The sequence below is a fragment of the Macrobrachium rosenbergii genome, unplaced genomic scaffold (assembly GCF_040412425.1).
Source record: "Macrobrachium rosenbergii isolate ZJJX-2024 unplaced genomic scaffold, ASM4041242v1 282, whole genome shotgun sequence".
NCBI classification, from domain to species: Eukaryota; Metazoa; Arthropoda; class Malacostraca; order Decapoda; family Palaemonidae; genus Macrobrachium; species Macrobrachium rosenbergii.
The window spans coordinates 1,207,470-1,351,648 of record NW_027100730.1 but is presented as its reverse complement, the minus strand read 5'-3'; the positions used below and the strand labels follow the sequence as shown (position 1 = coordinate 1,351,648).

Below are 144,179 nucleotides of genomic sequence, written 5' to 3'. Positions count from 1 at the left end.
GATTTCCCTGGTCATACAGTTCTAGACTCGTCAAATCGCTGGCTCTTATCGGCGCCAATTTTCCTTATTGCCTTGTTGATCATCGCGTGACCAGATCATTCATTATCATGCTACTTTGAGTTAGCTCAAATTTTCTTTCAAGTGTTATCGTCACACTGTCGGGAACGGCACCTTCTCACCAATAACCAGGGACTGCAGACTGATCTTCCTCGAAAATCCAGAAGTTATTTTACTTAGATTAAATAGAAAAAAAGCTGAGACAATTACTATTAAATGGTTATTAGCATAACAGAATCAGTAAAATCAAGTTGTTTTTCAAGCACTGAAAACTGAATCTAACAGGCTGCATAACCAGGAACTGACTGTAATGATTTATTGAGTAAATTTTTTCAGAATTATAGGTCATTTAATCTAAGTAAATACACTTCCTTTGTTATAGCATAATGTCTTAATATAGCTTCCTGACTTAACCTTTTAATACCAACTACATTTACAACACTTTCTTCTAACAAAAAGACAAATTCTTTCACCTTCAGCAAAAGAATCATTGATTTCATATGAAATTTTCCAATTGGTTTTAAAGGAAAAACCAGATTTCCTCATTTCCTTGAGTACTCTTATCAAGAATGATTTCCATCTCACCCCTTTCAAGATTTTTGAATTCATTTTATAGCTTTCATCAGACAGATAGTGGCTATGCAAAAAGTTTTATAAGTCTACAACTGATCTGGAAATCTCTTATTACAAGTTGTGGCTGTCAGTGACTGAATGGACAAATTGGTTTTATGTTCACTGTATTGTATGTCATTTTATGTGGAACCATCAAACGTTTTTAGCTGAAATCTCAACAAAAGTTTTCTTCTTGCTGATCCACCATTCAGAAAACGGGCAAAACAAGCAAATAACCTCATACTGATTCTAACAGTTTAATGTTAAATCGCTAATTAATAGATAAAATTGCAGCAGTTTTCAAAGCTAACATGGATTCTTAATACTGATTTAATGTTGACTGTTAATTGGCATGATCTGAAAAATTTGTGTGTCAAAATTAGCAAAATTAATAGCAACACTTGTAAAATTGGTAAGTTGATTGTAGATTTTCTTGCAAATTGGCCTATGTAAATTATTTAATACCAAACAGGTAGAACAATGATAAATTCTTCCTTTAATTTGGTTGGTTATCAGTCTTATAAATTGTTTTGGTTGTGTTTTTGTGAACAACACTGTGTTTGTCTTTCTTTCATACAAAGACTTGAAATATTTTTCAACTACTTTTGGTAGTCAGCTTTGAAGAAATTTGTTCTTTAAACCTTATGTCTTTGACCATAGATCACCAAATTTTGTCTTTTGACAGATATTGGCACTTACTTCTCTGGTGGTGGTGGTGGTGGGACATCAGTAAAGCAAAACAATTTTTGTGAAGGCGTAAACAAAAAGGCTATGCTAAAAAAATGTTACTCTGAATCTTGGATTAAATAATGCCTGTTAAAGTTCATGACTGTGGTGTAGTAGGCAGTCTTCAATAAATCTGATCGTTTCATAGGTTTTAAAATGATTTTTGGATTTTGATAATGCCAAGGTTTTCCTCATGGTATCCTAACAGTCTCAATGTTTTTTTTAATTTCCTGGAATTATAAAGCTCTTTGCCTCAAATTGCATTGAAGAACTGAAAACCTAAATGCAAAACATGAGCTTTCCTTCAAGGCAGTTCAGTACAGTTTAACTTCCTTTTGAATTTTCTTGAAATAGATATGATTGGAACAACTAAAGGAAAACAAGGAGAAGCACCATGTAACATATAACATTTGGGGATGGTGTTTCTGTCAAACCTGGAGCTTCATTAAAATGATCAAGACTGAATAGAAATAGCTGAAAACAATATAGCAAGATCCTTCTTTAAAAAATGCTGCCTCTATTGTGTCAGAATGCTTTTGTTTAACCATAGATATAATATTTAATGAAAAGATAACTGTTTGTACACAAGGCCAGAGTGGTGAACCAGTGTTTTTTAAACAACATGGAATTTGGTCCTAACTGGCCAAACTGATATTTTTGAAAAATTGATTTAAACACTGTTGAATGAGAATATTTAATTTCATGTAAATCAATTGTGACTGCAAAGAGAGAGAACTTCTGAACAGCTGATGCACCATCCTGCATAAAGAGTCAAAGTGTTGAGAAACACATCACAGGTCATCTACCCCTCTCATCTGTCCCAGAGTTTCTCTTGCTCTGTGTCATAGAAATTCCTGACACAGCTCACTTTATATTAAAAAACCTTTGATTGGCTGTCAAGACACTTCTAATTATTGAACTTTTATATTAATGCTGGGATTGGTTGTGTGCTGTAGCAATTATTGAACTTTTGTTTAATAAAATGTCCGAAAGTATTTGATATTTCATGTTTTGTTCATGAGACTTACCTGCCAGATATATATATAGCTGTATTCTCCGAAGTCCGACAGAATTTCAAAACTCGCGGCACACGCAGTGGCCGGGCAGGTGGTTAGTACCCATTCCCGCCGCTGGGAGGCGGGTATCAGGAACCATTCCCATTTTCTATTCAGATTTTCTCTGTCGCCGGACTGTCAACACCTGTTGTCAGTTCCTCCGCCATTTGGATTTCGAAATTTGTTGTCACTTAAGTATTTTGGTTGTTTTTTGGTATTCAACTGGATCTGTGACTTGGCATACGCTCTTTGTGGACCGTTTTTGATTTTGCTTTTGACTTTTCTTATAATTAAGATGTCTTACCTCTAGCTATTGAGTCTGTAGCTTGGGTGAATGTAAGGTGAGGCTATCGAAGACTTTGATAGTTCCTCACTCTTTATGTATGATATGTAAGGGTGTTCAATGCTCTATGATAATCGGTAATGAATGTGTGGGATTGTCTGAGGGTGAGTGGAAGAATATGAAGCCTATATGCTTAAATTGGAGCGTGATAGGCTGAGGAAATCTTCCTCCTAGAGTGCATCCTTAGATGGACAGTCAGGGTTTTCTCCTACTAGTAACCCTGTAGTAAATTTTAGTACTAACCCTGTAGTTTGTTGCTGCAGAAGGTAATTCCCTGGCTCTCGTGTGGAGTCAATGCGTGCTCTTGAAACTAAAGTGAATGCAATTCAAACGCATAGTGTTAGTGCTAGTGCCCCTAGTGTTGTGGAGGGGGCGTCAGATCGGCCCTATAATGCCTCTAGGCCTGGACCTCTGTCGAACTCCCAGGACCAGGGAGGGGGCATGTCGAAAGCCGCATGAGGGTTACGGGGGCTTCCCACCGATCTGGCGTCCCTTCGGCAGGTCCTGATGACGCTACCCAGGCTGCCAGGGATCGTGCTCAGGCACGCATCCTGAAGGATTGCTTCTCGTCCTCCGACACGTCCTCCCCGCCTCGGGGTTGGAGCTCTCGGTTGGACTCTCGCCCTCTTAAGAGAAGCTTAGAGGAGAGGACGCTTCACGTCCTCTTCCTCTAGACGTTTGTACTCTTCCCCGAAAGTTGCGTGGATATTCCTCTGCAGAAGAGAATAAAGTGTTTTTCGAATGATGACGCTACTCGACCCCCCTGTCGCGCTAAGGCAAGGGCTAGAGCTTCTTCCCCTGTGGAAGGAAGTATACGTCTCTCGCCCCTTTCCTTCTCTCAGGTTCAGCCCTTCTCCCGAGAGAGTTGCTTCTCCAACGCGTAAGATTTTGTTGGGTTTGCAACAACAGCTGGATGCTCTCATGAACCTTTCAAGATTCGAATCTGCCTGTTAAGAGGTACAGACTTTCACCTTCGTCTCCTGCTTCATCTTCCTCGTCTGCTAGATGTTTTGGGGCTTCTCGTCTGTCGTCTAGAGAGAGTGTTTAGTGGCTTCCTATTCGTCTTCCCCGAGTTGAGGTGTTGGCCTTTTCTCTTGTCTCGCGCCAGGAGCGCGTCTTGCTCTTCGTGCGCTTCTCACGCTTCACGCGCGCCTCACCTTGACGCTCGGCGCGCGCCATGACCATGACGCCGCGCCATCATCCATGCTGTGACTCTCTTCTAGTACTTGCCACGGAGCCTCTCGCGCGTCACGCCATGACGCTCCGCGCTCGCTTCGCCGTATAGCTTCAAGTCTTGTGTTGACACCGCTCCAGTTGTTCATCATGTCGCACAACTACCCGCTTCAACATCTGATGTCCTTCTTAATTTAGCCAGTACTTGCTTCGGCAGTACATATACTAAAAATTGAACGATACAGAGAAGATTAGCATGGCCCTTGCGCAAGGATGACACGCTAATCGTGAAGCGTTCCACATTTTTATGTTTACTATCGTTACTCTAGTTGACGACTTCTTCGTTCGCGGGAGTTCCGCTTACGTATCGGCGAATCGAACTACTTTCACCACTCACTCAAGACCCGCCAGCTGCGGAAGAACATCCTCTTTCGTCACAGCCTTTGTATGAAGAGAAACTTCTTTCGTCTTCTTCTTCCTCTGATTATCAGACTCTGGCTTTTTTCTTAAGGATCTGTTTCCTGAGACTTTTCAACCTTCGGCTCCTCTCTCTCCACCTTCGCAGTTGTCTTTGTCTTAAGGGGGCGTTTGACGAAAAAATCGAAATCAAATTTTCTGGGATATTTTATATATGGCATCATACATATCCTGACTATCTTCTCAGAAAGTTTTATTTAAAAGTTCACCACAGTTAGGAGTTATAAACAAAACAGTAACCTATCATAGTCAAAATTACATTTTTCATATAATGTAATGATATTGTCAGTATATCGGTGGTAATTTCCTTTTTAGCTATGAAATAATATCTAATGCGATCTATGGCAACCTGTGGACCTAGTACGCATCAGCGAAAGACAGGAATGCCGCAGGGCAGTCAGTGGCAGTCAGTCAGTAGCAGCTCAGAGCTTGACTAAGTAAAACGTCACGCTGCCCAACCTGAGCCGTGTTTTGACACTCGCTTCATTTAGCTTCATTTAGCGAAGTTATATTACTTTGCAGGTCTATTTTTTGGCTTTTCATTATGTCATAAAAACATCAAACTGTGTAACAGCAAGCAAATAAATACACAGAGAAGCAAAAAATATCGTTTTTCTCAAAACTAAAGTTATCGACATTCAAACTGCATCTCCTTCATAACGATTGCACCGATCTCAATGATACAAAAAGTAAACGAAAGCTAAATGTTTGCCTAAAACAAAGGGGCTTCCATGGGAAGCAACACGAGACCCGCACCACGAGAGAGTTTTTTCCCAAGGAATGTCACTTCAAGAGAGGTAGCAAGTGACTCCTTTCATCTCCAGACTCCCTTAGCAACCAGGCTTCATTTTGCACAAGCCTGGAAAGAGTGAGGGGCAGACGTTTGGTCCCTCCTACTGTTAGAGAGAGGTTACTTGATTCCCTTCCTGTCTCCTCCTCCTTTGTTTTTGTTTCCCAACTGCCTTCCTGTCAAACAGAAAATTGTTTGACCTGCTCGAACAGATGTTCAAGAGGAGAGCAGTGGAACAGGTCTTGGACTCGGTGTTCCCCGGGATTTTACTACAGATTGTTTCTAGTCCCAAAACTTTCAGTAGGCTGGAGACCCGTCTTGGACGTCAACAGGTCGAACAACTTGGTCCGGAAGGAAAAGTTCAAGATGGAGACCTCGCAGTCAATACTAGGAGCCCTTCATCCCGGGGATTGGATGGTATCTTTGGATCTCCAAGATACTTATCTTCACGCCCCAATTCATCCACGTTCGATGAAGTATCTCAGGTTGTCTTGGGGGACTAGACGTACCAGTTCAGGGCTCTCTGCTTTGGACTCTGCACAACGGCCATACCACGTTGAAAACACCGCTTCTCGTCCGATCAGCGAAGTTAAGCAACGTTGGGTCTGGTCAGTACTTGGATGGTTGACCGCCTGGGAACACCAGATGCTGTTGGCGTCACATTTTGCTCCGAGGGTGTTTACACGTCTCATGAAAAACGTTGCGATGCAGTTGCACCTGTCGCGTCAGGATCTCACTCTACTTGGACGACTGGTTGATTCGAGCGTCGTCGGCGAAGGTATCTGGAGGACCTTCAGTTGACTCTGCAACTCGTGAAGTCCCTGGGACTTCTGGTCTGTGGAGAAGTCGCAGCTGATCCCCTCACTGTCCATTGTGTCTGGGAATTCAGATGTATTCAGCGGCTTTTATAGCGTCTCCGTCGCAAGAACGGCAAACTTCTATGTACGAAAAAGTCTCGGCCTTCTTGGAAAAGGAAACATGCTAGGTGAAGGAAGGAATGTGTCTGCTGGGGACCATTTCCTCGCTGGAGAAGTTTGTTTTCTGGGGAGTCTGCATCTCAGGCCTCTTCAGTTCTTTTTGTTGGAGAACTGGCAAAGCAAGGAAGACTTGAAAGAGGAATTGAGAATTCTTCCTTATATAAAGAGGATCTGTGGTGGTGGCTCGATCCAACGAAATTGCAGATAGGGATCTCCCTCAAGCTTCTGAACCCCAACCTAGTGTTGTTTTTCCGATGGGTCGTCAACAGGTTGCGGGGCAACACTAGAGGGAGAGGAAGTGTTAGGAACCCGGAGAGAGGAACAGGTGTCCTGGCACATCAACTTCAAAGATTTGGCGGCTATCTTTTAGCTCTCCAATTCTTCGAGGTCCAAGTTTGCAATCGTGTAGTTCTAGCAAACTCGGACAATACTACTTGTTCCCTGTTCAGCCTTGCAAGAGAGATTATTCTTTGAGCCTATGCTCGCAACATTTCGATTCTCACAAGTTTTGTTGCAGGGGTCGAAAATGTTCGAGCAGACCTGCTCTGTTGGCGCCATCAACTCCTGCCGAGGAATGGACCCTTCATCAGGAGGTTTGCCAAGATTTTTGGAAATTTTGGGGTCGCCATCTTGTGGATATTTTCACGACCTCAAGAACAGCGAGGCTCCTCTATAAAGCTCATCTGTACTCGACCCTGGGGCAGTTGCGATAGTTGCTCTTCCTGGGATTGGACGGGAATAGATGTTTACGCCTTTTTCCCCGTTCTAAATTCTGGGAGAAGTCATACGCAAGTTCGCGGCCTCACAAGGGACGAGGATGACTCTCATCCCCACGTTTTGGCCTTCGAACCACTGGTTCTCGGAGTTTCTCTTCTGGTTGGTAGACGTTCCGAGGACCCTTCCTATGAGAGCAGACCTGCTCATACAAACCCACTTCACGAGATATCTTTGAATCTCCCCGCTCTGAACCTGACTGCTTTCAGACTATCGAAACTTGGTCAGAGCGAAGGGGTTTTTCTGGCCAGGTGGCACGGGCCATCGCTAGAGCCAGAAGTTCTTCATCTAAAGGATATATCTAGCGAAGTGAGCAACCTTCAAAGGTTGGTGTAGAAAGAAGGGCTTTTCCTCTTCCTCTATCACTGTGAGCCAGGTTGCGGATTTTCTCCTTTACTTAAGAGAAAAACTCGATATAGCAGTTCCGACTATCAAGTGTTATCGGAGCATGCTTTCGATTGTATTCAGACACAGAGGATTAGATTTGTCTGACAATAAGGACCTCCACGATCTTACGAGCTCTTTCAAGACGTCCAAGGTTCCTCAGCTAATTCCCCCTGCTTGGAACTTGGACGTAGTGCTCAAGTTTTTGATGTTTAGTCCTTTTGAGCCTCTCCACTCTGCATCTCTTAAGGATGTTACTCAAAACGGCATTCCTCACGGCTCTGGCGAAGAGAGTGAGCGAAGTTCGAGGCAATTAACGTCATGTGGGCTTCAAGGAACACAATGCTGTCTATTCTTTAAGCCCTAAGTTCTTGGCTAAGAATGATAGGTCTTCTAACCCTTGGCCTAGACACTTTGAAATTAAAGGTTTAGCAGACCTTATTGGACAGGAACCTGAGGGAGTTCTATGTCCAGTTAGAGCTCTCAAGTACTACCTTAAAAGAACACAGGACACTCGTGGTCCCTTGGATATTTTATGGTGTTCTGTGAGGCAACCAGTTAAACCTATGTCGAAGAATGCACTGGCATTCTTCATTAGGGATGTCATTAAGGACGCACACTCTAGTTGTGACGACTCAACTTCAAGTTGTTGAGAGTTAACGCTCACGAGGTGAGGGCAGTTGCTACCTCCATGGCGTTCAAGAAAAATATGGTACTCAGTGACATTCTTAGTGCCACATTTTGGCGAAGTCAATTCGGTGTTTGCCTCACACTCTTGGCAAGATGTTTAGGTAGCATACGAAAATTGCTTTTCGCTGGGACCATACATTGCTGCTTCAGCAACCTTGGGGACAGGGGGTAACTCTGATCCTATCCCCTTTTTAATTGTGTTTTTATGGTTGTTGGGTCGACTACTGGAGGCAGTCTTCCCAATCCTTTGCAAACTAACGCTTTAGGTGTTGGTTAGGTGGTTAGTAATGCTCTTTTGTCCTCTTTGTATGGTCTATGATCTAGTCACATTGTGGTCACTACCTCGCTGGGGTCTCTAGTAAAGCAGAAGCAGACTAGAGTGACAGTAACCACTCAGTCAGCTACGCTATCAGATAAGGAACCAAAATAATTTTACCAATAATTGGTTTTTCCTAATTCTTGGCTGTCTCTACCCCCTCCAAAGGTGGTATTCAGCTATATATATATCTGGCAGGTAAGTCTCATGAACAAAATGATATTTTAATGATAAAATAAAGTTTGTTCATACTTACCTGGCAGATATATATATATTCATATTGCCCTCCCTCCTCCCCTCAGGAGACAGTGGCGTTAGAAAATCTGAATAGAAAATGGAATGGTTCCTGATACCGCCTCCCAGCGGGGGAATGGGTACTAACCACCTGACCGGCCACTGCGTGTGCCGCGAAATTTGAAATTCTGTCGGACCTTCGGAGAATACAGCTATATATATATATCTGCCAGGTAAGTATGAACAAACTTTATTTTATCATTAAAATATCATTTTTGTCAAAGTGATCTCAAAAGACACATGAGAACTCATACAGGAGAGAAACCATATACTTGTTCTATATGTCAAAGAAGTTTTTCTTGTCAAAGTGATCTCAAAAGACACATGAGAACTCATACAGGAGAGAAATCATATACTACTTTATATGTTAAAGAAGTTTTGTTGATTGAAGTCATCCCACAAAATACATAAGAATCCATACAGGAGAGAAACCATATACATGCTTTATATGTCAAAGAAGTTTTCTCAAAACACACATGAGAATTCATGCAGGAGAGACACCACATACTTGCTCTATATGTCAAAGAAGTTCTTATCATCAAAGTAATCTCAAAACACATTGGAAATCATTGTAGAGAGAGGACATTCTCCAGTCGTAATGTCAAAAAAGTTGGACAATTTTAAGTAAATTGAGATTACTCATTAAAATTCATAATACTTAGAGGGCAGTTAAATGTATTGAATGCCAAACAGGTTTTTCGTATTCCTCTGCTCTCAAAAACAATATGAGAACCATTATTAGAAAGAAACTATTGACGTCTCATTGCTGCCAAAGAGATATTTTGAGTCAAGGTGTCTCAAAAGGTGTGTGAAAACTTACTAGAAAGAGGTCATATGCGTAAAACCGACTTAGTGGAAGTAAAAAGATTGATTTTTTCATTAAACGTCAATGAAAAATGGGAATTTGATTTTATTACATTTTGATATGCTCTTGGTTTTAGTATCCTACAAAGAATGTGATACAGCATTATTAAATCCTAAACGTTTTTATTAGCTCAACTACATACAGTGGACTGACTGTATTACTGTATTCTGTTTTAGGCTAACCAGTCAATAGTGTCAAGCCAGGACATGCTTTGTAAATGAATAGAGTACTGTATTACTGTATTCTGTTGTAAACTAACCAATCAGAAGTGTTGAGCCAGGACTTGCTTTGTAAATGACTAAAGTACTGTAATACAGGTTGACCATCAGTAATCCTGCATCATTGGGACCTGGAGGGTGCCGGATTAGCCAGTTTGCCATTAGCCATCTATTAGGTTAGAATACACCTGGTAGTAGCTAAGCACCTCATCTTAGAATTAAAATATCCCATAAATAAATCGGTACAAGTTGGTTAATAAAGAAAAGACAATTATCAAATACAGGTAGTGCTCGAGTTCACGATAATTCGACTTTACGATATTTCGAGTTTCCGATGGGGTTAGCGATTAATACTCATGATGCAAAATATTTAGGAAATATTTTTAGTTTTCAGCGAGGCGCAGGCACCAGGTACAATCAGGCAGCGAGAGAGACCAACTTACAATAGAAAAACTTCTTTTCCTCCATCTCTTTATTCCATCTGCTAGTTAAAAAGTAAAAGAGAATGATAAAAGTATTGTTAGTAACGTTATACTCTTGCGTAAATGCGTACAGCCATAAACAACCAAACGGAAACTGTTGTTTTGCTAATAATCGTATCAGATAACAACTGTTTTGCTTGTATTTCAGCCATCGTACGGTAATACACAGTTACTGTAGTTACGTTACAAATGACGTTAAGTATTGTACAATAGGACTGATATATTTTTTACACTATTCCCTCATTCGCTTTGGAGAAAAGATTGGCAGGGAAATATACTGCTACAGTAACTTTAAGCTGTAAGTTGTAGCTGAAGCGGAGAAAACAGTGTTCAAGCTGCTAATGACTATAAATTATCGTGCATCGGCAACGTGGATGAAACGCGACCGTAAATAAAACTGGAGAGAATGTATTTTAATCAAAACTACTGGGCATGAAAGAATACAAATTACTACTGTTTTCACGCTGATAAAAGATAAATACGTAAAGCTCGTATTATGATGAAATCAAGAGAAAATAGCGAACGGAATCTTGATTTGTTTTACACAAACATGCCCCCAAAATGGCCAGCTGCGATTCCCGCGAACGTCATATATTAACGAAAAAACTGGCTAAATTAATTTCACAACGAGATGTATTTAAGTTATATTTCGACTTAATAGCACTTCGTATAACGAAAAATATCCTTGTCCCAAATATATGAAATATCCATATTCATTTACGCTAACTAGAAGCAAGAAAAGCGCTTTGAACTTAAATGGGGCGAAATAAACGCCGTGATATTGACTCTCAAAACAAAACATTGATCACAGTTTATAATACAAAGGCAATATGAGAATATACGCAATTGGAAACAGTGTAGTAAAGCATAACTTTTTAAAAGATCCATGAAAAAGATGCACATACGTTATTGTTCATGTTTGTATAATACTGTTAATATGTGAATAGAATTCAGTATAATGTAGGCTAGGCTACCAGTTTGTTGATGCAGCACACTGCGCCACCAAATCAAAGCGGCCGGCGAGTGAGTTATCGCAGAGACCAGGGAAATTTGAAAATTAGTGCGGAAACATGAGAAATTACTCTTGCTGAAATTTGTGCCGGACTACTGATTGCCGGATTAGTGATGGTCAACCTGTACTGTAATCTGATTGAAGCTAACCAGTCAGAAGTGTTGAGCCAGGACTTGCTTTGTAAATAAATGAAGTACTGTAATACTGTATTCTAATTGAAGGTAACCAGTCAGAAGTGTTGAGCCAGGACTTGCGTTGTAAATGACCAAAGTACTGTGTTATTCTGTTTTGAGCCAACCACTGTAAGACTTCTCAGTTGGTAATTTGAAACAGCCTTGTTTCATTTGTTAACCTGAACTCCTGATTTGTGTGAGGAGGCGAAGTTACGTTGGTCTCTCTTGTGGTTTTTCTTCCTCAGTCAAGTTTCGGAAGGCAGACAGACAGGTTCTCGTGATGCAGTCGAGAACAAGCGGCAGCAGTTTTTGAAGTATCACCTAGTTGTTGGTGACGGTCCTGATACGGCGGGTGTGGGTCACCTGTTGATCATCGAGGAGAACGTCAACCCAGCTCCCGAGGTCGAGGTGGTGACTAAACCAAGGTTGCCAGTTTTGAAGAAATATCTTTCCGGGGCAGCAAAGCGGCTGTCGCATCGACTCTGCTGTGGTCGTTGGCGATGTCTGTTTGGTGCGTGATGGTCGTCCTCTAGGATTGTGGATTGTGGCTCTGAATAATTACTCTGTTTATGATGATATGGTTATTTCATTCAGTTATTATATGGTGGTTTCTTTTCTCTTTATGCATGATTTATGATGGTTCATTACCTGATCATTTATTAGTGAGGAGCAAGAGTATGGCTCTTATTATTGTTGTAATTTGTGATGAGCAAGTGTATGGCTCATGTTAATTATTGTTATTGATAATGAACAAGTGTATGGTTGATGAATTACTAAGCGGTATATTTATTGCTGCTGTTTAACGTGTTTGTTTTAGGTTATTATTTTATTCTACTATCTGTTGATTGTTTAGTTAAACTTAAAGTTATTAGAATTTGTAATTTGTAATTTTGATAGTGACCCTTTATGATGTCTCTGCTTCCCAAAGCCCTAGGCTCATTGTAATTACTGCAAATAACTTAGGCTAATAAATTAGGTTTAAGCTACTCGAGTATTTTCTTTTGCTCCCTCCGCCTTGGGTTGTTGCAGTCCATCAGTCCTTTCCAGTCCCGTTTTATGTATGGATTATGAACCTGGTAGTCACATAGAAAAGTGACCATGACAAAGGTACTGCGGTATTTCTGTCGTTTAATTTTGTGACAGCTTTGTGTTTTTGTTTTGCCGGCACAGGGTGATGTTTGCCGCCCGCTCTTTTGCAGAGTGAGTTGAGGTTGGCCCCTGCAGCAGATTAACAAACATCTCATCAGCAACAGGTGATGGCTACCTGTCGGCTGCTGCGGGTCGGGAGGAGATCGTCCTGCAGGTTGAGTTTGATGTCCTTCAGTATGGAGTTGTTACTTGGAGTTGCTGATGTTCGCTACTTTTATGATAGTCTGCGGTTCAAGGATGAAGGATGGTTAAACCATAACTGTCGCAGGAGGATTCATCCTTGGGACAACTGAGTGTTGCAAATGTGTATGAAGGCTATAGTTTTATTTTATTACTGATTAATTGTTTATTGCTGCTGGTCTGTGGTTGATTCCATGTTTATTGTTGATGTTGAGCAAGTGCGTGGCTCAGGTGTTTATTTATGCCATTATTGCTGATGTTGATGAGCAAGTGTATGGCTCAGGAGTATATGTCATTATTGCTGATGTTGATGAGCAAGTGTATGGCTCAGGAGTTTATGTCATTATTGCTGATGTTGATGAGCAAGTGTATGGCTCAGGAGTTTATGTCATTATTGCTGATGTTGATGAGCAAGTGTATGGCTCAGGAGTATATGTCATTATTGCTGATGTTGATGAGCAAATGTATGGCTCAGGAGTTTATGTCATTATTGCTGATGTTGATGAGCAAGTGTATGGCTCAGGAGTTTGTGTCATTATTGCTGATGTTGATGAGCAAGTGTATGGCTCAGGAGTATATGTCATTATTGCTGATGTTGATGAGCAAGTGTATGGCTCAGGTGTTTGTATATGTCATTATTGTTGAGGTTGATGAGCAAGTGTATGGGTCTGGTGTTGGGCAGGTTTATGGCCCTGATAATGTAATAGTGTCAAGCTTTATTATTTCATTTATATTGCCAACTGCTTCTGCCATAGGCATTTTTATTATGCTTTTGGGTGGAACCTTAACTCAGTTGTAAATATGTAAATGGACTTAGAGATAATTGATAAATAGTTTTAAGGTTATTTTGAATGTTTTGCTTTTGAACTCCCTGGTCTCTCCAGTTCCAGTCCTCATTTATTTAAGAACCTGATGAACCAGGAAGTGGCTCATGACACCAGTCAAAAGTGTTGAGTGAGGACTTGCTTTGTAAAAGACTAAAGTACTGTAATACTGTATTCTGTTTAAAGGTAACCAGTCAGAAGTATGGAGCCAGGACTTACTTTGTAAATGACTAAAGTACAATTATATTCTGTTTTAATCTAACCAGTGAGAGGTGTTGACTTAGGACTTACTTTGTAAATGACTAAAACACTGCATTAGTGTATTCTGTTTTAAGCTAACCATTTGGAAGTGTTGAGACAGTACTTGCTTTTTAAATGATTAAAGTACTGTACAGGTATTCCTGTATTCTGTTTAAATCTAACCAGTCGGAAGTGTTGAGACAGTACTTGCTCTGTAAATGAATAAATCACTATATTCCTGTATTCTTTTTAAATTTAATCAGAAGTGTTGAACCAGACTTGCAGTGTAAATGACTAAACTACTCGGTGCCGGATTAAGACCCCTTGGGGCTCTTAGGCTGAGGGTGCAGAAGTGACCCTGTGAAGTGAGCGAAGCGAGCCAAATCTGCCTGATGTTTTCGAAATAAGACTAATTCTAGGAGCATTTTGAAATTATGTGTAAAGCAATGTCGAGGAAATGGGAGCAATGCACAATGATTAAGATTAGATTAATTATGCTTATTTTGAGAGTATACAGTACTTTGCAGATTAACCTAGCCTTATATAATGCATTTAACCAAACGTTGCACATTAATGATTAACCAGAAACTCATGATTCAGGTTATCGGTTTGATGTTTAATGAAAACAATAAGGCAAAATCATATTTTAAATCTTCACACTAATGACAATCAGGTAAAACTATAAAACAAACTCAAAATGACATACCACTTTCCTAGCTTTTGCACAAGCAAATTTATCAATAATATTTTGAAAATCATTTTTTTCAAATGATTGTTCTCCTTCACAAACACTTCATGTCAGTGTCTCCCTCACCAACACTTGATGTCAGTGTCTCCTTCACAAACACTTCATGTCAGTGTAAGATATATACAAACAGCAATAGCAACATTTGGATAAGACTGTGAGGTCACTGCAAGAATTTATGAAGCAGTGCAGTATTTAGAACATTGTCATGATGAGAGTTGTCTATTTGTTCCAACACAATATACAAACCCTCGGTCCTTTACATTAGGAATACTTTCAGGCGTAGGCTGGAAATGGCCGTTAAACTCTTGAGCAAGGTGTTTAGGCAGTAACTACCGCCAGGTAGGTGGGGATACCTGCCTGCCCGGATGTAAACATTCCAGTTTGCTTTCGGCCGTCATGCGTTGCTGACGTGTTTTCGTTCTCTCTGCCTGACTGTCGTTAAGCTCTTATTATCCCGATGGGATCTTTCTGTTTTTTTGTTTATATATACATGTGTTTGATATTTATTAATACAAACCCACGATTTGTGATAACCTTGTATAAGCCGTCGTTCCCTGCCTGTGTCTTGGGTTTGACGGCCAAGGGTGTATCTGGAGTAGCATAACCAAGTAGTAATGCTTCTCTCCAGCGGCCCTTTACGTAAATACAGAAGGCGCCCCTGTACTTTTGGAGATATAGTTTGGGACGCAATATCTTCACTCCCCTACATCCATCGGGACGTAAGAGTTAGTTCCCTTCTTGGGCTTCCGCCCTCCGTGTATAAGGGGCATCACTAACTACTGTACTTATGCTGAGTGTTGCTCTCCGCCTGCGCTTAGAGAACTGCGGGCCGAGTGGGAGGTTGTGGGCGTCGTCGATAAGTTCCGCTTCCACAGCGCCCTTGGTGGCCTCCCCTCCTTCCTTTTTTCTCTTCCCGTAGGTTCTTCCTTCCCCCCTTTAGTAGATCTCTCTCCTTCGCCCTCTTCGCTTGCTTGTCGGGCGAAGACCAGGGGCGGGGAGCAATCGGGCGACCTCGTCTAGAGTACCTCCTCCTGCTGCGTAGGGCAGTTCCCTTTGTAGTGGGAGGAGCCTCCCTCTACTAATCATCTTTACTTTTCTTTCAGGTTGACAGGGAGCATCGCAGACACAGTATTAGTTGGCTGAATATATCAGAATATCTCGCATGAAGCAGTCCCGACATTCATTCAGTGTTGCTTTGGGATCGACCACAATACCTGATTGGAGGACATATTCCCACGGTCATTGCTGGTTTTCATGTATGCTGTTGCAATGCCTCCTGCGTATCTGTGGTCCATCTGCTCCTGCTGTTCCCTGTGTTATGCTCTTGTCAGCTCGACGACAGTCTCTGGGCTGCTCTCCTGGTCTCCTGCCGCAGCCGCCCTGATCGCTCCTGTCGCTGCTGGTGACTTTCAAATGACATTATGTCCGTTGCAGTAGCTCCTGCCTTCCGAACTGCTAACATAGCTCCTGCATCGGATGTCCTGATCGTGCCCGCTTCTTCTCCTAGTGATCGTGCCCGGGGCCGCTTCCGTTGTGTTCTTGTCAGCTGCCCTGGAGGTTACAGTGTCTGCCATCCTGTAGAAGATGTTGGCGTGAAAGGGAAGGAAGTCGCCTTGTGGAAGTGACGTTCCTGGCCGTTGCAATAGCTCCTGCCCTCCGAACCTGTGCTGTAGCTCCTGCATCGGCTGTCCTGATCATTCCTGCTGCTTCTGGCGGTCGTGCCCAGGGCCGCTTCCGTGCGTTCCTGCCAGCTGCCCCAGAGGTTACGATGTCCGCCATCCTGTAGAAGATGTTGGCGTGAAGATGTAGGAAGTCGTCCTGTTGAGGTGATGTTCCTGGCCGTTGCAGTAGCTTCTGCCTTCCGAACCGCTGCCGTAGCTCCTGCATCGGCTGTTCTGATCATGCCTGCTGCTTCTCCTGGTGGTGGTGTCCTGGCTGTGTCCGTTGTGTTCCTGCCGGACTACCCTGGAGGTTACGATGTTTTGTGTCCACCATCTTGTAGAAGATGTCGGAGTGGAGGTGAAGGAAGCCGCCCTGTGGAAGTAGCTGCCGTCTTCATCTTATCTATGATTTCGTCTTCTGCTGCATCTTCCCTTCCTCTCCCGGGGTCCAAGGGGGTCCCGAGAATCGGACAGACCTCTGTCAGCCAAAGGAGAGGAATGCTGCTTCTTCCCCTTGATGCCCTTGGACGTCTAGGGACTGCCTCCTTCCGAGGAGGCAATGGGTCTCTTGTTGGCTCTTCCTGACCTTCGGGTTAGGAAACCGATTCGCATAGCCGTGGGTTTTGTGTTTTGGAAGCCGCGGGCGCGCAGACCTCAGTTTGCGATCCCGTTCCTGAGTCTTAGAGGTTCCGCCTCTAAGATGGGGGCTGCTTCGGGCGCTCGTTCACGAGCCGCTCCGAGTGCTCAAGATTCTATGGAATATCGAGTATCCCGATCTGGTCTGGAGAGATTTTCCTGGGCCCAGTTCGGGAGCAGTGCGAGAGAAAGGGCAGAGACACCCAGGTGTCTCGGCTCCTCTTCCTGCCAGCACCGCAAGCGCTCCCCGAGTGTTTGCCAGTGCTGGGTCGGGTTCCCAGCCTGGTGTCTCGATCCTGTCGGTTCGAACATCAGAAGAAGCAGGGAAGAGATTCACTTTGGGAGTCCTGCGGGACTTCTAAGGGACTGACTCTCTTCCGGGAGACAAGTTTCTCTCGTTGGCTCTTCCAGCCCTCGGGTGGGAACCAATTTGCATTCTCCTGTGGGATCTTGTGTTTCGGGGGCAGCGAGAGCACGGCCTCTCGAGGCCACGCCCTCGTTGCCAGTCTTGGAAGTCTGCGTCTAAGACTGGTTCTGTGCTTGGCTCTTTCGATCTATTAGGAAACAAAGCAGCCGCTCCCGATTTTCGGAAGTCTCTTGGGTAGCTCGAATTCTATGAATCACGAGCACTCTCATAGAGAGGCACAGGATAAGAGAAAGTGCCGAGACACCCAGGTGTCTGGTTGCCGGGACACCCGGGTGTCTGGGTGCCGAGACGCCCGGGTGTCTGGGTGGCGAGACGCCAGGTGTCTCGATACTGCCTGCCAGCTGCTTTGGTTGCTCGGCCGGGATTCATTCTTGTGTCTCGAACTTTAGGGTTCGAGCATGCAAGATAGCAGACACAGAATTCCCCTTTGAACCTTCTTCTCGAGGGGCCTCGGCCTCGAAGGAGTTTAGAGTTCGGGAAACTAGCAATTGTTCACAGCAGACAAGTCCGGCCTGCCCAGTTATGATTGTGTTCACGCAATTGGCTTGGCTCGGCCGCCAGTCGCACTTACGAGACTAGCTCAGCTCGGCTTGACTCGGGTTGCCAGACTGGCTCGGCTCAGCTCGCCCCATCTGCCTCCCAGTCCACCGCATACCAACCAGCTGGGTCGCGTTCACGTGATCAGCTCGGCTCGGCCCTACTTGGGTTTTTTCCGATTCGGGTTCTCGGCTATGTTCGAGTGAACTTTTTGCTCTTCCCAGGAAAGCACTTTGCCACGGCACAAGTGCTCTTCTTCCCCCGTGTGGCAGTAATCTCCTTCGGTTGATTATCGCTCACGGTCCGCCTCTCCTGCTTATCTTACTGGCAGGACAGGTAGGGATACTCTTTTCTCCTCACCTGTTCTCTTCTCTCGGTTGTTCCGAGAGGCGCGAGACGAACAGAGAGAGCTCCGACAAAATTTCTTTCGCAGTTCGGCTGCCTGGCGTGCTTTGGGTATTGGTCCCCCGATTCTCTCGTATTATAACCAGGTAGCCGAGGAGGGTTTCATGGGATCTGTCAGGGTCTCCCTCCAAGGGGAAAGGTACAGGAGTTTCACGCGTCGGAAACAGCGAGGGTCTTCCTCTTCAAGTTACGATCACCCCCGTGTTCTCAGAGAACTTCGCGCTGACAAATCGGTGTGAGGATCCCCGGGACAGGACCGCGGCTCCCCCAATGAATAACCTTCATCACTCGCAACCCTTGCAGTTTCCGAGGGGCCGAGAGTGTCAGGGACCGCCGCGGTTCTGGCTTCCGAGAGCGTTCTCGACCTGATGAATTCTTTTCTTCGAAGGAGTTAATTCAGGTTGAGACACCAAGACATTGGCTCTACGTTTTCCTTTTTATTTTTAAACTACGCCCCAGAGGACCGAATGCCTTCCAACAGTTCGTGATTACTCGTTACGGCCAGGACCTTCTTCGACAATGCCGCCAATTGGAAAAGCTATGTAAAAAGAAAGAGAAGACTAGCCTTGATCTGGATTTCTTACGTTATTGTGCTATCAACGATGTTGTTCCTAACTTTGTTAAATTTAAGATTTATATGAGCTCTCTTTCTATAAGGAAACTACCAAATACCTTCTTAACTACAAGACAACATGTAAACAAAATGAATTTGACCGACTATGAAAACAATATTCGCTGCTTCATCGGGAAACTCGATGCTTTTTCCTTTTTTGACAAGATTATTTTTATTAGGCTCTTTAACAAAAGTATCCAAGGTTTCATTAATAATATTCAAAGGAGACATGCTAAAAAACTATCTAATTTGGGTATTTTACTTCCTAAATTCCATAACCAATTAAGTACCGTTTTTAACTATTCTCCATATATTTTATCTAAACGTGAAGAGTTTCTCCTTTCTTTCGGCTGGACTTCTGCCTGCCTAATTTTAGACCTAACTTTTGTCAATCTTTTCTTCCTTTTGAAGTATTGTTTCAACGTATAAAAAGACTAGAATTAGGTACAAATTTATCCCAATTACAAAATGAACTTATGGTGATTGCTCACAATACCTTTTCAAATTTAAAAACCAATTGGGCCCCTTTTTTTAACAAATGTGATTTCCAACTTCCTAAGTCTTTATCCCAACGTGATGATATTGTAGTCCTTAAGCCTGACAAGGGGAGGGGCGTTGTAATCCTTGATAAGGACGATTATATTAACAAAATAAATGACATCCTTAATGACCAGAACAAATTCAGGAACACAGGGCAACCCAATTTCCAGGGGATCTTCAAGGTGGAGGATAAGATCAACCGGTTCCTACGAACTCTCAAGAAAGACGGTGTCACTAGTGAACGCACTTATGAGGATTTATTCTCCAGTGGCTCTTCATTCGGGATCTTATATGGGTTGCCAAAAATCCATAAACAAGGTATTCCCCTTCGCCCCATCCTGGCCTCTTTTAACTCTCCCAACTATAAACTTGCAAAATTCTTAGTACCGTTGTTGGAGCCCTTGACTCGTAACCAATGTACTTTAAAGAATTCTGAAGAATTTAAAAGTAGAATACTTTCACAGGACTCAGACTTATATATGTCCAGTCTAGATGTTGAATCACTGTTCACGAATGTACCTGTGAGAGAAACCATTAATCTAATTCTGGCCAAGTTATTTCCACAACCCGAGTCTATTTATTGTAATTTTAACATTGATTCTTTTAGAACCCTTTTAGAATTGGCCGTGGTGGACACGGCTTTTGTTTTTAATAATAATTTATACAAACAGGTGGATGGGATGGCAATGGGGTCGCCTCTGGGCCCAACTTTTGCGAATATCTTTATGTGCTCCCTGGGGGAGCACATTTTGGAAGATTGCCCCTGTCCTTCCATTCCTTATTTTATTCACGGTATATAGACGACACCTTTGTCCTGTTTAAAAATGACTATGATGCAGAAAGATTTTTACACTTTGCCAGTCAATTTCACAGCAACATTAAATTTACCCTGGAAAAGGAACATGAAGGTAAGCTAGCTTTTTTAGATGTTTTAGTCTCGAAAGAGCACGATCATTTTAATACTACCATTTACAGGAAGAAAACATTTACAGGTCTTGGCTCCAATTTTTATAGCTTTTGCTTTTTTAATTTCAAAGTTAATGCCATATGTACACTTGTACATAGAACTTTTACTTTGACATCCAACTGGGCCACTTTTCACAGTGAAATTGTATTTTTAATCCAGTATTTTAACAATAATTGCTTCCCAATCAAACTGATTTACAAAATCATCCACCGGGTCCTTGATAAGAAATTTTCCCCTGCCATTCCTACTTACAGTGTTCCTAAACGTCTTATGTTTGCCACTTTTCCATATTTAACAAATAATCACACTTTTCAGAACCAAGTTGTTAAGGTGATTCACAAGCACATTGGAGCCCTCAACCTGAAACTTATTCCAAAAAATCATAGAACTATTGGCTCACTGTTTTCTGTGAAAGATTGGCTCTGTCCCTTGATGACGTCAGGCGTAGTATATGAGTGTAAGTGCCCCGGATGTAATTCGGGTAATTATATGGGTTCGACCTGACGTTTGCTCAAGGTGAGAGCTGATTCCCATGTTGGAATAAGTCATCGTACTGGCTGCAGACTATCCAGCCCGGAATTGTCCAACATCAGAAACCATGCTAACAACTGTAAAACATCTGTTAAGTACGATTATTTCAAAATTATAGGTCAAGCAAAGGAAACATCAGAATTACTTATACTTGAGAGCCTCAACATCAAATTGAAAGTCCCTTCGCTCAATCACCAAGCTACGGCCGTTCCACTGTTTATTGCCTAATTTGGTTGTTTATATTTTCGGTCCTCTGGTCTGCATGTTTATGTGAATTTTAGTGTCTTTTTACTCTTGCTCTGAAAGGTTGGTGTTTTTCCCGCAAGTGTGTCTGTGATTTTACCTATTGGTTTTGTTATTCCCTTTTTATTGTGTAATTTTAAATTCTCTTCTTTTATGTTTAGTGTGTGTGTAATTTATTGCATAGCTTTTAGTGTGTCTGTGATTTTACTTAGTGCCTCATTCATTTTTATATTTTAATTTCGTGGTTTTTTAAGTGTATTTCAGTGCATATATTTTCATATACTTGCCTAATGTTTTGAAAGCACTCTAATGTCTGAATTTTCATTTATAGATGTCCCCGATGATGCGACAAAAGGTCACGAATCGTAGGATTAAATTACTGCACTTGGAATCTGCTTGTTTCCTGCACCCACGCCTTTTAACATGTTGAGAAAATCTTTCTGTTCTTCGCTGTATATATATATATATATATATATATATATATATATATATATATATATATATATATATATATATATATATTACTGATCTAGCTGACTATTTGCTGACCTTTGAAACGTGTTCACTGTGCGAGTGGATTTCATGTTGATGTTGGTATTTTCCGCAATTAGACACAGCTGGTATCCTACGCACTCAGTCATGACTTCTGGTCATGACCAAGATGCTCGGGGAAAACGTGACACATGGATGGAAGCTTTGTGATATCTGTGGGTTCAGACCCCCCTCAATATGGGACCACCTTGACGTGGTGAGGGGGCTCTTGAACACCCAGGAATTTGTTCCCAGGTTTGAGTCCAAGAGCTCCATATACCATTCTGTATTCCACTGAGTTAATTTTTGCGGAATTTTCCGCTTTTGCTAAAATTTATTGGACCTGATAAACATGAAAAGATATCATAGCTGGGAATGGGTTTATATCTGAAGCTAAATAGTGGGAACTGTGGTGGGACCATGAACTGCCTGATAATGTTTGGACTTGAGAGATATCTGGCAGAACTATTTTTTAGGGCTGGACCATGGATTCTGGGGGCGTCTGGTTCTATGGATAGGACTCTTGGCATTCTATCTGTTTTGCCCATAACATGAGTAGGGTGGGGACGATTGTATTCTTGTAATACTGTCAGTCCTAGCAAGCAGGGTTGGCTTACACTTGGGCCACTCTAATCATGTTGTGCCATCCCCTGTGGGGTAAGGTAGGGAGTGGACATTTCGGAATCAGTTCTCACGTGTGCCATTGACTCACTTCGACTCCCTCTTTGGAAGTGGAAGTTGGTCACGATTTCTGACCTTAGAAACAGAGAAGAAAATGTCGCCATTGAAATTAGAAAACTTCCTGTTGAATTGACATTCAACTGCTGAAATGTCATTCAGACAAATAAAAGATCAGATGTGGTTGATAGAAACCACACCAAAAAATCAATCAGAAAACTACTTAACTATAAAAACTATTGACCATATAAAGGTACATGTTAAAAAAACATGACAATATGAACAATGCACAGGGTACCATAGTACTCCCTGATAATGAAGAAGAGCCAAAAAAAAGGGTACAACAATGTACAAGATTGCGAAATGTACAACATAGCCAGTAGACGGAGTCATGGAAAAACACTGAGAAGAGCAAAGATAAAATTCGAAGGCCATGAATTACCCTTGAAAATTAAAACCAGTGGCCAGAGCAGAGAACTGCGACCGTATGTTCCAAAACCACTACAATGCCAAAACTGTAGTATGTATGGACGTACAAAGAAAAATTGCTGCAATAAATCTATATGTGCATATTGTGGGTCTGACAAACATACCACACAGTGGAGATGTGGTGAACCGAAAAGTGTTAACTGTGGACAAAATCACCATGCAAGATCTAGGACAAAATCACCATGCAAGATCTAGGACAAAATCACCATGCAAGATCTAGGACAAAATCACCATGCAAGATCTAGGACAAAATCACCATGCAAGATCTAGGACAAAATCATCATGCAAGATCTAGGACAAAATCATCATGCAAGATCTAGGACAAAATCACCATGCAAGATCTAGGACAAAATCATCATGCAAGATCTAGGACAAAATCACCATGCAAGATCTAGGACAAAATCACCATGCAAGATCTAGGACAAAATCACCATGCAAGATCTAGGACAAAATCATCATGCAAGATCTAGGACAAAATCACCATGCAAGATCTAGGCAAAATCACCATGCAAGATCTAGGACAAAATCACCATGCAAGATCTAGGACAAAATCACCATGCAAGATCTAGGACAAAATCACCATGCAAGATCTAGGACAAAATCACCATGCAAGATCTAGGACAAAATCACCATGCAAGATCTAGGGCAAAATCACCATGCAAGATCTAGGACAAAATCACCATGCAAGATCTAGGACAAAATCACCATGCAAGATCTAGGACAAAATCACCATGCAAGATCTAGGACAAAATCACCATGCAAGATCTAGGACAAAATCATCATGCAAGATCTAAGACAAAATCACCATGCAAGATCTAGGACAAAATCATCATGCAAGATCTAAGACAAAATCACCATGCAAGATCTAGGACAAAATCATCATGCAAGATCTAGGACAAAATCACCATGCAAGATCTAGGACAAAATCACCATGCAAGATCTAGGACAAAATCACCATGCAGGATCTAGGACAAAATCACCATGCAAGATCTAGGACAAAATCATCATGCAAGATCTAGGACAAAATCACCATGCAAGATCTAGGACAAAATCACCATGCAAGATCTAGGACAAAATCACCATGCAAGATCTAGGACAAAATCACCATGCAAGATCTAGGACAAAATCACCATGCAAGATCTGAGTGTATGTATTATATATACAATACAGAATTAAAATGACTCCAGGAAAGGACAGGAATGCCTATAAAAGAGGCCAAATTAGAATTAAAAGTTAGAGGAATGCATGATCCCGGTAGGAAACGAATGTTTTCTACTGTAACCAGATCAAACAGTGAAACAAAAATGGAATAGATAAGAGTAACAAAACCCCGATAGATCAATCTCAAAGAAAATGAACCACTTTGCAAGAAGAAACTAATATAGCAAAGAACCAAGAAAAGTATACAAGTATTTGTTCAAATTCATTTAAGATATTAAGAGAAATTTAAACACTAGAAGATAATACAAGCACCACAGAAGTATTAGAAGATAGTTATGATGAATTAGAAACTAAAGAAAAAAAAGGAGGCCTTTAGAGAGAACTCCACCCAAGACCAACAAAAAACCAACTGTTATTAGAGATACATCCATTACAACTAAGGCAGGAGACCCCATTGACAAGAAGGATTATGTGATGGGAGAAGAGATTACTCCACCAACAATAGGTGCAGCAAGAGTAAACAAAGAAACGACACATGAAAACACACGTGGATGTAATGAATGTTTCACTGAACTGTGCAACAAAAACAAAAGCATAGCAAAGGAGAGTTTTGGAAAAAAAGCTCTCTATCATGAGAGTTCAAAAATATTCTAAAGGGTCCACAATAATATAACTGTTATGGGCTCGTGTACAGCTTTTAAAAGCTTTCGAACTCTACTCTGGGTTCATCAACAGTTATATTATTATGGACCCTTTAGAACAAAGGACAGTTTATCAAACACTATACGACATTTTATAAGATACAGAAATAAAGAAATTACAAGTTTAGACACTCACGGAAATGGCTGTATGTGCATTGGACACATAATGTCTTATGAAGAAAAACAAATATTGTAAAAAAGGATTTTAGAAAAAATGCAAATTGATGATCCACAAGAAGAAAATAACACGAACACACTGACGTTATATTTTCAATAATTACATTATACAATGGAACGTAAATGGTCTACAGACCAGATTACATTTGGGAGAAATACAACGATTACTAAGGGAATATGAACTAATGATACTATGTTTACAACATGTGAACAAAATATCAACAATAGTATCTACATCTAGAGAAGAAGAATGAAATTTTGGTGCTGCTATATACAGTATGTACATAAAGTATGTTATGACAGGGTAGCCTACCTGTAAATTTTACTGACTTGCAAATATCAAGTATTAAAATACGAATAAAAAACGATAATTACATAATTTATAATTTATACAACCAACCTAATAAAAATTACGACGTTGATAAACTTAAAGATTTACTTTACAGTACCAAGGAACCTACATTAATAGTAGGTGATTTTAATGCTCACAACCCAATATGGAACTGTAATTGTACAAACTCAGAGTGAACGGGGAGTAAAATATAAGAGCTCATGCACATTTTTCAAAAGCACATGGAACATTTTCCTCAGTAGACTTAACTTTGTGTACAACAAGTGTAATTGACAGATTGGATTGGAATACAGTTTAAGAGGTGCAAAAGAAATGAGCAGGAGAAAGGTACTGCTGCTTTATTGGAGACACAGGCGGTTTTTATATAGCGGCGAACTGACGTCACACAAAGGAATACAATGGAACCTCGGTGACCCGAGGTCAATTACACTTGACAATAATTACAATGCATAAATACAATTCATGTGAAAAGAAAAATGGACAATGACTGACATGACAACATTCTGATACATGTACAAAAGAGACAGATACAAAATAAATTAATAACAGGTACAAATTTACATAGAAAGGCATGGCTGGTTCGATATGGCTGATTTTGCATGACCCGATCCTATAGGAGCGGAATTGAAAGAAAACGGGTCGCTCATCACAGAAGACTCACTCAGCGGAGACTTTACAACAGTTGATGACTTGCACACCAGTGATCATTTCCCAGTATTAATTTCCTTATTACAAAATAATCCTGCAAAACATGTCCCTCACTATAACATTTATAAAGCAGATTGGGAGCGATATGAAATGCACACCAGAAATATCCCACCATTTGAATATTTAAAAGACCATAATGAAACTAATAAATTTTTTGTTGATTTCATTAAAAATGCTGCTGATAAAGCAATATCAAAGTCAAAACCCCTTCCAACAAAACACAAAGTTCCATAGTGGTCCAATAAGTTAACAGAATTAATAAATATAAAATACTCAATAGGGAGACGATTAGATAATTTGAATAAAAAGTTCAGTAAAATAAATAAAAACATTACCAATATTAGAAGGAACTTTACAAAAAATGACCATATTATTACTAGAAATTGATACATTAAAACCTCTATAGAACAAAATATCTGCAAAATTTAAAAAAGAAGTAATTCAAGGAAGAATCATTTCATGAAGGAAATACATATCAGATCTCTCCAATAATACTCCCATACAAAAATATGGGAAAAATTCAGGAAAATAAATGGCCCTATGTTAAACCACCTAGACGTGCCATATTAAAAGATGGGAAAAGAACACTTGATCCAAAAGAAATAAGTAATATAATGGGAGAAAATTTAGCAAATGTAAGTAGTGATAAAAATTTAGATGAACATTTCTGCACAAAGAAAAATAAAGTAGAATTAATAGCAATAAATTTTGAAACAATAGAAGATATATATTATAGCAGAAAATTTAATATGTCAGAGTTGGAATATGCTCTCTCGAACATCAATAAATCTGCTCCTGGAGGTGACAATATTTGTTTTGAGATGATCTGGCACTTAACACCCTTGGCAAAGTCATACTTATTAGAGTTTTATAATCATTTATGGCTTCGAAATTTATTTCCAGATGAATGGCGTAAAGCTATAATAATTCCTATCCCCAAACCTGGGAAGGATCCCAGTAATGTAAATAATTACAGACCAATTTCTGTGAGAAAATGGTAAACGCTTGACAAACATGGCACATTCGAGAAAGTAAAATTTTGACTTCAACTCAGTTTGGGTCACAGTGTAACAGATCTACACTGGATTCTTTGTCTAACTTGGAAGACCATATACGTAGAGGTTTTGAATGAAAACAGATTACTGTAGCTGTCTTTTTGGAGGTATGCTATATCAAAAACTTTAGAAAACAACATCCATGGACATCTACCTAGGTTCATACTAAACTTTTTGACAAATCGCAGTTTTCAGGTGAGAACTGATGATGTTCTGTCTAGAACATTTCCACTTGAAAATAGTGTTCCACAGGGAAGCGTCCTCAGTGGCACACTGTTTACTCTAGCAATTAATGACATCAGTAATAATCTACTTATTGGTATTAAAAGTAACCTGTATATGGATGATTTTGCCATATATTATTCAGCATCTCAAATAAAACATGCAGAACAAATCATTAATAAAAGCATAGTAAAAATAGATGAATGGGCCTCATCTGTAGGCTTTAACTTTCCCATAGATAAAACTCAAGCAATCATGTTTCATGAAAATAAAACGTGGAAAAAAGGTGAAGAAATAGACTTAAAAATCAGAAACCATAGTATACCAGTTGGCCAAACAGCAAAATTTTTGGGATTAGTACTCGATACTCACTTGAACTGGAAAGCCCACATAACATACGTAAAATCTAAATGTAAAGGAGCATTAAATCTAATTAGAAAACTATTGAACACTAATTGGAGAGCCGATAGACATAACCCTCACTGTTCTGTATAAAGCAACAGTTCTGTCCATCATTGATTATGGAAGCGAAGTTTATGGCTCAGCATCAGACGCAGCGCTGAAAATGTTAGACCCTGTTCACAATGAAGGCCTTAGAATATGCTCGGGAGCCTTTAGATCATCACCAAAATCATCTTTACAAGTTGAATGTGGTGAAATACCTCTGTCTCTCCATAGAGAGCTAGTAACAATGAAGAGTGCTCTAAGAATTCAGACAAGTGATTCTCCAGCAAAAAATTATTTGAATTAAGAGACATATTTATAAATAACCATACACCACCTTTCCCAGTTAGAGCTAGAAGGCTGTTTGAGTTGCTGAACATAAATATACAAGTGCCTTTAATAGTAAAATCACCTCCTCCCTGGACAATGAATAAAATGAGAATTTCCACACACCAAGTTTTTATCAAAAAGTAACTCTTATACACCAGAACACCATAGACAACATACAATAGAGCATATAAGCCGAAAAAGTCCACATTACGCAATATATACAGATGGATCTAAATCACAACACGGAGTGGGATATGCTGCAGTGCCCCAGGACAAAACTTATCAGATCTCTCTTCCTAATAATGCTTCGGTATTTACAGCAGAATTGTATGGAGTTGCATCAGCTATAAAAATAATTAGAGAAACATCATTCACTAATTTTGTGATTTTCAGTGACTCGAGAAGCGCTATCCAGGGATATAAATAAAAAAATAATATAGTACAATAAATTAAATTATACGAGTGTCTCCATAACTTATATAATAATAGAAAAATGCAGAAATATGTTGGACTCAAAGGAAATGAAGATGCAGACAAAGCAGCCAAAGCAGCAGCTCACGTGACAAGATCAAACGTGACAATATCCCTGTTACTGATTACGTAACACACATAAAAATGGGTATCAAATAAATGGCAATATATATGGGATGAAGAACCTGAAAGTAATAAATTGAAACACATAAAACCTAATGTTAAAAAATGGCGTTCGTCATATCAGAGAGAGAGACATGCACAAGTAATTTTAACACGTCTCAGAATAGGCCATACTCGTCTGACACATGGGCACTTAATGAGCAGCCCACGAGGCCCGGCTCCCGAGTACTCAGAGTGCAGGGTGATAATAACAGTCAGACATGTGTTATGTGTGTCCAAAGTGTGACCAACAGCAACTGTCAACTTTTGGGAATAAATCAATACATGAATTTTGTCAGAATCTTTTACATTTTCAGTCGTTCCGATTTTGTCGTTCATGAGGACCTGTGGTTTGATAGATAAAATATAAAAATAAGTAAATAATAAAAGCACGAATTTAAATTAAAACTTTTTTAAATATTAACTTACAATGAATTTTAATATACCTTTTTAGTGTGGAAGCATGAGTAAATGTATTTATTGTGCGTATGTTACAGTATGAGAATGTGATCCTGCGCGGTATTTTATCCTAATCCTTCGGGCCAGCCCTATAAGAGCTGGAGGTCTGCTTAAACTACATTAATACTACTACTGTGGGTTTAGAAGGCGGGGTCCTTCGAACACTGAACCTGATGGTGATGTCACACTTCAAGGGAGGGGTTATTAAGTGAATGCGTGCATACGTGCGCTCTCTAATGTGTATATTATAGAGGAACCATAGAATGGGTATTCACTTTGATTTGCAACTGGTGTAATCGCTCTTTTGAGCTGCGTTTGTGAATAAGTCAGCCACGTTGAGGGGCGGCTTCATGATGGCCACAGAATCTGAGTGAGATAAGTCATTTAACACTTGTACCTTTTTCAGACATTATGTGGAATACCCATTTGAAGTTGCAGTGAACCTCCTCTGTTCTTTATTATGCATTTTTCCTTTTTAAGTGTTTATTTTTTATGAACCATTTCAGGTTTTAATGCAAGTTATGCTGCTCTTAACAGGAATTCTGGTTGAGTCCTCTGAGGACGAATATATTGGAAGTGGTGTTCTTTTAACCCTTTAACATACCGTATGACATTTTGGTCTAGAGTAATCATGACCTTTTTATTCGGTTTGGTGACTGAGGTGTCAGTCACTAGTATTGGTTGGTCTAGAATCATTAATTCGATTGATTGTGAGTCTGAGTTTCCTCTGGTTATGGCTTACATTTGTATGGGGTGTGAGAAACTCCATTTCATGACTGTAGCTTGTGCTGAAATGGTTTCGTTAATTTTACAGATAAAGTCTAGTTTTGTATCTCGGCGTTTTAATCCAGCAAGCCTTTGTTTGAGGACAGATAGAGGAGAGAGGAGTTGACAAGAGAGAAAGAATGAATGTGTTGACCCAATGCTGGCCATTGCTACCGGAGAATCTTAGAGACATAAGATGATGTGACATTGTTCTTCAAACAGATGTAGAAAGAGGTCACGACCCTGTCTGGCCTTGTTAATACAACTTAATATATATATATATATATATATATATATATATATATATATATATATATATATATATATATATGCTTAAAAATCACAGTAGATGCACGTGACTTCAGTGTATAAGCGAATCCCACAGGAGAAAGACAGGCAGAAGTTCAGTAGTACCAAGCGCTTTCATGTCTACTGACGCATCGTCGGGGTACGAATGAGACAAAAATATAAAGAAGGTTACAAAGTAAACGAGAAGAACAAGAATACCAGACGGTCAGTTGTCAAAGGGTAATAAACAGAAAGTTAATCCAGGATAATCCCGGATCGAGCTGTCACAAACTGAACCTAAGACCACACAAAAAGAAATACTAAAGTTTAGGCTTACAAAATCCAAAAACATGTATAACCGAATATCAGATGGTTAATTGGAATAATAATGAACAAAAGAGGCAATGTTCGTGAGAACTGGCCAAATATCGAATGCATTATTCGTACATATGAGAGATTTTGATCATCCTATTAACTGGAGTAAAGCAAGACCTTTAGTCCCGTGCAATGACGCAGTTAAAAGGAATATCATCGAATCTTGTTTTATTAAGTCAAATAATGAAAGTGTTCTAAATTTAAGTCTTGGTTTATTTAAACTTGATGCTTTAATAATTAAAAAAGTTGTTGATAAATATAAGCAAAATTAATATACATGTTTCTGCAATTTGAATGTGTAAGAAGCCGTTTGCCTTATGGGTAAGTATATATTTGGATTAGTTTTTGACCGCGTGATCCTCGATTTGCCCTGGATTAACCTTTTCTGTTTAACCCTGGCAATTAACCGTCTGGTATTCAAGGTTATACATGTTTTGGATTTTGTAATTATATAAACTTTAGCATTTCTTTTTGTGTGCTCTTAGGTTCATTATATATATATATATATATATATATATATATATATATATATATATATATATATATATATATATATATATATACACTACACATATACATACATGTATACATATAACACATTATATATATATATATATATATATATATATATATATATATATATATATATATATATAATGAATATTATTTTTGAATATATCTTTATAACTATGACAAAATTAAGAAGTAGCGGAGAGAGAGAGAGTCTCAACGTATTGTTTTCGTATCACTTGCTGACGCAGCGCTGTACGCAAATCAAAGCAAAGAGAGACAACACGAGAACGAGCGAGGTCACATGGCTATCTGTTATCAATTCGCTGTATAACTGAATAACATTTATCTTATCTTTAATAACATTATCTGTCCTGTTTCAAGTCGGAAACAACAATTGATTATTCATCAAAATCGATTTAATTATTAGTTTTACTTTACAAGCTCTAATTCTCTGTTTCAAATGCGTCCGCGCGTGTATCTGTTAACGCACAAGCGTGTGTGTGGCCTGGATCACCACTCAGGGGATTCGAGCGCAGGTTGTGAGAGCGGTAACACGCTTACGTTCTGTACTTAGAGACATACAAAATAAAGTACAAAATAGGAGGATGTGTTCTTCTTTAACTCTTCTCCTTGTTTTAACAAAATAGTGAGGGTCTCCAGGGAAAGTCTTCACGACATATATGGCGGAAGCTCACAACATTTACTGTACGACCCTCCAGGCATAACCTGGCACATTTTAAAAACAACAGCAAACACAAAACTTCTCTTTGGGATGCGTATATCTCGAAAGGTATACTCGTTGCGGGATGAGACTGATGCTTTCAGTCGACTACAAATTCCCTGTCAAAGTAATCACTGCTAATGACTAGAAACATGCAGAATTCTTAAACTTACCTGCAAGATGGATGAGATTGCCAAACCGAGCAATCGTGAGCAATCCCTGTCACATTCATAAGTGCTTCTACCACAAACAAGAGGAAGTTCCCAAACAATGTTGGTTTTGCGTCTTGTTGGACAAGAAACAAAACACCAAGAGGAGAAAGAAGGTGTGTCCTGCCAGGTGTCATCTTCGCTCAAATGCATCAACTACCAAGTCCGAGAGCTGCAAGAAGCTGTTTCTTGTATCGTGTTTTGGTCACCTGTGATCGACAACAGTCTTTCGCGACGGGAAAAAACAGGGAGGAGTTACACATATTGAAGAAAAAAGGGATTTTGACAGAGGAAAAATCTATTTCTGAGGAAGGTCCCGTGTCACCCGGTGAAATTCCATTACAGCACGAATTTCTAGGTATAACAATGCTAGATATACCAGAGAAAAAGAGCTTTCAGGAAAGCTGGGGTTACTACCCCAGTCGAGCGTCTTCTAGGAAGACGTCGGTATAATGAAGGGTGAGTGAAATACCACTACCACGGAAATATACTCGAAAGATCTCTCCTTATCAAAACCCCTAATTCCTCTCGTTTTTCAGAATTGTCTGAATCCTGTTGTGAAGTTTTCCTTAACAAGCAGACGCCTGTGTCTCCTACAATCAAGTCGTGTTGATCATCAGCGCTGACCCACTTCGACGCAAGAAGTGAGGCTGCCAGCCCAATGGTCTTCTGGCGATTCTCCCATATAAACCACAGCTTAAGTCTTTGGGGTTGAGCAATAGTGTAACCTAATACAGCAAAAACTGTGTCCTGTAGTCGGAGATCTGATCCGTAAGTTTCATCCCGGTGAACTTTTCTTTTTCTTTTAGGAAGTGAATATTTTAAGTTAGTTTTTTCTCAGTAGGAGAATTTCTTTACTTTTTATAAACTTACGAGGTTGTGTTTAAAGAGAGATCAAATAGAGGTATAGGCAGGCTATTAATAGGCCTGTAGGTAACGCAAGAAATTCTAACAACGTAACCTCAGGTGCAGGCGAAAGCGCAGTCGTGGACCCAGACCCAGACTTGAAAAACATATTCACAGTCATGAATACTCGATCAGCAATAGTGCCTTTCCAAGGCTCAGTCAATGGTCAGTTGACTCAAGGGGTCGAAAGTTGGATCACATTCATTGATTCCCACTCGAAATCTAAAAAGGTAGTGGGTCCAGTTATTCGGTTACAAAAGGCAAGTCATTTATTGACTGTGCCAAGGGTGATGCGGGGTCTTGGCTACTACGCACAGTTCCGTTTCAGGCTTGCCAAACCTGGGATGATTTTAAGGGTACTTTACGAAAGGTGTACAGTACTGAGCCCGAGCTGGATGAAGTCCTAGCCGTGAGGAGTATCTATAAATTAGCAGATAAGAAAGGCATATCACTAACTAACTGAACTGCCCTTATTGCAGATAAATTTCAAGAGTGGCATTCAAAGCTACTTAGTTCCTTTTGGGTAAATGATAACGTGATGTGGACCACAGATGTGTGCCATCTAATGCACCTTGGAGTAGTGACTGGTATGCTGCCAGACAGATTAGTACGTTGTTTCGATGTCAAACTTGATAGAACCTCTAGTGAACTGACAGTTCAAGATCAGATTAAGAGGCATGCGGTGAAATGTCCTGATTTAGATCCAACGATTAAACGTCACTGAAAATAATCAAGTTAAGCGGGCAATTGCAGGTACGACAGCAACTCGACAGGTTAATGCGGTTAGCTCCGCCAGCCAGCAGATGAAATGCTCTAATTGTAACCATAGTGGTCACTATAAAAGTGACTGTAGGACTAATTACCGTAGTATTCATCAATCCACTTATCACAGTTATCGGAATTGTAAGCAAAGACAGAACAATCAAAATGGGAACAAAAGCAGTCAGAATAACACCAATACCGGTAGTGGGTCTAAAGGTAATAATATTAAGAAAAATGCAAATCAGAATCGGTATCAGAAAAAGAAATATCTAAACAACCAAGAAGGGCAACTAATGTTAACACGGTCCAGGATCAAAATAGTTCACAGAATTTTCCCAGCGTCCAGGAGAAAACCTTGACAACCTCATGGTCTCTAAGGGTAAAGCTAACAATGTTGCGTTGCATGTAAGTAATATGTTTAATACATTGACTGACCAGTGCGCTGGTCAGGATGATACAAGGAGTGTGATAGTAATTGTAATTTATCAGGTAATCATTCAGTTTTAGACATGACTAGAATTCTCACACACAGGAATATAGAGGAAAGACCTGTTATTAAAGCAGTTAGTAAACATCGCAAAGCTTTTACCTCGTACCTAGATACTGGCAGTCCTCATAATTTGACGGATTTAAAATCTCATTTACTGTTTCCAGATTTTCCCTTAGAGAAGACTACTTTTAAACTGGCAGGTATAGTAAATAACAACTTAAATATTGAGTACTGTCAGAATTCAGTATAAGATAGGTAAAATGATTTTTACTTGTCGTGAAAAAATTGGACCTGTTTTTTCTCGACAATCCTTCACAACGTTCAGGATAAGCGAGGCGAAGTGGTAATTAGGCGGCAGAGTTCGTGGTTCACGTTTTTCTGTGAATATGTTCGAGTGTTATTCGTGTCAGACACATTGCCAGTATTAGCACCATCTTAAATGTCTGAGAGGCTCTCTTTTAAGTGATTCAAATACATCCTTGATAAAATAACCAACGTAGAGATTTTGAACGGGAACCGACATGACATGCAGAAGGACGGTATGCGTCTTTCTCGGGGGCACATCATAGAGGTAAGGTGGAGCTCACTCCATGTCGTCACTTCCCCAGCCATGTCGTTCATTTGTAGTCAAGAGCCGATTCATATAGTTTGCTAATCAATCGCTTTGTATTTTTGCCATCCGAGGCTTAATACAGTTGACGTTCGGTCAGAGTGTAGTCTGATGATTCAGAAATAAGGTTTATGTAAAACTGTAACTTTTCGAAGCTGATGTCATAAGTTTTACGGGTTTTGTGTAACTTTTCTTTTTTGGAGTTGTGTCTTGTACCTGGCTGCGTGGTCCTTAAAGCTTGTTAAATTTAAAGTCTAATTTTGAGATGAAACTGTAAAACCCTACCTGATCTTGATGGACCTTCGCTTCGATGTTTACTGATGGTGCCCTTCAGGCCTGACCATCCTAGTCCCATACCATCCGGGACTTAGAACCCTCCCAGTCGTGGGGGAAAAATTCATGACATTACTGACGATTTTATTGTAGCAAATGGGATTAATATGTATCCATTAGTCATACTAAGCTATCCATCAATGTCTAAGAATAACGTTGTTATGGTTCCAGCCAAGAGTGGTGTTTTTATTAAGGAGAAATTTGTAAAATCGTCTCACACCTTAAAGGCAAACTCAGATCATAAGGACATACCAGAGGAAAAAGTTACTTATGTTGAAGAGCCAATTAGTGTTTGGAATATATCAGAAATTAATGAACGAGGCAACTCAACATAACACTTTTTCACAGGTAACTGCTAGTTTAAAACAGTATATAAAACCAAATGAACCTTCTCAGACCCTTGTTACTGCTAAAAAGGTCTTACCTGGGTCTGAGCTCATGGTATTGGATGAATCACTTTAGGTTCCTAGGTTATCTGCGACAGAAGCACTTTACATGGCTGATAGCAACCACCAAGCAGTGATTGAACTTTTTAATCATCTAAATAAGCAGTTAATGATAAATGAAAATATGCCCTTGATGGATGTGGCAGTATATCATCACAGGATTCTGTCAGTAGCAGATAGAAAAGAATCACCTAACAAGTGACAGTGTTGCCTGAAATTCAATAAAACATAAGTTGGTGGAGGATATAAAAGACATAAGTGTTCAGAAAAACTTTGAGGAATTACTAACAAAATATGGTTTTGTAAACACTACTAACTGTGGCTGCTTAGGAAAAACTAGTGTAATTGAACATCAGATAAGATTGAGGGACCCAAACAAGATCATTTATGTTCCTTCCTACAGACTCCCATAAAGTTCCAAAACGAAGTAACAGAAGAAGTCTAGAAAATGCTTAAAGAAGGCGTCATAAAGAAATCTGTCAGTCCGTACAAGTTTCCATTAATTGTTGTTCCTAAGAAAGATCGTACCTGGAGGATTTGCGTTGATTTCAGGAAACTCAATGAGGAGACAGTTCCAGACAGGTTTCCTGCGCCTTGTGCTGATGATATATTGTCTGTCTTGGGTCACCATTCTTATTTTACTTCCTTAGATCTGTTAAGAGGTTTCCATCGAATTCCTTTGGAGGAAAGTAGTACACAATATACAGCATTTAGCACCTCCAGGGGCCATTTTGAATGTTTGGGGATGCCATTTAGGTTGCGTTGCGGACCTATCACCTTCGTGAGAATGATTAACTTAATTTTTGGAGATGTGTCAGGTGACATCTTTCATGCATATTATATGGATGATTTACTTATATTTTCACATACGCTTGAAGAACGTCATAGGAAACTGGAGCTAGTTTTCCAAAGATCCAGGCAGTATAACCTAAAAGTAAAGTTATCAAAAGGTGATTTCTATAAACAGGAACTGGCATACTTAGGTTTTGTTTTTCCAACAGATGTTTTAAAAGTAGTAAATGACAAGACTTCAGCTTTTGAGAGGTTTTCTGAACCCACCTCAGTGAAAGGTGTCGAACAGTTTTTGGGTATGGCTGGTTACTATACGCGATTTGTATATAATTATTCAGTAATCGCAAATCGCAAGACCTTCAACTGATCTGACGAGAAAAGGAACTGACTTTAAATGGGAGGTTCAACCGCCGTCAGCTTTTAACACTGAAAGAAAAATTACTGTCCGCACCAATTTTGATTTTCTCAATTCTAATAAACCATTTTCCATTGCTCCTGATGCTTTTGATTATGGGGTTGGCAGTGTCCTGCTACAATGCATTTTATTCCAGAGAGTTAAAACCCACAAAAAGTATGCTGTTATAGACAAAGAGGCCCTCGGCATTGTAAATTTTTTACGCAGTGTTAAATTAATATGAGCAAAAATTAAGGCTAATGAGCTTTTGAAATGGTCTATCCCACATGATGTAGTAGAACATAGAAACTCACTTCTGTTTGCTGCACTTAATGGTTTAGTTATTTTTGGTTCTTTAGTAGGCATAGGTCTTAGAGTAGCACACTTGGTTAAGTGAAGGGGTGAAAAACATGAAACAGATGCTTGAGCATGAACGAGATGCGATTATCTCTCAGCTGCATAAACAGTTACAGACTATTAACAGTTAAGCAGATGAATTAAATGATGCTACAAGTCTGTCTGTCCGAGGGGTAGTGCCAAAAGCCAATATTGGTCTGCTAGTGGATGGATGCAACACTACTTCTGAGCTACAAGAATTTTGGAATGACAACTCTGTCAGAAGGCTACTGTTACTTCACGGATTCCACGTGGGATTTCGCAACTGTTACAATGGAAATTCCAGTTTTTATTATTATTATTATTATTAAAGTAGTTTAACCAGACCACCGAGCTGACTTTCAGCTCTCATAGGGCTGGCCCGAAGGATTTGATTAAAATACTAGGTCTAGGCCTGAAGTCAAGCGCTAGGACCCAATTGATCATCCAATACTAAGATGAATGAATTAAAATGAAATTAAAAACTGCACATAGGCACATGCTCTCATACAATAAATACATTTACTCAGACTTACCAGTGGACTTCACAACAATACGGATGTTGGGGGACCAGTCCTCCAGTTCCACGAAACTGGCATAAATTTTGACTATGTAGTGCTAATCGTGGGTACTGTTGCACTGCTGACAGCTTTTGTAGGTGCTATTATGGTATTTGGTCTTCACCCTGGACAGAACAGGCATAGTGACAAAGTGATTGTCCAAAAAGTTGGACCGTCTGACATTTCTGGTCAAAGGGGTGCTGCATTTAGTCGACCGATCTTTCGGTTTACCTCATCTCGTGACGGCGACACGGGTTAGCATTCCATTTGGGCAGCGACGAAGAATTGGGTTTTGACGTAAAAGTGATGTCGTAGTGTGTGGCTGCCTGGATATAGTATTGCAGTTAACAAAATAACTTGTGTAGCAAACCCCCCGTATTCGCATATTTCTCTGTGGAACGTAACTACCCATTATTCGCAGAAAATCTGTCCATTCGCGGTATTTTTCACTGAGAAATATTCGCTAATTACTGTATTTTCATATTTTCATGACTAAATGCATTTTTTGTGACATAACTATTAAAATACTCAGATATAAGCATTTTTAGAGGGTTCTTTTTTTGTGTTTGAACTATCAAAATAGGCAGTTGTAAGTGTTTTTAGAGGGGCTTTAAGTATTCGAGATTTTAACTATTTGCTGGGGTGTGTGTGGTACGCATCCCCCAAGAATACGGGGGTTTATTAAACTTTTGTTGCATGTATTTAAAGCACAAAGTGTTCTGAATTTTTTTTTTATTAATGTCTGTGTTCATACATAATGATTAGGTTTGGTATGCCAACGTCCTGGGTTTATAAATTATCTAATTATCTTTTACAAGAATAAACGTTTCTTTTGATCAGTGTTTGTATACAGTTAAACCAGCAGCGGTCTAGCCAGCAATAATAGTCGCAGCGGTTGAACCAACAACTTTTTGAGTATGATTTTGAAGATGCTATAATTTGAGAACATTCATATCTTATGTGTTCCTTCCATTTTTATTCTCAAGTGGTCTTGTTTCAGTCTCAAACAAAAACAAGTACTGTAATGCGAGCCCCTCTATCCGTCCTTTTGGATGTAGTAAAATGCATGTCCGCCATTTTGATTGTTACTAGTGGTATGCCGGAGCATACAAGGGCATGGCAGAGCAATTACGTAATTAATATTATTTTGGAATATATCTTTATAACTATGATAATGCTAAGAAGAAGTAGCAGTGAGAGAGAGAGAGAGAGAGAGAGAGAGAGATGAGTCTCAGTGTATTGTTTTTGTATCACTTGCTGACACAGCGCTGTCAGAGCCAAGCAAGGAGACACAATGAGGTCACATGACTGTTTGTACAGGAAACCCAATCAATAAGACTGACAGACACTAAACAAGTCAATGAAGGACACCTGTTGAAGAATTAGATTCCAAGAAATCAAAGAAGGCTGTATCTTTATATATATAAATATATATATATATATTATTTAAAATCAAGATACAGCCTCCTTTGATTCCTTGGAATCTAATTCTTCAACAGGTGTCATTAATTCCTTCATTGACTTGTTTAGGGTCTTTCAGTCTTACTGATTGGGTTCCTGTAATGTGTCTACAACTGTCATTCACAATGTTTCTCAATTTTTCACACTACGTTTGTACTGATAGCAGGACATAAGCAGTGGTCCTGTCTGCTCACTGAATAGCAAAGTCTTTTGGCATCATCTCTGCGTCTTGCGATTCTTTGCCCAGCACGTCTCCTCCTCGCTCCAACTTCAACACATTTTCAAAAGGGACAACTTCCAACCTCATCTTCAGGAGACCCAGTTTCCTTTTCATATAATTTTCATCAATGGCTGCTATAATGTTTAGGTCTTTTGATGGAGTTATCATGACCTTTTGTGCTGAAGTTCATCAAAAGCTTTTGATTCACGCATATACAGTAACTAAAGATTTTTTCCCATTTTAAAGGATATACTTCAGACTGGTTAGCTTAAAACAGAATATTGCAGTGCTTTAGTCATTTACAAAGCAAGTCCTGTCTCAACACTTCTGACTGGTTAGCTTAAAACAAAATACAATCATACAGTAGTTTAGTCAGTGCAGTGTGTCCAGAGGGCTACTTCAAGCATTAGGATTTACTAATGCTTTATCATGTTCCTTGCAGAATATTCAACTAGAGAACATACAACAAACATCAAATAAAACTGCACCTAATTGTCATTGTTTCATGAAAAATCAATGTTTTTGCTTCCACTATGCATGACATTTGATGGAAACGTTCAAGCTTACAACTACACATACAAGTGCATATTCATAATGCTGAATAACAAGGTAAGAAAAATTCATGTCACCCAATAACAAAACTAATTCTTAATTTGGAAATCATACAAAAACTACACAGGAACAAGAAAAATGAAGTACACATCAGAAAATGACTTAACCTAGTACTGAACAGTGTTCAGTGAGTACAATTTTATCATTATATAAAGGTCATATAACCATTTCACATCAAACTCACTAACAGTCAAAACATTCTGGGTCTGCCTCGACTTCTAAGGAGGGCTCTCTTCTTTGACGAATAGCAATGATAATTTTTCAGCTTCCACTTTCACAGGATGTTCTACGTACAATACTCAGTCCTAGTGATAATCTGATAAAATTTTCTTCAATTTGGAACACTCTTGAATAAAAGAAATATCACCAGTAAAAAATGCTCTCAACAGCACTGCTATAAGACAGAATCAGAATAACTTCCTTGTAAAAACTAACGAGATTCTAAAAATATAAATATGGTTGTTGCCTTTTATAGTCCCATAGGTTGATGTTTTTTTTATAGATTTTGCAAGTAAGTTCAAAATAATTATCTCTACATCCTGTGCAACTTACTTTGGGGTGCAAAAAATTAACAAATCTGTCAGTGCAACTGAACACTATCTCTGATGAATGACTTTGCTCGTGCATTTTGACACTTGAAAACACTATTTTGGCATTCAGGACCAATGACTGATTTGGAGATTACAAGACAAAAATATAGCATGCAGAGTAAAAGGACGATATCTATCCTCCATGAGTTCTCACATGTCATGAATCTAGAGGAAAAAAACTGTTTTAACACTGTATGAAGGAATGACATCTTTCTTCCAAGCTAACACATTCATTCTAAGATGGACCTAATGAAAAAACTTCTTGGGAACCAAGTGTGCATAAACAGTATATGACTTCTTTCTAGTATGAGTTTTCACACTTTTTGAGACACCTTGATTAAAAATATCACCTTTGGCATTCACGGGAATTGACAGGCTTCTCTCCAATATGGGTTCTCTTAAGGTTTTTCAGAGCAATGGAATATTAAAATCCTTTTGGCATTCAATAAATTTAATTTCCCTCTAAATATTATGAACTTTCATGAGTAATCTCAAAGTACTTGAAACTGTCTAACATTTTTTACATTAGGATTGGAGATTGTCCTCTCTCTACAATGATTTCCAATGTGTACCTTGAGAATTTCCAAGTTAGAAAAACTATTTGGACAAAGATTAAGTATACAGTTTCTGTCTGGTGTGAATTCTCACGTGTTTTGAGATGACTTTCACGAGAAAAACTTCCTTGACATACAGAGCGAGTGAATGGCTTCTATCTAGTATGAGTTCTCATGTGTGTTTTGAGATTACTTTGACGGGAAAAATTTCTTTGACACATAAAGCAAGTATATGGTTTCTCTCCTGTATGAGTTCTCATGTGTCTTGTGAGACTACTTGCTTCAGAAAAACTTCTTTGACATACTGAACAAGTATATGGTTTCTCTCCTGTATGAATTCTCATGTGTGTTTTGAGATAACTTTCACTAGTAAAACTTCCTTGACATACAGAGCAAGTATATGGTTTCTCTCCTGTATGGATTCTCATATGGGTTTTGAGATGACTATTTTGAGAAAAACTTCTTTGACATATTGAACAAGTATATGGTTTCTCACCTGTATGAGTTCTCATGTGTATTTTGAGATAACTTTCAGAAGAAAAACTTCTTAGACATAAAGAGCAAGTATATGGTTTCTCTCTTGTATGAGTTCTCATGTGATATTTGAGAGCACTTAAATGATAATAACCTCTTTGACATACAGAGCAAGTGAATGGTTTCTCTCCTGTGTGAGTTCTCATGTGTGTTTTGAGATGACTTGATAATGAAAAACTTTTTTGACATACAGAGCAACTATAAGGTTTCTCCCCTGTATGAGTACTCATGTGGGATTTCAGGTCGCACATCTGTGAAAATGTCTTTTGGCATTCAGCACAAGTTATTCGCTTCCTTGCTGTGTTGCGTCTCTTTGAAAAGACTTCCAATTTTTTGTAATTACTTTTGTCAGTCTCACTACACAAATTATCACTAGGTAATATTCCACATGATACAAATGGTATGCAAGAATCCTCTGCTCTATCCAAATGGCTATTGTCTCCTGCAATTATTTTCTTTTCACTTTCTTCATAACAGTTTGGAGAGTTGACGTCATACTTAATAGAGTCGACGTCATACTTTATAGACTGAGACGAACAGTTCACATCAGTTTCACTATGGTGAAAATATTTTGGTTCTGCCTCGACCTCTAAGAAGTTATCTTCAAACAAAGAGCCTTCATCTGTGTTTTCAGCAAGATCCTCCTCTAAATTATCCTTCTCTTCTTTGATTAATGACATTGCTACCGGATGTCCTTTGCACAAAACTCAATCCTACTTGGGATCTGATGAAATTTTCCTCTGTTGGGAATACTCTGAAATAAAATAAAAAATCTTAGAAAAACATGTTCTGAATAGCACTATTGATAAACACAGAATGAGAAATGACATTTTTATGATATAATAAAGTTTTATATATACTTACAAAGTAATTACATTGCAAATAATTTCAGTTGCTCAGCAGTTAAAATTTTGAAATTCACGGATCATGCTATTTTGTTTTGGGTTAGGTGACTCACCCGCCCACTTTCTGGGAAAGAGAGGAACAACTAGCAAATGGGCTTCAAATTGTTTATGCCCTTATATTCATGTGTGGGGAGGATGGCTTAAATCAGAATACAATCATACAGTAGTTTAGTCAAACTGTGTGTCCAGAGGGCTACTTCAAGCATTAGGATTTATATAATGCTTTATCAATGTTCTTTTGAGAATATTCAACTAGAGAAATATAACAAATTACATCAAATAAAACTGCACATATCTGTCACTGTTTAATGAAAAAATCAATCTTTTTGCTTCCACTATGCATGACATTTGATGGAAACATTCAAGCTTACAACTACACATACAAGTGAATATGCATAATGCTGAATAACAAGGAAGAAAAAAATCATGTCACCAAAGAATAACAAAACTAATTCTTAATTTGGAAAACATACAAAAACTACACAGGAACAAGAAAAATGAAGTAACATCAGAAAATGACTTAACCTAGTACTGAACAGTGTTCAGTGAGTACAATTTACCCATTATATAAGGTCATATAACCATTTCACATCAAACTCACTAACAGTCAAAACATTCTGGTTCTGCCTCAAAATTCTAAGGTGGGCTCTCTTCTTTGAAGAATAGCAATGATAATTTTTCAGCTTCCACTTTCACAGGATGTTCTAACACAATACTCAGTCCTAGTGATAATCTGATAAAATTTTCTTCAATTTGGAACACTCTTGAATAAAAAAAATATCACCAGTAAAAAATGCTCTCAACAGCACTGTCTATAAGACAGAATCAGAATAACTTCCTTGTAAAAACTAACGAGATTCTAAAAATATAAATATGGTTGTTGCCTTTTATAGTCCCATAGGTTGATGTTTTTATTATAGATTTTGCAAGTAAGTTCAAAATAATTATCTCTACATCCTGTGCAACTTACTTTGGGGTGCAAAAAATTAACAAATCTGTCAGTTCTTCAACTGAACACTATCTCTGATGAATGACTTTGCTAGTGAATTTTGACACTGGCCACTATTTTGGCATTCAGGACCAATGACTGATTTGGAGATTACAAGACAAAAATATAGCATGCAGAGTAAAAGGAGCCCATCTATCCTCCATGAGTTCTCACATGTCATGAATCTAGAGGAAAAACACTGTTTTAACACTGTATGAAAGAATGACATCTTTCTTCCAAGCTAACACATTCATTCTAAGATGGACCTAATGAAAAAAAACTTGGGAACCAAGTGTCTCATATACAGTATGACTTCTTTCTAGTATGAGTTTTCACACTTTTTTGAGACACCTTGATTAAAAATACCACCTTTGGCATTCACGAATTGATGGCTTCTCTCCAAATGGGTTCTCTTAAGGTTTTTCAGAGCAATGGAATATTAAAATCCTTTTGGCATTCAGTACATTTTATTTCCTCTAAATATTATGAATTTTCATATAGCAATCTCAAAGTACTTGAAACTGTCTAACATTTTTACACTTGGATTGGGACTTGTCCTCTCTCTACAATGATTTCAATGTGTACCTTGAGAATTTCAAGTTAATCTGGACAAAGATTAAGTATAGTTTCTGTCTGGTGTGAATTCTCACGTTTTGAGATGACTTTCAAAGAAAAACTTCCTTGACATACAGAGCCTGTCAGTGAATGGTTTCTATCTAGTATGAGTTCTCATGTGTGTTTTGAGATTACTTTGGGGTAAAATTTCTTTGACACATAAATACTCAAGTATATGGTTTCTCTCCTGTATGAGTTCTCATGTGTCTTGTGAGACTACTTGCTTCAGAAAAACTTCTTTGACATACTGAACAAGTATATGGTTTCTCTCCTGTATGAATTCTCATGTGTGTTTTGAGATAACTTTCACTAGTAAAACTTCCTTGACATACAGAAGCAAGTATATCTGTTTCTCTCACTGTATGGATTCTCATGGTTTTGAGATGACTTTTTGAGAAAAACTTCTTTGACATATTGAACAAGTATATGGTTTCTCACCTGAATGAGTTCTCATGTGTATTTTGAGATAACTTTCAGAAGAAAAACTTGATCCAGACATTTTGTGGGAGCAAGTATATGGTTTCTCTCTTGTATGAGTTCTCATGTGTGCTTTGAGATTACTTAAATGATACTAACCTCTTTGACATACAGAGCAAGTATGTGATTTCTCTCCAAAGATGAGTTCTCATGTGTCTTTTGAGATGACTTGATAATGAAAAACTTTTTGACATACAGAGCAACTATAAAGTTTCTCCTGTATGAGTACTCATGTGGGATTTCAGGTCACACATCTGTGAAAATGTCTTTTGGCATTCAGCACAAGTTATTCGCTTCCTTGCTGTGTTATATGTTTCTTTGAAAATACTTCCAATTTTTGTAATTACTTTTGTCAGTCTCACTAGACAAATTATCACTAGTTATTCCACAGAAGAGCTCCCCAATCTAGAAGAATCCTCTGCTCTATCCAAATGGCTATTGTCTCCTGCAATAATTTTCTTTTCACTTTCTTCATAACAGTTTGGAGAGTCGCAGGTCATACTTTATAGACTGAGATGAACAGTTCACATCAATTTCACTATGGTAAAAATATTTTGGTTCTGCTTTGACCTCTAAGAAGTTATCTTCAAACAAAGAGCCTTCATCTGTGTTTTCAGCAAGATCCTCCTCTAAATTATCCTTCTCTTCTTTGATTAATGACATTGCTACCGGATGTCCTTTGCACAAAACTCAATCCTACTTGGGACCTGATGAAATTTTCCTCTGTCGGGAATACTCTGAAATAAAATAAAGAAATCTGAGAAAAACATGTTCTGAATACCACTGTTGATAAACACAGAATGAGAAATGACATTTTTATGATATAATAAAGTTTTATATATACTTACCCCAGTAATTACATTGCCAATAGTTTCAGTTGCTCAGCAGCTAAAATTTGAAATTCACGGATCATGCTATTTTGTTTTGGGTTAGGTGAGATCTTGACCCACTTTCAAAAAGAGAGCAACTAGCAAATGGGCTTCAAATTGTTTATGCCATTATATTCATGTGCCCTAAACAGGGCGGGGCTCGATCGTGTAATTACTTGGTAAGTATATTTAAAACTTTCATAAACATGTCATTTTTATATAAGTAACTTAAATGGTAATGAATTTGAGATTGCTAGCATTAAAATAATGCTTGTTGATTCCTTACCTGATAAGCGAGCCGCTGCAGGAAGGTACTGCCTCTGGATGGCGGTCGTTTCATTGCATAGTGGTGCGGCGGTATAGCCGAGTCGCCTACTATTTCAGTGGGTGCCTTGCAGCAAAGGACAATTCCGATTGCTTCACAAAGATAAAAATAGTTGCTCCTGCCCTGGGTGCAGTGCAAAATAAAGTTAAGTATACCTTAGTTTTACCAGACCACTGAGCTGATTAAACAACCAGATAGAACATAGTCACAAAACCACAAAAATAAAAATAACCACTACCCAGCCACAAAAGAACTGGAGGGTACTCCACCCACATTGCATCCCCAGGCTCCCTCAAAAATTCAACATACTTGTTTCAAGGCGGAGACTGATAGGAAGCGGTTGCTTCCGACACTTCCTTACCCAACACCAGACCAGCCACTGAAATCGGACCCGATATACTGCAGTTAAACACTGACTGACACTTCCAAAAAGTGGCTTACAGTATGGAAGGGAGAGAGAAATTACGCTTGAAAGCTAAGGAAGTTGCTACTGCTCTGATTTCATGTGCATTCACTCTAAACAAGGAAAAAACCATCTCCAATCAAGGAATGAGCTTCCCAAGTGAGATTTCTGAGGAAGAATGCCAGGCCATTCTTCGACGGTGGGCGGTACACATAATTCTTTCTTCCTCATCCAGGCCAACAACCTCTGACAAGCTTTTAATAGCGAAAGAACATGGCCACGGTTTGGACAAAGATTCACTTTTGGCCAGAAATCCCAGGGAAAAGGAGCAAACAGCATTCCCTTGAGAGAAGCCCACTCTTCTGTCAATTGCATGGATCTCACTGTCCTGTTTGGCTTTCGCCAAGGCTACTAAAAACAGTCTTCCTAGTTAAATTAAACCTCTTAAAGAGACTGAGCGTAATGGCTCAAAACAGGGGCCGGACAACCATTTAAGGACCATCTCTAAATTCCCAGGAACTACTGTTACCTCTTTCTGTTTTGTGGTATCAAATGATTTGATAAGGTCTGACAAACCGTGATTAGAAGAGAGATCTAACCCTCTGTGCCGGAAAACCAAGCCTAAGATGGCCCTGTATCCTTTGATCATAACCGAAGAAAGGCCTCTATCAGTTTTCAAGTATAGCAGGAAATCTGCTATAGCTGTCACAGATGTCTGAGAAGAGGACACTCTGTGGGACTTGCACCAAGTTCAAAATATTGCCCACTTAGCTTGATATAATCTGTCAGAGGATTCGCGTCTGCATTTGGCAATAGCTTGCGAGGCTGATTTCGAAAAACCCTCTTTCAAAGGAGTTCCCTGATCGTTTGTAGCCTGTCAGGGCCAGAGTAGACAACCCCTGATGAAACCGCCAAAAGTGGGGTTGTTTGAGTAGATGATGTTTTTGGGGTAGCAGTCTTGGGAAATCCAATAGATATTCAAGAAGGTCCAGAAACCACTCCTTCATTGGCTGAAATGGGGCTACTAGGATCATTGAGACATTCTGATGTAGCTGGAATTTGTTCAACACCTGTCTTACCATACTGAGAGGTGGCAAAGCATAGAGGAGCTTGTTGGACCAGTCCTGAAGCATGTCATCTGTTGCCCACGTTAACAGATCTGGTACTGGTGAGCAAAACAGAGGAAGTCAATGGTTTCTGGAAGTGGCAAAGAGGTCTAGAATTGGTGTCCCCTGCAGTTTCCATAAATCTCAGCACACATCATGATCCAAAGTCCATTTTGTGGGAAGTACCTGCTTCTGGCGACTCTATCGTCCGCTAGAACGTTCAACTTCCCTTTGATAAACCGAGTCAGAAGAGATGTCCAGTTTCGATCTGTCCAAAGATGAAGCTCCCTTACTATCTCGTAAAGGGAGAAGGAGTGTGTTCCCCCTTGATTCTTCATATAGGACAGGGCAGTTGTGCTGTCCGAATGGACCACCACTGTCTTCCCATAAACTTCCATGCTGAAAAACTGAAGCCCCAGGTGTACTGCTTTCAGTTCTTTGGCATTTATATGCCATTCTCTCTGTTCCAGGGACCATGTCCCAGAAAATTCCTTGTTCCCAAGAAGAGCTCCCCAACCTAGATGCGACGCATCAGAGTAAAAGTCTAGGTTAGGGGTCTAGGGAATAAGAGACTTCCCTTCCACTAGTCTTCCTTCTACCTCCACCAGAGCAGGTCTTCCTTGATCTCGGGGGAGATGTGGAATTTGAAGGTGTCTGGAAAAATATTCCTGTCCCAGCTGACCCTTAAGTAAAATTGCAGAGGTCTCATGTGAAGTCTGCCTAGGTGGATGAACTGCTCCATGGACCTCCCTAACATTACCAGAAGACTCATCCACTTTCTTTAGGGGAGCATGAAATGATTGAGAATCGGGAACATGTTTCCTGTCTTCAGACAAGACTCCACTCTTTTCGGGAAGGAGAAGCCCGAGAACTCTGTGAGTTGATCATCATCCCTAAATAGAGAAACTGTTGAGCAGGAATCAGCAGGGACTTCTGAAAGTTGATTATCAGCCCCAGATATTGAGCTAAGGCGAGAGTTTGTTGAAGGTCCTCCGAATGCTTCTCCCTCAATTGGGCTCAAAGGAGCCAATCATTGAGGTATAGGGAGATCTTGATACCCATCAAATGGAGCCATTTGGCAAGGGGAGTGAGAACTCTGGTTAACACCTGTGGTGCTGTCAAGAGCCCGAAACAGGGCACAGTACTGAAAGATTTTGTTCCCGTAGGCAAACCTTAGATACTTCCTTGATTCCTGGTGTATTGGAATATGAAAATATGCATCCTGCATGTCTATTGATGTCATCCACTCTCCCTGGCAAATGGATGACAAGACGGTACAGTTTGTCTCCATTCTGAACTTTGTCTTCTGAACGAAGACGTTAAGGATGCTGATGTCTAAAACGGGTCTCCAGCCTCCTGACGCCTTTGGCGCCACAAAGAGACCATTGTAAAACCCTGGGGAATTCACGTTTTCTACCGCCTCTATCGCCCCCCTTCCAGAGGAGGGATAAGACTTCCTCCGAGAGGATTAAAAATTTCCTTCGGAGTATGCCGTCAATATTACTGGAGAGCTGACTAAGGGAGGCTTTCATTGGAAGGGAATGGAGTATCCTTCCTTGAGAACATTGACTATCCAAGGCTCAGCCCCTTTCTTCCTCCATCTCTCCCAGAAGAGAAGAAGAATACTGGCTCCTACTGGTGTTCAGAGGGGAACGTTCTCAAAAATCTTGTGAGCATTTGGGAAGATGACTTCTTGGTGGCTCTTGACATCAAATCTGTTACCAGAGCGAGATCTGGAATTGACCTTTGTCTGTTACTCCGAAAGGGGCAGGTGTCACTGCAACCAAAACAGCCCTAGGGGAAGCGAATTTCGACATCTCCTTAGGGCTGCTGAAGACTGCTGAAAGATCCTGCAATGCTCTTCTTCTGCAGGTTAGACGAAAAAAAGTTCCAAAGTGTCAATTTCATGTTTTACAAATGAAGATGGTCTCTTTTTTGAAAACAAAAATGCAGACTTTTAGATGGAGGAGTTACCCCCTTATTTGCATGAACACCACAGATCCCTCTTTTTAAGAACCCCCATGGTATAAAGGGAAGCCAATTCCTAAGAACGATCTCTGATCCCTTTATCTCAGCATGACAGCACCCCTAACCAGTCAGAGGAACTATCTTCTGGTACAGTCACGCAGTCTTTAATCTTATGGGCTAGATTGCCCACACCCAATCCATAAAACTAACCACCTCAAAAACCTCAAAAAGGTTTTTGAGATGGTGAGAAAGTTCTCAAGAACTAAACATGATCTTTGCTCAAGAAAAAGCCAATCTCTGTGAAGAATTGATTAACCCAGAGAAGTCCCCCTGGGAGGATGCAAAGACTCCCAGGGAAGGAGCTTCCCCTGTGACATACGAAAGATGCCTCTTGGTCAGCCTAGACGGAGGAAAACTAAAGATGGAACGACCTTGCTCCCTCTTCTCCGAGAGCCATCCGTCGACATCACTCAGTGCTTTCTTCTCTGAAGAAGAAAGCACTAACTGATAAAAGCTTAGAAGAGTCTGAGTGACTGCACCTCCATCAGTATGAATTTTCAGGAGAGGAAGGAGCTGCAAGAGAGAAACTTCGGAAGGTAGCTAACAGGTACCTTAGAACAAGTGAATGGCTAAGCAGAAGGATTAGTGTCTTGTACAAGTTTTGAGACCTCTTCATCGTCAGAAGACACAGGCGACAAAGCCAAATCTATGGACTGGGGAATCGAAGGAGCCTTTTTCAGAAAGTTCAAAATGCTGTCCAACTTGACCTGGATAGGTCCACTGTAGAAGGCAACTGCGTACTAACCGAAGGCTGAAGCAGGTTAGACCGAAATGCAGGAGAACCATCAATGCCTGCTTGTGTTGCAACATGAACAGAGGCAAGAGAAGCATCAACAGCAGTAGAGATGCTCGGCTGAGCATGGTGAGACAAGGTGCCGATGGGCACTCCTGTAAGATTGGGCCTCAGGAGACATTTTCAGGTCAAAAGCGGGAAAAACTACCTCTATACTGAGCAAGAAGACGGGCTTCGGAAGCTGAATAAAGTCCGGGCACTAATAGGAGCTTATACGCCTTCGGGCATTCAGGTGATGTCTGGCGTTCGACAACAATGGGGGCTTCCGTAACTACAGGGTGCTCGGGGGCCAAGGCAGATTCAGACACTGGAGGATACTGTAAGTGAAGCTGAGCGTTTGTGAGACGAAGATCATTAGACGTCACATTCTCACTTTCCACAGCAGGAGGAACATTAGAAAAATGCTCCGGGTTGTCCCAACCACTACATGAAGGACGGGGACACTCCAGTGCATCCTTAGACTTCTTGCAAGGAACAGGAGAAGAGTTCGAGGCACCACTGCACGTCTTTTCAGAGGACCGTGACTCATCTACAAAGCCCCATTGGGCTTAGAAGAATCCTCCGAACTAGAAGAAAGACAATGAACATCCAAGAAAGGCCTTTCCAGTGGCGTTTGGCTGCAGTCTGGGATTTAGTCAACAGGTTCAACCGGGGCAGTTGCCGAGGACAGACCCCAAACCTCCCTCAGGCTACCAGTTTGACTCCTCCCAGCTTTGCCAGGACCTATGTCACTGACCTTTGCCACCTCGGAGAATTTACGGTGCCACCAGGGCTCTGAATCCACCTCCTCCATGGATTTAACGAAGAATCATTTCCACAACCTTTGTTTTGATCTTTAACTCGAGGTTGGTCTTGGGGTTGGGCTCAGAAGCGAGAGCCAGGTAAAGGAGAGGGTTGCACAAGTGAGGAGTTGGCAATGGGATTAACAGAAATCACAGGAACTACCGAGAATCCTGGCTAGCTAAAGATTTGCTGGTCTGCCTAGCAGTAGTTTTATTTTTCTTATCCCTAGCCATTTTATTCAAATGTGATTTTAGAGTCTTCCATTTTTTCAAGTCCTGATCAACACATTCATTACATCTTAATTCCTCTAAACAAACTTTTCTCCTACAGCCTGTGCAGATCATATGAGTCACAAGAATCCTTGGTTAAGTGATTATTGCAGCCTTTCCTGCAAAAAGAATCCTTGGTTAAGTGATTATTGCAGCCTTTGCTGCAATACCTAAAGCTAGAAGAACTTGAATTTGACATTACGTAAACCAAGTCAGCTACAGTAGTCAAAATCAGTATAATCAATTCAATTAGTCACAGTTCCTAACTCTATCTAAATGTGCTATAATGGCTACCAAGACAGAATACTTCACCGAACAATGAAATACAACGGGAAAAGACGAATTCCAAAAATCCATAAGCAGCTGCTGAAAACTGGTGTACAGCCATCAGAAAAAATTGAAGCCCATTTGCTAGTTGTTCCTCTCTTTCCCCGAAAGTGGGCAGGGTGTCACCTAACCAAAACAAAATAGTGCGACCCGTGAATTTCAAAATTTTAGCTGCTGAGCGAATGAAACTATTAGCAATGTAATTACTTGGTAAGTTACTTATAAAAAAGTTCAAAATAATTTCATGTTTTACAGTACAGTATGTTCTTTTTTTGACTCTAAAATAAGCATCACAATGCAATGATCATTTGGACACAATTTGTCTCAAAAGAAATACAACAGCCTTGGATTCTGTTTGGAATCAACAAACTTATTCAGGCCAGAGTTGGCTGACAATTCAACCAGCTTCTGCTTTACCCACAAATTCACGACTTACTCTAATTCTGACAATCAAAAGAACAGCATCTTTCCTACATGAGTTGGGATTATTATAAATCTATTTACAGAAGAATGGTTTTTTTCTTATACGAATCGCATGTGCATTTTGAGGTGGCTCTAATGAAAAGGCTACTTGGAAACCCAGTGCATACAAACCATTTCTATCTAGTATGAGTTTTCATGTACCTTTTGAGAACATGGTATAGAGAAAAATTCCTTCTCTCCAGTATGGGTTCTCACATGTAATTTGAGAGGAGAGGAATGATAAAAACCTTTTTGACAATCAGTGCAAGTGAAAGGCCAGTCCCTCTAGTATGAATTTTCATGTGTAATTTCAGGCTATTCAAACATATTAACATTTTGGACTTTCAGAACAAGTGAATGGCTTCTCTCCAGTATGATTTCTGATGTGTGTTTTGAGACTTTCAGAATGAGAAAAACTACTTGGACATAAAGAGCAAAAGAATGGTTTCTCTCCTGTATGCGTTCTCATGTGGATTCAGAAATGTCTTGACAGGGTAGAGCTTCTTTGACATATGAGACAAGTAAATGGTTTCTCTCCTGTTCTCACATACATTTTCAGAATATTGGAGCAAGAAAAACTACTTTGACATACAGAGCAAGTGAATGATTTCTCTCCTGTACGAGTTCTCATGTGGATTGAGAGATGTCTTGAAAGGGTAAAGCTTCTTTGACATACGAGACAAATTAATGGTTTCTCTCCTGTAAGATTTCTCATATGCATTTTCAGATTATTGGAGCAGGAAAAACTACCTTGACATACTGAGCAAGTGAATGGCTTCTCTCCAATAGAAATTCTCATGCCAGTGTTGAGATGATTTAAGTGAGTTAAAGTACTGGGCGCTCGACTACTGGAGGAAGTTTTGATACTGCTGGCCATTCGGACTCTGAACAACGATCCTTGGCAGACGATGAACACCTACAAGATGCCTGGTGCTTCGGTGCTGAAAACCAATCCTCAGCCGAGATATTATCAGAAAACCATTCCGGGCAGTCCTAGTGACTACAAGAAGGGCGCTTGGGATCCTTACTCCTCTTGCAAGGAACAGGAGAAGAGTTCGAGGCACCCACTGCACGCCTTTTCAACAGCCGTGACTTGCCCGAAGAACGCCACCGACTCCTTGGGCTTATTTCCTCAGAACTAGAAGACATAGCATGAACATCCACTTTAAGGCCTTTCCAATGGCCTTTGGTTGCAGTCTGGGATGTGTCAGCAGACTGAACAGAGGGGGCAACTGCTCGGGAGCAGACCCCAATGACCTCCCTTACACTACCAGTTTGACTCCTCCCACGTGCTGGGGAGTATGCCAGGGACCTTGGCCTAGGAGAATCGGCAGGCCGAACAGCCACCTCGCCCACGAAAACTTTACTCGCACTGGATGCCACCAGGTGCTCTGAATCACCTTTACTATCCATCAGAACTTTAACCGAAGAGGCTAACGGAGCGACTGATTCCACAATAAATTCAAATGTTTTGTAAATTTGTGACTCAAGACCAGCCATGGTGTTGGGATCAGAAACGTGAGAGCTGGGCAAAGAAGTTTGAACAGGTAGAGGAGATGGGACAGGGTTTACAGAAATTAAAGGAATATCCATGTCTGATCTAGCAGACGAATCCTGACTAGCTAGTTTACTAGCCTTCCTGGCAGTTGCTTTCCTTATTTTGTCCCTAGCAAGTTTCTTCACATGAGAATCTAATGTCTTCCACTTTTTTACGTCCCAGTCGTTACACTCTGCACATCTCAAGTCAACCGCACAAATTTGTCTTCTACATACAGTACACATCGTATGAGAATCATATAATTCCTTAGTCAGATGAGTATTGCAGCCTTTGCTGCAATTACCTAAAGCTAAAAGCACTAGTGTCAGACATTATGGAAAAGTCAAATAAGTCCAAAAAAAAACGTGAATAAAGTTGTGTGATCCAATGATCAGGCTTTGCCTATCACAAACTAATAAAAGCTGTGAGGCTTGCAAAGAAATACTTCACCAATTGATGAAGAAATATCAACCAGGAAAGTACGAATTCCAAACTCAAGCTGCTGCCAACCACGGCACTTCAACCATCAGCTGGCAGAAACAAATCGAGTTCTTTTGCTGGGAATGTGTTCTCTCTTTCCACCTGAAAGTGGGAATGTGGATCACCTACCCCTGAAACATACGAATGGGAACCGAGAATTTCTAAATTTTAAGCTGCTGATATGGAAACTAATAGCTATGTAATTACTTGGTAAGTTACTTTTATAAAAATGCACGTCTTGATTTATCTTTCGATCCCAACTGATTCTTGGCAAGAACTGCAGAGACCTCATATGCAGCTTTCCCAGCTTCACAAACTGTGTGATCGATGCTAGAGTGCCCAGGAGACTCATCCATTGAGTGGCTGAGCATGTCTGTAGGGAAAGGAAGAGACTGACTTTCTTCAGGTAGTTCTCTACTCTTCTGGAGGATGGAGAAGCCTGAATTCTGAGAATTGATCTTCATCCTTCATCCCCAAATAACGGATCTGTTGAGAAGGAATCACTTGGGATTTTTGAAGGTTCAACAGTAAACCTAGATCCTGTGTCAATAGCAAAGTCCTTTGAAGGTCCTCCACGCACCTCTCTCTCATGGGCGAACGAATCAACCAGTTGCCCAGTATATGGAAATATTTACTCCCAGCAGATGAAGCCAATTGGCTAAAGGGGGCTATTACTCGTGTAAAGACCTGTGGTGCTGCTGAAAGGCCGAAACATAACACTCGAAACTGTAACACTTGATTCTCAAAAACAAATCTCAGATACTTCTTGAGTCCTGCTGAATGGGAATGTGGAGTCCTGCTGATTGGGAATGTCTCCTGCTGATTGGGAATGTGAAGTAAGCGTCTCTTGAGTCCTGCTGAATGGGAATGTGGAAGTAAGCGTCTCTTGAGTCCTGCTGAATGGGAATGTGGAAGTAAGCGTCTCTTGAGTCCTGCTGAATGGGAATGTGGAAGTAAGCGTCTCTTGAGTCCTGCTGAATGGGAATGTGGAAGTAAGCATCTCTTGAGTCCTGCTGATTGGGAATGTGGAAGTAAGCGTCTCTGATATCGAGAGAGCTCACCCTGTCCCCTCGATGAATGGATGATAGGATGGACTGAACTGTTTCCATGTGAAACTTTGTTTTCGTTACGTAGAAGTTCAGTGCACTCACGTTGAGTACTGGCCTCCATCCTCCCGTGGCTTTGGGTACTACAAAAATCCTGTTGTAAAATCCCTCGGACTATATTCTCCACTACTTCTATCGCTTTCTTCTTGAGGAGTGACGACACTTCTTCAAGAAGGCTAAATACCTCCTTGATCCTGCGGAATAGGCTGTCAATTTGACGGGAGTGCTGGACAAGGGAAGCTTCTCTTTGAAGGGGGTGGAATACCCTTCCCTTAAAACTTTGATCACCCACTCATCTGCCCCTTTCAATCTCCAACTCTTCCAAAAAAGCTGGAGTCTGGCCCCATGGGGCACTTGAAGGACTGAGTTCTCATTTACGAGTTGCATGTTTGGAAGAGGGTCTCTTGACCGCACACAAGGCGAAATGTACAATTGCTTGTGGTCTTGACTGCGATCTCTGCCTGCCGCCTCGAAAGGGGTGAGGCTAAAGAGATGACGACTTGGTAGGGGCGGTGGTCCACTCTCTTGGACGCCTTGTGGATTGAGTAAGCAGGTCCTGAGTCGATTTCTTGTGAAGGTGAGAGGCAACTCCCTCCACTGTTGCTTGTTGGAAGAGATGCATATTATCCAATATTATCCAAGGGCAAAAAGAGAAGTGCTGATTTATTTCTAAAAGTCGCCCTAAGATGCAAAGGAGACCAAGAGCTCTCTCTTTTTCAGGATCCCCATGGCATTAAGGGAAGGTACCTCCACTGAACCATCTCTGACCGCCTTATCTGCACAAGAGAGAGCACTATGCCGATCAGCCGCAATATCTTGAGGAAGATCCGAGTCTCTTATCTTCTTTGATAAGGCCCCTATGGACCAATCCAAAAAACTATGGACCTCAAATACTTTGAACAGGTTTTTCAGTAAATGGTCCATCCCCACAATGCAGAGAACACAGTCTTTGCCGAAACAAAAGCCGACCTACAGGTCGAATCAATGAGCACGGAGAAGTCCCCCTGGGAGGGGGCAGCCACTCCCAAAGAGGGAGCTTCTCCAGTAGCTTATGGCCAACATCTAGCCGAGAGACGAGACGGCAGAATACTAAAATACGCTTTGTCTTGACACCCTTTTTCTGAAAGCCAGTTATCCACTTCCCCCATAGCTTTCTTGGACGAGGATGATAAAACCACTTTTGGAAGTCTACAGTAGATAAATCACCAGGCAGGTCACTCATCGTAAATGAGGAAGCCAGAGAAGAGGGAGCTGCTGATGCCAAGAAATCTGGAAAATTGTCTAACAAATAATTCAGCACGGCAGCATAAGCAGATGGGGTAAATTCCTGTCCTAAATCTTCCTCTTCCGATGAGATCGGGAACAGTGAAGGATCTTCGGGCGCTACTGTAGACGAAGAGGTAGACTTCTTAAGAATACCCAAAATATTATCCAACTGCTTCTGAAGTGTACCTAGGAAGGGTCCAGACCAGGAGTTGTTAAATCCACTTTTCTTGATGGAATTGTAGTCAAGTGAGATGGCGAAGGCACCAGGCGCTTTGATGAAGAAGACAATAAAACAGGAGTGGGCGTCGAACAATCCGGGCACTCAACCATGGGAGAATGTATTGGCGCCGAAGGGCTCTCGGGCACCAAGCGGTGTGCAGGTGCCACTGGGCGCTTCTCTGCTGGGCACTCATTCCTGATTGGCGCTTGGATGAAGAATGTAGGTGATCGCGAGAAGAACCTCGCTTGGACAAAGACCTAGAGCTCTTGTGGGACACCGACGACAGCCTGGAGCTACAGACTGTGAAAAATGTCCAGGACTGTCCCATTTCCTGCACGATGGTTGTGGACTACCAGGCTGTTCCCTGAACCTCTTGCTGTACGACAGAGGGGACTGGTCCCTGAGTGATGCGTGTCTTTTCAGTGGACGAGATTCATCCAGGAATTGCCAATGGTGTCCGTGAGTAGGGCTAGAATCTCCTGAACTGGACAACAGATGATGAATACCAGACATGCCTTTCCAATAGCTGTCTTTTGTCGACACCTGGGACGTCACAGGTGCGACTGAGGGGGGCAACTACCTGTGGGCAGACCCCACGACCTCCCTTGGGCCTCCAGTATACTTCCTCCCGGAGCTGGGGGAGTATGCCAGTGACCTTTGCCTAGGAGTCGGTGGGATGAGCAGCTACTTCCTCCACTAATGCTTCACTTGCACGCTTTTCACTGAATTTGTCCACAAGGACACGCATTGATTCACCCAACTGTTCCACTGTGCTAGCAACAATATCAAACTTATCAAATTTTGATTTGAAGCTGGTGTAGCGATCCGGGTCCGGGGCACGGGAACCGGGAGTGCAGATCGGTGGTAGAGGAGGAGACCTGGAAAGAGGAGAGATTACTTTAGCATAAGAAGATATAACAGGAATATTAACATCACTAGATTCCTGAGTCATGTCTTGCATTGCCAGCTTAACTTCGTCGCTAGAGACCGCTTTCCTTTTACAATCCCTTTCTAACCTGGATAGGTGAGAAGCTAAAGTTTTCCATTTTTTCTCATCCCATTCACAGCATTCCTCACATGTCAATTTAATTGAATAAATTTGCCCTCTACATGTCGTACATAGTGTGTGAGTCATACCATGCTTTAGTCGAGTGAGTATTGCAGCCTCTGCTGCAATACCTAATACTCGAAGCACTAGAGTCTGACATTTTGACTTGGTTAGCTAGTACTGTACCTATAAGTAAATCTCCTAGGAGAATAATAGTCAAAAACCAGGAAAAAACACTAAACTAATTCAAATATGAAAGCTGAAGGCTACCGCAGCCGAAAATACATCACCAAAAGGTGAGAATCTCAAGCCGGAAACCAAAATCGAGCTGCTTTCTTAACATTGTGTTGCTGTTAAGCCAGCAGAAACAAAAGTGAAGCTCCTGGCTGAGTTGTTCCTCTCTCACCCTGAAAGTGGGCGGGGTTGGTCACCTACGTGAGCAAAAGACACTCGCTACCGCGATTTTCAAAACTGAAGCTGCCACTGAGTTAGAAACTCTTAGCTATGTAATTACTGGGTAAGTTACTTGTATAAAAGTGAAGTGTTCATAATAAAACTAATATTGTAATACTTACCTGAACACCTGAATTAGCCCTGGTTACCCTACCAGCCCGAACTATATCCCCAACTCATTACCCACTAAGCGGGTAATTAACTGTCAGCGTTACCAACGCTTACAGGAAAATCTTGTCAAACGAGTTACCTAGCGTACCGTTGGCAACGCTGCTGCAAGTCCCGGCTGCGTATGGCCGAGATCCCCAACTGCATTATTCATTAATCAGATTGAAGTGGGGAGGAGGATGAATCATTCAGGTGTTCAGGTAAGTATTACAATATTAGTTTTATTATGAAAACTTCATATTGCAATACACTCCCTGAACACCTGAAGTAGCCCGATTAACAAAATTTAGTGGAGGTGGGTTCAATTAAGTCAGACCGACCTACCAACAAGTAAAGCAGGTAACTCATTATCGTCTACTATGCACATAAATGAAAACCTCACCTGGTTGTCCACTCGGCAGGTGGGGATGCCTGAAAGGGGAGTACCCTTAACGTCAGTCTCGAGTCACGGTACTGTCTGGGTCGAGCTACTTCCCATGTGGTATTCAAAGAAAACCTCCCACGGAAGAAGGGAAAACTAACTCCCATGTGGCTAACCAAAGCCTCGCATGTAGTGGAGCCTGGCGAACCTCCCATGTGGCTATTGGTAGCCTCTCATGTATGGAGGGGAACGACGAGCCTCCCATGTGGCTATTGTAGCCTCTCATGTACGGAGGATAAGTTGAATGTGCAGTCGGATCTTTCTGATTCATAGCCGTTCGTTGCCGTCGACGCTGTGCCGAATGGGTGAATAAATCGAGCTGAAAACCACCTGGATTTACCTAACCTCATTGAATTATTGTAAAATCTTGTGTTCCATAAGTGAATTCCGATTTACTGACAGTTCTACTCACCTATCTTACGCTATCCAACCCTGCCCCCCACCCTTGGTTTACCCTTTACTAAAGAATTGAATTGGCCGCCACAAAGGACCCAGCGAGTAACCCTTCTCCGACAAAAATTGAATGTCCTTAAGGTAGAAAGGTAGAAAGAAGTGAAAACAGATACAGGTAGTGCTTCTAACTTCCCCACTGATCGACTTTCGAAATGCGGCTATGACAATATAATAATATACAATAATATTTAATTTTATATTTTGCTAAAATATGTCGAGCACACGTCTTTTGATACTTTTCCCACTACGGCAGCATTCATCTCTGAGAGATGCTCAGCTCTCGGCAGCATTCAGTGTGTTTGTGTCGTTACATACTGCACATTATTACCGAAAGACATTGTTTGTGTGCTCCAAACCCCAATCAAAGATGTCTTCAAAAGAAAATCTTCCTCAATTTCCAATCCTGCTAAGAAAGCAAGAAAAGCTATTGATCTGGACACGAAACTGAAAGTGATAAAGCAGTTTGAAGGGGGAAGAAAGTGAATGTAATAGCGCGATCTTCAATTATCGCATTCTACTGTGTCAACAATTTTGAAGGATAAAGAACGGATTCGTGAAGCAGTGAAGGGTTCAGCACCTATGAGATCAACAGTGATAACGAAACAACGAAGTGGACCCATACATGAAATGGAAAAACTATTAAATGTGGGATTGAAAGCCAACTCCAGAAACGTGTCCCATTAAGCCTTCACGCACTCGTTAAAAAGCTTTGAGTATTTTCAAGACGTTGAAGGAGCGTGCTGGAGAAGAATATAATCAAGAATTTTCAGCAAGTACAGGTTGGTTCAAACGGTTTAAGATCAGATTTCAATTGCATAATGTCAGAATCACTGGGAAGCAGCGACCTAAAGTCACCAAATCGGCGCCAGCGTAGTGTTTCGGACGGCGCCATTAATTAAGCCTCCGCTGAGCATGTTTCCTTTGGTGACTGCCCATTTTCTTCAAACTCAATTAGTCACGCCTAAAACGTGCCAGGTCACGCATTTTTAACCATTTTTACTTTATGCGTATTTATACAAATGTCACACATTGTGTATCACATGTTTCTTCATTCACAGGCATCAAGACTGTATCCATATAGTAGTTCTATATGTTTTGTATTGTAATTTATACTCGTTCACTGCATATTATTGTTTATTGTTTCGACCTCAGGTCACAGTCAATTCCATTGTCTCTCGCGGGCGGGCGCTGTCGGCCGCTATATAAACTGCCTGGATCTGTAATAAAGTCTGCAGTAACTTTACCTGCTCGTTTCTTTGACACCTTAATAGTGGTGACCCCGGAGTATCCCGGAGGCATTAACGACCGACACGGCGACTTAGTCTTGGCTCCAGGATTTCTCCAAAACGCTCTTAGCGGCCTAAACACGGCACTGTAACCAGCGTTTGAGCGTGCTCCTGACTCGGACGGCGTACCCCACCAGCGTCACTGCGGAACCACACGGCGCAAAAAGTGCATACTGACGCCTTGACTCCAGTAAGGGGTCAAACCTCCTGGCATGGACGTGGATATCCCCTCCTTCATGCAGTTAAACGCCGACCCTCGGGGGACTCGGAGGTTTACCTACCTCCCATCACACCCCCTGCCGCCCTGCATCGACCCCTCCCGCAACTCCACACCAGCGCCCTCGAACACACGGCGGCCAGGCAACACAATCGCGTGCCGCCCCACCGTAAAACTGCTGCCGTTTATGCAGGGGAACCCATCGATGTGGCTGGACAGGGTGGAGAGCCACTTCAGAATCGCGGACCTGACGGACGAAATCCTTACAGGCCGACACAGTGCTCAACGCCCTTCCGGAGGACGGTACAGAAAACTCATCTTGCAGTACCAAACACACACCCTCACATACAGCACCACCAAAAAGTTCCTCCTCGAAGCTTGCTCCCTGCCCATCGCTGAGCCCACCCGTGCTTCTCGACCTTGCCATAAACCACGCCACGACCCAATTCAAGAGACGCTTGGAGCATGGTCGTGGATCTCCTGTCACTACCAGACTTGGGTGGCACAAAGAAGCGCAGGAGATAAGCAAAATACGGAAATCTTCCAGTCGCCAAATGGTCCCGGAGGTACGCAACCAGATCGTTCACCCCTACACCATGCCTATCGAGGACCTCATAGAGACGGCGCAACATCTCACAGACTCCGTCAAAGCTTCACAGCGGCTAAAACCGCCACACAGCCGGTCAGCTCCGGCCCAGCCTGAAGAGGATGTAGAGCAGCCCGTGACTTTTCCATCGCCAACAGACGTCCACCGAACCACAGCAGATGGAGGTCCCCAAGGCTTCTGTCGCTACCACAAGTGGTTCGGAAAGGACACCGAAACTGCCTACCGCCCTGCTCGTTCGCCCGTTCAAAAAATGGTGAAAATCGGCCCAGCAGGACAGGCCGCCATGGCAGATGAAGGACCCAGGGCCTCAAAAACAGTAGGTATTTACGTCCGACACCGTCTCTGGCAGGATGATGCTGGTCGACACAGGGCCTTTTAAGTCGGTCTCCCAGCATACCGCACCGCCATCACGTCCCTCAAGTGGCGGACGTGACCCATCCAAGGCCCCAGCCTGCTCTGCGACATCAGCACAGGTCAGCCCCGCCCTTTGGTTCCAGCCTCACGCCGCGCCAGGTATTCGACATAATTCACGGCCTCTCACACCCTCCGGCAGGACCACGGCCAAACTGCTTTCAAAAAGTTCGTCTGGCACGGGTGCAAAAGGACGCCACGCCTGGGCAAAATAGTGCCTGCAGTGCCAGACCACTAAGGTGGGTCGTCACACCGCAGTCGGGGTAGGCGAAGTTCCCACAGCCAGGGCGCCGCTTGCCACATCCACATCGACGCCGTCCGGCCCTTCCCCATCAGGCGGATCCAGATACCTCCTGACGGTGGTAGACCGTTCGACGAGGTGGCCCGGCCACACCCATGCAAGAAGCCACCGCCAGCGCCGTGCGCCGAGGCCCTGCTCTCCAGTTGGGTTAGCCGCCGGCGTCCCAGACCATCATCACAACCGACAGGGGCCCCGCCTTCCTCTCCGGTTGTGGTCTGCCCTGGCTCAACTGCTGGGAACCACGCACCACACCACCACAGCGCACAACCCAGCGGCCAACGGCCTGGTCGAACGGTTCCACAGGTCCCCTAAAGTCATCCCTCATGGCCCGCTGCACCGCCGAGGACTGGAAACATCAGCCGCCGTGGGTCCTCCTCGGGTTGAGAACCGCCCCAGAGCCGACGGCACCCCATCTGCAGCCGAACAAACCTATCACGGAACCCCTCGTGGTGCTGGGAGAGCTCGTGACGGATGAACGCCACCCCCCATCACTGCAGAGGCTCCGCGACGTGGCTGGCAAGTTGCCCCTTGTAGGCGCCATACATCGACAAAGCAACCACCTTCATGCCGCCATGGCTGTCATCCGCCACCCACGTCTTCCAGGAGTCGACGCTGTCCGATGTTAACTAACCAAGCCCTACAGGGGACCCTTCTGCTGCTGGGCAACGAAACAGCAAGTCGTTCCAGCTGGCACTCCTGGCACGGACGACTGGGTTTCAATAGATCGCTTAAAGCCCGCCTTTCTGTCGGAGAGTCCCGACAGCGACGCAGCACCCCTTCCGCCCAACTTTCCAGCACGCCCTCACCCCCAAACTTGAAGCGCCCCAGGAAGGGACCGCCAACCAGCAGCCTCACAGGCGGGAGACCCTCCATTATCTTCAAGGAGCCGCGGCACCCTTCAGCGTCCCAGGAGATACAGGGATTAGCCAGACGCGACCCTCGTCTTGGGAGTATTTGTAAAGTCACCACATCGGCACCAGCGTAGTGTTTCGTAGGCGCCATTAATTAAGTCTCCGCTGAGCATGTTTTTCTTTGGTGACTACCCATTTTCTTCAAACTCAATTAGTCACGCCTAAAACGTGCCAGGTTACGATTTTTAACCATTTTTACTTTATGCGAATTTATACAAATGTCACACATTGTGTATCACATGTTTCTTCGTTCACAGGCATCAAGACTGTATCCATATTGTAGTTCTGTATGTTTTGTATTGTAATTTATACTCGTTCACTGCATATTATTGTTTATTGTTTCGACTCAGGTCACAGTCAATTCCATTGTCTCTCGGGCCGGCGTCAGTCGGCGCCGCTATATAAACTGCCTGGATCTGTAATAAAGTAGCAGTAACTTTTACCTGCTCGTTTCTTTGACACCTTACAAGTGCAGATGAGGAAGGTGCGAAAGTTCGTTGAAAGTTTGGATGAAATCATTGTAGAAGAAGGCTATTTACCAGAACAAATTTTTAATGTTGATGAGAGTGGCTAATTTTGGAAGCGAATGCCAGAACGCTTCCTACATTTACCAGGAGGAGAAATCTAGGCCAGGATTTAAGGCCTCTAAAGATAGGCTGACTTTGTTGCATGGCGGTAACATCGCGGGTTTAAGCTTAAGCCATTTTGATTTACCATTCCGAAACCCGCGAGCCTTCAAAAATGTGAATAGGCATACGCTACCAGTCTGCTATCGGTCTAACAAAAGGCATGGACGACTCAAGCACTTTTCGAAGACTGGTTCTTAAACAGCTTTATTCCCCAGGTTCGTGAGTATTGTTTGGAAAACACTGTTCCATTCAAGGTGTTACACTTTTGGATAACGCACCGGGCATCCACCTCATCTAGCCGATCTCCATCCCAACGTGAAAGTGGTATTCTTACCACCCAATACAACTCCTCTCATCCAACCTATGGACCAAGGAGCTATTGCCACCTTTAAGGCAAATTATCTAAAGACCATCACCTTTTCCTTTCAGCAATATCCGCTAAGATGCTGATCCTGGAATCCTTCGCGATTTTTGGAAAAATTTCGATGTTCTTAAATGCATCAAGAACATCGCTTGCTCATATGTGGGGAAGCTGTGACGAAGAAATGTATGAACGGTGTTTGGAAGAATCGGCGCTAACGCTTTTCCACTACTTTTGACGGGTTTGATGGCGAGAATGAACCAGAAGTGATTCGTACAAAAATTCTGAAATTAGCCGGAGATCTATCGTTAGAATGTGAAATGGAAGAAATCGAGAATTGCTTGACAAAGAGTCGGAAGAACTAACAATTGAAGACCTGACTGCGCTGGTAGAGGAAAAGGTGGCAGAAGAAGAAAGGAGAGAAGCAGCAGTAGAAATGGCGGATGAGGAGAAGGAACTGGAAAATGAATGTTCACGAACAAAGGCTTAGCAGAAGGTTTATCACAGTCGAATAAACTTCTAGCTCATTTTGAAGGAATGGATCCGAATATTGAAAGATTTTCAGGAATTGAACGCATGGTCCTTGATGTTTTTCGTCCGTACCGGGAGATTTATGAAGAGAAAAAACAAAACGAACCATTCAGACAAAACTAAGCATGTTTATGAAAATAACACCTCCGTCTACCGGTACGACCACGGACGACCCTGACGATCCCCAGCCATTCACCAGTGGACAATAATTTTTGTTTTTGTTTTCAAATTTAAAATGTTACGTAATTTTTATTTCGATTTTGTATGTTCATGTTTTTGCTGTACTGTAAATCAAATCTATCTATGCATTACTGTAGTTTGCCTGAAATTTATAAAGAAAAAATAATTTACTGTAAAATAAAACTGTGTTCATAGACGTGTTGGCAGCAGTACAAATGTTTTCAGAAGTAAAATTTTGTTCGAAAATGGTGAAAGATTCATATTTTTTAATGTATTTTGTATTTCTATTTTTTGCAAACAAGTCAAACGTAATAACAAATTATGTATTTAATTCAAACCTATAAATAAATAAAAGTAAATAATAAGTCATGGGTTCAATGTGTAGCCGATTGGCAATGCAAATGGCGGATAAGAAAATGTAAGCAGACCAGACAGATGGTTTGAATGCCTACAATAAAAATGTAAAATACAGTAATAAAAGTAAGTATTAATCAAGGAGTTCAAGCATGATAAGATTTCATATGCTAAACGTAATAATAGGTACTATACTTGCACATTTTTGGGATGATATAAAATGTATATGTAGGCTAGTCAGTGACCGCCCTATAGTCCGAAGAAGACTAGTCCGAAGGTCCGATAATCCGAAAGTCAGCAGGCCCGAGTAGTCCGAAGGTCCCATAGTCCGAAAGTCAGAAGGCCCGATAGTCCGACGGACTGTAATCAGCCCCCACCCTCCATAGCTAATACGGCAAAATTGTGTGCCAGTAAACACCCATAAAAATACCACCCTTGACTATCGGACCTTCGGACTATCGGACCTTTTTACTAACGGACTGTAATCGGCTAGTATGTTGTCTATGAAAATGTCAACAAAAAAAATACATACATGTATATGTAATATATGTATGTGTGTTTGATAATATACAGTAGGTACAGAATACATGTTCATATGTGGTTGGTCGACTTACGACGAAATCGACTTACGACTGCTCTGTCGGAACCTAATGCAGTCGTAAGGTCGAAGACTGAAAACTGATACTGATTTCTAAGTTGCTGCTTCTAGTATCGCCGACACCAAGAAATTCCTGAGAAATGCCGACGATGTCACCTCCCAAATACTATGAACTCTTGGGGGCTCAGAGGAGTTCGATGGTTCTGAAATAGCTGCAGAATTTGCTGACGATTGTTGAATCACTTCTCTTAAGAAAAAACTAATAGCATTCTTCGAGATCGAACGCGAAGGACATCTGGGAGAAACGAATAGTGTTCTCGGGTGAGGCAACATGTTTTCTGTGCATAATAAATAAGCTTTCAGCGGCCTGACCGGACATAATAGCATTTCTGAAGCGTCACCTCCTACGAAATCTTCCAAAGACGTTACTCTAAACACTCTGGGTAAAGGATTTGATTCCGATTCCGATTTACCTATGAATTCCGGCAAGTAGGACAGAAAAATATCTTTCCCTGAGAAGGATACAGTTCTTGAAACAGCCCGAATTTCTCCTACTCTTTTAGCTGTGGCCAGTGCAACCTGACATAATACCTTTTTCATTAATTGTCTTAACGACAGTGATTCTAATGGCTCGTATTCTGACGATCTAGGGAGACCTAATACTGCCGCTAAATCCCACGATGGTGCCCGAAGAGGAAGAACTGGGCGCTCTATCTTAAAAGACCTTAGGAGATCGTGAAGTATTCTGCTGGTCGCCAATTCCGGAAGATGGAAACGGAATGTACTACTAAGCATTGACCTGTAACCGGCAATCGTAAAGTACGATAATTTCTTTTCTTTCCTAAGAAAAAGGAGAAAGTCCGCTACTTTCGCTACCATTGGAAGTGAAATACGATGACCTTGGTTCCGGCACCAATTGCGGTAAACCGCCCACTTGGCCTGATATAGCTTCCTGGTTGATCTTCTCAGACAGAAAGACAGTTGGCGAGCCACTCCCTTAGAGAGTCCGGCATGACGTGCTGCTCGCTGGACAGTCTCCATGCAGCTAGCTTCAGCACGCAGAGGTTCCGGTGGAAGTGATGGAAGTGCGGCTGGCTGAGAAGATCTTTCCTCTCTGGAAGGAAAACCGGAACATCTGTCAGTAAATCGAGAAGGTCCGGGAACCAAGGTCTTTGAGACCAGAAAGGGCAAATCAACGTCATTTCGGTGTTGTTGGAGTTCCTGAGCTTCATCAACACTTGTTGAATCATTCCGAATGGAGGGAATGCATACGTTTGCATGTCGTTCCAAGAGCGCAGCATGTCGTCCGTCCCGAACGACATGGGATCTTCTACTGGGGAGAAGTATACTGGGAGGCGAAAATTTAGTCTTGTAGCGAACAGGTCTATCGTTGCTGGCCATTTCTTCAGTAGAAGTTGAACTTCCTCCTGCACTAGTGCCCATTCTCCTCCCAGAACCTCTTGCGATCGGCTCAGGGCGTCCGCCAATACGTTGAGTTTTCCCGACACAAACTGGGGAATGAGAGTAGTCCTGTGGCACTCGCACCAGCGGAGAATTCTCTGTGCGACTTGGTTCAAAATTTGCGATTTTGTCCCCCCCTCCTTCTTGAGGTATGATACTGCAGTTACATTGTCGCAAAAAAGCGCTACAGTCCTGTTGCATATTTGATCTGCGAAGCAACCTAGAGCCTCTTCTACTGCTCTTAGTTCCCTGTGGTTGATGGATCCCTCCGATCCAGACTCGTCCAAAGGCCCCTGGCCTGACATTCCTCCAGGGTTGCTCCCAACCCTGATCCGAGGTATCTGTGTACAGATGGATGTCTGGAATGGGGGAGTCCAATCTTACGCTGATGGTCAGATGATATTCTTCTGACCACCACCGAAGATCCTTCAGGCAAGAATCGTCCCAGACTATGAACACGTTCTCTTCCCGAAAGTCCCAGCGATTCCTGAGACATGCCTGAAGAGAACGCATCCGGAGACGAGACCCTGGAATTAGGAGTGAGAGGGAGGCCATCCTGCCCAACAAGCTCTTCCATAGGCTCACAGGTTGAGTTCTGTTCGATCTGAATGTTTCCAGTTGGCTCAGAATTGCCAAGACTCGTTCCTCCGTCGGGAAAGCCCTCAAAAGACGTGTCTGAATCGTTATTCCTAAATACATCTTTGTCTGAGCTGGAATTAAAGAACTTTTCCAAGTTGATTCGTATTCCCAACTTCTGACACAAGTTTAGTAAGAAGTCCCTCGCCTGCAAAACTTCGTCTCCTGACAAAGCCTGAACTAACCAATCATCGAGGTAGCGCCTCATCCTGAAACCCCGACGATGCATTATCTCTGATATAGGAGACATCACCCTCGTAAAGACTTGAGGTGCTGTGGTCAGACCGAAGCAGAGGACTCTGAACTGAAATGTTCCAGTTGGACCCGAGAATCGAAGGAACTTCTGAGATTCCGGATGAACCGGAACCTGGAGATGTGTGTCCTTGAGGTCCACTGAAATCATCCAGTCGTCTCTCCCGACTGACCGCAGCACCAGCTGAGAAGTTTCCATATGGAACTTCGGGGAGATGATAAACTGGTTGAGACTCGAGAGATCTATGATGGGTCTCCAAGATCCTCCCAACTTTGGTGCCACAAAAATCCGACTGTAAAAACCTGGGGAAGAAGGAGTGGGTTCTAATGCTCCCTTCTCCAAAAGGGCTCAGGCTTCTGCTGCTAAAGCTATTCCCCTGATGGAGGAAGGGGAATAACTGGGAAGGATGAACCGGTGAGCTGGATAGCGGAGGGAGAGAGCGAAAAGGGACTCTGTACCCCTTCCTTAACACCTCCACTACCCAACTCTCCGCGCCACACTCCTTCCAGATTTCCCAGAATGGAGCTAGGCAACCTCCTACCGGTGCAGACGAGGGGAACGTCTCCTATTTCCGAAAACCCTTCTTAAGGACAGAAGGTTTCGGATCTGAAGCAGGAACTGAAGACTTGGATGAGAAACGGACTTTCTTAGGGGACCTAATTGGTGATTTGGAACGCGTCCGCTTAGATGGTGATGTCATCCTGGAACCTCTCGGTGATCTGGCGGTCTGTGCTGCCACCCGAATCATTGTTTGCTGTGACTCGACAGCCGAAGATGAGGAAACGAAATTTACCATAGACGCTACATCTTCTTCCCTGAAAAGACTGTTGCTGAGCGCCAATGGTGCCCTCAAAAGAGCCCTCTTGTGAATGTCCGGATAATGCGGAGGCAGATGGTTCAGAGAAAATCCCTCCTTTTCTTACCAAAGAAAGTTGTGCATCCGGCCGAAATGTTTGCCTGATAGGCCAGTCCCATTGACACCGGTGATGAGATTGTCGAACAAAACCAGGTCCGAGGAGAATATCCATCCTGTTTAAGGAACCCCATTAAACCGGATAACATCCACATCGAATGGGATAAGGCCTCCGACTGAGTCTGAAAAGTGTCTTCCAAAACCCGCCTCTCTCGCCGTGACAGATACCAAACGATTCGAAGAAGGGACCCTAGACAGACGAGCTTCCACTGATTCATTTAGAGGGACCCTAACACCCGCAGAAGGGTTACCCGCAACCTTGTAAAAACCCTTTCGAGTAGGAAGCAAGGTGGAATCCTGTCTACCCGACCCAATTAATGCCGCTAACCTACCGTCCGCTTCCCTCAATGCCTGCTCGACATGGCCAAACCAAACTAGATTCTTTGGTGCATGCGCCACCACTGGTTTTGTCGCAAATAGCGACTCAAACATCGCCTGATTAGGTTGAAAAGGTTCATCCGGAGCCTTGGACTGTGGATAAAGCGCATGAATGAAGTCAACCATCCGCTTGTACTTGTTCTTGTTCGCTGAAGGAGAACAGGCTTCCGGTACCGGATCCTCTTCCTCGCAAGAGAAATCCTTATTGGAAAGATCCGACCGAGTCGAGACAGGAACCGAGACAGGCTGACACCTAGAAAACGCTTGATCAGTCAACACGGAACACGAAATACCTGAGTGCGCAAGACGAACACCTGGAGGATCAGTCGCAATCGTGTTGTGGGCAGCCGAGAAGGGTTGTGCAAAACCCGCACTCTCCAACAACGGTGGAGCCACGCTTGAGCCAGCCACACCTGGGCGAACCACGCCCACCTCAGAAAACGGAGAAGCCGCAACACTCGCCAACCCCAAACTAGGCTGAATAACAGTCGCATGCGGATGAGGAACTGCAGCAGCAGACACTCCGCTATTTGCGGAAGAAGAACAAGGGGGAAAAAACACCTGCTGACTCACAACCGAACCCGAACCTACAAAACCCGTCCTAACCGGAGGAACAGAGAAACCTGTTGGAAAGGTAGAAGAAGGAAGGTACTGAAGGAGGGAAGAGAGAAGAAGCCACACTCGGGGTAACCACCGGAGTCCCTGTCGATGACGTCATACAGGTGGAGAACGTACCAGTCGGACCGGAGCTCACAGGAGTTTCGCATAGAAAACTGCGGGGTACCGAGCCCGAAGCGTTTGCGGACGATAGGTTACCAGTAATCCTAGCTACCAGAGTGATTGTTGAGACTACCGCAGCCGAAACATTGAACGCGGGAACAGCCGCACTGCCAGTTGCCGCAGCAACTAGCTCCGGAGGATGAGAAGTCATAAGATTTGCGGAAGATTGTCCCGAAGGCAAGTCCGTTAATGGTAGAGAGCTCGGATGAGCGAGGGAAGAAACCGAAAGTCTCCCAAGAATGACCGAAACGGAAGGTTGGGAAAAAGCAATAGAAGAAGATTTTGAAGCCATAGGGGAAAAGATATCTGTAGATACAGAAGAGGCCATAGATTTTAAGGAAAGAAAATACAGTGAACCCCCCGTATTCGCGTGCTCAAGGTTCGCGGACTCACCCACTCGCGTGTTTTTCTATGGAACCTATCTAAAAATTTTTATGGGAAACTCACACATTCGATTTTTCCATGGAACATATCTACAGGTAGTGCTCGAGTTACGATATTTCGACTTTTATAATTCGCTCTTACGATGGGGTTAGCAATTAATATCGATACGACAATATTTTGAAAATAAGTATTTTTAAATTTCGCGGGTGACTGGCGCAGGCAACAACGTACAACCAGGCAGCGTATGGTGTACGATACGTTGGGCCGAGAGGCTGGAATAGGTACATTAATTCAATGAGTCGACCTTGCTTGCTCTCGTTGTGCAGGAAGTTAAAATAGGCCAGTGTTCGTTTGAGATTTTTGTGCTTCTGTGAATACACCAAACTCTAAAACTCAAATTTATATCACTATGTCTGCCAAACACCAAAGTGTGTCTCAAGTGCTGGTAGTGCGAAAAAGAAGAGGCAGTCTATCACTCTGGAGCAAAAAATGAAAATTATCAACCAGCGTGCGGCTGAAAGCCAGTCATGGTACTCGTGACGTGACGAGCATCTATCTCAGTCGACGGTATCCACCATCCTTAAAGACGAAACGGATAATGAACGCTATAAGGGCATCTGCTTCAGTTCATTCGACACTTATATCAAAGAAGAAGATAGGACCTTTGGAAGAAATGGAGCAGTTACTGGTCACGTGGATGGAGGACCAGATACAGAAGCGTATGCCACTCAGTCTCTTAACCATCCAAACAAAGGCTCGATGCTTTTCGATGAACTGAAGAAAAATTATGATGATAACCACAACAAAAGTTTTGTAGCAAGTGCTGGATGGTTTCATCGCTTCAAGAACCGTCATAATTTTCATAGTGTGAAAATTAGCGGTGAAGCAGCAAGCGCTGACGCTGAAGGAGCTGCTAAATTCAAGGATATTCTGCAAAAGATCGTCATTGATGAAGGGTACTTGCCGGAGCAGATCTTTAATGTCGACGAAACAGGACTGTATTGGAAGCGTATGCCTCAACAGTCCTACATCCATAAAGAAGCAACAATGATGCCTGGGTTTAAGGCATACAAAGATCGACTGACTCTTCTGCTTGGGGGAAATGTGGCTGGGTATAAACTTAAGCCACTCATGATTTATCACTCTGAAAATCCAAGGGCATTAAAGAGAATCGACAAGCATGCGCTTCCTGTGCATTACCGTCATAATAAGAAAGCATGGATGACTGCAATGCTGTTCGAAGACTGGTTTGTGCGGTGCTTTATTCCAGAAGTGAAAGATTGTTGTAGGGAAAACAAAATCCCCTTCAAAATTCTGCTGATTCTAGACAATGCTCCCGGCCACCCTCAGAACATCAGAGATATTAATGAGAACGTAAAAGTTGTGTTTCTGCCGCCAAACACAACTTCTCTCATACAACCCATGGATCAGGGCGCTGTCGCTACGTTCAAGGCCTATTATCTTCGGAACACGTTTGCTCAGGCTGTTCAGGCTACGGATAATGAGGAGAAAGATCTCAGGACTTTCTGGAAGGAATTCAATGTTCTAAACTCCATTATGAACATTGGAAAGGCTTGGAAGGAGGTAAAGAAAGAATGTATGAATGGGGTTTGGAAAAATCTGCTACAAGTGTATGTGAACTCATTCAAAGGTTTCAATAAAGATAAAGAAGTTGTGGAAATTAATAAAAGCTTGTGACACTTGGGAGAAGTTTAGATTTAGAAATTGATGAAGAAGACATCCAAGATCTTTTAGATGTGCAAGATGTAGAGCTTACGGCAGAAGATTTAATTGCGCTTGCAGAAGAGAAAAAAGAGCAGACGAGGAAGAAGAAATTGAAGAAGAGCCAGAGCGAAAGTTTACGACAAAAGCACTAGCAGAGGTTTTTGCCTCATTTGAACATGGACTGAAACTTTTGAGTGAAATGGATGGGAACACGGAACGGTTTGCTAAAGTTAAAAGAGCACATCAAGACGCTGTTGCATGTTACCAAGTCATTTATGAAGAACGAAAACGCACTATGCAACCGACAATGGAACACTTCTTTAAGAGAACAACTCCAGTGGCATCGCCTTCTGCCTCCCCTACCCCCACCCGCACTCCCTACCCCGACATTTGAGCCTCGATCCTTCATCTCTTAATTTTGAAACACCTGAACTAACAGAAGAAGAAATACTATCTGAAGAGGAGCGAGTTGATGATCCTGAAGCGTTATCATGCTCCTCCTCTTCCGATTTCTAGTTATCCGTAGCCATGAACAGCCCGACACCGTTCACGGAATTACGTGTGCCGACGACGGACCGAATCTTGGTGAGTACCCCTTACAGTACAGTCTGATTCTTTTTCTTGTTATTCAATATCTTTTTATACTGAAATTAATAATTACCACTCTACCATATATGCATAGAATATACCGTAGGCTAGCTACTGTTTACGTATACGATTACCATACTGTACGCTATCCTAACTCTGGTTAGTTTTATTCAATTTCCCTTTATGCTGAATTATCATAAGTCAATCTGCACTGAACCTGCAGAATTAGCTGACATTAATAATTACTATAATGTATATGTATAGAGTATACTGTGTAGTGTAGGCTAGACTACCATATATGTATACATGGTACTGATTACCCTTGTGTAGGCTAGGCTATATTCGACTTACGATTATTTCAACAAACGATGGGTTTTTTGGAACCTAACCCCATCGTAACTCGAGCACTACCTGTATAAAAATATTCGCGGGAAACTCCATATTCGCGGATGCAGATTTTTTTTGTCTTTTTCGTAGAGCAATAGTATTCTGTATTTTCATATCTATTGTATAATAACATTAAAAAATCATGTAAATCAATAATAATACTGTACTACAGTACTGTACATATAATAGTAATAGAAATTAAATAATATTATTATGTATAGTACACTGGGTACCTTAATACAGTAATAATAAATAATACAGTACTGTACTGTAAAGTTAAACCATACAGGTAGTAACTGGTGATGAATGTTGATTTCAGTATGCTGTAGATGATGATGATGATGATGAATTCGTTGTGCAGTACGATGAATGACGGGAGGCGGTGTCATGTCAAGGCATTTGAACGTGGCAACGAAGGTGGTACAGTAGGGCTGCATGAGTATTTTACCTTGTGCGTGCTCAACGCGGGCGACCGCAATCAATGTCATGCTGTAATGGGCTGCTACTTCTCCGTGACTTTTGCCCTCTCTTGACAAAACAATCATGTCTACAGTACTTTCTTCTCATCAGTCATTACAGTAATTGTAGGCTATTGGCCAGAGGCCTTAGAAGAAGCCGAGCATTCAGAGGACATCTTAATGCACGATTTCAAAACATATTTTTAGGCCACAGTGCTGTGCATGCAAAACACAAACGTGAGATACAGTAGCAATAAAACGGATTACACTACTGTGTACTGTATTGGGTCATTTGCCGATAATTTGCCGCTATGGTACGCTGCAGATGGTACTACTGAACTGGTTGCGCTGCATATATACTAACACGGATCTTCTGCGCATACAGTACGTGTACATTTATAAAAATGTTTTGCTGTAAGATGATTTTTAAATATTACATACAAAAAGTGTTTTAGGATGATACATAGTATAGTACAGTACTAGGGTAGTAATGAGAGCATATCTAAAATACGTAAGACAACAGGAATACTGCAGGGTACGTATGTTTACATCTGCATGCGTAGCATTTTCATGTATGTAAAGTATATATTACTGTAATGACTGCTGTAAGTACATTTTGTAAGTTAAAAATGATTTACTAATTTTCAAATATTACAGTACTGTAATATACTAACGTAAACACAGCAAAATTTCAATAATATATATTTGTTTTTCTTAAAAGTGCTTCACCCAAGCCACCTCTCGGCAAATACAAAGAAATCGCGATGCTAGACGCTGTGTACCTAGGATCAGTGATACGCGACACACTATTGGCTGTCATCTGCAAAGCAGCCAATCCAGAAGCACCATTCATTTTCCTTGGCGCTCATTGGCTGTTCACTTGGCGCTGACTGGCTGAACATTCACAACCAACTCGCGAACACGGAATTCTGGGAGGACGCTACACGGCATCATCTTCAGATTGTGCGTATGGTTCGCAGCATCTTACCGTGTGAAACCGTGCGTCTGTCCGTTTCGATTTTTTTATCTTTGTGAATCGGCGGTATTCGGCCCTAAAATGCCTGCTAAAAAACGCCCTGCTCCTTCAAAGCCTTCTGGCAAAGAGTTTAAAAGAAAGAAATCTGCTATGAAACTCGAGGAGAAGGTGAAACTTCTTGACATGTTAAAGGAGGGCAAAAGTTTTGCCGCGGTTGGTCGCCATTTCAGTGTTAATGAGAGCACAGTGAGATATATCAAGAAGAAAGAGGCGGAGATACGCAAGTCTGTGAGTATGAGCTACTTCGGCAGTGCAAAGACAGTTGCAGCAGTGCGGAATAAAACAATCGTGAAAATGGAATCTGCTCTGGCAATCTGGATAAAGGACTGCCGGAAGAAAAACATGCCCCTCGACTCCAACATCACTCGCGAGAAAGCACGACAACTCCACCGGCAGTTATCAACTGCTAAGGAAGGCGACGACGCAGTGCAGGCAGAGGAAGGCGTTGAAGAAGGCGAATTGGAATTTCTAGGCTTTGATGAACCAGCAGAAGAAGAAGAGGGGGAAGAACCCCATGCAGGACCATCATCAGCGCCTCCAGGTTTCCAGGCCAGCAAGGGGTGGCTCCACAGATTTCAAAAGCGGTTCAACCTAAAGTCTGTTACTCTGCATGGGGAAGCTGCATCTGCAGACACTGAAGCAGCCGCGAAATATCCGGAAGCCTTCAAGAAGATCATCGAGGAGAAGGGCCACCATCCAGAACAGGTGTTCAATATGGATGAGACTGGCCTGTTCTGGAAGAAGAAGATGCCTTCCCGGACATACCTTATGAAGGACGAAGCTAAAGCCTCCGGATTCAAGGCCCAGAAGGATAGGGTTACCCTCCTCATGTGTGGGAATGCAGCCGGTTTCATGCTTAAACCAGGCCTCACTTACAAGGCTGCAAACCCCAGGGCCCTCAAGAATAAGAACAAGGCATTGCTTCCTGTGTTCTGGATGCATGAACCTAAGGCCTGGATCACCAAAGTCCTCACAGAGTACTGGTTCCATCAGAGCTTAACCCTCAAGTTAGGCAATACCTGAACGACTTGGGCATGGAGTTCAAGGTGTTGCTGATTATGGATAATGCTGGTGGCCACCCTCTCGATCTTTCTTACAAGGGAGTCTACTTTGAGTTCCTCCTCCCAACACCACCTCTCTCCTCCAGCCTATTGACCAGGGCGTGATCCGTGCCTTCAAGGCACTCTATACCGGGAACTCCTCCAGCACCTTGTAACTGCAATGGACAGTGACAGTGAATTTACGCTAAAAGAATATTGGTGTAAATTCACGATTGCCACATGTCTGAGCATCATCAGCCGATCACTGAATGACATGAAGAAGGAGACCCTGAACGCATGCTGGAACAAGTTGTGGCAGGAGCGTGTTCATGATTACAGGGGCTTCTCTCCTCAAGAAATTCAGCATTCGGCCATTAATACGGCTGTCCAGTTGGCGAGGATTCTAGGTGGGGAAGGCTTCGAGGACATCACCGAGGATGAAATTGGCACCCTTATTGATGCTCACTCTGACCCCTGACGGACCAGGATTTGGAAGAGCTGACAAGTCTGCCAGTGAGGAAGAAGATACGCCAGGTTCAGGGAGGAGCAGGAGGAAGAGGAGAGCGGCCTGACTTTGGAACGTCTGTCCCACATGAAGAGAATGATTCAGGATCTGCAGGAGTATGTTTCAACATGGGATCCTTTTAAGGAACGCTCCTTAAAGTTTTCAAACATGCTTGATTCAGCATGGGAGCCCCATAATCAAACCCCCACCACCATGAAAAAGCAGCGACAGCAGCTGCCTATCACCATGTTCATCAAACGGACGAAGAAGGCCCCTCCAAAGCCTCCCAAATCACCCGAAGAAGTGCCTCCTGAAGGTGAAGAGGCACCCTCAGATGAGTTGTAACAACTCTGCTTTGCTGTGCAGTCATATCTTCATCATTATTCATCGCACTGCACTGCTAATTCATCATCATCATCTTCAATCAACATTCATCGCTGGTGAGTACCCGTGTGATTTACATATGTAGTAATCTTAATATATAAGTACAGAAGTATGAAATTTTTAAAATGTGCACAAATTTTTAAAGAATTTTTGTCTCTTTTGTGAATTACGATATCGTAAATACCAATGTTCCCCTAAAAGAAAACGGGACCGGCTTATAACTGTATGAAAGAAAATGTGTGACTGAATACGTAGGGGGGACAGGATTATTTTAACCTACAGCTGTAAGCCATACAGTATGTACGTATAAATTTAACGATAAAATGTTTAAGATGACTTGGAAATATGAAGTTTTCATAATAAAACTAATATTGTAATACTTACCTGAACACCTGAATTAGCCCTGGTCACTGACCAGCCCGAACTACATCCCCATAGCTTTTACCCACTAAGTGGGTAATAAACTGTCAGCGTTAACAACGCTTACAGGAAAATTTGTCAAATGAGTTACCTGAAGTACCGTTGGCAACACTGCTGCAAGTCCCGGCCGAGTGAGGCCGAGATCCCCAATTGCGTTATCCACTATTCAAATTGAAGTGGGGAGGAGGGTGGAATCTTTCAGGTGTTCAGGCAAGTATTACAATATTAGTTTTATTATGAAAACTTCATATTGCAATACACTCCCTGAACACCTGAATTAGCCCGATTAACAAAATTTAGTGGAGGTGGGATCAATCTAATTCAGCCCGACCTGCCATCAGGGAAAGCAGGTAACTCATTATTCGCCTCCTCTGTATAAATGAATGTATCCTCACCTGGTTATCCCACTCGGCAGGTGAGAATGTCTGTAGAGAGAGTACCCCCGACGTCAGTCTCATGTCTAAGTACCGTCTGAGTCGTGCTACCTCTCATGTGGTATTCAACCCTCCTCATGGATAGAGTAGCAAAATAAAAACCAACCTACCATATGGCTAATCACAGCCTCCCATGATTAGTGGAGAACGATGACCCTCCCATGTGGCTAATCAAAGCACTCTCACTTATGGAGGGTCTGAGTCGAGCTACCTCTCATGTGGTATTCAACCCTCCTCATGGATAGAGAGTAGCAAAATAAAAACCAACCTACCATGTGGCTAATCACAGCCTCCCATGATTAGTGGAGAACAACGAACCTCCCATGTGGCTAATCAAAGCACTCTCATTTATGGAGGGTCTGAGTCGAGCTACCTCTCATGTGGTATTCAAACCTCCTCATGGATAGAGAGTAGCAAAAATATAAAAACCAACCTACCATGTGGCTAATCACAGCCTCCCATGATTAGTGGAGAACGATGAACCTCCCATGTGGCTAATCAAAGCACTCTCATGTATGGAGGGGTATGATGAACCTCCCATGTGGCTAATCAAAGCACACTCATGTATGGAGGGGTACGATGAACCTCCCATGTGGCTAATCAAGCACTCTCATGTATGGAGGGGTACGAAGAACCTCCCATGTGGCTATTGTAGCCTCTCATGTATGGAGGAGAAGTTAAGTGTGCAGGATCTTCGAGTTCTTCGCCGTCCGTTGCCGCCGATGTCTGCGCAGAAGAGGTTGAAGAAACCAAACCTGTCCACTGGATCTGCCTATCTTCACAGTACTAAAGTCAAACTTAATATTCTCACTATGAACCCCGACTAAGAGAGAATCCAAAATTCCAAATTTCCTGACTACATTCATTACCTATAGTTCCCCCCACCCTTAACATTACTACGTAATTATAAGATCGAGTTGGTCGTCGCAAAGGGAACAAGCGAGAAATTCTTCTTCGAAGAAACTGAACGTCTTTAGGTAGAAGTCGTGAAAAACGACACCGACTTCCAAGTGGCCGCCGCTAAGAACCTCCGCACTAAGAGAGCACCCCCTTAACTAAATGAACGCACCCACGATAGAAGGGTTAGCGGCTACACACGGGCTAAGAGAATAACTTTCATGTAAAAAGGAGAACGATGCATCTCCCAAGTGACTATTCAGAGCCTACCCATTAAGGAGGGAATGAGGCAGTGTGCCGAGCCGATGACCCTCCGCCCTGCAGGTTGCGGCAAAGGCCGACGAGAGCAGAAGTATCCCAGCGCCGACGAAACAACCTAGGCTAGCCTATGAGAGCACCTCTTTGGACTCTCATAGGGAAACTATCAAAGACTAGGATACTTAAGATACTCTGAACTTAAGTTCATGTGATTATATTATCACTGTTGCTTAAGATACTAAAGCCTAAAAAGGATTTTTTTTTTTATCTGGTTAACCTAATAATCACCGCACTACATGAATACTACCTTAGCTAAATGAGCGCACCCTAGATAATAGACTTCGCCATTAAACGTGGACTAAGTGAATAACCTTCCGAGTCTTCGCACAAAGAGAACACCTCAGCAACTGAACGCACCCTAGACAGGAGAATTCGCCACTATACGCAGTGGGGCGAATTGAACGTCTCTTAAGTGAAGGAAGAAAACAAAGACGGACTCGCAAGCAACTACCTCCAGAATAGAAGACTCTGAACCATTCCTTAGAAAAGAAGATGAAGTGGACATACTCCGAATACTGTGAGGTAGGGCATAAACCTCGCACCAGACGAGAATTGAGAAGTGTCCCCGCAACTGTGTTCGTGTAGTGAGCGCTTATGAACCAGGAACCATTTCTCTGAAAGTAACCAATCGCTTCCTTCGACCGCAGATGGGAAGGATTCGGCGGAGAGACAAGAAGTGTACACGGAAGCGGACGGAGTTTATCAACCTTTGATAATTATTCGCATCGGACATAAAGATATCCCCGCTGATGCCGAACCGAACACTTGCAGATAAAGAACCTTAAACGAACGAAGCAGAGTTTAAGCCTCGGCCAAGACTTCCGGAAGAAGAGAAATACTTATCATTTCCCGCCTAGGAAACTGGCCTAGGAAAACTTTCCGAAGCTCGCCCGTTGTTTTATCTGCAGCTAAAGCCGAAAGAAAGAAATAAAACACCTAACCAATTATCTTAACATTAGAACTTCCGACAAATCTCACGAGGGAGCCCGAGGGAACGTAACAAGTCAAAGAAGATCTTACTGCTAGAAATTTCAGGAAAATAGAAAATGTACTGCAAAGTGCTGAGCGGTAGCCAGCAATAGCCGAAAACGGAAGAATCTTGACTTTCCCAAGGAAAGAGAAAACCAGCTATTTCAGTTATGGCAGGCCTAAAGATGGAATGACCTTCCTTACGACACAGACTTCTCCATGTCAAGTTGACCTGGTAAAGCTACGGGTTGACTTCTGAAGCTGAAGGAAACACTGTCTAGACATAACTTTAGAGTGTCTGGACTGTCGGCTGTTCGCTCGGCAGTCGCCCGCAACTATTCATCACGCAAGAGTTTGGATGATAATGGTGAAAATGCGGTTGTCTAAAAGATCTTCCGCATGCGGAGGAATATCGGAACTTCTGTAAGGAGCATTAGGAATTCCGAAACCGAGGGTGTTAGAGCCAGCAAGGAGCTAGAGTCACAGACGTCTTGACACTACCGCAATTCCTGATTACCTGATGAATGAGACCGAATGGCGTAAAGTATACACCTTTAAGTTCTAATGATCTTGTTCCCCCGAGTTCTCAGATACGACACGGCAGTTACGATGTCGCAAAGCAGACCCACTACTGTGTTGCGCACTAGGACTGAGAAACACCTGAGGACTTCCTTTATAGCCCTGCGGTTCCTGAAGGTTATGACTCCTCTCGTTCCCAATCCCTCCAGAGGCCCGAAGCCTGGGTTCCTCCAAAGTTGCTCCCCAACCTTGATATGAGGCATCTGAGTACAGATGAACGTCGGGAAGAGGGGAGACTATAGACCTTCCGATGTCAGATGCGCTTTATTCTGACTATCACAGACGATCTGAGAAGCGAGAATCGTTCCAGATTATACCTGTATTCTCGATGTGGAAGTCCCAGCGATTCCTGAGACATACCTGAAGAGAAAGCATGCGGAGACACAAGACCCTGGAATGAGAGAGAGAGAGAGAGAGAGAGAGAGAGAGAGAGAGAGAGAGAGAGAGAGAGAGAGAGAGAGAGAGAGAGAGAGAGAGAGAGAGAGGACATTCTCCCTAAAAGGCTTCTTCAAGTGGGTACCGGCTGTTCCCTGTTAAACAGGAACCCTCTATTTCTACATTTTGTACTTTCAACGATGCATATTTGCCGAAACTGGAGACATGAGTTAGAAGCAACTAGTTCGTTATACTGGCCACATCCCTTCAACCCGGAGCAGCCACACTAAACATAGCTTGCTGTGACGCTACTGCTGACGATGGCTACACGAAATAGACCATGGAGGAGATGTCCTCCTCCCTAAAAGACTGTTGCAGAGCGCAAAAGGCGCCCACAACAGAACCCTCTCCGAATGTCCGGATAGTGAGGCCGAAGCTTCAAAAGAAGCCCCTCCTCTTCTGCCAAGAACGTTGTATAGTCAGGCAACATGTTAATTAACCTGGTATGCCAGCCTTACTGACACCGAAGTGAAGAGGTGTCAGGCAGTACCGGACCGGAGGGAGAAATCATCTTGTTTGAGCAACTACCGGTTCTGTCGCGTATAGCGACTTGAACATCGTTGCTTCGGTAGTGTACGCTCCTCCGGAACCTTGGATTGAGGATACGTGAGGATGAAGTCTACCATCCGCTTATACTCATTCTCATTGGCTGAAGGAGAACTAATATCCGGTACCGGATCCTCTACTTCAAATGAACAATCCTTGTCGGACTGGTTCGACCGAGCCGGAGGATTGTCGGACTGGTCCGACCGAACCGGAACAGGAAAGAGGCAGGCCGATCCCTAGCAAACGCCAAACTCGAAAACCCGTAACTGCTACACCTGGGTGCGTGAGAAGGACAACTGACGTATCAATCGCGAACATACTGGAGGCACCAAAGTCCAGGTTGAGCAAACCCCGCACCGCCTAACAGGGATGACGCAACACCTGGGCAGACCACGCCCACTCCTGAGAGAAGAGGCCGCAACACCCGAACCACTCAAATCCGGATGTATCAAAACCGCAAGAGAGTGGGAATCCGGAACTGAAGACCCGGAACCAACACGGATGCCTAGACGGAGCGACAGAGAAACCTGCCGGAAAGTTGAGAAAGAAGAAGCAGGAGGAGGGAAGAAGGAAGAGGCCACACTCGGAGTAACCACCGGAGCGCAGATGGAGAAAGGTCCCAATCGGACCGAACTCAAAGGAGTATTGAAGGGGAAGTTATGAGGTACCGAACAGAAGGTAAGAGAAGAAGGTAGTTACCAACTGTCCTGGAGAATGGAAAGGCTGCGGTAACTATCGGTGCTGATACACTGAACGCTGGCGCAGGCAAATCGCCGACGCCGTAGCATCCGCAAGAATCGCGGAGGATGCATTACAATTAGGAAACTATTGGTGCTGATACACTGAACGCTGGCGCAGGCGAATCGCAGACTGCCGTAGCATCCACAAGAATCACAGAGGATACATTACAATGAGGAAACTACTGGTGCTGATACCATGAACACTGGCGCCGGCGAATCGCCGACTGCCGTAACATCCACAAGAATCGCGGAGGATACATTACAGTTAGGAACCCATAAAGAATGAAATAAGGAGTTGCTGACGCCTCCGCAAACAACTGAGAAGCAACTAGACCGGATGCCTGAGAAACCACCGGATTTGCAAAAGGTGATAAGACGACGGAGCCGTAAAAAGTACCCCTTCCCTTAACCCCGAACAGAGAGAGGAGGGGGGGGGGCACTGAGCTTTAAAATACAGGGTTGAAACAAGAAAACCTTGCTCTGCTGAGTTAAACACCAAGAAAATAGGATGGGCAACAAAGACCCCGAGAACCCCCCAAAGAGCAGACCGAAAAGAAGATTGAGAAGGGCAATGGAAGAAGGCTTACAAGAAAAAGGAGGAAAAATGGGAAAATTTCCGTAACGGCCGAAGAGGCCAAAGATTTCAAAGAAAATAGACTGGTCCTGTTCCCCCAGCCCCTGATAATCTTGATAGACACTATAAAATCAGAAAATTCTTTGACATGATCATGAATATTGGAAAAACCTGATCGCCAGAATTACCACCGTCGCAAGACGAACGAAATTTTAAAACCCCCAAAGGAAAAGGAACCTTCGAAGGAGGAGTATTCAAGGAAAAACAAAAATTCAGAAACAGATACATCAGAAACCAAAACTGAACGACCCTCCACGGATCTGGAAACCTTTGTTGCACAGAGCACGAAGCAGGAAATAAAACCGACGATTGATCTGAATGAGACACCTAAACCCAAAGAAGACCACGCTCAACTGCTTTCCTGAATACTTCCTAATTAGAATTCCTACCCTTCTGAGCGATTCCTAATTCTAAATCCACCTTAGAACTTACGCTTTTAGAGGGAAGGGGGAAATCTGCTACCAACACTGCCTGCTCCGCGCCGGGGGGGCGGCAGATCCTACCTTCGAGGTTTGCGGTTCTCCATGAACCCCCGGCACCCGTTAGGGCTGGTTCTGGAACAGGCAGGGGGGCTGAAAAAGAACGATTAGTATCTACAACACTATTACTACTATCTTTATCTCTAGTTTCCGTTAATTTAGTCACAAAGCTAGAAAAATAGACTAGACATACTCAGCTAGTAACTTGTCCTCTAACTTTGTGAATAATTCTTCCATCTGATCTACCGACCAAGACTCGCCGCCTATCTGACTGATACTACACTGTCTCTTCCTACATAAAAACACAAGCAGAATGTCGATCGTGTTTGAGGGTACTCATCCTACGCTTGCAGGACGTGTAGGGATGATGAGCGTCAGCATCTCCAACAGTAGAAGGCTCTGTCGTCGAAGATGTAAACGAAGTTGAAGTATCGGCACTAGCAGACGGCGACGTCTTCTTGTTTGACTTATCCAATCGAATCCAAAGTACCGATCCCAAAGTCAAAATCGGGAGAGAAGTTCCAAATCCCATCAATAAAGTATCCATCCAGGAGAAAATGCGTTGAAAACACTCCAAATCGTGATCTGATGTCCAAAATCTTGAATGGGGGTTGAGCTAAATGACCAAAAGTTCGCCTGATGTGGGACACACCCACACAGCATGGCGAACAAAAAGCAATTGGGGATCTCGGCCTCACTCGGCCGGGACTTGCAGCAGTGTTGCCAACGGTACTTCAGGTAACTCATTTGACAAATTTTCCTGTAAGCGTTGGTAACGCTGACAGTTTATTACCCACTTAGTGGGTAAAAGCTATGGGGATGTAGTTCAGGCTGGTCAGTGACCAGGGCTAATTCAGGTGTTCAGGGAGTGTATTGCAATTATATTAATTAGTATCATTTCAAAGATTAATACAGTAATAAGGTACAGTTTAATGTATATTTGATGTAGGCTGGTATTTTTAAGCATACTTTGGTGTTTGACCCTTCATGGTAGACAGGTATAAGCATTTTTAGAGGGGCGTTGTAAGCATTCGCAGATTTGACCTATTCACGGGGATCCCCCACGAAAACGGGGGGTTCACTGTAGACCTATTCTGTTCCCCCCTGATAGTCTTGTAAAGCATCATTCATGAATTCTGGGAGATTTTTCAAAACATGCTCAAAAATGTTAGAAAAACCAATATTGAAACAATTTCTAACCAAAGATCTGTAGCCTTTAGAAAGCCCCATCGGGTCAGCATTATACTCTGCAATGTTCAGCAACTGATCTAATTGAATTAAGTCCCTGAATGGGACGTTTAGTTTGTCCCCAGGGGAAACGAAACTTCGAAGAAGAAGAAGGATACTTTCCAACCTATCCAAACCAGAAGAGCTAGGAGCCACAATTGAATCATCCTCTACCGATTTTGCAACCTTTTGTTGCAGAGAGCCTACCGAGGGAAAAAGAACAGCCGTTGGATCTAACAAGGGAGCCGCAACTTTAATCACACCTGACTCCGACTGCACCTTCAACCTATCTTCCTGACTATCTACTACCATTCTATCCCTAACTGTCTGCGTCAATCCTAAATTTGATTTTACCTTAGGACTTACGTTACCAGGGGGAAAGGGGAAATCTGCTGCTGACACCGCCTGCTCCGCGCCGGGGGCCCAGCAGATCCTATCTTTGAGGTTTGCGGTTCTCCACGACCCCGGCCCCCGTTAGGGCTGGTTCTGGAACAGGCAGGGGAGCTGAAACAGAGCAATTAGATTCTGTGTCCCTATCACCTTTGTCCTTTATTTCTGTTAATTTTGACATGAAACTGGAAAACAGACTAGACATGCTGGCTGACAATTTGTCTTCTAATTTCCTAAATAATTCCGATTCTAAAGCCTCTTTGTCAAAACCCTGAGTCTCTACCGCTGAATCCTTACGCTTGCTCTTAGAAGCTAAGGATTTCCTATACTTGAGATAATCTTCCATCTGTGCTATCGACCATGACCTACATTCATGGCATCGCAATGTGACATTACATTGTACCTTCCTGCAATTTATGCACAACGAATGTCTGTCATTTTTAAGGGTACGCATCCTTTTCTCGCAGGCTGTGCACGAACGATGGGCTGCAGTTTCTCCAGCGGTAGCGATCTCCGTCGTCACGGCAGAAGCAAGCCCTTTGTTGGCCGAGTTGGTTGAGCTTCAGACCGTCATTCGATGGGCCGGAGTTCGATTCCCGCCGCCGGCTGATGAAGAGTTAGAGGAATTTATTTCTGGTGAGAGAAATTCATTTCTCGCTATAATGTGGTTCGGATTCCACAATAAGCTGTAGGTCCCGTTGCTAAGTAACCAATTGGTTCTTAGCCACGTAAAATAAGTCTAATCCTTCGGGCCAGCCCTAGGAGAGCTGTTAATCAGCTCAGTGGTCTGGTAAAACTAAGCTATACTTACTTACGGCAGAAGCAGATGTGGAAGCCGAAGTGTTGTCCAAGGGTGGTGTCTTATCTAGTTTATCCACTTCGAAATCCAAAGCCAGGCCAAGTCAAGACGGGAGAGAAGGTCCAAAATCCAGGGAAAGGGTCAACCCGGAGAAAAAGGCCGATCAAAAACCAGTCCAAGTCGTTATCCAAACCAAAAGCAAAAAATGGGGGTCGGGCTTAGAACCAAAAATTCGCCTGATGTAGGACAAGTCGCGGCAGCACGGCGAACAAAAAGCAATTGAGGATCTCGGCCATACACAGCCGGGACTTGCAGCAGCGTTGCCAAAGGTACGCTAGGTAACTCATTTGACAAGATTTTCCTGTAAGCGTTGGTAACGCTGACAGTTAATTAATTACCGACTTAGTAGGTAATGAGTTGGGGATATAGTTCGGGCTGGTAGGTAACCAGGGCTAATTCAGGTGTTCAGGTGGTGTACTGCAATAGTAAGGTTTTCTTACAATTTTTGATGATGTCTCTGATCAAGCCATTTTTTGGCTTAAGCCGTGGCATAACCCAGGGATTGCTGGCATCCTCCATAAATTTTGAAAAAAGGTCAACAACATTTGGGTTTGCAATAGTTCCTGCATTTGGATAAATTAATTTAACACACCATTACTACTTTCTTTCCTAAGACAATTACTAGGCTAGGCTATGTCAAAGAGGTATTTCTTTACAACCATGTGTTTTTGTAAGGCAATCAAACATATGTGAGTCTGTTAAACTGAGAAAAATGTTCAACTATATCAATAACGCCACAGATCATTATCAAATCAAATATATGGGGATGTTCTCTTCCAAAGTATCCCCATGCTTCCTTTTGTCACCATTTTTGGGGGGCCTACTGCATGCATAAATTCTATGGTGAATTCATGTTTATTAAAACAATCCTTTCATGTTTTACAAAGCTGTGAACTACACTGGCATCACAATACTCTGTTCTGGACAAGTTGTACTAGTTATACAACTCTGGCAAAAGCTTCGAAATATCACAATTTTTAAAGTAAATTGTATCTTTCCTAACTATACAAACCCGAGGTCCTTCACATTAGGATTACTTTCAGGCGTAGGCTGGAAACGGCCGTTGAACTTCAAACAAGGTGGTTAAGTTGACTACTGTCCGTGAGGTGGGGGTACCACCTGCCCGGATGTAAACATTCCAATTTGCCTTTCGGCCCAGGTATCAGATTTGGGGGTGGCATGAGGTGGGCATAAAGCGTAAAGGACCTCGGGTTTGTATAGTTAGGAAAAATACAATTTACTTTAAAAATTGTGATTTGTTCCGACACAATATACAAACCCTCGGTCCTTTACATTAGGAGACTTACTGGTTGGAGGGATGAATCTGGGTGAGTCTCTATGAATTGACTGGAGTTCACCACCTTGTCTTCCCTTCCTGGTCGTGAGAGCGAGGAAGGGAAAACTGCCTCTGACAAAATGATCGGGTTGTAAGAAATGCGGGATCAGTTGTCAGACTTCTGGGTCCCTTTGCATAAAAGAGGAAACGTCAGTTCATGCAAAGTAGGCTAGGAAGAACTTGGCGTCGGATGACATAAAGGCAAATACAAGCATTGGGTTTGTCTTACAGTCATGGTCTCCTTCCCTCCCCCCTTCCAAGAGGAAGGAGTGGGGTTGCTTCTATCAACCTGAACGGAAAATAGACATAGCGGCACGTCCGCTCCCTGCCCGTAGGAAGAGAGCCAGGATGGGGAGAAAGAAGAGAAGCCAGTCACTCCACATTCATTCTCCCAATCACAACCGTACATCTTAGACGAGATGCAACCTGTCCTGTTAGAGGAGCTGGGTAAGCTACACAACTTGTTGAGCAGCCACCACAGGACCCAAGGAAAAAGTGTCCAAGGACTTGTGTGCAACATCCCGGAGGTAGAAGGAGGTGAAAGTAGTCTGTTGGGACCACACACCCGCCTTCAGCACCTGCGAAACCGACATGTTCTTCCTGAATGCGAAGGACTGACCAATGCTGCGGACCTCGTGAGCTCTTGGATGAAGCGTACCAGTGTCGTCTTCTCCTGCAGCATAATTTGCTCTCCTTATCATCTCACAAAGCCAGAAAGAGATGGTGTTCTTGGACACTTCTTTCTTGGCCGAGCCAGTACTAACGAAGAGTTGTCGACACTCAGGCCGGAGACGTCGAGTCCTCTTCAGATAGCGCCGCAGCACTCTAACAGGACACAGTAGCATCTCGTCTGGTTCATTACCTACAAAGTCCTCTAGGGAGGGGATCGTGAAGGACTCGAACTGTGCGTCAGGGGCCGAAGGATTCTGAGTCTTCGTTACGAAATCCGGGATGAAATTGAGCGTAACTGATCCCCATCCCCTCGAGTGTTTCGCATCGAAGGAAAGTCCGTGAAGTTCGCCAACTCTCTTCGCCAATGCCAGGGCTAGCAGGAAGACGGTCTTGAGGGTCAGATCCCTGTCTGACGACTCTCGTAAAGGCTCGTACGGTGCACGAGTCAGGCTCCTTAGGACAAGAGTCACATCCCACGCAGGGGGCTTGAGATCCCTGGGTGGGCAAGACCTTTCGAAGCTTCTCATTAGTAGAGATATCTCCAAAGAGGAGAGATGTCTACTCCTTTCAGCCATAAGACTAGGCCGAGTGCGGCGCGGTAGCCTTTCACAGTTGAAACGGAGAGAAGCTTCTCTTGGCGAAGGAAGACGAGGAAGTCCACGACCTGCTGAATAGTAGCTCCGACCGAGAGATACCCTTGACGACACCAACCACAGAAGACGGACCACTTTCCTGGTATACCACTGCGGAGGATCGTCTGAGGTATCCTGCCATCTCTGTTGCTGTGCGATGCAAAAGCCTCGTTCGCAAAAAGATGGTGGATAACCTCCAGCCGTGAAGACACAGGATTGCACTGCCTGGTGGTACCGCTCACGGGGTTGACACAGCAGGTTGGGCCAGGGGGGATCTCTCGCGCCTCGGAGAGGAGAGCTAGCAGGTCCGGATACCAAATGGCCCAGGGCCATTTGGGTGCCACCAGAATCATCCTGAGATTCAGAGAGATCATCACTCGGCGAATCAGACAGAATGGAGGAAAGGCGTACACGTCGGGGTTGTCCCACGGGTGCATGGAACGCGTCCTCTGCAGCGGCCCATGGGTCTGGCACGACAGAACAGAAGACCTGGAGTTTTCTGTTGTGCCGGATGGCAAACAGATCAATGGCTGGATGCCCCCACAGGTCGAACAGCCTTTCCGCTACCTCCGAGTGGAGGGACCATTCGGTCCCTACCACTTGATTCCGGCGGCTGAGCTTGTCTGCCACGACATTCCTCTTGCCTGGAATGTACCTGGCTGACAGCTCCACCGAGTGAGCCACGGCCCACTCGTGCACCTGCATTGTCAACTGGTGAAGCGGGAGGGACACTAGGCCCCCCTGCTTGTTGACGTATGCCACTACTGTAGTATTGTCGCTCATCAGTACCACGGAGTGTCCCATCAATTGATCCCGGAACTCTTGGAGGGCCAGGAAGGCTGCCTTGAGTTCCAGGATCTTGATGTGAAGGTGCTTGTCGTCTCGGTGCCACACTCCCGAAGTAAGCAACTCCTCCAGGTGTGCGCCCCACCCCTCGGTCTATGCATCTGAGAACAGTAGCATGTCCGGAGGGGAGTATGCAGGGATACTCCTATCAAGAGGTTCCTGTCGTCCAACCACCAGCGAAGGTCCTCCCTCACCTCCTAGGAAAGAGGGATGAGGAAGGACTGAGGGTCTCAGGACTGGGACCAATACTCCTTTAGTCTCCACTGAAGAGACCGCAGGTGAAGACGCCCATGAGGTACTAGCTTCTCCAATGACGACAGGTGACCGATGACGACTTGCCATTGCCGGGCTGGCTGCTCCTGCCGTGACAGGAACAGCTGTGCTGCCTGCCTGAACTTGCTGATACGAGAGTTCGAGGGAAAGACTTTCGCTGCCACTGAGTCTATCAGCATGCCCAGGTACTTTATCCTCTGCTTCGGGATGAGATCTGACTTCTCGAGATTCACCACGATACCTAGAGCCCGGCAAAACTCGAGGAGCTGATCCCTGTCCTGTAGCAACTGCGAGCGTGAGCTCACCAGGACTAGCCAGTCGTCGAGATACCTCAGTCGACGTATCCCATGCGAGTGGGCCCAAGCCGACACGAACGAGAAGACACTCGTGAACACCTGGGGAGCTGTCGAGAGCCCGAAACAAAGTGCCCTGAATTGGAAGACCATTTCCCCGAGGACAAAGCAGAGGTACTTGCGAGAGGACGGATGAATGGGTATTTGGAAATACGCTTCCTTCAAGTCCACCGTATGTATGAAGTCGTTCTCCCTGATGGAAGCAAGCACGGATTGTGCTTTTTCCATCGTGAACCCAGTCTGGTGAATGAAATGGTTCAAGGGAGAGAGGACTATGACTGGTCTCCATCCCCCTGAGGCTTTCTCTACGAGAGAGACACGGCTGTAAAAGCCTGGAGACTGGTCCGACACGACTTCTACAGCATCCTTGCTCAGCATGGCTTGCACTTCTTGATGGTGTGTGTGTGTGTGTGACGTACAAAGTAAACAAACAGGCTACGGGAGCTCTGATGGTCTGCTTAGATTTCAAGGAAACTACAAGGCTCTGTAAGCAGTACAACCTATTTTTCAAGTGCATGAATGTACAGGGATTGTGCAGACGTGAGAAAGCAGTATAGTCTAATTTGGACTTAGCCGTAATTTGAAGACAAAAGTTTGAAATCTCATTCTACACCTCCCTCAATCAGTTTATGGAGTTTTGAGATGCGCAGTGGCCATAAGTAACGCATTGCGTCCTTAACAACATTGCTTAAAATACTTGAGTTCTGAGTTAGGCCTAGTGCTGAAATTTAAGGAAAATGCCTGCCTATGACAGTGTGGAGTCAGTGACAGCATTATCACAAAACCAGCTAAGCAAACTCAGTAATCCTCAGTTGAAAGAAGCATTAAGCACGATGATTAACGCCATAAGAAATCAAGAGCCAACCAATACCAAGATACTCGATGAGCTAAAGCTACTGAGAGGTGAAATAAATGAAATAAAGACAATTAAACAAGAGGTTAAGGATCTCTCAACCCGATTGGACGAAGCTTACAAGGTTATAAGCCAGCAACAAAAGTTTTTAGAAGCAGTTGATGCAAGAGAAAGAAGCAGAAATATTGTTATAACCGGGTTATCAGAGAACAGCGATGAGATCGGAGATGACGATACTGCCAAGGTAAAGAAGGTGATCGAGGCATTTGGCTATGCAGACGACATGGAGATGGAGCCGGGAAGGTGGCAGATAAGACGTCTGGGAAGGGAAAACGATCGACGGAATAGACCCATTCATTTCGTGCTTAACAGTCGACAACAAAGGAACTATATCTTGGAGAGAGCAAAAAATCTGAAGAACTGTGAAGGACCATTAGCTAGGATATTCATCAAGAAGGATCTTCATCCTGCAGTAAGGAAGGAGATGGCTCGACTTAGAGAAAGAGAGCGAGAAGAGAAAAGTAAGCCAGAAAATGCTGGTACTAACATTAGATATGATTGGAAAAATCGGGTTCTTCTTCGAGACAATGTAGTTATTGATAAATATGTTGTAAATTTTTTTCTAGGTTATAGGCAAAACAATTAAAGATATGTTCCTGGAATATTGCAGGTGTGAGAGATAAGTTGCAAGATCCTGATATTTTGCAGTTTGTCTTGAATTACGACATTGTGTGGCTTTTTAGAAGCAAAAACAGTAAGTAATTTAAGTGTGCCAGGTTTTTGTTTATATCACAACCCTTCCCAGAAAGGCAAGCATAGAGGCGGTGTGCTTTTGTTAATTAAAAGCAGCATTATGAGATTGATAACAAACGTAAAGTTAGATTGTGAAGGCCAAATCTGGGTTCAGTTGTCTTGTTGGCCTAGTGTCTTTCTCGGTGCTGTTTACATTACACCAGAGGATTCTCCATACTTTGATGTTGTGCAATTTGGTAATTTAGAGTCTGTGATAAATAATCATGAACAAATAGTTGTTATGGGAGATTTTAATGCCCGTATAGGCTACCCAAATATCGTCAATAAAGAAGGTGTTCCTTATGTCTATGAGAATATTCAAGATAATCACATTAATAATAATGGTAAAGCTTCTTGATATTTGTAACCATGGGTCGTTGGTTGTAATGAATCATCTCTCATATGAAGGGAAAATAATGGGTGGAAATCTGTCGTATAGAAAGAGAAATGGGTATCGGAGTTAGATTTGTGTATAATATCAAAAGAATGTATTCAAATGATAGAATGCTTAGAAATAAATCAAGGCATAAGAGGGTCTGATCATGCCCCTTAGGTGTGGTGCTTAAGACAGGTGTCAAAAATTTGTCATTTAAATTTTTGTTGGAGAGGGCAGAAAGTTTAGGACTGTCTTACATGAAACCTGATACTCATCAGTTGATTAAAAAAGTGTTTCACATAATAATGTTAACGTTGATAAATTTGTACAGTACATGAGTCTAATTCAACCTCCTGATGTGATTAATGTAGATATGGGCTGCATATAAACTATAATGAGTGAAGGCTTGGATACGATCAGCAGAGTTGCCGAAAAAATGTAAAGTGAAAGGTAGAAGTGTTGATTGGGATGTAACAAAACCTAGATGGGAGCGTTTACTTGAGTGTAATGATTCTAAAGCAATCTGGAGAGCTATAGACTGGAAGGGACAGATATTAGAGGCAAATACTTTGCAGCCAGACGACGGAAAATTCAAGACCCATTTTGAATCGCTTTTAAACCCAGGTAATGTGAATGTTCAAAATGAAGGGGTAAGTAATCTCGATGACGCCCCTTATATCCCTATTCTTGACGATCCTTTCACTCCACAAGAACTAGATGGGGCTCTAAAAGACATGAATATGAATAAAAGCTACTGTGGCCTCTGCCCCGGATTGTTTGTTCGCCTACCAGCTGTGGCTGACGTTTTTTCTTGAGAGTTTTCAATACTTTGTTTTTGAGTTTGAATTACTTGTCTTCATGGGGATACAGTAAACTTGTTGTACTTTTTAAATCTGGAAACAGAATGGCATGTGAAAATTATAGAGGATAAGTATCATGGATCGATAGGTAAGATATATGACATACTGCTATTGAATAGACTGAAATTATGGTTTAGTATAGATAAGTGTCAAGCTGGAGCACAGAAAAAGAGGGGATGTATAGAACAAATATTGTCATTAAGATTATTAATTGACTTGGCTATTTTTAAGAAGAAAAAACTCTATGTCATGTTTGTGGATTTCAGTAAAGCTTATGATAGAGTTCCCAGAAGAAAAATGATAAGTTATTTGAAGGAACTAGGATGTGGGAAAAGAATGTTGTCTGCAATTCAAGAGATGTACAGTAACACAAAAATGTTTTAAGAACAGCTGTGATCGATAGCTCTGTTGGCGTGCGGCAGGAGCGCCCACTAGTTCTTTGCTGTTTGTCATTTATATGGATAAAATGGTTAGGATGTTAAAAAATGCAATACCAGCGGACAGTTTTTGGGTAATTTACATGTGCTTTTATTGATGGATGACATGGTGATTGTTGCTACTTCGCGAGAAATGTGTATTAAAAATTTGATATTATGTTGCATTATTGTAATGAATATGGCATGCAGCTTAATGAAAAAGAGCAAATTTTTCGTGATAAACAAAAGTGTAGGTGACCAGTTGTCAATAACAGTTCAAGACCAAACTATAAATTACTGTGACCATTATCTTTACCTAGGAACTTGGTTCACAGATGACGGAAAGTTAAAACTTGCCTCTCTCTACATCAGCCAAATTGGCAATCGACCTTGAATAAATTCTCAATATTCTGTAACACGAATACTAAAATGCCGTTCTGGTTCAAGAAGAAAGTCTTTGAAGCAGCAGCGACTTCATCCTTGTTTTATGGGTCAGAAACATGGCTAACAAATGCATTACAAAAACCAATAAGTAATTACAATCATTTAGTAAAGAGTCTTCTGGATGAAAGGGTAAATACCTGTACACATTTGTGTTTGGCTGAGTCTGGGATACCCCAGCACAATTCATCGTGGCATCAAAACGAAAACGTTTTCTGGTGTCAAAGTTGTCTAATCCTGATATGGATGAGCCTTTTCATATTGTATATGCGATGTGCAGGGTGCAGACTCCCTGGATATAGATTTATTCAAGATTCTCTGGCCTTTAATGATCAAATTGATCCACTAATTGATATCACATCATCTATTAGAAACCGCCCAGCTTCAGCAACAAAGTATGTGACTTACAGAGACAAACTGAATCCCAACTTAGGAATACATAAATTATATACGGATAAATTATATATCTCTGATTATATTCACGCAGCTTTCAGTCGTTCGACTCATGTCCCATAACCTCCGTATAGAAACAGGTAGGTGAAGCCGAACTCCCCAGAATTAAGGGTGTGTACATGTGATAATAGCACTATTCAGGACGAATCACACGTTCTGATCAATTGTCCTCTTTCAATGCCATGTAGGCGTAAATATCCAAACTTGAGTTATGAATCTCTGAGTACTTTATTCAATGAAAATGATAATATTGTTGATTTGTGTAAATATGTTTATGAAGTGCTTCATATTTACCTTCTGTTTTATGTTTTTTCTTCAAGTAAATGTTTTTGTTTATCAAATATTATTTGTTTTGGGACTTGATTTTGAATAGTTATGTAACCACTTTTTTCCTTATAGCAAGTTCCTTTTTATTTTTATAATCTTATGGGATTATGTTATTTGTACTTGATATTTTAGTTTTCTTGTTAATAATTTTTTTCTGTATAGGCCATGTACTTGCAGGAACAGAGATTACTGTTTACTTTGTATATTTTGTATTATGTCACGTTGTGGACAAATTTGTACTAATTATTGTATACTTTTGTCAATAAAATAACTAACTAACTAGTGCGGTGTCCTTCCGAGATCCTTGGACATGTGTGCGGAGATGGACCGGAGTGTAGGTGAGGGGAGGCCGAGGCTTGAAGGGTAGTAGATATCCCTCCCAAAGGACATCCACTATCCAGGTCTCGGCTCCGTGTCGCTGCCATGTTGCCCAATGGCTCGACAGGCAGCCCCCACCTTTGGCAGCTTTTGGGGGGGAATGCTGCCTCTAGTGTTTCCCCTTCTTCTTCCCTTTGCCCCCTTTACCGGATTTGAAAGCGGGCTGAAAGGGACGGGAGGAACCCCCTTCTTGAGGAAGAAGAAGGCTGGGTGTTTCCCCGGAACCCCTTCGAAGACTGGGACTTCTTAGGGGCCGAGGAAGTGCCACCCTGGCCCGAAGACCGGCCGCAGTGGTATGCAAAGGCCCGGAGGTCTTGGCCACTGCCTGGTGGACAAGCCGGTCACTGTCATCGGCCCGGCGTTTGTCCATCACGGGGTCCACCAACTCTCTTGGGAAGAGAGAGGCGGAACCCAGTAACGGTCCATTCCTTAGGGATATTGCCAACTTAGGACCTATGGACCTGGAGAAGCGAGAAAGAACTGCGTCTCTCCGCTTCAGAACCAGGTTTGCCCACAGGTTCGTTGTCTGGTGGGCGAGGTAGGACATAGCCCTATCCCCAGACTGGCATAGTCTCCCAAAGGCGGAGTCCTCCCCAGGCACGATAGCGCCCGAGGAAGCAGCTACCTTCGATACTGTGAAGGACCACAGATCGAGCCAGGAGACTGCTTGGAAGGCTGCCATGGAGGTGGCTTCCAGGGTTGCAGCTTCTTGCTGGGAGAGGGAGATGCTCTCTGCAGTAAGCTGCTGCAATGTCAGACCCGGATCCAGATGTGTCAGGTCCGGGTCAACCTGTTTAGTCGGCAATGCCCCTACAGCTGGAGTGTAGAAGCTTCTGGCGAGGCAGGGGGGGGGGAGAAGCAGCTTATTATCCGAGCAGCTCGACCTAAGTGAACTGTCTTGCCCAGACACAAGACTATTCACCTGGTCGAGGACCCCTTTGGCAAGCGTGGACCACGGCAGCCCCCACTGAAGCCTTGGGTTCCTTCTTGAGTTCCCAAAAGGATTCGAGGCGCGACGGACGATCCACAGTTGAGGCCGCGGTCAGGTCGTTGTGCTGACAAATCAGCGCAATAACCTCTGCAAAAGTCCTCTGTATCTTGGGAGTGTCTGCATCCTGGGGCAGAGGACCCTTGAATCCCTCCAGAGTACGGTCCTCCCGATCTACTCTCCCTGCAGGAGGGAGAACCTCGGCAGACCCCCGTGAACCTTCTTGCACCACGCGGGCGTAAGACCTGGTTGAGCCAAGGACCGAGCCAGGTTCATACGCCCACGAGGTAGAATTCTGAGGAGAAAACTCGCCAGAATTCTTCCTGTCCGACTCGTGTCCCTTGGAAGGAACCGAAGAGGTGGAGGGGACAGGTGAGGATGATTGGGCGCTCTCACTGGCCTTGCTGGCAGAGCCAACAGGGGCAGCAGGTGGTGACGGCAGCTCGGGTCGAGGAGAGTGCTTTCGCCTAGGCAAAGCAGTCTCCCGAGGAGAGTGGAGTGGCTCGCATGAGCCAAGCCACACGCTCGCTTCCTGCGAGCCAGGATGGCCGCGCGGACGTGGCCAGGGACTGGGAGGAGTCGAGCGCGCGTCTGGCTGGCGCGAGCTTGCGCTGTCCTCTAGACGCACCCCAGTCTTCTTCGAGACCGTAGCCTCATGGGAAGACTGAGCAGGGGACCTCTTCTCTGCCTCTCCTGGCGTTTGGCACTGAGGGGCCGAAGCACTATCTCGGGAACCTGACTTGGCACTCACGGAAGTGCCAGCAGGAAGAGCCGGGGCACCTGCAGGCCCCAACTCTTTCTCTCACCCCACGCCTGGGTCTGTACGGCGAGAAGTCTCTCCCGTATCAGACTGGGGTACCTGGGTTTCCGAGGAGACCCGGGTACTAGGAGCAACTCGCGTACGAGTGTCCGACGTGGACTTGCTGGCCTTAGATGCAGGTTTCTTAGGCACAGCGGGGGGGTGCGGACCTTGGTCAGCACGCCCTTGGCCCCCGATGCAACTGACCTGGAGGCCAGGGCAGCGGTTCCCTGATCTGTGGATCGGGATCGCTGTCAAGTCCCCAAACCAAGCAGGCGCAGCTGGTGAATCAGGAGCAGTCGGAGGGGCTGCAGCAGTAGGCGCATCCCGGGCAGAGAATGCGGTGCTCGGACCAGCACCTACCTGGGCGGGAGCAACCGCGTGGCAGCCAGGAACATAAGGAGGCGGGGCGGGAATGCAGGCACAGGTGGTGCGCGGGCAGCCAGGCCGCGCCGCGCCAGGGTCGAAGGTATGGGGAGAGAAACAGACGATGTGCCGGGCTGGACAGAGAAGCGAGGAGCCGGAACCATTGCTGTGATCGGGCCAGGGGCAGGGACAGTCACGTAAGGCAGAGTAGAAGTCACCACGAAGGAGGGGCCCGGTCGTGAGAACGGAGCCAGGAACCCAGGAAGAAGCAGTACTGCGTGGTGTACGGCAGGGGCAGCCGAAACCTGGGTATCCAGGTGCGAAGCCACCGACACGGGTAGCTTGGCAAAACCTGACATGGTGACCGAGGTGGTGGTGAGAGTCGCTGCCTTGTGAGTTGTCATTGGAGTGCCGGACAGATGTAACACCAGACCCTCCAGTGACGGAACGCCAGGTAGGCCCAGGTGTAGCCAGGTCGATGATAAGTCTGCCGCCTGGCTATCCAACCCAAAACCTGAAGCAAAAGTCGGGTTAGGCTGGGAAGCCTCCACTCGTTCTGGAGGAAAAAATTCCCCTCCAGAACAAGAAGAGACCCCAGAGAGGATGTCCCGGTCCACCGCTCCCCGACGCCCTTCTACACCCGATGAAACGAATGAAGAAGGGGAGGGGGAGTCCTCACCCGAGGGAGAGGGAGCAAGCAGGGGAAGCTCACCGGGAGGGAGAAATGAACCCGACACATTAGCCACCACTAGAGTCGTCAGGGGCGTATTAACCTCAGACGATTCCTTGGCAAGCTTACGACAGTAGCGTCTCCTCCCCTCGAACTTCCTCGATTGCTCGGGGGACCAAGAGCAACACTCACTACAGGGAGTGTCGCGCGAACACACGCCCCCTGCAAGATGGGCAGAGAGCGTGTGGGTCCGCGTCGACGCTAGATCTGAATGAGTTACATTTCTTGCCTCCTAACCCCAGGGCACACACGCTGGGGATAGGAAGGCTTAGAAGGCTTATCCACATTCATGACTGTAAAAGAAAACAAGAATTTTCCCACCAAAAAAGGAGAAAAGAGGGCAGTCAGGCAGAGAGCGAAGAAACAACGTCCGCATTCTACGACAGGCGAAAGCAAATTGGAATGTTTACATCCGGGCAGGCGGTACCCCCGCCTCCCGGACAGTAGTCAACTGCCTAACCACCTTGTTTGAGGTTCAACGGCCGTTTCCGGCCTATGCCTGCAAGTAACCCTAATGTAAAGGACCGAGGGTTTGCATATTGTGTCGGAACAAACTTTATCCTAATTATCACTTTATAAGTAAGCTATTATGCATTTTCCATATACAAAATGGAACTACGATGGTTTTTCACATGATTTTTGCTAATCTGCTGAACTGTGACACAAATATTATGTTACTAGCCTAATATAGCTTCCCAATTTCTAGTACTGGGGACTTCCCAGTAGAAATCCAAACCTTTAAGGTCAGGTTAGGTTGGGAGGACAGACTCGGCACCCTGGGTTTGTGTAAGCCACAGTATGGAAATCCTTTATCAAAAATTACAGCATAAAAATTACATTGAAGCAGCAGGGCACAGCTTTACAAGAAAAATTGTCCAGAGTGAAAATCAACCTCATTGACAACCATTTTGGTTTATTTTTTGAGGTGTTTTGCTTAGTGACCTAGTTAGACATAGAGTTTTGAGAATTTTAGATTTCTTTCAGCCTGCATAATATTCTTCTTTGACTAATTTTTCTTCTCATTTACTTAAAAAATCCGAGTCTAACCCAGTCATGCCCTTGGGAATAATGACTGCATGACAATGCCATGCCCAAACAAGCATCTGCAATGAAACTGGAAGTCTAACTTGTCAAATCCACCACCAAAGATTATAAAAAAAGTCTAGGTAAAACTGAAGACTACTACCATGGCCTGGTTCCTGTCAGTTGGCGAGACCAGAATATTTACAGCTTTTTTGTTCAAGTTTATGATATTTACTGTCTTTTGTTTATATTTTTACATTCATCCCCAAGGGGCTGGTACAAAACGCAGCACCCATCTTGCAGAAAAATCGATAATTACCGAACCAGAGGGGCATGGTAGCAGTCTTTACTCTCATCTTAATTTTAAATAAGAGCCATTTTTACAACCACTATTCAAATGCCAAAGCCTTTCCTATAACCTCGAACCTTACAGGCCTGGGTAGGCTCCAATTCACCTTGAAAAAGAAATTGGAAAGAAAATTGGTCAAATTCAAAATCAGACAATGAAATAAAACCAGATTAACGAAATATAAAGAGTAATAAAGGCAATAATGACTCCTAGCTTAACCTGACGTGGCTTTGAGCCTAACCTCGCCAAAGAGACCCCGGGGACGCTCCGGTTTAGTTAACCACAGAAAACTGAGGTATTATTTCACTTATGGACAGTAATTGCTTTCAACATAAAATATAGGTTTTTCTGTTCTATTATGATGTGATTTGAATGATTTTGAGGTTGATTTCCATCGCAAATGAATACTTATCCTTCCCCGGCAAATGATATATACAAAATTAATAAAATTACGACTTGTCAGAATATTAGCTATGGAGAGGGGGGGGTGCAGTATTCTGACAAGTCGTAATTCTATTAATTTTGTATATATCATTTGCCGGGGAAGGATAAGTATTCATTTGCGATGGAAATCAACCTCGAAATCATTCAAATCACATCATAATAGAACAGAAAAACCTATATTTTATGCTGAAAGCAATTAATGTCCATAAGTGAAATAATACCAAAGCTGAAAACAAAATTGGTCAGAATGAAACCCAGAACTTTAAGTAAAACCAGTTTCGTAAAATAACGGCAGCCTAGCCTGACCTACTGTAGTCTAGCCTTCCATAGGCCTGGTTATGCTTCATCCCAGAGCAAATGCAACTGTTAGGCAGCGGATAAAAGGCCTAAACACAATTTAAGTAACGTAAATAACAGTTCAAATCGATCAAATAACGCTTAAATAACGCTGGCAATCATTACCCCATTCCAACCGTATTTAACTTTTACAAACTCAAATTTAACACAATTTTTAACACATTAAATCAACTTCAATCACCGATTTACCTTCGTCGTTATTTCAATACAATTTAAATAACGTAAATAACAGTTCAAATCGATCAAATAACGCTTAAATAACGTTGGCAATCATTACCCCATTCCAACCATATTACAAACTCAAATTTAACGCAATTTCTAACACATTAAATCAACTTCAATCACCGATTTACCTTCGTCGTTATTTCAATACCATTTAAATAACGGTTCAAATTTAAATTAAATAAGGCTTAAATGTGGCTTAGGGAGACGCCAAAATGCAGGACTCAATTTAACGTGGCGTATTTAAACTTAAAAACTCAAATTTAGCTTAGATTTTAACTACCAAATTCAAATTCAGTGATTGATTTGGCCTTCGACGTTATTGAAATAACGGAGGTAATGAAAATAACGGTTTAAATAACCAATAAATAAGGACTATGTAATATTAGCAGTCGCTGCCTTTTGAGGGACGAGGACGCGTGATCAATTTAACCGTAATTCAACTCAAAACCTCCAAATTAACACAAATTTCAACTCACTAACTCAAATCCAATCATTGGTTCAGCCTTCAGCGTTATTTAAATAACGGAAATAACAAAATTACGGCTTTAAATAACGGAAATAACAAATTCAATAACAAATTTATATTGGCAATCGTAACCTCAGGCGCCTCGAGGCCGGAAATTGCCTCCCTTAATTCAACCATATTTGACCCGAAAACTCAAATTTAACCCGATTTTTAACTGGCGAATTCAACCTCAATCATTGAACTACACCGACTGACCTTCAATTCGATCCCTCGGTCAATATTTCCGGTCGAAATCGGTTGATTTCCGCGAGTGATTTGGCGCCGTGAAGGTCGACGGGTCGGCCATTTGTTTACATCGGCCGCTGTCCACCCAAGGTGATGAGTCCCTTATTTGGGTCGTTTTAGATTAATAAAATCACTTTTTTAACATTTTTAATTAACATAAATTCAATAAATATGATTAATGTGTGTTAATTCACCGTAAAATTGAGTTATTTCGCTTCTAAATGCGATTAATAAAGCATTTTTTGGGCGGGTTAACTATTTTCTACCGCGTGGGTTAAGTTCAGGGCGTCAAAGTGTGTGTCGCAAAATAGGTTCACTCGCTTTGGTTTTCTGTACAGCCCTCCACAGGGGATAATTCCCCCTCTGGCGGGCCCTTGTACGGTTTCTTCTATTGTATAATTGTCCTTCAGTGTTTTCTGGTCAGTATCGTAGCTCCTGCAGGATAGGAGAGTCGCCAGTTCTTTTAAAATTCGCTTCCTTCTTGTATTAAATTGCATGGGAGATTATCAGTCAAAACCATTATCCGTATTATTTTTCCACCTCTGACACATATTCTTTATACATCGTGCACTTATTGCCATCATATGTTTTATGTTTATTATCCCTATGACCTTTCTTTACATTTTTTTGACACTTGAAGATGTTGCTAGCACACTCACTTGATCTGTGCTTTTCACCACTTCCAGGGCAACCTTGGTCATTTCTACAGTTTGCTGAGCTGTGTAACAAATTCCTGACATTTATAGCATTGATTGATAGGGCATGTTAAATGTATGTTTTTTTTTCGTCCAAAAGAATGCTCTCGATCTTGTGTCTACGTTTGTTAAGATGTACGTTTTAGCGTCTAAAAGAACGCTCCTATTTTACATTGTATCAGTATGTGGAAATTTAAGTAGATTTTCTGAGTATTGCTAAACTATACTTATATGAGAATTGTGGAGTGTGTTTAATCAGGTATATATGTGTTTGTGTTGTAGAACAATTATTGTTTCCCCTTTATTAGGGTGATGCCTTTGGAAGTTCCCCATTCCCTGTGCATTGACACCCACACCCTGTGCTGTGTCTATTTATGCCTTTCTTTTCAGAGTTCCTTGCTATTTTTTATATTGAAGTTGTAAATTGATGTCCCAATTGTGTTTTGTATCTTGTTTGTACCGTTATTGTGAGTTTTTGAGTGATCTGGGAATTATAAAAAAGATGCTGTTTGAAATTTGAATTTTTTGTGAGAGGAATAAAGATATCAAGGAAGCACGGGTTTCCCTCTCTCCCGTGAGAAAGTTGGGTATTTGAGGAGATTATGTCTCACGCCGAGGGGCCAGAGGCCCCCAAATAATCTACATACACAACTCATCTTTAGTATACTCAAATTTAGATAATCAAAATTTCATCCCAGTACACTTTTTTGCCGGCCCCTTTTTCAGTAATTCCTGAAATGGTGCCATGACAGTAACCATTGCAACGAAGGGAGCCAACTGACTAACCAGCCCAAACCACGACCAAATATCAGATATGGTGCGCTGATCAGTTTATCCTCCGAAGGCAAATATTTAGCCCATCCAACGTTATAGCCCACAAAATTCACCGCCCGCTGACAAAACTGGAATTTATTTGTGTTTAGAGTTACAACATTCCTCTCACATGCCAACAGTAAATCGAAAGTATGACAGAAAACTTCTTCTATGCTACAATCATGCAACAATATATCATCAGTACATTTAAAGTTCCTAGGGATATCCACAATTACATCAAATCTTTTAGTGTGTGTCCTGGGCAGTGCAGTGCAGTGCCCTATAGGTGTGCGACAATACCGACTCCTTCCCCAAGGGATTATGAAAGTTGTAAGCTTTCAACTTTCTTCCTCCAACACTACCTGATGGAATCCCCACTGTGCATCATCCACAGTCTTAAAAGTATGCACTGGGACATTTTGACACCATATCAAACAGTGCAACATATGTTGTGTTTCTCTTTTACAACATGCATTAAGTTTTTCTTAAAATCCACTGTCCTCCTCAGAGTGCCACTCTTTTTGCCTCCCACCACCATGATGGCACACCACTCAGTTACCTCCCCAGTAGGCACAGGTTGCAAGCTTCCTGCTAGAACATCCTCGTCTATCTGCTGTTTGACCTCTTTCTCCCAATGTTTAGGGATAATAATTGGCATATGGTAAGCATGTGGTACTGCACCACATACACCTGTTGCCAGGTGTGGTACCACATCCTTCCCAAATAGTGAAAAACAGAGAAAATCTAAGCTTCTATGGACCAAAACTGAACCTATCACACTTATCAAAACTTATAGAAATGGAAGTTCACAAACAAAGTTGGAAGCACTTGAAGCAACTCAACATTATAAATGATGAACAATTAGTGTACAGACAAAACCACTCAACGGAGACTACATTGTGTGAAATTATAAACGACATGATAAAAATTATAGCGAATGAAAAATGTGGTCTTGGATCATAGTGTAATATTTGTTTAATAATAATGTTATTATTACCCACTTGTGGCTTGATTTGTCAATTGTCCTGACATACATTTGGAGGCTACCATTCATTGTAGAACAATTAACTAACTCTAACTAGCCTATGCATATGAATTCAATCCTGGGCATAGGCTAATACAAGTGTGGTTCACCGGCCTAGGTTAATAAACCCAGGACTATTCTTAGCTTGAACCGGTACTTGACGCCATAGACTGACGAATCTTCATTTCTGGTTAGGGTTGAGGGGAAGGCTGACTCCTGCAGTTTGTTTAATGTTTCTTAGTAGGAGGATACATGGTTTAAACAACTTATTCATGTTGTTCCTTCCATAACGGTTAGAACTGGTTCCTAAACAGGTCCTTATACTTATTCCTATACCGGTTCTTAAACTGGTTCCCTGTAATACAAAAAGTTCATTTTAGGTCATGTCTAACTTAAACTGGTCCATTACACAGTTAGCTTGGCTTTACATGCATAACCGGTGGAATTTAACTCAAGAACTGACATATTTATAGAATTATGGAAGAATATCACACATCTTTGCCTATGGTTGGTGGCATTGCAACCCCATGCAAGCTCATTATGGCGCAACATACATAACATTACCACAACAACTCTCGGTAATTAGGTGTTATATTAAGGTAAAAATAGAAAAGAACACTATTAAGTGTTTTGGCATGTACAACATAAACTAAGATAAGTGCACACCTTTCACAAGGGAGAAATATGGCATTTCAAAGATGAAAACCAATTCGTTTTTCCTGTCCAGCAATTATGAAGAGTATTGTCATTAATTCAAGCTTCCAAAGAATACAGTGTTCATTAAGCATATAGACCAAATATTTCCTTTAATGCTAGCAAATATCTTAATATTAAACCTGACATATAATGTATATTTTGCTTCTGAAACTATATAACTGTTCCACTCACGATCAAGAATGGAAATGAAGCAAGGATGAATTTTCTTCATAGTTACCCATAAGACTTTACTGTTTAGAGGTCCGTTTTCTTTGCCCATAAGGTCTGCAGAAAATTATATGTTACTTTTGCATAATCAATCATGATAAGCTTTCATTTCTTTTACACAGTTATAATATTTCTTGCACGTAAGACTTCTCACTTGTCAACATTTTTCTATTGAAAATACCAACTGAAAATGTTACATTCCTTAGACTGGACCACAATCTACCGTATTACGAAAATCGTCTCTTGGAAAAAACAATATATAAAGTATTTTTCTTAATGGATCAAGTGGGTTGTATTATTATTTAAACAATTCTTGCATTGGATTTAATATTTTCAAGGCAAAGACTTTAATATTGCATAGTTGCCGTTGTACTTAGTATATAAACTGAATAGATCTGGTTGGTGGCCATTTATGTCGGTAATATTAACCATAGCATAAGAATATATATTAAGTTTTGACGAGCATGGCCATTCGACAGAATGCTGCTCCTATAAGGTCAGCCTTGACAATAAGTGATTAACGTTAAGCCCTCATTTATTTTGTGGAAATTAATCCCCCCCGCCACCACCACTGCCAGTCAATTGCAGTAGATCCTTGGTGTGATTATAATTATGCAGAATTATTGGAAATAGCCCAAATCGAATAAAAGAGACCAAGTTAAATCAAAAGTAGCAAACTGTGGAATCTGGTCACCCAAAGGTGTAAAAAGTAGCCGAATTTGTGACTTGTAGCACAATCTGGCAACCCTGCCCCACACCATGGCAAGGATTGAACTAAATAAGAGGATGGATAAAAGATAAGGAAGCAACTCCCCAACACAAATGGTAAGGTAATAGAAATGATAAAATTGTAAGAGCTCAACACCCCCGACTCATGTCAAAGGAGTGCAATATTTTCAGTTGGTATTTTCAATAAAGAGAAAGTGTTGACAAGTGAATAGTCCTAAGTGCAATAAATATTATAATCGTGAAAAAGAAATGACAGCTCTATTCCTATAGGATACTCTATGGGAGGGGTGAGTAAGAGCCACTATTCCTCTGTTGATGGTTTATTACAAAGTACTTCATCCCAAAGGTGGTTCCAGGTTACTCCAGGACGACTGGATGTTGGTGCCAGTGGCGCGGACAGACATAGGTAATGCATGGGTAATCATAGATATAATAATAACATTCGACTGGGTTGTATTATTAGTATCAGTGACATGATGCATTTCTATCCTACATAACCCCCAAGCTACACGTTACTCCAAAATGCAGGTACACTCAAGAGTCAAGATTAGAGACAAACAAAAAATATAAAATCAAGAACATGCAAAATGACAAGTAGTCTGCAAAACAATGGTTAATCAAAGCAAAACTTGATAATAGCTCAATGAACAAAATACACTTTATTTTCCACCCTCACAGTCCTTCATCCAAGCTGCTGGGCATTTAGTTGGCCTTGAACTACGTCTTTCCTGGTCCTGGGTATGAGGCGCTGCCCCTGGTGGTTCTATAGTAGGGGGCTGACTCTTTGCTGTTATGTATTTCAAGTGGTGGCAATTTCTCCTGAACATTCTGCCAGTCCCAGGTTAAATACTGTCTATATGGGAGTCTTTCCATCGCTCCTGATGCTGACGCGATACATAAGTACAGTAACCCCCATTGCTTATAAAAGTGTAACATCTCAGCACTCGCCAAGTTGGTCCCCCCATCAGTGGATATCCTCTCAGGGGTACCCCAGTGGCAGAACCACCTCCGCAAAACAGGGATGATCTTCAGTGAGGTCACACCATTGCCAAAGTGCGACAGTTCCAGCTACCTAGTTAATCTGTCTGGATATGCTAAATAGCATTTTTGATCTAACTGAAAGAAATCTGCTACTGTTTTCTGAAGTGGATGCACTGGCAGTTAAGTGGGAATGAATGGTTCTCGTTGTTGAGATGGCGAATTCTCATTGCACGTCGTACATTTAGACTTCTGAAAGATTACATCTGCCTCCATTCCAGGCCAATACACCAGTCTGTAACCAGCGTTCGGGCATGCTGACTCTCGTCGGCAAATCACCAGCATCATTAACGGATTCACACGGCCCACTCCCAAGTGCGTATTGACGCGAATTCCGCTCCAGTTAAGAGGGCAAGAGCGAGCACGGACGCGGACATCCCCACCCTCGTTCAGTTGACCGCAAACCTCGTGGACTCAGATGTCGACCTTCCACCCATATCACCCGCGCCCCTCCCGCCGCTGAGGCTCTCGCGTTCCTCCACACCGCTGCCCTTGCACCTCACGCTACCCTGCCTGGTGCCCTGTCCGGCAGGTCAAACAAAAGCCGCCGTCGCCATAAAGCTAAGCTGCCACCTTTCACTCAGGGGAACCCATCAGTGTGGCTGTCCAGGGTTGAGGGTCAGTTCAGGCTGGCGGAACTCACAGACGAGGTGCTACAGGCTGATGCAGTGATAAATGCCCTACCAGAGGAGGTCTACAGGAAACTCATCCCGTGGGTGTCCACCCCACACCCCCTCACCTACTGCCACCTAAAAGCACCCCTCAGAGAGACAAATGCCTGCTGTTGCGGAGGTGCCCACAGCAGTGTTTTCGGCTTCCCCTTCAGGACTGCGGTCAGGGGATACATGATGCGGGCGATGTCTTGTATGACATTACCCTCCATAATTGGTGGACTGGAAAAATGAACTGGTTTTCATCTTATCAAGACGTTGAATTAACCAGTCGAAATTAAGATTGTCTATGATTGAGTATGCATACGTTAGTGCGTAAGTTCAACCAAGCGTGTACTTCCGTAAGTTCAAATTACACTGTTCAAGACGTGTACGAAGACTTGAGAGGGGAAAGGAATGTAGCTCCCCTTTATTTTATTTGAAATGTCATATTTCTCCCTTGTGAAAGGGATGCACTTATCTTAGTTTATATTGTACATGTTGCCATAACACTCAGTAGTGTTCTTTTGTATTTTTACCTTGATGTAATGGCAAGTTACCAAGAGTTGTTGTGGTAACGTTACGTAAGTTGCGCCATGATGAGCTTGCATGTGGTTGCAATGCCACCAACCATAGGCTAAGAGCGATATTCTTCGATAATTCTATAAATATGTCAGTTCTTGAGGTAAATTCCACCTGTTATGCATGTAAAGCCAAGCAAACTGTGTAATGTACCAGTTTAAGTTAGACATGAATACAGTATAGCCTAAGCTAAGGACTGCATGCTGTCTGGCACAAGATTGCTGTCCTAAATGAACTTTTCGTTTCACAGGGAACCAGTTTAAGAACCGGTATAGGAATAAGTATAAGAACTAGCATAAGGACCTGTTTAGGAACCAGTTCTAACTGCTATGGAAGGAACAACAGGAGTAAGTTGTTTAAACCATGTATCCTCCTACTAAGAAACATTAAACAAATTGCAGGAGTCAGCCTTCCCCTCAACCCTAACCAGAAATGAAGATTCGTCAGTCTATGGCGTCAAGTACCGGTTTAAGCTAAGAATAGTCCTGGGTTTATTAACCTAGGCCAGTGTGTCACACTTGTATTAGCCTATGCCCTGGATTGAATTCATATGTATAGGCTAGTTAGAGTTAGTTAATTGTTCTAAAATGAATGGTAGCCTCCAAATGTATGTCAGGACAATTGACAAATCAAGCCACAAGTGGGTAATAATAACATTATTATTAAACAAATATTACACTATGATCCAAGACCACCTTTTCATTCGCTATAATTTTTATCATGTCATTTATAATTTCACACAATGTAGTCTCCGTTGAGTGGTTTTTTCTGTACACTAATTGTTCATCATTTATAATGTTGAGTTGCTTCAAGTGCTTCCAACTTTGTTTGTGAACTTCCATTTCTATAAGTTTTGATAAGTATGATAGGTTCAGTTTTGGTCCATAGAAGCTTAGATTTTCTCTGTTTTTCACTATTTGGGAAGGATGTGGTACCACACCTGGCAACAGGTGTATGTGGTGCAGTACCACATGCTTACCATATGCCAATTATTATCCCTAAACTGGGAGAAAGAGGTCAAAAAGCAGATAGACGAGGATGTTCTCGCAGGAAGCTTGCAACCTGTGCCTACTGGGGAGGTAACTGAGTGGAGTGCCCGCATGGTGGTGGGAGGCAAAAAGAGTGGCACTCTGAGGAGGACAGTGGATTTTAAGAAAAACTTAATGCATGTTGTAAAAGAGAAACACAACATATGGTTGCACTGTTTGATATGGTGTCAAAATGTCCCAGTGCATACTTTTAAGACTATGGATGATGCACACTGGGGATTCCATCAGGTAGTGTTGGAGGAAGAAAGTTGAAAGCTTACAACTTTCATAATCCCTTGGGGAAAGAGTCGGTATTGTCGCACACCCATAGGGCACTGCACTGCACTGCCCAGGACACACACCAAAAGATTTCGTGTAATTGTGGATATCCCTAGGAACTTTAAATGTACTGATGATATATTGTTGCATGATTGTAGCATAGAAGTTTTCTGGCATACTTTCGATTTACTGTTGGCATGTGAGAGGAATGTTGTAACTCTAAACACAAATAAATTCCAGTTTTGTCAGCGGGCCGTCAATTTTGTGGGCTATAACGTTGGGTGGGCTAAATATTTGACTTAGGAGGATAAACTGGCTGCTATAAAGAATTTCCCAATGTCTGATCAGCGCACCATATCTGATATTTGGTCGTAGTCTGGGCTGGTTAGTCAGTTGGCTCCTTCATTGCAGTGGTTACTGTCATGGCACCATTTCAGGAATTACTGAAAAAGGGGCCAGCAAAAAGTGTACTGGGATGAAGTTTTGATTTCTAAATTTGAATATACTAAAGATGAGTTGTGTAGCATAATATCTGAGGGTCTGCATTATTATGATGAGACAGGACCAACCATTGTTATGACTGATTGGAGTAAAGAAGGAATGGGCTTTGTTGTATTACAGCAATACTGTTCTTGCATATGTCATGATGTACCTCTCTGTTGTAATGGGAGTTTAGCTGCTAGCCCTGTGTGGCAGCAGTCACCTTTCAAAAGAGGAATTGAACTACGCCCCTATCGAGGGGGAGAGGACAGCTGTGGTCTGGTGTCTGAAAAAAGCTTGTCTCTTTTTGCCGGGCTGCCCTAACCTACTTCTGGTAACAGACCATTGGCTGTTGGTTAAGTTTTTTAGTGATCGAGCTTTAAAACACATTGAGAATCCCAGATTGTTCCGTTTGAAACAAAAAACCCTTCACTATAAATTCTCAGTGAAGTAAATGGGAGGTAAAAGAAATCCTGCTGCTGATACCCTGTCCAAGTACCCTAGTCTAAAGGCATCACTGAGCAAAGTAGATATGAAAGAAGCAGAAGTATGCGAGATAATGTCTGCTGCAATGATTGCATCATTCCGTGACATGGATATTGACGTCACAGTAATTGACACCGATGATGTTGAGAGATTTGCCAGCAAAGATGAAGATTATCAATTATTACTGAAAAGGGTAAGAGATGACATTGGCCAGAAAGTAGGAATAAGACTGAGCCTACATTAAAGCCACATGTTCAATTAAGGGAATGACTTAGCTATATCCATGGACTGGTCACTTATACATTTGATGAAGGGCATATACATTTGATAGTGCCGCAAGCTCCGCTGATTCAATGTTGCACACGCATGGCATTCAATGTATTGGCCTGGGATGGAGGCAGATGTAATGTTTCAGAGGTCTCAATGTATGAGGTGCAATGAGAATTCATCATCCCAACAACGAGAACCATTCATTCCCACTCAACCGCCAATTTATCCATTTCAGAACAGTAGCAGATTTCTTTCATTTAGACAATAAATGCTATTTATTGTAGGCAGACAGATGAACAGGGTGGCTGGAACTGTCGCACTTTGACAATGTTGCACTTTGGTATTGCAGAGGTGGTTCTGCTGTTGGGGTACCCCTGATGAGATCTCCTGTGATGGGGGGACGAACTTGGCGAGTATCGAGATGTCCGACTTTCATAAGCGATGGGGATGCAATTGCTTATCTCATCAGCACAATGCCCGCAATTGAATGGGTGAGTATGATAAGGGACAATGATAGGAATAATGGTAGCCTAGACACCTTTGCCACAGTAAAAGCCCTTATGCAATTCAGAAATACACCCCTAAGAGATGTAGACAACCCCCCCCCCCCATGTAATTAACGTTGGGGAGGCAGTTGCGGGAATCTGTCCCAATGGCGAATGAATTCCTGCTCTTGTATAATTGTAATGTCACCGTCTGTGAAGTCTCCACTGAGCAAGTTTTCTGTGGTGACGTCCCCTTTTCTTCGCCTATACAATTGGTCACGCCTAACGTGCCAGGTCACACGAATTCAGTCATTTAAACTATGTATATATTTGTTCACCTGTTGTCAATTGTGTTTTGTACATTGTAAAGTGTACTTGTTCGCTGTATTTTATTGTTAATTATTATCGACCTCAGGTCACTCACGCTCTCATTGTCTTTCGCGGCACGGCGCCAGTCTGCCGCTATATAAACTGCCTGGATCTTGAGTAAAGTAGCCGTTCTCTTTTACCTGCTCGTTAGGTACCTCTTACATAATCACTGGATGACAACAATACGAGAAAGGGAAAATGCCATGCATGGAAGTTGCCATATCTACATGTAGGCAACTAAGTCCTCGTACAGGATGCAGTCATTAAGAAGTGGTGGATTGATCAGGAGTCGTAATGGAAAGACTCCCATATAGACAGTATTTAACCTGAGGCTGGCAGAATGTTCAGGAGAAATCGCCACCACTTGAAATACATAACAGCAAAGAGTCAGTACCCTACTATAGAACCACCAGGGGCAGTGCCTCATACCCAGGACCAGGAAAGACGTAGTTCAAGGCCAACTAAATGCCCAGCTTGGATGAAGGACTGTGAAGGTGGAAAATAAAGTGTATTTTGTTCATTGAGCTATTATTAAGTTTTGCTTTGATTAACCATTGTTTTGCAGACTACTTGTCATTTTGCTTGTTCTTGATTTTATATCTTTTGTTTGTCTCTAATCTTGACTCTTGGGTATACCTGTGTTTTGGAGTAACGTGCAGCTTGGGGGGTTATGTAGGATAGAAATGCATCATGTCACTGATACTAATAATACAACCCAATCGAATGTTATTATTACATCTATGATTACCACGCATTACCTATGTCTGTCCGCGCCACTGGCACCAACATCCAGTCGTCCTGGAGTAACCTGGACCCACCTTGGGATTAAGTGCTTTGTAATAAACCATCAACAGAGGAATAGCACCTCTTACTCACCCTAACATAGAGTATCCTATAGGAATAGAGCTGTCATTTCTTTTTCACAATTATAATATTTTTTGCACTTAAGACTATTCACTTGTCAACACTTTCTCTTTATTGAAAATACCAACTGAAAATATTGCATTCCTTTGACATGCCTCGGGGGTGTCGATCGTCTTTGGGATTTTATAATTTCTCTTACCTTAACATTTCTGTTGGGGAGTCGCTCCTTATCTTACCTTGCCTTTGTGGGGGGGCCATCACTTTGCACAAAATAATGAGGCCTTAACATTAATCAATCACACACAGCAACCACTTATAGGAGCAGCATTCTAACGAATGGCCATGCTCGTCAAAACTTATATATATTATTATAAGGTGTTTAATGTTGCTGACATAAATGGACACTAACCAGATCTATTCAGTTTATATACCAGTTGCGAGGACAGCTATGCAATATTAAAGATGTTGCATTGAAAATTTGAAATACAATGCACGAATCGTTCAAGTAATAATACAACCCTCTTGATCTATTACAAAAAATATATATTGTTTTTTCCAAGAGACGATTTTCGTAATACTGGAGATTGTGGTCCAGTCAAAGGAATGCAATATTTTCAGTTGGTATTTTCAATAAAAAATGTTGACTAGTGAGAAGTTTTAAGTGCAAAAAATATTACAACTGTGTAAAAGAAATGAAAGCTATATTCCTTATCATGATTGATTATGCAAAAGTAACATATAATTTTCTGCAGACCTTATGGGCAAAGAAAACGGACCTCTAAACAGTAAAGTCTTATGGGTAACTATGAAGAAAATTCATCCCTGCTTCATTTCCATCCTTGACCATGAGTGGAACAGTTATATAGTTTCAGAAGCAAAATATACAGTATATGTCAGTTTACTATTAAGTTATTTGCTAGCTTTCAAGGAAACATTGTGGTCTATATGCCTAATGAACACTGTATTCTTTGGAAGCTTGAATTAATGACAATACCCTTCATAATTAGTGGATTAGGAAAACGAATTGGTTTTCATCTTATGAAGACGTTGAATTAACCACTCGAAATTGAGATTGTCTATGATTGAGTATGCGTACTTAAGTGCGTAAGTTCAACCAAGTGCGTAGTTACATAAGTTCAAATCGCACACGTTGAAGACGTGTATGACGGCTTGACGTCTTGAGAGGGGAAAGGAATGTATCTCCCCTTATTTTCGTTTGAAATGCCACATTTCTCCCTTGTGAAAGGGATGCACTTATCTTAGTTTATATTATACATGTTGCCATAACACTCAATAGTGTTCTTTTGTATTTTTACCTTGATGTAATGGCAAGTTACCAACAGTTGTGGTAATGTTATGTATGTTGCGCCATGATGAGCTTGCATGTGGTTGCAATGCCACCAACCATAGGCTAAGATGTGCGATATTCTTCGATAATTCTATAAATATGTCAGTTCTTGAGTTAAATTCCACCGGTTATGCATGTAAAGCCAAGCTAACTGTGTAATGTACCAGTTTAAGTTAGACATGAGTACAGTAGGCTATAGCCTAGGCTAAAGACTGCATATGGACATTTGCATGAGAATTGAGGCAGATTAATGAATACAATGCAGTAGCATCATATATGTGAAATGGCGAGACGTTTGGCGTCTTCACAAACAGAAACATAGATCAGTTTGATACAGAAGATTTGGTGGAACATTATGAGTACATGATTGGAATGCTTGCACGGTAATGCAAGTAGTGGTGATTGATATGAATCGAGACAACAATGGTTAGAGAGAAACAGACAGAAATATTGTATGGTAGAAGTTGCGTTCCTTCAAGCGGTCCCCTCTGGCTGACGCACAGGAGGGAGAGAGAGAAAGCGGGATGCTTTCGTTCGTTGGATGATCCACACACACACACGTGCCCGTAGGATTGCAATGCGGTCCTTTACAGAGTAAAGAAGGGATGGGCTTTGTTGTATTACAGCAATATTGTTCTTGCATATGCCATGATGTACCTCTCTGTTGTCAGGGGGTTTGGAAGCTAGCCCTGTGCGGCAGCAAGCACCTTTCAAAAGAGGAATTGAACTACGCCCCTATTAAGGGGGGAGGCGGCGGCTGTGGTCTGGTGTCTGAAAAAAGCTCATCTCTTTTTGTTAGACTGCCTAACCTACTTCTAGTGACAGACCATCGCCCATTGGTTAAGTTGTTTGGCGGGAGTTGAAGCACACTGAGAATCCCAGACTGTTCCATTTGAAAGTAAAAACCCTTCAGTACAAATTCTCAGAGAAATATGTGGCAGGTAAAAAAAATAGTGCTGCTGATACCTTGTCCAGATATCCTAGTCTGAAGGCATTACTGAGCAAGATAGATATGGCAGAGGCAGAAGAGGTATATGAGATAACGTGTGCAGCAATGATTGTGTCATTCCGTGACGTGGATAGTGACATCATAGTAATTGACAGTGATGATGTTGAGAAAATTGCTAGCAAAGATGATGATTATCAGGTGTTATTGAAAAGGGTAAGAGATGACAACTGGCCAAAAAGTAGAAATATGGTTGAGCCTACATTAAAGCCATCCTCTCAGGTAAGGGAACGGCTTAGCTATATCAATGGACTGGTCACTTATACTTCTGACAAGGGGCACATATGTTTGGTAGTGTCACAAGCTCTGAGGGAAACTGTGGCATGTAACCTACACTCGTGCCACCAAGTAGCTTATTCAACGTTACGTAGGGCACGGCAGTCGGTGTATTGGCCTGGAATGGAGGCAGATGTAATCTTTCAGAGGTCTAAATGTATGACGTGCAATGAGAATTCGCCATCTCAACAACAAGAACCATTCATTCCCACTTAACTGCCAGTGCATCCATTTCAGAAAACAGTAGCAGATTTCTTTCAATTAGATAAAAATGCTATTTAGCATATGCAGACAGATTAACTAGGTAGCTGGAACTGTCGCACTTTGGCAGTGGTGTGACCTCACTGAAGATCACCCCTGTTTTGCGGAGGTGGTTCTGCCACTGGGGTACCCCTGAGAAGATATCCACTGATGGGGGGACCAACTTGGCGAGTGCTGAGATGTTACACTTGTATAAGCAATGGGGTTACAGTTATGTATCTCGTCAGCATCAGGAGTGATGGAAAGACTCCCCATATAGACAGTATTTAACCTGGGACTGGCAGAATGTTCCGGAGAAATTGCCACCACTTGAAATACATAACAGCAAAGAGCCAGCCCCCTACTATAGAACCACCCGGGGCAGCGCCTCATTCCCAGGACCAGGAGGTAGATACTGGCCATGGCAGTCCCCTACCCCTTGAAAGACGTAGTTCAAGGCCAACTAAATGCCCAGCTTGGATGAAGGACTGTTAAAAACCGCCCAGTACCCCACGAAGACACAATGGTAACATGTCAGATTACAGTTCCAGTCAACAGGGAACAAATTATATCAATATGAGGAGCAAGGCAGTGAGGCATAATCAGCCAGGAGGACAAGCAGAAGTAAATGAGGCAGGCGGGCGGGGAAAGGAGATAAGGATATGATTGGTTAAGTGGGAGATGACACTTCCCACAGCTATGGTAAGAAAAATTTCAGGGCTTCGAGCGATTTTTTAAATAGTGGCGTTTAAACACTAGAGGTGATTTCAACCCGTATATTTAGTCAACTCTGAGAAATCCATATTATGAAAGTAATTAATGGAAGTAGCAACTGCTTTCCGAGATATCATGAACCTTAGGGAACTGAATCTAGGTTAGCTTGTTTAATAAAATACAGGTGTTGTCTTACCATTCAGTGATAGAGTACCACCTTTCTCTGATAAAAGGACCCGACCACTCTGTGAGTTACCAAAGGTAAGATTTAAGTGTATGAACTGGGACATAAGGCTGGTCTTGTGGAAGGGCACCACCTTCAAGGAGACCACCTGTCTTGTGGGTCTTCGTTTTGGCTAAGAATCTAGGATCAAGGGAAAGGAGGACCTCTCCGGAAGGGAGGAAGTTCACAAAATGATCACCCCTAGTGAGAGCTGACAGCTCTGAGATTCTAGCACCTGAGGCCAAGCTAATCATAATCAGAAATAAGGTCTTCCTTAACAGATCCTGATAAGAGCATTGAAAGTTATCATCCTCTGATGCTAACTTAAGGACGTCATTGAAACCACGTAGCGGAATGTGGGCGTGATACGGGTCTCAGACGAGCGCATGTGCTCTGAGGATGGATAAATAGGAATCTGTAGGTCGATTTTAAAGCGTACAAGGAATACTTTCTTTGAGGCTGACTTGGTTGTGGTAATAGTGGCCGAACAGGCCTTTTCAAAACCAGCTGATCTAAAGAAAGGGCTCTAAATTAGTCGTCGCAACCTTGGCTTCAGATGCTTTTAGGAAGGAGGCTAATTTTTGACTGCTGAATCATATTGTCTAGAGTAGAATCTCTTTTGTCTGACTCAAGAAATAAGTGTTGACAGGGTCAATGTTTGCCCCTTTTGGGCTGCAAATTTTATAAAGTCCATAAAGCTAGGGCATTCTGAATTCTTGAGGAAGCTGACTACAGTCTTGGTTTGTACTGTCTGTGGGTCAGTGAAGCAGAATCCGAAGACTCTGCAGTCCCAGTTCCTGAAGAAGGAGACAATTGCTCTTCAGCCAGTGAGAATTTCTGAGGCTAGATTGACCTTTGAATGTCCTGAGTTTATGTAATACTTTCCAACAATGCATTGTTGGAGAATAGGTGGTCTCTCCCATTTGTTCCAATCTATTGTCATTGCGTCCGTGGCGTATGCCTGAGGGTCCAGGTTGGGGGCCACATAACAGGGGAGCTTGAAGTTGCTTTCTGTCGCGAACAGATCCACTTGGAGACCAGGAACCTGGCGGCAAATCCATTTGAAAGATTCCGTGTCCAGGGACCACTCCGTCTCCAACGGAGTCGTTCTGGACAGGGAATCCGCCACCACGTTCCGTACCCCCGCAAGGTGGGTGGCTGACAGGTGCCAGCCGTGCTTGTTCGCCAGGGAGAAGATAGCAACCATTACTTGGTTTACTCGACCTGATTTGGAGCGCCGCCCTGTTGATGCAATGGCGAACTGCCACTCGCTGTCAATACCAACCTGATATGAATCCGGTTGAGTGATTTTCTTTAAGTTAGAAGGAGCCGCCACCTTTTCCAGGGTGTTTATATGGAACTGCTGAAGCATTGTGGACCACGTTCCCTGTACTTTTTGTTTTGGGAATATCCCCCAGCCGCTTAGGGAAAGCGTCTGTGTGGACAACTAGTGCGGAGAGCTGAAGCGGAACTGACTTGGAGAGGCCCTTGACTGAGGTCAGGCGCGGTCTTGTTTTCAAGATTCGAGGATGGAGAGACCTTGTCTCCTGAGAAGCGACATTGGCTCGACTCCCGCCACACTCTGTTTTATGTCTTTGATTTCCTTTTAGAGCAGGTCTGTCACTGAGGCAAATTGAAGGGATCCAAGGACCCTTTCTTGTGATCGTGGATCTGGATTGATTTTGAGAAATTTTCTGGTGAGATACTATCTCCTTTCTCTTGGGAGGTGGGAGGGATAACGTGTGAGCAGACAAATCCCACTGTAGGCCCAGCCACTGAAACCGGGACTCCGGAGTCAGGCGGGACTTTTGTCTGTTCAGTTGAAAACCTAACGATTCTAGGAAGTTGATGACTATGGTCGTAGCCTGCTGACACTCCAGAACTGTTGGTGCCCAAATTATCCAATCGTCCAGGTACGCTGCTAGGGATATCCCTCAGGACGAGTTGTTGAACTACCGTGTCCGTAACGAGTGAATACCACAAGCACGCAATGTTTTAAGGCCGAAGGGCATGACCTTGAAGCGAGTAGGCTTGATTCCCGAGTCTGAAACCGAGGAACTGAGAGAAGTTCAGCGCCAACGGGGTGTGTGTGGCGTCTGAAAGATCGATGGAAGTGGTGACGGCTCCACGCTGAAGTAGGAAGTCCGTACCTGAGCTGTGTAAGCATGCGAAATTTGTGTATTGCCACCAGAGAGATTTAGGCGCGACAGATCCAGGATCACTCTTTGTTGATCTGAGTCTTTTTGGGAACTGTGAATAACCTGCCTTGAAATTTTAGGTGCCTTACTTTCTTTGTGCTCGTTTGTTGAGCAATTCTGCCACATAATCCCGTAGGATTGATGAGGTGGCTAATTAAGAAAACCTGTTCGGAGAGCGGTTCCTTGATCCAACTCCAACCCAGACCTTTGGACACTATACTGTATTACCCAGGGCTGAAGGTCAGTAGTCCCTGAACCAATGAGCGACCACCTACCTGTGTTTTCTCAGTGGGAGAGGCCCGGGTTTTGTTCCCTCTACCACGTCAGGTTTTCCCCTTGGGGTGGTGTTCGCCTTGCCTCTGTGACCCTGCCTCTTCCCTTGCGATTCTGTTAAGGCCGTGCAGTAACCCCAGTCCTACCGTGGGTGGGGTTGTAAGCTGGTGTAACATGCGAGGCGCAGCAAGGAATGAGCTACAGTTGGACCAGCACATATTGATGGGGGAAACTTTAGTGGAGGCTGTGCCGCTGCCCGAGACTGGGACGGCTTGAACTACCGTCTGCTGGTGGGGCCTTTTATGTCTCCTAAAACGTTTGCCTCCTCTCGTCTGGGGGCCACCAGATTCAGAGGTCTTGCGTTTGTAGGTGGGGATGCTAGCGAGCGCCAGACTCTGGTTAGCCCACTTGTGTACCTCCGTCCTGCGTTCGTAACCTCTTCTTCTGGGAAGAGGTTAGGTCCCCCAGATCGAGCTCTTCTGAGCTTGTTAGGCTAAATGACGGATAATGGCGTTTGCGAAGGCGAGCTTCCTACATTTGGTCTGGCCATGATAGTTCGATAGGTCCAGGCTAGCCAAAGCTAACAGGGACTTAGCTAAGACACAGAAAAAGGGCGCTCGTCTGCGCAGAAACGGCAGTGGCTTCTGTGAGACAGGCGGAGTTCAGGAACCGGGCTAGCTTAGTCCGAGACATCAAACTCCGCCTTTAGCAAAGATTCCAGCAGCAGGAGTTCCTCGCTTCATGTGAGGAAAGCACAGAGGTCAACTTCCCGACCGTGAAGGTGGAGCGGGCATCCTCAGAACTCATCACTTCGGGAACACAGGGAAGTGAATTCTCTCCTTTCCACTTAGCTGCGATGGATTACCGTCAAAGCATACGCTCGGGCCGTAGCCAGGGCGACTTTGTTTAAACAGGGAGTCGGTAAGTTGTCTCCCAGGGCAAACATAGTAAAGCTGCCCTTGAAAGGAGTCAACTTTGTGTTGTCTGCCTGCCACTCCGTCAGAGTCTTGGGAGAGCGACTGAGCTTAGTCCCTGGGGATGATGACTGGTCTCCTGGGAACCTTATCTGAACGTATCCAAGCTTCCTCTGTCAACCTTACGAAACCTGGATACGGGGGCAAAAGATCGGCGGGGAAGAACTCCAACTCCTCCAACCGTCTCGTGCCAAGACCTTCAATGGTCAGTTTGCCATCGTGTTGGATGGCCCGGAGGGCGAAACGCCAAGGGTTGCCAAGATCGAAAGGCGGGAGTTCCGCCGTATCGGGAAAAGCTATTTATACTGGGGTTCGGCTGGGGTGGGTTAGTTATTCCCGCCAGCATGTTGTCATAAGCGGCAAACTTCTCCAGAGATCTTATTGTCATTATGTATGGAAACTTTTCGGACATTTTGGTTAAACTTGTCATTGATCCTCGGAGAACCTTTGGAACATTTCTTTATAAGGTCTCAGCGTCAAAGCAGGTTAGCGGAGGGCGATCTTGTTGCCCTCTTACCGCGCCTTTGCGGGAGAACTAGGCACCCTTGCTCGGAGGCTACAGGTGCTGAGACCTTAGCAACCGACGGGGAAAGGCGATGCTTTCTTGGAGGGGGCGGACTTATAGCCCTTCGCCTTTACGAAGTCTTCAACTTCAACCCAGGGATAGCTGATGGAGCCCTATCACCCAAGGAGGAAGACTTTAAAACCTGAAAGGAGAAGACAATGAAGAAGCTGGGAATCGAAAGGGCGCCCGCCCCAGCTACCTCACCTACCTCGCTGCCCACCCCTGGTCCTGTTCAATAGCCATGGGTTGGGTCTAAGTTCAAAGCGGCAGCGTCCTCTGAAACTGAATAAGAATATCCACCGGGGTGGCTGAGTCGCATCCCGGATCTGCTGGATGATGGGGGGGTGGCAAGATCTTCCTGCTTTCTGGCCGCCATAGTGCGCGAGGTAGAGCAGGTCCCTCAACTTCGCGCATCGAGGACGTAAACACCCCCGACGGAACATTCCTTGCATTAACCACAGGCCGGAGAGATTCCAAGGCCGATTTCTTAGAGGACTCGTCCGCCTGAAAGAAAGCCAACAATTAGCTAAGGGTGAAAAAACAGTCCGGAAACCACATAAACAAAATTCAAAATGAGGAGCATAAAACGGAGGAAGATTGTCACTTACCGACTCATCCTGGATTGTTGCGCACAAGGCGAAACAAACCTCACAACCATCGGGGTGCCAGACTACCAGGTCGTCAAGTCGGACCGCGCAACCAGCGTGAGTCCGGCACACTACGTGACCGTAAGGTTGTTGCAGTGACGCAGTACGGCTCCTCACAGCGGTACAGTCTGTAAGTGGAAAACGAACATGAACCTACCACTCCATTGATCTAAGGCTGGCAAGGCCAGAATTTCAACTGCAGCCTGTGCTCCGGTGGAGAAAAATACCTTTTTAATAAACTAGGCCAATAGCTCTAAAATACACCGAGTGTGAGCAGACTTCCAGACCCGGAATACTCGGAATGGAGTGAGACAACAGGAACTCGCCGCAGGGATTGCCTGTAATTTTAACGGCGGAACCCCCGGGCGTAGAACCGGACTCATGTATAAAACTAAGGAGAGTACTCCGAAGATAACAAAAAAATATTTATATTTAAATACATATATCATGTAATAACATAAACTAATGATGGTAAACAGAAATACTCCGGAGACCGGAGGGATCCGCTCCCCTTATATAAATAAATAAATTCTTCTTCACACCTGCCCCGCCAGAGAGAAACAAGGTGGGCCAGATGCTCGTGTCTTTAACATAAACCGGAGCAAAATAGCCCAGCCGGAGTAGCCCGGCCGGGCGGGGGAATGCGGGGACAGTGTTTGGGCTCTGCGTTCGGAGACTCTGAGTGAGCAGATCACTAACCCAACACAGCGTCTGCGAGGACTGTATGGGAGGAGCGAATCCCTCTACCAAATAGAAGTCCTGAACTCGGGCTTGCCATCTAGCGTCACCCGCGCAGTAGAGCAAAGCTGGAAGGGAGTGGGTGGAGTAGGGGAGAATGTTGAGCTTCTGAAACAGGAGACGGGGAAAACTATAACCCGCTCAACTGCCACTACACCACTCCAGAGATGAACTGGGAACTGTGATGGGAGGGTGGCCTGCTACTAGGAAAGGGAGCGACCAAGCCTCGATGCCCGACTCCTGCCTAGGCACAGCCTGAGGACCCTAACCTAGCATAGGCTGAAAAGACAGGAGTACGGAGGGAGGAACCAACAAGAGGAGAGAAATTTTGTGCGAGAACCAACCGGGGCAGAAAGAGGGGGCAAGAAGGCGAATAGCCTAGAGAACACATCAAAGAACTCTATTCCCTAAGGGAAGGAAGAGAACTAAGGGGCTCACTCTGCCCACCAAAAAACGACCCCGGAGGAAACAGCAACAAAACTCCCTCAACCTGATGGACTTCCACGCCGAGGGCAAGGGGATGGAAGCAATAACCTACTCCACTCAAAAACCATCACACCAAAATATGAAATAAAAATGTGCTCAATAGAATTAAGTAGCAGCCTGCCCCGAGGCAACGGTTGAATCTGAGCTGCCTTCTGCGGAGTAAGATGAAAAATAACGAACCGAGAGCACTATGCGCCAAGAAATAAAATAATAATAGCCTAATACAGACTAAAATAAAGGGGCAACCTGGAGGAACCTGGGCCCGGAGCATCACCTCAAAGGGCGGTAGGCAAATGTGTGTTAATTCACCGTAAAATTGAGTTATTTCGCTTCTAAATGCGATTAATAAAGCATTTTTTGGGCGGGTTAACTATTTTCTACCGCGTGGGTTAAGTTCAGGGCGTCAAAGTGTGTGTCGCAAAATAGTTTCACTCGCTTTGGTTTTCTGTACAGCACTCCACGGGGGATAATTCCCCCTCTGGCGGGCCCTTGTACGGTTTCTTATATTGTATAATTGTCCTTCAGTGTTTTCTGGTCAGTATAGTAGCTCCTGCGGATAGGAGAGTCCCCAGTTCTTTTAAAATTCGCTTCCTCCTTGTAATAAATTGCGTAAGAGATTATCAGTCAAAGCCATTATCCGGATTATTTTTTCCCTCTGACACATATTCTTTATACATCGTGCACTTATTGCCATCATATGATTTATGTTTATTATCCCTATGACCTTTCTTTACACAATTTTTACAATTGAAGATGTTTATAGCACACTCACTTGATCTGTGCTTTTCACCACTTCCAGGGCAACCGTGGTCATTTCTACAGTTTGCTGAGCTGTGTAACAAATTTCCTGACATTTATAGCATTGATTGATAGGGCATGTTAAATGTATGTTTTTTTTGTCCAAAAGAATGCTCTCGATCTTGTGTCTACGTTTGTTAAGATGTACGTTTTAGCGTCTAAAAGAACGCTCCCTATTTTACATTGTATCAGTATGTGGAAATTTAAGTAGATTTTCTGAGTATTGCCAAACTTTACTTATATGAGAATTGTGGAGTGTGTTTAATCAGGTATATATGTGTTTGTGTTGTAAAACAATTATTGTTTTCCTTTTATTAGGGTGATGCCTTTGGAAGTTCCCCATTCCCTGTGCATTGACACCCACACCCTGTGCTGTGTCTATTTATGCCTTTCTTTTCAGAGTTCCTTGCTATTTTTATATTGAAGTTGTAAATTGATGTACCAATTGTGTTTTTATCTTGTTTGTACCGTTATTGTGAGTTTTTGAGTGATCTGAGAATTATAAAAAGATGCTGTTTGAAATTTGAATTTTTGTGAGAGGAATAAAGATATCAAGGAAGCACGGGTTTCCCTCTCTCCCGTGAGAAAGCTGGGTATTTGAGGGAGATTATGTCTCACGCCGAGGGCCAGAGGCCCCAATAATCTACATACACAACTCATCTTTAGTATACTCAAATTTAGATAATCAAAATTTCATCCCAGTACACTTTTTTTGCCGGCCCTTTTTCAGTAATTCCTGAAATGGTGCCATGACAGTAACCATTGCAACGAAGGGAGCCCCCTGACTAACCAGCCCAAACCACGACCAAATATCAGATATGGTGCGCTGATCAGTTTATCCTCCGAAGGGAAATATTTAGCCCACCCAACGTTATAGCCCACAAAATTCACCGCCCGCTGACAAAACTGGAATTTATTTGTGTTTAGAGTTACAACATTCCTCTCACATGCCAACAGTAAATCGAAAGTATGCCAGAAAACTTCTTCTATGCTACAATCATGCAACAATATATCATCAGTACATTTAAACTTCCTAGGGATATCCACAATTACATCAAATCTTTTGGTGTGTGTCCTGGGCAGTGCAGTGCAGTGCCCTATGGGTGTGCGACAATACCGACTCTTTCCCCAAGGGATTAGGAAAGTTGTAAGCTTTCAACTTTCTTCCTCCAACACTACCTGATGGAATCCCCAGTGTGCATCATCCACAGTCTTCAAAGTATGCACTGGGACATTTTGACACCATATCAAACAGTGCAACATATGTTGTGTTTCTCTTTTACAACATGCATTAAGTTTTTTTTTAAAATCCTCTGTCCTCCTCAGAGTGCCACTCTTTTTGCCTCCCACCACCATGCTGGCACACCACTCAGTTACCTCCCCAGTAGGCACAGGTTGCAAGCTTCCTGGTAGAACATCCTCGTCTATCTGCTTTTTGACCTCTTTCTCCCAAAGTTTAGGGATAATAATTGGCATATGGTAAGCATGTGGTACTGCACCACATACACCTGTTGCCAGGTGTGGTACCACTTCCCCAAATAGTCCTTGCTTGTATGAAGCCAGACTATAAAGGAAAAAGCCATTGAGAAAATCTAAGCTTCTATGGACCAAAACTGAACCTATCATACTTATCAAAACTTATAGAAATGGAAGTTCACAAAAGTTGGAAGCACTTGAAGTAACTCAACATTATAAATGATGAACAATTAGTGTACAGAAAAAACCACTCAACGGAGACTACATTGTGTGAAATTATAAATGACATGATAAAAATTATAGCGAATGAAAAGGTGGTCTTGGATCATAGTGTAATATTTGTTTAATAATAATGTTATTATTACCCACTTGTGGCTTGATTTGTCAATTGTCTGACATACATTTGGAGGCTACCATTCATTGTAGAACAATTAACTAACTCTAACTAGCCTATACATATGAATTCAATCCTGGGCATGGCTAATACAAGTGTGGTTCACCGTCCTGAGTTAATAAACCCAGGACTATTCTTAACGCAACCGGTACTTGACGCCATAGACGGACGAATCTTCATTTCTGGTTAGGGTTGAGGGAAGGCTGACTCCTGCAATTTGTTTAATGTTTCTTAGTAGGAGGATACATGGTTTTAAACAACTTATTCATGTTGTTCCTTCCATAACAGTTAGAACTGGTTCCTAAACAGGTCCTTATACTTATTCCTATACCGGTTCTTAAACTGGTTCCCTGTAATACAAAAAGTTCATTTAGGACAGCAATCTTGTGCCAAACAGCATGCAGTCCTTACCTTAGGCTACCTACTGTACTCATGTCTAACTTAAACTGGTCCATTACACAGTTAGCTTGGCTTTACATGCATAACCGGTGGAATTTACCTCAAGAACTGACATATTTATGGAATTATGGAAGAATATCACACATCTTTGCCTATGGTTGGTGGCATTGCAACCCCATGCAAGCTCATTATGGCGCAACATACGTAACATTACCACAACAACTCTCGGTAATTAGGTGTTATATTAAGGTAAAAATAGAAAAAACACTATTAAGTGTTTTGGAATGTACAACATAAACTAAGATAAGTGCACACCTTTCACAAGGAGAAATATGGCATTTCAAAGATGAAAACCAATTCGTTTTCCTGTCCAGCAATTATGGAAGAGTATTGTCAGTAATTCAAGCTTCCAAAGAATACAGTGTTATTTAAGCATATAGACCACAATATTTCCTTTAATGCTAGCAAATATCTTAATAGTAAACCTGACATATAATGTATAATTGCTTCTGAAACTATATAACTGTTCCACTCACGATCGAGAATGGAAATGAAGCAAGGATGAATTTTCTTCATAGTTACCCATAAGACTTTACTGTTTAGAGGTCCGTTTTCTTTGCCCATAAGGTCTGCAGAACATTATATGTTACTTTTGCATAATCAATCATGATAAGGAATATAGCTTTCATTTCTTTTACACAGTTGTAATATTTCTTGCACTTAAGACTCCTCACTTGTCAACATTTTTCTATTGAAAATAGCAACTGAAAATGTTACATTCCTTAGACTGGACCACAATCTACCGTATTACGAAAATCGTCTACTGGAAAAATAACAATATATAAGGTATTTTTTATAATAGATCAAGTGGGTTGTATTATTATTTAAACAATTCTTGCATTGTATTTAATATTTTCAAGGCAAAGTCTTTAATATTGCATAGTTGCCGTTGTACTTAGTATATAAACTGAATAGATCTGGTTGGTGGCCATTTATGTAGGTAATATTAACCATAGCATAAGAATATATATTAAGTTTTGACGAGCATGGCCATTCGATAGAATGCTGCTCCTATAAGGTCAGTTTGACGATAAGTGATTAACGTTAAGCCCTCATTTATTTCGTGGAAATTAATACGGCCCCCCACCCCCGCCACCACCACTGCCAGTCAATTGCAGTAGATCCTTGTTGTGATTATAATTATGCAGAATGAATGGAAATAGCCCAAATCGAATAAAAGAGACCAAGTTAAATCAAAAGTGGCAAACTGTGAAATCTGGTCACCCAAAGGTGTAAAAAGTAGCCCAATTTGTGATTTGTACCACAATCTGGCAACCCTGCCCCACACCACCCCCGAGGCATGTCAAAGGAGTGCAATGTTTTCAGTTGGTATTTTCAATAAAGAGAAAGTGTTGACAAGTGAATAGTCCTAAGTGCAATTAATATTATAATCGAGAAAAAGAAATGAAAGCTATATTTCTATAGGATACTCTATGGGAGGGGTGAGTAAGAGCCACTATTCCTCTGTTGATGGTTTATTACAAAGTACTTCATCCCAAGGTGGTTCCAGGTTACTCCAGAACGACTGGATGTTGGTGCCAGTGGCGCGGACGGACATAGGTAATGCATGGGTAATCATGGATATAATAATAACATTCGACTGGGTTGTATTATTAGTATCAGTGACATGATGCATTTCTATCCTACATAACCCCCCAAGCTGCACGTTACTCCAAAATGCAGGTATACTCAAGAGTCAAGATTAGAGACAAACAAAAAATATAAAATCAAGAACATGCAAAATGACAAATACTCTGCAAAACAATGGCTAATCAAAGCAAAACTTAATAATAGCTCAATGAACAAAATCCACTTTATTTTCCACCCTCACAGTCCTTCATCCAAGCTGGGCATTTAGTTGGCCTTGAACTACGTCTTTCAAGGGGTAGGGGACTGCCATGGCCAGTATCTACCTCCTGGTCCTGGGTATGAGGCGCTGCCCCTGGTGGTTCTATGGTAGGGGGCTGGCTCTTTGCTGTTATGTATTTCAAGTGGTGGCGATTTCTCCTGAACATTCTGCCAGTCCCAGGTTAAATACTGTCTATATGGGAGTCTTTCCATCACTCCTGATGCTGACGCGATACATAACTGTAACCCCCATTGCTTATAAAGTGTAACATCTCAGCACTCGCTGAGTTGGTCCCCCCATCAGTGGATATCTTCTCAGGGGTACCCCAGTGGCAGAACCACCTCTGCAAAACAGGAATGATCTTCAGTGAGGTCACACCATTGCCAAAGAGCGACAGTTCCAGCTACCTAGTTAATCTGTCTGGATATGCTAAATAGCATTTTTTTATCTAATTGAAAGAAATCTGCTACTGTTTTCTGAAGTGGATGCACTGGCAGTTAAGTGGGAATGAACGGTTCTCGTCGTTGAGATGGCGAATTCTCATTGCACGTCGTACATTTAGACTTCTGAAAGATTACATCTGCCTCCATTCCAGGCCAATACACCAGTCTGTAACCAGCGTTCGGGCATGCTGACTCGTCGGCAAATCACCAGCATCATTGACGGATTCACGGCCCACTCCCGAGTGCGTATTGACGCGAATTCCACTCCAGTTAAGAGGCAAGAGCGAAGCGTTCAGTTGACCGCAAACCTCGTGGACTCAGATGTCGACCTTCCACCCATATCACCCGCGCCCCTCCCGCCGCTGAGGCTCTCGCGTTCCTCCACACCTTTGCTGCCGTGCACCTCACGCTACCCTGCCTGGCGCCCTGTCCGGCAGGTCAAACAAAAGCCGCCCGTCGCCATAAAGCTAAGCTGCCACCTTTCACTCAGGGAACCCATCAGTGTGGCTGTTCAGGGTTGAGGTCAGTTCAGGCTGGCGGAACTCACAGACAGTGCTACAGGCTGATGCAGTGATAAATGCCCTACCAGAGGAGGTCTACGGGAAACTCATCATCCGTGGGTGTCCACACCACACCCTCACCTACTGCCACCTAAAGCATCCCTCAGAGAGACAAATGCCTGCTGTTGCGGAGCTGCCCACAGCAGTGCTTTCGGCTTCCCCTTCAGGACTGCGGTCAGGGGATACATGATGCGGGCGATGTCTCGTATGACAATACCCTCCATAATTGGTGGACTGGGAAAAATGAACTGGTTTTCATCTTATCAAGACGTTGAATTAACCAGTCGAAATTAAGATTGTCTATGATTGAGTATGCATACGTTTTTAGTGCGTAAGTTCAATAGCGTGTACTTCCGTAAGTTCAAATTACACTGTTCAAGACGTGTACGAAGACTTGAGAGGGAAAGGCATGTAGCTCCCCCTTTATTTTATTTGAAATGTCATATTTCTCCTTGTAAAAGGATGCACTTATCTTAGTTTATATTGTACATGTTGCCATAACACTCCAATAGTGTTCTTTTGTATTTTTACCTTGATGTAACGGGCAAATTACCAAGAGTTGTTGTGGTAACGTTACGTAAGTTGCTCCATGATGAGCTTGCATGTGGTTGCAATGCCACCAACCATAGGCTAAGAGCGATATTCTTCCATAATTCTATAAATATGTCAGTTCTTGAGGTAAATTCCACCTGTTATGCATGTAAAGACAAGCAAACTGTGTAATGTACCAGTTTAAGTTAGACATGAATACAGTATAGCCTAAGGTAAGGACTGCATGCTGTCTGGCACAAGATTGCTGTCCTAAATGAACTTTTCGTTTCACAGGAACCAGTTTAAGAACCAGTATAGGAATAAGTATAAGAACCAGCGTAAGGACCTGTTTAGGAACCAGTTCTAACTGTTATGGAAGAAACAACGGGAATAAGTTGTTTAAACCATGTATCCTCCTACTAAGAAACATTAAACAAATTGCAGGAGTCAGCCTTCCCCTTAACCCTAACCAGAAATGAAGATTCGTCAGTCTATGGCGTCAAGTACCAGTTCAAGCTAAGAATAGTCCTGGGTTTATTAACCTAGGCCGGTGAACCACACTTGTATTAGCCTATGCCCAGGATTGAATTCATATGTATAGGCTAGTTAGAGTTAGTTAATTGTTCTAAAATGAATGGTAGCCTCCAAATGTATGTCAGGACAATTGACAAATCAAGCCACAAGTAGTAATAATAACATTATTATTAAACAAATATTACACTATGATCCAAGACCACCTTTTCATTCGCTATAATTTTTATCATGTCATTTATAATTGCGCACAATGTAGTCTCTGTTGAGTGGTTTTTCTGTACACTAATTGTTCATCATTTATAATGTTGAGTTGCTTCAAGTGCTTCAACTTTGTTTGTGAACTTCCATTTCTATAAGTTTTGATAAGTATGATAGGTTCAGTTTTGGTCCATAGAAGCTTAGATTGTCTCTATGGCTTTTTCCTTTATGGTCTGGCTTCATGCAAGCAAGCTTTTCACTATTTGGGAAGGAAGTGGTACCACACCTGGCAACAGGTGTATGTGGTGCAGTACCACATGCTTACCATATGCCAATTATTATCCCTAAACTGGGAGAAAAGAGGTCAAAAAGCAGATAGACGAGGATGTTCTCTTGGGAAGCTTGCAACCTGTGCCTACTGGGGAGGTAACTGAGTGGTGTGTCCACATGGTGGTGGGAGGCAAAAAGAGTGGCACTCTGAGGACAGTGGGATTTTAAAAAACTTAATGCATGTTGTAAAAGAGAAACACAACATATGGTTGCACTGTTTGATATGGTGTCAAAATGTCCCAGTGCATACTTTTAAGACTATGGATGATGCACAGTGGGGATTCCATCAGGTAGTGTTGGAGGAAGAAAGTTGAAAGCTTACAACTTTCCTAATCCCTTGGGGAAGGAGTCGGTATTGTCGCACACCCATAGGGCACTGCATTGCACTGCCCAGGACACACACCAAAAGATTTCATGTAACTGTGGATATCCCTAGGAAGTTTAAATGTACTGATGATATATTGTTGCATGATTGTAGCATAGAAGAAGTTTTCTGGCATACTTTCAATTTACTGTTGGCATGTGAGAGGAATGTTGTAACTCTAAACACAAATAAATTCCAGTTTTGTCAGCGGGCCGTCAATTTTGTGGGCTATAACGTTGGGTGGGCTAAATATTTGCCTTCAGAGGATAAGCTGGCTGCTATAAAGAATTTCCCAATGTCTGATCAGCGCACCATATCTGATATTTGGTCGTGGTTTGGGCTGGTCAGTCAGTTGGCTCCCTTCGTTCCAGTGGTTACTGTCATGGCACCATTTCAGGGATTACCGAAAAAGGGGCCAGCAAAAAAGTGTACTGGGATGAAATTTTGATTTCTAAATTTGAATATACTAAAGATGAGTTGTGTAGCATAATATCTGAGGGTCTGCATTATTATGATGAGACAGGACCAACCATTGTTATGACTGACTGGAGTAAAGAAGGAATGGGCTTTGTTGTATTACAGCAATACTGTTCTTGCATATGTCTGTTGTAATGGGAGTTTAGCTGCTAGCCCTGTGCGGCAGCAAGCACCTTTCAAAAGAGGAATTGAACTACGCCCCTATCGAGGGGGAGGCGACAACTGTGGTCTGGTGTCTGAAAAAGCTCGTCTCTTTTTGCCCGGCTGCCCTAACCTACTTCTGGTAACAGACCATTGGCTGTTGGTTAAGTTTTTTAGTGATCGAGCTTTAAAACACATTGAGAATCCCAGATTGTTCCGTTTGAAACAAAAAACCATTCACTATAAATTCTCAGTGAAGTAAATGGCAGGTAAAAGAAATACTGCCACTGATACCCTGTCCAAGTACCCTAGTCTAAAGGCATCACTGAGCAAAGTAGATGTGAAAGAAGCAGAAGAAGTATGCGAGATAATGTCTGCTGCAATGATTGCATCATTCCGTGACATGGATAGTGACGTCACAGTAATTGACACCGATGATGTTGAGAGATTTGCCAGCAAAGATGAAGATTATCAATTATTACTGAAAAGGGTAAGAGACGACAATGGCCAGAAAGTAGGAATAAGACTGAGCCTACATTAAAGCCACATGTTCAAGTAAGGGAATGACTTAGCTATATCCATGGACTGGTCACTTATACATTTGATGAAGGGCATATACATTTGATAGTGCCGCAAGCTTTGTGGGAAACCAGCACTTAACCTACACTCTGGCCGGCAAGGCGCTGATTCAATGTTGCACACGCATGGCATTCAATGTATTGGCCTGGGATGGAGGCAGATGTAATGTTTCAGAGGTCTCAATGTATGAGGTGCAATGAGAATTCATCATCCCAACAACGAGAACCATTCATTCCCACTCAACCGCCAATTTATCCATTTCAGAACAGTAGCAGATTTCTTTCAGTTAGATAATAAATGCTATTTATTGTAGGCAGACAGATGAACAGGGTGGCTGGGACTGTCGCACTTTGACAATGTTGCACTTTGGTATTGCAGAGGTGGTTCTGCTGTTGGGGTACCCCTGATGAGATCTCCACTGATGGGGGGACGAACTTGGCGAGTACCGAGATGTTCGACTTTCATAAGCGATGGGGATGCAATTGCTTATCTCATCAGCACAATGCATGCAATTGAATGGGTGAGTATGATAAGGGACAATGATAGGAATAATGGTAGCCTAGACGCCGTTGCCACAGCAAAAGCCCTTATGCAATTCAGAAATACACCCCTAAGAGATGTAGACAACCCCCCCCCCCATGTAATTAACGTTGGGGAGGCAGTTGCGGGAATCTGTCCCAATGGCGAATGAATTCCTGCTCTTGTATAATTGTAAAGTCACTTACAGAGCCGTCTGTGAAGTCTCCACTGAGCAAGTTTTCTGTGGTGACGTCCCCTTTTCTTCGCCTATACAATTGGTCACGCCTAACGTGCCAGGTCACACGAATTCAGTCATTTAAACTATGTATATATTTGTTCACCTGTTGTCAATTGTGTTTGTATTTTATTGTTAATTATTATCGACCTCAGGTCACTCACGCTCTCATTGTCTTTCGCGGCACGGCGCCAGTCTGCCGCCATATAAACTGCCTGGATCTTGAGTAAAGTAGCCGTTCTCTTTTACCTGCTCGTTAGGTACCTCTTACATAATCACTGGATGACAACAATACGAGAAAGGGAAAATGCCATGCATGGAAGTTGCCATATCTACATGTAGGCAACTAAGTCCTCGTACAGGATGCAGTCATTAAGAAGTGGTGGATTGATCAGGAGTGGTAATGGAAAGACTCCCCATATAGACAGTATTTAACCTGAGACTGGCAGAATGTTCAGGAGAAATCGCCACCACTTGAAATACATAACAGCAAAGAGCCAGCCCCCTACTATAGAACCACCAGGGGCAGCGCCTCATACCCAGGACCAGGAAAGACGTAGTTCAAGGCCAACTAAATGCCCACCTTGGATGAAGGACTGTGAAGGTGGAAAATAAAGTGTATTTTGTTCATTGAGCTATTATTAAGTTTTGCTTTGATTAACCATTGTTTTGCAGAGTATTTGTCATTTTGCTTGTTCTTGATTTTATATTTTTTGTTTGTCTCTAATCTTGACCTCTTGGGTATACCTGCATTTTGGAGTAACGTGCAGCTTGGGGGGTTATGTAGGATAGATATGCATTATGTCACTAATGTTAATGATACAACCCAATCGAATGTTATTATTATATCTATGATTACCCATGCATTACCTATGTCTGTCCGCGCCACTGGCACCAACATCCAGTCGTCCTGGAGTAACCTGGAACCACCTTGGGGTGAAGTACTTTGTAATAAACCATCAACAGCGGAATAGCACCTCTTACTCACCCTAACATAGAGTATCCTATAGGAATAGAGCTGTCATTTCTTTTTCACAATTATGATATTTATTGCACTTAAGACTATTCACTTGTCAACACTTTCTCTTTATTGAAAATACCAACTGAAAATATTGCATTCCTTTGACATGCCTCGGGGGTGTCGATCGTCTTTGGGATTTTATCATTTCTCTTACCTTAACATTTGTGTTGGGGAGTCGCTCCCTTATCTTATATCCATCCATTTACTTAGTTCAATCCTTTGCCTTCGTGGGGCCATCACTTTGCACAAAATAACGAGGCCTTAACATTAATCAATCACACACAACAACCACTTATAGGAGCAGCATTCTAACGAATGGCCATGCCCGTCAAAACTTATATATATATTATTATAAGGTGTTTAATGTTGCTGACATAAATGGACACTAACCAGATCTATTCAGTTTATATACCAGTTGCGAGGACAGCTATGCAATATTAAAGATGTTGCATTGAAAATTTGAAATACAATGCACGAATCGTTCAAGTAATAATACAACCCTCTGATCTATTACAAAAAATATATATTGTTTTTTCCAAGAGACGATTTTCGTAATAGATTGTGGTCCAGTCAAAGGAATGCAATATTTTCAGTTGGTATTTTCAATAAAAAATGTTGACTAGTGAGAAGTTTTAAGTGCAAGAAATATTACAACTGTGTAAAAGAAATGAAAGCTATATTCCTTATCATGACTGATTATGCAAAAGAAACATATAATTTTCTGCAGACCTTATGGACATAGAAAACGGACCTCTAAACAGTAAAGTCTTATGGGTAACTATGAAGAAAATTCATCCTTGCTTCATTTCCATCCTTGACCATGAGTGGAACAGTTATATAGTTTCAGAAGCAAAATATACAGTATATGTCATGTTAACTATTAAGATATTTGCTAGCATTAAAGGAAATATTTGGTCTATATGCTTAATGAACACTGTATTCTTTGGAAGCTTGAATTAATGACAATACCCTTCATAAATTAGTGGATTAGGAAACGAATTGGTTTTCATCTTATGAAGACGTTGAATTAACCACCCGAAATTGAAATTGTCTACGATTTAGTATGCGTACTTAAGTGTGTAAGTTCAACCAAGTGCATAGTTACATAAGTTCAAATCGCACACGTTCAAGACGTGTACGACGGCTTGAGAGGGGAAAGGAATGTATCTCCTTATTTCATTTGAAATGCCATATTTCTCCCTTGTGAAAGGTGTGCACTTATCTTAGTTTATGTTGTACATGTTGTACATGCCAAAACACTTAATAGTGTTCTTTTCTATTTTTACCTTAACACCTAATTACCAAGAGTTGTGGTAATGTTATGTATGTTGCGCCATAATGAGCTTGCATGGGGTTGCAATGCCACCAACCATAGGCTAAGATGTTCAATATTCTTCCATAATTCTATAAATATGCCAGTTCTTGAGTTAAATTCCACCGGTTATGCATGTAAAGCCAGGTTAACTGTGTAATGGACCAGTTTAAGTTAGACATGAGTACAGTATAACCTAAGGTAAGGACTGCATGCTGTTTGGCACAAGATTGCTGTCCTAAATGAACTTTTTTGTATTACAGGGAACCAGTTTAAGAACCAGTATAGGAATAAGTATAAGAACCAGCATAAGGACCCGTTTAGGAATCAGTTCTAACTGTTATGGAAGGAACAACATGAATAAGTTGTTTAAACCATGTATCCTCTTACTAAGAAACATTAAACAAATTGCAGGAGTCAGCCTTCCCCTCAACCCTAACCAGAAATGAAGATTCGTCAGTCTATGGCGTCAAGTACAGGTTCAAGCTAAGAATAGTCCTGGGTTTATTAACCTAGGCCGGTGTGTCACACTTGTATCAGCCTATGGCCAGGATTGAATTCATATGTATAGGCTAGTTAGAGTTAGTTAATTGTTCTAAAATGATGTGGCGGAATTTCAACCCACAAACAAAACAACACACAACACTCACCCTGATCCTCGGTTGCTGGAAAGGTCCACGGTCGCCAATCACAGCACACAACCACAAAACAAGGTTGGACCTCAACTGCCCAAGACTTCCCCAAAACCGAAAAACTCCCGACAGACAGACAGACAGCGCCATAAACGAACTCCAACAACCGAACTACTCGCAACGACAATTACACTCGCTCTCTCTCTCTCTCTCTCTCACACTCACTCACAAAACGTTGGGAAATGCTAAATACAAACAAATTTACTCATCCCTCTATAATTCTCACCCCTTTTAGCATTCCCCAACCAACACCTTTCACACTGCATTCAAATCGCCTCACGCAACACCCACGGATGCTCACTAGCAGGTCCTCTAGATCGTGTTCGCAGGCACGCAATCATTCTCTCAGAATCATTCTCTCTTCTAGCAACATTCAAATTCACATCTTCTCCTCCATTCTCACTCAGATTCACGCTATCTTCTTCATTATAACCACTCTCAATTTCATCCACAATCTCATCTATACCCTCTAACTCGTTCCCAAATACCTCCCCAATTCTTCAACTAACCCATCCCATTCGCTCATTGACCTTTCCAATTCTTGCAACGATTCATTCATGCTTTCAATCACTCGTCTATCACTGCTACGCTCTCTTACTCTTACACTTTCGCTCACCTCCAACCGTTCACTCACCCCTACACGTTCAGTCAACTCAGTTATATCAAACCCGCATATGCTATACGTTCTATTCATACCATCCCATTCATCCGTATTACACGCTTTATCACTCATTTTCACTTTGGCACTCACACCCCTATCACACAACTTACGACCATTCGGTTCACTTATTTTTCCCTTTCTTACGTTTCCTACCATACTCTATCAAAACCAATTGCTGATCCTCCTCATGCAACAACCCCTCACGTACATGCATCACACGCACCGCTTGCATCCTGGAGGACCCACCCATTTGAACCCCCTTCACACTCAGTTTCCCGAATTCGCTGTCACAGTCACCCTCTTTCGTCTACATACACTTGATACCTGCCCTTCCATTCCACATTCGACACACTTCGCTCTCGGTTCTGAACACATTCTCGCATAATGCCCATTCTTACCACAGTTGCCACATATTACATTCACTCGGGTACCCTACAACCATTAGCAATATGACCCACCTGTCCGCACCTGTAGCATTTAACCCCTATCTTTCGTACACTCTCTTACCAAATGTCCCGACTGCCCACACCCGAAACGCGCTCCTAAAGCCCACCTTCACTCATTCTTTGTATGTCCTTCCTTTCCACATCTAAAACACTTCGCTCGACTTCCACTCACCGACCTTCCCCTTTGTACACTACTATCCTAACCCGTCCAACCCGTTGTTCCCTTACAAACCCACCATTCATCCTCACTGGCACCTCCACATTACTTGCTCTTACACTCCTATCTATTACACTATCGGCCATTCTCATTGGGCCCCTCAACACTGCATCCCTAAAGCTTCCAAACTCTGGCACTCTCTCATCTACCCCAGCCCCTTACACTCACACTTCTGCTCTCTTTTATAACCCTGTCAAGCTCATAATCTTCTACAATTTCCAAAATTTCTCCCCAAGTCAACCTTTCATTCGTCCATCTTTTCTTCTCCTTCCGCTTCAAGTTCACAAGTTCTCTAACTCCATCTGGCACTGTCCCTAACAACTTCCGTACTAACTCCTTACATTCATCTATCCCATCATCCCCAAACTTCTTCCTTGCCAACGTCTCAGCCTACAAGCATACAGTGACAAGGTTTCCCCAGCTTTCATTCTTGCCTCATCAAATTCATTCTTCCTCTTATACTTAACACTCGCTTTCATACGCCTCGCTTGCTCAACTAGTCTAGCTTTCACCTTGTCATACTCAACATCTCCCACACTCATAATAACCCTATACATATCAAGCAAAAACCCAGTCAAATATTCTCCTAATTCTCGTGCCCACACTCTCTTACTCTCCCCATACTTATCCTGACAAAACCTTTCATACTCCTTAAAGAAATCATGCACATCCCTACTTCCATACTCATTATACCTTTCACACCGGGGTACCTCCCTCACATACATAGCCTTTCTCACTTCTTTCTCACTTTCACTCTCACTTTCGCTACTTCCACTCTGTCCTTTCATACCCTCTTCCGAATACAAAGAGTCCACTTCCGCACTTACATTCATCTTACTCATTACACTCTTCTTCCCCCTCTTTTTATCCACCTTTATCCATTCACCTCCATCCACCTCACTATCACTAGTATCTTCACCCTCTCCCTTCTTTCCTGCCTTTCCACTTCCTTACCCTTCTTACCAGTTTCCTTTCCTTTTCCCTTCTTCCTTTTTCTTCCCCTGACTTATCCTTACTTTCCCTCTGTTCCTTCCCTTGCTTTTCATTCACCTTTTCCTTACCCTGCCTCTCATTCCCTCGTTTCTTACTTCCTATTCCCATATCACTTTCATCACTCACGCTTCCATTCACTTCTTCCTCCTTTTCTTTCTCTCTTGCCCCTTCACACGTTCCAGAGAACCTGCCTCCAACAGCCCCTTCTCCAAAAACACCCTTGAACATACCTTTCACCATTTCTTCCACACCTTTCATCATTCCTCCAACTTTTTATCCATCCTCTCTTCTGACTCTTTCATCTCCCCTTTCATTTCTTCTTTTGCACTTCTTAGCATTCCCTCCACCTCCTCCAACTGACTCCTCAATCTCTCATTCTCACCCCTCAACCACGTATTCTCCTCTCTCAACCTCACCAGTTCCTCTTCCATCCTTTCCTCCAGTCACACTACCAGCCACCAATCTCAATTGCAGCTGCAACACCAGCTGCCCCACGTTGGGCTGTAATGATGGAAATCCTTCTTTTGAATTAATGACAATACCCTTCATAATTGGTGGACTGGAAAAACGAATTGGTTTTCATCTTATCAATAAGTTGGCTTAACCACTCGAAATTACGTCTTGACGACTTCAGAGGGGAAAGGGATGTAGTTCCCCTTATTTTCATTTGAAATGCCATATTTCCCCCTTGTAAAAGGTATGCACACATCTTAGTTTATGTTGTACATGTTGCCATAACACTTAATAGTGTTCTTGTGTATCTTTGCCTTAATGTAACAGCAAGTAACCGAGAGTTGTTACGGTAATGTTACGTAAGTTGCAACATGATGAGCTTGCATGTGGTTGCAGTGCCACCAACCGTAGCTAAGATGTGCGATATTCTTCCATAATTTTATGAATATATATCAATTCTTGACTTTTTGTATTACAGGGAACCAGTCTAGGGCATTCGTATTACATGAACCAGTATAATAAGGTACCTGTACAAGAACCAGTATAAGTACCTATGTAAAAAGAAGCTCTAACAATTATGGAAGGAACATTAGGAATAAGTTGTTTACACCGTTGTAACCTACTAAGAAGCATTAAACAACCCGCGGGAGTCGGCGTTTCCCTCAACCCTAACTACAAAACGAAGATTCGTCCGTCTACGACGTCAAGTATAAGTCCAAGCTAAGAGTAATCCGGGATTTATTGACCTTGGCCGGTGTGTTACACTTGTTTGGCCTATGACCAGGATTGAGTCGTTATGTATAGGCTAGTCTGAGTTAATTGTCCTAAAATGAATGGTAGCCTCCGAATGTAAGCCAGGACAATTGACATATAAAGCCACGAGTAGTAGAAAGTAAGCATGACATTGGTGAAGTAAACATGACAACATGATAGAAGGCAATCAATGATTAATCATTGACAAAGAGGTTTATGTTGTTATGTGTGAAAAGCATTGGGAATAATAATCTTATATATTTCGTTTTTTTTTTTTTAGTTAAGCATTCTTTGAGACATTCTCGGCAAGTGTAAATGTGAAATAGGAAGTGTGAATTTTCCATTTTGAGTACAGGCTACACATTCTGGTCTCGATTCCCTTGTGGAAAGATCCGCTTTGCTGGAAGACTTTGTGTACCGCCTGTGAGGTGAGCTTAGACTTTGTTTTTCAAAAACCCGAACGGGTTTTAATAACTTTGTTTAACATGTACTGTTATTTGCACTGTTACCTTCTTCTTCTTCTTCTTCTTCTTCTTCTTCTTTTAACGTGCTTTTATTCCCATTTTGTATGGGGTAAGCACGATGCCTTCTTTTGAAGGACTTTTTGATTTGGCTTTGGGGTAGACCTGTGGTCTCGATCGGCTGCCCTGCCTGACATCGCTTAGACCCGGTGCACGTATGTTTCCTGTATCATACCCGACCCAACGCCTTTCTTCCCAGCAGCGAGAAGTTGTTGCACAGGTATGGCGAGTTCGAGACGTGTGAGATGTTTGTTATGTTTTTAGAAGGTGTTGTAGTGGCTTTGTTTTGTGTGTGTATTTGGTCTTCCTTTTATTTTTATTCTCCATGTCTCTGGTTTTATTGATTTTCCTGAATGTTGATTTTAGCCATGTTTGATTATGTGTATTTTTGGGGCTAGTAATGCAGAAGATATCCCACATTTATTTTATCTCTGCGCCTGTTTTTAAAAGTTGTGTTTTTCCGTTTGTTTCTCAGATGTATTGAATTAGAGGTCAAATAAATGAAGGGAATGTGGCTTATCATGACTTTGGTTGTTTGACTTATTTTGACTCATATGTTGCAGATTCAATTGGTGGACGTTGATAACGCTATGTTAAATACTTGGTTATTTTGGGTCACCAGTTCTGGGATGTAGATATTCCCATTTCATTTCTATTTGATTCCAAACCATTTACCATGTTAGACTACTGAATAAATTATATTTATGTAGACATGCTGTTGTTGAAATTCCTTGGTTCAGTTAGTGACTTGGGTATAGAGAGAGAGAGAGAGAGAGAGAGAGAGAGAGAGAGAGAGAGAGAGAGAGAGAATTGTGCTTAGCTCAGTGGTCATGCTGGCCAACGCAACCCGTGATTCCTTTTGGGATGTAAGTCAATTATGTCATTGACCTTATAACAGAAGTGGCAAGAGGTTATGACCTTATTTGACCTTGTTCTATCTTATATTACCTTAAACATCTACTACACTGTATTTCACCTTAAACATTCCAATTACACATAATTTTGTCTTAAATATTCCAACTTCACTTGTATTTTACATTAAACATCCTAATTTCACCTTATGCCAGTTTAAGCATCCTTATTCCATCTGTATTTCACCTTAAACATCACAGTTTCACCTTAAACATTCCAGTTTCACCTTAAACGTCACAATTTCACCTTAAACATTCCAATTTCACCTTAAACATCACAATTTCACCTTAAACATTCCTGTTTCACCGTAAACATTCCAATTTCACCTTAAACATTCCAGTTTCACCTTAAACATCACAATTTCGCCTTAAACATCACAATTTCACCTTAAACATCACAATTAAAACAAATAATAATGATATAATAGAAGGAAATCAATGAATAATCATTGATGAAGAGGTTTATATTCTTATATGTCCCTGTCCCTACTCAGTTCCCATCTAATGCTACTTATAAGTATCTACAGCTTAAGTAGCAGTCTGCTTTCACTCAGTCTCTGGCAACTTGCAAGGAACACTTACAATGCAAAGTATACTTTTTAAGGAGCTTACTCTTGCAATGTTACAAATATAAGTGACATTTGTTACTAAGTAATTCTATAAATAATGTAATGGGAGATTTATAAATACACTTTTTAATTCTCATGAGTAATTTACATATAAACCTAACACTTTCATAAGTGAGCACTTTATAAGTGCAGGCATCTCATTTGATTTATACTTCCATTAATTCCGTAACACACCCAAAAATCTGCCTATTTTTGGAAGGTAAAGGACATGAAATGCCTTTCCTGTGAAACCAAAAACTGTTACGTTTATCAGTTGGTGGTCAATAAGGTTTGGGGGACGGAGGGGTGGACGGAGTTTCTTATAACGTCATTGGTGGGCAATGGTGGGTTATCTATTATTTTTGTTTTTTAAAGATTTTTTTTTATCCTTTTAGATTTATTCAGTTTATATTTCTATGAATTTGGCTGTTTAGTATTTGGTTTATTTTTTTGAGTGGAAATTGTGATGTGTATAGATAGCAATTGGTAGGCAATAATGTTATGCGGACAGTAAGGCTTGGTGTTGCATGTGATGTCATCGGTAGATGGATGTCATCTTAAACTTCCCTATTTGACCTTATCTCACCTTAAACTTCCCTATTTCACCTTACCCCACCTTAAGCACCCATATTTCAATCTTATCTCTCATTAAACATCACTAATTCAACCTTATCTCACCTTGAACATCCTCATTTCTGTTGATCTCACCTTAAACATCCCTATTTCACCTTACTTCACCTTAAAGTCCCTATTTCATCTTACCTCACGCTAAACATCCCTATTTCAACCTTACATCACGTTAAACTTCCCTATTTCACCTTATCTCACCTTAAACATCCATATTTCAACCTTAGATCACTTTAAACATCCCTATTTCACCTTGTACCACTTTAACATCATCCCTATTTCACCTTATCTGACCTTAAACATCCCTATCTCACCTATGTTCCATCTTAAACATCCCCAATTAACCTTATCTCACCTTAAACACCCCTATTTCAACCTTATCTTTTCTTAAACATCACTATTGTAATACACTCCCTGAACACCTGAATTTGCCCTTAATCCCACTAGGCCCGAACAACTCTCGATTACCAATCCCACTAGTGGGAAATTTAATGGCCAGCATTACCAATGCTGCAGGTAAAATCTTGTCACTTGAGCTACCATAACCAACGGTTGGCAATGCTGACACAGGTGTGTGTCGACACTCCTACCTTCGTCAATTGCTTTTTGTTTGCGCTGCTGGATGGTTTTTCCCTCCGCATTGCGAGGTTTAATCCTATTGCCCAACTTCTCTCTTGTATTTTGGATTTCTGGTGAAGACCTGGATTGTATTTACTGGGTTTTTCTCCTGGATTTACGACTTCTGCTTGGTTGCTGAGTTTTTTTCTGGATCTTTGATGTGGAAGGGTTTTGGATTGGGTTCACCAGTTCCCGTACTCGATTGGTCATCACGGACAAGTCTTCTCTTTCACCTTCTACTAACGTGCCTTCGGCTTCGACTTCGACTTTGACTGCCCTTACGACTGTGGATGCTAGCGCTCATCGCTCCTGTTCTTCCTGCAAGAGACGGATGAGTACTTTGAGACACGATAGACATTCAATCTGTCAGGTATGTAGGGGGTTCAAGTGTGATGTGCAGACTCGTTGTGATGAATGTTCCGACTGGAGGGTAGAAGAGATGGAGGATTACATTCGTCATCACAAGTCATTGGCTAGTAAGGGCGGCAGATGGCGGTCAGATTCTTCATTGCCTCAAGTGTCTCAAGCTTCTGTTACAGATCAGTTGAAAGATATAGCGAGTTCAGAGGTAGTCAAACAGGTAGCGGATAGGATTGCAAGTAGTATGACAAATTTAATAGCTAGTCTTTTTCAACAATTTTCAGATAGGGATAGCAGTAGTGTTAGGATGTCTAATCCTTCTTCCTTTTCAGCTCCCCTGCCTGTTCCAGAACCAGCCCTAATGGGTGCTGAGGATAATGGAGAACCACAAGCCTCCGAGTGGGTAGGTTATGCCGGTCCCCTCGGCGCGGAGCAGGTAGTGAAGGATCCCCCCCCAACCCCCTTGTAGTGCTGATGAAAAATTTAATGTTGAGAATGTTAGTCAGGATCAGGATCTAGGTGTGACAAAGACTGAATGGTCTGGGTTAGGTAGTGAGGAGAGAGTATTAAGTGTGCAGAGTCGTTCTCCTGGAATTTGTGCTCGGGTACCCTATCTCGTTGGATGGAATTCTGTGGTTAATTACAGGTTAATTACAGTTGTGTGACAAAAACTGAAGGTAAATCCTTAATTAGCAACCAGAATACTGTAGAAAGAGTTAATTTACAAGGAAATCCCCGCCGCGATATTAATACTCAGTTCTGCCCTTTATAAAATGTTTCTGTCATATACTTATAAAATAAGTATATGACAGAAACATCACTTATATTTGCAACAGCAAGATTAAGTGCCTTAAAACACCTTGCATTAAAAGTGTTCCTTGCAAGTTGCCAGAGACTGAGCAAAAGCATCCTGCTACTTATAGACACTTTTAAGTAGCATCTGATGGGAAAGGAGTGGGGACAGGGCGTATTCAGGTCTTCCCCTATTAGTAAACAAGCTCTTACCCTTATAGAGGGACTTGGTAGGGACACAAAATTTTACAAGCATTGGCCAAGTCATCCAATGTTGAACTGATGATGTTTAAGGTAAAATGCAAAAGAATTTGGGATGTTTAAGTGAAATTGGGAATTTCAAGGTGAAATACAGATGAAGTTGGGATGTTTAAGGTAAAATTTGGATGTTAAAATGTGAAGTTCAGGTGAAGTTGGGATGTTTCAGGTGGAATTAGGATGTTTAATGTGAAATGAAGTGAACTGGGATGGTTAAAGTGAAATAATGATGTTTAAGGTGAAATACCAGAATGCTCCTTGATAAGGGAAGGGATGATGCTGACCAATCAGAACACTTTTTGATAGGGAAGGGATGATGCTGACCAATCAGAACATTCCTTGATAAGGGAAGGGATGGCCGACCAGTCAGAACACTCTTTGATAAGGGAAGGGATGGCCGACCAATCAGAACCCTCCTTGATAAGGGAAGGGATGACGCCGACCGATCAGAACACTCCATGATAAGGGAAGGGATGATGCCGACCAATCAGAACGCTCATTGATAAGGGAATGGATGATGCCAGCCAATCAGAACGCTCCTTGATAAGGGAAGGGATGGCCGACCAATCAGAACGATCCTTGATAAGGGAAGAGATGATGCTGACCAATCAGAATGCTCCTTGATAAGGGAAGGGATGGCCAACCAATCAGAATGATCCTTAATAAGGGAAGGGATGACACTGACCAGTCAGAAAGCTCCTTGATAAGGAAAGAGATGACACTGACCAATCAGAAAGCTCCTTGATAAGGAAAGAGATGACGCTGACCAATCAGAAAGCTCCTTGATAAAGGAAGGGATGACGCCAACCAATCAGAATGCTCCTTGCAACCAAAACATCACTTCCTGAACTCGCCACACGTCATGGTGGAAAAGTGGGTAAAGAAGGTTCTTTTAAAAACTGTTCCTTGACGATGTAATTACTGGAATTTACGGATTTGTTTAGATTCCTGTCAATGCATTTGGGTTATTAGAATGCACTTATTGCATCTAAATTATTAATAATGTCATAGAATGTATTTAAGGTGTATTTAATCCCTAATTTGTGGTGGCGACACAGCCGAGTTCAGTGACATTGTGTTAATATATTTCTTTTTCGAATACATGCTTTATCTGTCTATATATATATATATATATATATGTATATATATATATATATATATATATATATATATATATATATATATATATATATATATGTGTGTGTGTGTGTGTGTGTGTGTATAATATATATGTATATATATATATATATATATATATATATATATATATATATATATATATATATATATATATATATATATATATATAGGCTATATCTACCTATCTAGAGAGAGAGAGAGAGAGAGAGAGAGAGAGAGTAGGCCCATCTTCAACATCAAATAATTCAACTATTTTCCTTATTTAACCATAAATTGCTGATTTATAGTTAATGCCATAACCCAGAAACTGAAATAAACAATTAAAACGAATATTAAACCACTAAAACACCTTGGAGATGGAAGAAATGGTTTAATAAACCGAAATAAACCACAGGAATATATTAAAACAACTCGAAATTACGAAGTGATAAAGGCACCATGGCCCACTGATTGGTAAACCATAATTCTATCGTCGATACGATAAACAGGAGATTGAAAGACAGAATTAAAACTAATATAAACCCTGTTAAATAAACTGCAATAAATCTAAAGAACATAAACAATTTATATCAAAATAAGGTCAACGTCATCTTACCAGTCTGCTAATGACATAACATTATTGCTATCTATATACGTCACAATTTCCACTCGATGCAATAAACCAAATGATAGAGAGCTAATTCATAGTAATGTGAACCAAATAAATCTTAACAAAATTAAAAGAAAATAAAAAGAACACTAGGTATAACCCACTATTGCCTACCAGTGACGTCACAAGCAACACTCAATTCCCTACGTCATTGCCTTCCAAGTGTGAAATATCGCAGTTTATTTCATTTTATAGGAAGGACATTTCATGACCTTTACCTTTCAAAAGTTCTATACTGATAACTAACTGAGTAGCACAACATGGATCGAATGCCCTTCATTCACTTATAAAGCGCCCACTTATAAAAGTGTGAAGTTTATATGTAAATTACTTATGAAAATTAATAAAAGCATTATAAGTCTCACTTTACATTACTTATAGAATAAATTAGTAAAAGATTTAATTCATATTTTGTTCCGGATTTGGCTGCTAAATACTGTTGAA

At 42.5% G+C, this 144,179-nt stretch overlaps 1 protein-coding gene and 2 non-coding genes across 4 annotated transcripts; 2 read left to right on the top strand and 1 right to left on the bottom strand.

The window, feature by feature from the left end:
* Positions 1-4,167: 4,167 nt before the first annotated feature.
* Positions 4,168-4,273, top strand: LOC136838275 (U6 spliceosomal RNA). Its single transcript, XR_010852920.1, has one exon. It is a non-coding gene; the product is annotated as a U6 spliceosomal RNA (small nuclear RNA).
* A 1,498-nt stretch (positions 4,274-5,771) lies between these two features.
* Positions 5,772-5,890, top strand: LOC136838274 (5S ribosomal RNA). The gene has a single exon (XR_010852919.1). It is a non-coding gene; the product is annotated as a 5S ribosomal RNA (ribosomal RNA).
* A 33,881-nt stretch (positions 5,891-39,771) lies between these two features.
* On the bottom strand, positions 39,772-133,767 carry LOC136838236 (zinc finger protein 436-like). Of its 2 annotated transcripts, none has more exons than XM_067103099.1 (2): positions 133,687-133,767; positions 39,772-42,323 (listed from the first exon to the last, which is right to left on the bottom strand). In XM_067103099.1, exon 2 carries the CDS (start codon positions 42,247-42,249, stop codon positions 41,191-41,193), a length of 1,059 nt encoding a protein of 352 aa, XP_066959200.1. In that variant the 5' UTR covers positions 42,250-42,323; positions 133,687-133,767; the 3' UTR covers positions 39,772-41,190. The 2 variants fall into 2 exon arrangements, with proteins under 2 accessions (XP_066959200.1, XP_066959198.1); XM_067103097.1 differs by lacking the exon at positions 133,687-133,767 and adding an exon at positions 100,383-100,481.
* Between the last annotated feature and the right edge of the window lie 10,412 nt (positions 133,768-144,179).

Excerpts from the sequence above, each read along its gene's own strand:
- LOC136838236 (XM_067103099.1), bottom strand. The coding sequence starts at position 42,249 with ATGTCATTAATCAAAGAAGAGAAGGATAATTTAGAGGAGGATCTTGCT.